Source organism: Haliaeetus leucocephalus, unplaced genomic scaffold, assembly GCF_000737465.1.
Source record: "Haliaeetus leucocephalus isolate CR32 unplaced genomic scaffold, Haliaeetus_leucocephalus-4.0 Scaffold506, whole genome shotgun sequence".
NCBI lineage: Eukaryota > Metazoa > Chordata > Aves > Accipitriformes > Accipitridae > Haliaeetus > Haliaeetus leucocephalus.
Genome location: NW_010972942.1, coordinates 4,606,978 through 4,729,382, shown reverse-complemented (window position 1 = coordinate 4,729,382; position 122,405 = coordinate 4,606,978). Strand labels below are relative to the sequence as shown.

At 37.3% G+C, this 122,405-nt stretch overlaps 1 protein-coding gene across 1 annotated transcript; it reads left to right on the top strand.

Moving 5' to 3' along the window:
• The first annotated feature begins 760 nt into the window (after nt 1–760).
• Nucleotides 761–43,468, top strand: CRISPLD1 (cysteine-rich secretory protein LCCL domain containing 1). Its single transcript, XM_010575870.1, has 14 exons — nt 761–1,083; nt 21,667–21,785; nt 21,917–22,049; nt 23,573–23,688; nt 24,567–24,667; nt 25,791–25,970; nt 26,063–26,123; nt 26,249–26,315; nt 26,965–27,095; nt 30,261–30,304; nt 30,398–30,470; nt 33,194–33,269; nt 41,571–41,701; nt 42,733–43,468. The coding sequence occupies exons 1-14, from the start codon at nt 826–828 to the stop codon at nt 42,782–42,784; spliced, it is 1,542 nt and encodes a 513-aa protein (XP_010574172.1). The 5' UTR covers nt 761–825; the 3' UTR covers nt 42,785–43,468.
• The last annotated feature ends 78,937 nt before the right edge of the window (nt 43,469–122,405 follow it).

Here is a 122,405-nt window from a genome sequence, read left to right as displayed (position 1 = left end):
GAGCCCGGTTCTGCCCCCGTCGCCTCTTTTTGTTCCCCTCGCAGCGGCCGGGTCCGGCGCGGCCGGCGTGGCGGGCTGCACGCTCTTTCACCCAGGGTGAGGGAGCGAGCGTGGCTTTCCTACCTAAAGCACTCAGTCCTGTAATAGGCGGTGTCGGAATACTGTGTTCTTGGAAGTGGTGCTACTTCTGAGAGCTATCTGTGCTTTCCTTTGTTTGGTGAATAGGATAACCCCATCGCCCCCCACTTGCTTGTCCGAGTTGACTACCTTTAGTTTTATTAGAACAAAAGCTTCAGTCAAAGTCGTATTTTGAAATGCACCAAGAGGGGGTATTTCTTATCGACTTCACTGTGGTTTTCAGTTCCCATTTTGGCAATGGATGCAAGCCTTTTAACTCCTTTTTGTTCTTAAATTCCAATACTGGGAGACGTTATCTGCAGTCTAATCTTCATTGATGTCTGGCTCCTTTTAAGTAGATAGGAAAAGCATGCTGTCTTGCATGCAGGCAGTGAAATGCGCATGCCAGTGTACTATATAAAACCAGTTGAACAGACTGAAGTTCATGAGGTTGGAGATAAGCCATCTTCCCAAATCCATGGTGTATACTTAGTAGAGTAAAAAAAAAAGTAGCATCCTGGTTTCTCCCCCTAAAACAACAGTGGCAAACTCCGTACAAACTACAGGTTTTGTTGCTTAGTAAGTTCACACAGGCCAGTACTTCAACCTCCAAATTACATTACTCTCTCTTATGCATTTACAGCCAACAGATCTGGAAGAAAGACTTTGTCTTGGAGCTAACTCCTGAACATTTTGAGATCATTCATCATGAAGTATGTAGTACAGGAATGGCTCAGAGTAACTACCTTGCTATTCATAGCTCAAGCAGTTTCTGCAATGGTTCTTCCCAATGCCACGCTCTTAGAGGAACTTTTGGAAAAGTACATGGATGAAGATGGTGAGTGGTGGATCGCCAAGCAGAGAGGGAAAAGGGCTATCACAGACAGTGATATGCAGAGTATCTTGGATCTTCATAATAAATTACGGGGTCAGGTGTATCCACCAGCTTCCAATATGGAATATATGGTAAGGAAAAACTGATAGCGACATGCAGAAAGAAATGTTCTTAGAATAGTTACTGTCACTTTATAAAACAGCATACTTTCAGTCTTAGCTTGCTTGTTTTCTCATTTAAAGCACTTGTTACTCGTTTGTCTTTTTTTTTTGTACAGGGGCGAACTGTGTGATAAAAATGCCTGTTTGTGGATCAAATGTCATGTTCTATAGATATTAATGGGTTTAATCTCTCATAGCTCTCCTGAATTTAACTGGCAGTTCCTCAGTGTTAGGGGCCAATTTCCAAAATTGCATTACTCAAAATAGTTGATTGTCACCTAAGAATTTACCATCTAAGAAGAGTACTGAACTATGAAGTTTCAAAATAACATGGATTCTCTCCCACGCTTCTAGGTTGGACGGAATTTCTGGGCAAAATGAGGCTCCTATAACAAGAAAGTCTTGTATTTAAGTTGGCATGTGTTACTGGACTGAAGTCCTGTATGTTCCTGTGTTTAACAGATTAATAATGTAATACATAATTTCTGTTTGTGTTTTGCCTTTAAGAAGCCTCTGTATTTGGTTTGTTATTAGTAGACTTAAATCCCCCATGTTTTTGAACTTTGATTTTATGCCATAGTTCAAGGCTAACTCTCTCCCTCCTTGCTAATTAGATCAAATCAGGTCATTAGGGCTTTTAAGAAGTCCAGAGGTCTGACAAGAATGGGCAGTTTTTCCTCTGTATTCTTGTTGCTGCAGGAAAGCTCAAATCCCTTTCCTGTGTCTACACTGTGTATTATTTGTTTATCTGCCCAGGCACAAAAGAAATAGCATTACTACAGTTGGATTGTTTATACCAAATATTACACAGGTTTCCTGACACTTTCCCTTGTAAGGTTATGACAGAGGATCATATTAACACACTTCAAGATAAAGATATCTTTCCCAGCTTGGAGTGATGTCTCTCAACTTGGAGATCTGATTGAACTGAGCATATATGTGTCCTGGAGAAACCACGCTTGCTTAAACCATCCATAAAGGTAGTTTAACTTAAGTTTACCTGTATGAGTGTTACTATATTAGACTAAGGGCCATCAGAGAATTAGTTACCACATTTCATCTCCAGAAAAAGGGCTGATAATATCTGAAACCCCTTTAACCTTTTCAGTTACAATTGTCTACACATATCCTTAAACTTTGTTTTCTGTTGTGACTTTTTCAGACCTTGTTATAATATAGATTACCTTTTTGTTCCCAGTAACTCAGATTGATTTATTTCTGGAAAACTTAAGGAAAAGCTGTCCAGCCTTTTTGTAAAATGAGAATAGGGAAGACTGTATTGCTTTCGCATGTTAAAATACCACAAAACTTCTTCCCAAGATTCTACAAAAGGGTAGTTTTGACTCTTTAGTTATGTGCCTTTTTCCATTCCTAATGCCATTCTATATTTGCCTGTGTTACATATGTCGGAAAGAAGAATTTCGATGTACTCATTGGAGTTAGATTTTTGACAGCTGTATACTTAAGAGGTTCCTCCTGCACTGCACACACTTTGGCCTAGACTTTGTGTTAGGTCTACATCTGGAACAAGTGTTTTGGGTTTTGTTGTTTTTTCTGTGCTCCCCTATGACCTCTGACCGAGAGTACAAGTAGCATGGAAAAGAGATTACCCAATTTTAATGTTGAGGAGATATTCTTATGTCCCCTTATTCAGAACGCAACAGCAGCTTTCAAGAGATTGGGCTTCAATTTTGGTGTAATATCCAAGGGAATCGGGGATCGGGATGGGCAAGAGTTTGGGATTTGTGAATGCAAGGGGTCTGTGTAAAGGGTCTGGTCAAAGGGATGGAAGCATGTTCAGGGACAGGGACCCATAAGAAGGGCATGGAGAGAGGCTGAGAGTCTGGTCAAGAAGGTGTTGAGAAATCAGTGGTATGGAGGTAAAGAGCACTTGATGAATAGATGTGGTTAGGGGAAGAACTGAGTCTCTGGGCAGAAAGAAACTGGGAGCAGGAGTTTATGGAGGAAGGGTAAGAACACAGAAATTTGCTAAGAGGCTACTTAAAAAGACTAAGCCTGGGAGTGAGTGGGAAGGGAGATTGTACCTGGAGGAAGCAGGCAGGAGTCAGCATTGAGAACTGCGAGAGGATGGTTTAGGAGTCAGCAGGAGCCCTCCACTGCTTGAACAGAAGGAGGAAATGACGGGATTTCTGATTGCGCATATATTTTTATGACACAGTTTGTGACTGTGTGATTGTCCACCTTCTTTACTATACGAGGTGTCATAAAGGAATCAGGGCTGTTTTATTGTTTAATAAGAGTGAAATTTGAGTACAAAATTGTAAATGTGATGTGGAGCCACAGATTGAACAGCAAAGAAGGAGCAATAAATGATAGCCCATTAAGGAAGCATGATTTGTTTTGTGTAAAGAGATTCCTTTGGAAAAACTAATATCTGGTCATTATCATAGTGCACAGATGCAAGAAATAAATTACAGAAGCAAACTCCATTCTATCATTTTATAGCTTTTGACAGATACAGCTGTATAACTATTACTGCTAGCTTTTTGTGCATAATTAAAACAAATGCCTGTTTTGACATTTAATAGTCACTTTATTTTTCTAGATGTATATTAATAACAGGATGGACAAGTCCCACTTTTCCAGATAAAGAAATGAGCACACTTAGATCTGCTTTTCCAAGGGTCTGTCACCTCTGCGTCAGTTTTGTGGATGACAGAAAGTTCAAACACCTAAGTATTGGTCGAATTAAAATTGTACTTGGCTTTTTTTTGTAAAATAAAGGATTAAGATAAATGGGGATGTTTAATTTAAAAAAAAAAGTTTCAGCAGATAGACCCATACCACTAAAAGAACCCCTTGCAATGTTATACATTGGGTCTTACCAAAGGTGCGTTCCAGTGCTCCAGCATAGGGAAACAATCCCTCTAGATGTTTGCCTGATGTTTAGTGAGCTAGATAAGTACAGCTGGAATACTTTTGTCCACTTTGGGGGTGCTTTATTAGTATAGACATGCTGGCAAAAAAATCTCCCGCTGCGGGCACTGCCATGTCACTGTAAGCTGCCCCTTGTACTAGTAAAACCTTTTCCTTGTAAATAGAGCTAGCTCTGCCTGTGGAAGTGAAGTTCTATGTCTTACTGACTCCAAATGGTCCCAGTGCCTCACTGGTACAACTGTCTCTCTAGTAGGCTGTTGTATAGTTGAAAAGTTTAAGATCTCCAAGAGTGCTTGGGGCTGGGAGAAGGTATCTGGGGCCTGCATGCTCTCATTGCACTGTTAGAGTGTAGCAACGAAGCTAAGCGAACAGGGGGCTCTGGCTGAAATGCCTCTGTCCTGCTCCTGCTGCTGGCACGTATCTAAGTTGATGATGAGACTGATGCAAGGACTTAAAGAATCATATTTTATTTTTTTTAATTTAATTTTTTAGCTTTTTTTCCAGTCTGAGTCATGAAACCAGCTCCCTACATGGCTGAATCAGATGAGTACCAGTGCTGATAAAAGAGGGTGGGAATGCATAGCTAACGAATGGGAGGGATGAAGACCCACACTTTGGGTGGGAGCTATTGGTTATATGCCTTACTTGCAAAGTCCAGCCTTACCTTTGAGAGAACTGCAGGGCTAATGCCACTTTTTGGTTTAAGTCGTGCAAGGAGAAAAGCTTTTGAGGATGGTCTCCAGCATAGAAGGTCTTGGTTCTATTTAAAAAAAAAGGGAAACAAAAAGGTTGAATTACTCATTTTCTGTACAGCTGTACACTCTCCCCTTATGCCCTGAAAAAGAAAAAGGGTACTGGGCTATCACAGTTCAGAGACCTAAAGTTACTAGCTGCAGAACGTTTCACCGTAGATATGTCTAATGAACAGAACGTTCTCATGGTTTTCTGGCTGAACTTGCCAGATGAAAAGTTCATCTTCTGAAGTACTGTGGCTCTGGTGGTGAGCAATAATAGATTCCTAGGGTAAGAGGATAAGAATAGAGCATGTGAACAGAGAAACTTCTGCAATAAAACCCTCCAGCTTCCAACAAACAGCAGCTTAGGGACTTCCTAAATCTGCTGTTATACTTTTTGTGTCCAATAGTTTTAGATGGAATTTTGTTTTATGAATCTGGATGCTTTTGAGTCCATTTGTATTCTTTGAATCCATGGCATCAAATTGCAGAGCTCTATAAATTTAATTATGCACTGTGTGAAAAAGTATTTTTTTTTGCTTTAAACATGTTCTTTTTTTTGATGCCTTGTTTTTCTTTATTGTAAGAAATAATAATTTCCTCAGTGATCACATTTTTTTCAGCTGAAGAGTCCTTACTGCTCTTAACTAGAAAACTGTTCTATCTGAAAAGCTATTCCATTTTGTTTTCCTTCTCTATCTGCTATGGTTCTACTGTTTTCCTGTTAATTCAAAGGGAACAACCCAAACTGTTGATAGTTATGGCATACTGCAAATTGATAAAGTTGGGGTTTTTTTCTTTTTTTGGCTTCCTAGTAATTTCTAACATTCTTTTACTTTTTGACTGTGGCTAAACCAAAGCCAACATTTTCATAGAGCTATTTACAGTCACTCCAAGATCTTTCCAGTGTGCTAAGAGGTCATTTACTACACTACAATGTATGTATAGATGGCTGTAATCTCCAGTAATCTCCTCATTATTTTGCATGTGTTCGCATTGAATGCTATCTATCATTTTGTCTCCCAATCACTTAGTGGGTCTCCTATCTCTATCTTTTATTTTCCTATCTTGTTTTTAACTACCTTAAGTAGTTAATACCATCTTGCATTCCCTTTTCCTGGGCTATTGTGAAGTAAGTATATATTAGAGGACCATGGACACATCTTGCCGGGAATTTGAAAAATTATTTTGTATTCTTAAATCTGTTTTCTGTCTTTTATCACTTTTTTTCTTTATCTCATGATAGCTTCATTTTATTCATTTATTGATTTTTTAAAAAATGTAGGAACTTTGTAGAAAGCTTAACTGCATTTAATCCTTTTCCACATGTTCTTGACACCTTCGAAGTCTAATATATTTGGGAGGAACTCATATTATCCATATATTTAATATGTTTTTTAACTTGTCCTATGAAATCATCCCAATGGAAGTCAGTTTGTAGTCTGCCGTTTCTCAGGATCTATTGGAAGCTTTTTAAAATATTAACACCTACGTGCTGGTTTTTGTTACTGTGGTAATGAGGCCATTATTTTAGGAGAAGTTGTTTACCACACAGGAATTGAGAAGTTTCATGATCAAGTTCTTCCAGATTCTTGAAGGATATTGTCTAGTCCTGGCAATTTGATACTATTAATATTTTCAGTTTCATCCAATGTTTCTTAAGTCCGATATGGATCCTCTGACTTGTCTTCTCTCTCTTTCTCTGTATAGAAGGATTCTGGTGTGAGAACCTGCGTAAGCTCCTCTGTAGGGAACAGCAGTCCAACAAATTCAGTTCACTCCTCTGCAGTGGCCTTATATGACCTTACGACTGCATGTTAGATCATTCCTTCCTAGACCTCTTCCTTCAATGCTGAGAGAGTTTTTGAATTGTCACCATTATGACTTCAGTAGAAAAAAAATAAAATCTTTCTTGAGGTTATCATGAGCAGTTTGTTATGAAAATGTATGGCAGATGCATGCTGTATATATGTTTATCCTGCCATATGCTGTGCACAATTGTTTCCTAGTAAAGAAAGGAGTAAGGAACATTTTCTTATTGGTGCGCACAAGAATTTAACAGCACTGGAAAGAGAGCAAAGAGGGATAAGATTTCCCTGCTGCCCTTCCAAAGCATCCGAACAACACTTATCAAAGCATTGTGTAAAATATCATGCTTTCAAATTTCCCACCCTTGGCCATTGACACCAGTGTGGCCTTCACACCATGTACACACTTGGGGTACATCCGTATGGAAGAGATATCTGAGCTAGTACTGAAATCTGCAGGCAGTTTGGCCAAAGCAGTGTGCAGTTGAGGCTCTGCTGCTCTACCTTTAAGACAAAAATGGGAACCATCGTGCTTTGTCATATACTTGTCAATGTATGTAATAATCTTGGAATATATAAGGCAATGCATTCTTTTTGTGATTAAAATCGTTATTTGGTGAATTGACTTTAGACAACCTTATGCACCCTACTGCCATCAATCCCACCCTTAAGTCAGTATCATATAAGAGACTGTGACCAAATCAGGAAATTGGTACATTGGTTTGTTGTCGATTGATGTGGAAGGCCTTATTTAGTGTTATTCAGTTAAAAAGGGTTTTATTGCATTATTAATAAATTCTTACTAGATTGTAAAATGTTAATAAAACTTGAAAAACTTGTTTTAGACACCATAACCCCACAGCTTCCTAGCCTCTTGATCTTTTTTTTTTTTTTTTTGTAAGCATTATTTGTGTGTCATGGACTGAATTTGCAAAAAACCTTTCCCCGCCCCCTGCATAATTACATTGGCAACATTGCACCTTAATAAATCTGACCGTATTAATGACAACTGAGTTTTTTTCATTATTATCATAGTCAACACTTTAAAAATAGTCATTATTATTTGGATAGTGGAAGTTGTTAGTTCCTTTATATTCCAAACAGTTGTACTCTGCAAAATAAAAGGACCCACCAAGAATAAAATCTACAAAACCAATTTTGATTGATGAATTTATAATGCATTCAATTTTAAACAGTTCTTTTAGTATTCGTTCCTTGATTTCATACATATTTTCCCAAACAGATGAGTAAGTCAAATAGTTCATGCAAGATCCTCTTTCCATGTATGTGCCTTTGCTGTACTGGAAAGTGTTTAGGTTCCCAGCTTGACAGATAGCAGTGCATTTCAACCTGGTATTTCTTGGCACCTAGCCACACACTGCATTTTGTGATTACTGTAATTGGAGAACATCAGTATCCTCTAGGGCAATAAAGTCTTTACTTATTTAATTATTTTTAGTCTTCTTTTGGCCAGATCTGCCAATAAATGCTAGGGTTGTCATTGCAAAGCCCATAGCTTGCTTCTATAAAATTTTATTTTGCAGACCTGGTAAGGAAAATACAATTTTCTAGAGGTAGTTTTTAGAAAGTTCTGGTTAGAATAATTTGTTTGGTATAGCTGCATGGTTCTTAGGGACAATTATGGATGTGTATCTGGCAGCGGTATTGGATCCATATTTTGTTCATGGGGAAAAGAAAAGAAATATATTTATTCTTACTTTGTGTTGGTATAATACCTCTGAAGGTCTTAGTTTGAAAACCTTGACAGTGATGTGTTGAAAGTGCTGATACCATATAATTCCTTTCAAAACCATGACTGACTCGTGACTTATGTGGGGTCTTATATTTTGGGAGGCTTGAAGGTTTGCCTTTCCCTTCCAGTAATGTCATGAAGACTTCTAAGAAGAAGAAAATTAAGAATGACTGTAAATATTTCTCATTTTTTAGATTTTTCTTATTTTTTCCTCAGGCAAATTCCTGCTGTATTTAAATACAAATCATTGGACTTTGGATCATGTGAACCCACTAGCGGATAGAGCTCTTGCATGGATAATAGTAAAATGTTGTTCATGTCATCATAGTGACTGAATAGGGATTGAAACAATTTTTTGGCTATTTTGTGATGCTTTTAGATCCTATGATCTGCATAAGTCTGGATGTAGCAGTTTTTCTCTCTCTATGTGTATCTGTCAGCTCCCAGCTGAGATATTTTGTCTGTAGTATACTTGGGAGAATTGAAACAGCATTAGGAAACATAAAGGAAGGCCTTGTAGTGGACTTAGACATTTTGGTGAATTTTTCTGTGCTGAATAGAAGTGCCCTGTTAAATTTCTTAGGCCTTTCTGACAAAACTTTTTCATGTCTCTGTTTAGTGTATCTATCTTGTCTGTTTTGCCAAAACTCTTCAGGGATGCTTGGTTAAAAACAATTGCCATTCCTTTTGAGCAGAGGACTTTGGTTTGTGGAATCCCTTAAGTGGCTGGAGAGCACTTTGGGTGCCAAGAACAGAGCAGCTCTTTTCAGAGTGAACCTGCCTGCTTTCCCTCTGGTTTTCCACTTTTCTGCTCCACTTCAAAGGTTGGTGGAAGTGCTTCAGCTCCTTTGCCTGTGCTCAAAGGCTACTGACAGTGCATCAAAGAACACAGTGACGTTGACTTATCCTCTTATTCTCTCTGGCAGTTTTAGCAAAGAATTGTGCAATGTGAAGTGGCCAAGAAAGCAAGTGGATAAGTCCACGGTATGACTTTTATTGATGTAATGCCAACAACAACTAAGCAACTCCAAGTAAAGAAACTGAAAGTGGAAAGTAGCAGAAAGGCTCACTGTCTCAAAGTTTAAGGGAGCCTTCCCAAAATAAAATAATTAACAACACAGGGCAGACACTGTTCATCTTTTATTTTTGCTGTCAGAGAACTTCTTCATCCCCCATGTCAAAAAGATTATTAAAAATTAGTAGTAGCAGAATCAGAGCTTAAGTACAAAATACGAACTGAACACAGAAAGAATCAATGAGATTTATAAAAGTAACTCCATGTAGCTTGTCATCTTCATGATATCTGCCTGGGAATCTTCTTTAACTTAAGATTTTTTTAATTGAGAAAAAGTATTTATTGCTTAACATAATTTCATTGAAATGCTGGATATGAATTTATGCTGTTACCTATAAATATAGTCCTCAGCCTTAGATTTGGCATCAGTAGAGTGACTATCATAGTTTAAAAATTGTGGTTCATTAAGGCAACCATCTTCTGTCCATATAGAGAAGGACAATTTTTACTTTATTATGAAGGAAGATAACAGGTTCTTAAAATGAGGCTATTTCACTCATTAAATCCAGAATTTTGGCTGCCTGGTATATATCACAATATATTTGTCCTGAATTCCCTGTTGGATCTCCAAATGGTAAGGAACTCCTTCAATACATTTTCCAACTCTCTTTTTTTTAGACTTTATTTTAGCATATTTTTCACAGTAGTGTCAGGTCACATATGATCAATGGGTGCTCTCTGGCAGTAAGTTCAATTCACTTACGTCAAATCACAGTGGTCATCTTCTAAAAGCATTCACTGTGACGCATATTTGAGATACCGCGGCTAATTCCTGTTCAAAGTCCAGGAAATTCTGTAGCATCTCTAAAACTGCTGTATGAAAGCAATCAGTTATACCTAGTTTATCGTGGTAATCACTACTAGGATTTGAGGTAAGGACCTGTGCTCTGGTCAATTTGTGATTAGCTATAAATATTTATGAATACTGTTTGTAATGAATGTGTGTAATTCATACTTGGACAATGGATAAAATGCAGAAATCAAGATCAGCTTTTACACTGTTGCTTCCCTTCCATTCGTGTCAGAATATAGAAGTGAATAGATGATTTTTAGTCATGTTCTAATAGAAAGTCTTTATGCTTTTGAAAGGTAGCAAAGTAAATGTACCGTTTCAGAACACCTTGGAAAGCTGAATATTCCAGCAAGGTTTTTTTAACATGCATAGAGTACACACAGAATTAAATGTGATTAGTCATGTCTGCTGGTTCCTATTCCTGGTTTTACTTTTTGAACACAAAAAGCTCAAACACATGAAACTGTAATAGGGAGATACTTCTAAATATTGGTGCAATTTATTCAGTGTTCGGGAACAATATTTTTGGCCTCATACCTCTTTCCTGTTTCCAGGCAAAAGCCACAGTTTTCCTGCTTTTTACTGTTTTCCAAAAGAGTAGCTGAAACCTCAAGGTCTATTCAGGGATCTCTGCCCGGTTTAAAGCTCTGTAAACGCCAGTCCACAACATGGTAGCATGTAAGGTCCTTGCCATTAATTTCTAGAGAGGTAGTAGTTTTCCGACAGAAAATGAATGCCTAACTTTCTTAGTAGCGGGAAGTTTAACAATTTTAGCTGTCCTATCTCTTTGTACTTAAAGGATATATCAGTACTAGTTAGTATGGTTCATTTTGTATTTTCAAATACAGAGTTGTCTGGTGTTTCAGTACCCCTGGGTTTTTGTGGTCACTCTGCTGTATACTGTAAAGGACCTTGGACTAGTATGGAGGCCACATTTTTTTCAAACTCAAATGACTGAAGGTAAGCATCTCAGCTGCGTGCAAGTTACTGACTTTTCAGATGTGCTAATTATCATTAGTTTCCATGGACTTCTTTCAGCAGCCTTGGTACAGATGAAAATGGCTCACCTAAGCATAACTGAAAGCCAAGCCAATGAAAACTGCCAGTGTCAGTTCATCAAGAAGAGATAATGTCAAACCAATCTATTTTATTTTTTTATGACCCAGTAATTAACCAGCATAGTGTATCAGAAGGAAGTCGTAGGTGTCATATTTTTGACTCTGGAGACTTTCTGACGCTCTCCACACTGACATTCTTCCGAGTGAAAATTGACAGAAGCTCCCTGTTAAACTGGCAGAAGATTGAAGGTGTTGACACTGTTGGAGCCCGTCCCTTTTTTGTTAAGTACTTAGGTTATGACTTGTGTGAGCAAAGAATACACTTGAAAACTGCAGAATACATTAACATGGGCACAGGTTGGTGTTGTTTTAGAGAACACGATCAAAATGAGAAGAACTTGACAAGTGGAAGTAATGGCCTGGAGTCAACATGATGAAATTTAACTGCAAGGTATGGAATAAGGAAGAAATCAAACAGGTAAAATACAAGGAATAAAATGTATAGATAACACTGCAGTAAAATGATGCAGGAGTTGCACTGAGTTAAAAGATAATATGAGGCAGCAGTCTTTGAAAGGAGACTTCTCTGTGTGAAACTGGTGAGACCTTGTTTGAAATGCAATGTCCAGTTTTGGTAATTTTTTAAGAATGGTCTAGCCATTCTAGAGAGAATGAAAGAGATTAATGGGATTGATTATAAACACAGAATATGTGATTTATGAGGAAGACTGAAGGAGTGAAGCAGCTGAATTTTTTTAATCTGGGCAATAAATAAAGGTTGTTACAGGAAAGAGAGATTTCTTTTTTCTTGGCAATAAAACATCAGCTAGCATTGCAGGGCAGGAGGTTTAGGTTGCATACCAAGGAAATCCTCTTTACTCTTACAATCATAAAACTCCAGAAGAAAATTACAGTAAATATTATTCTGAAACTACTGTTATTAGTTTTAATTTAAAAAATGCAGATAATACACATATATTTGATTCTGGCTCAGTGGAAGAGGCTAGATAGACTACAGTCAAGATCAGTCTCTTGAAGTAATTTTCAGCTGTACCTTTCTGTCATTCTGTGCTGGTGCCGTGCAGCTGATTTCTAGTTCTTAACTGTATTTCTGGCATTTCTCATTCTATGTTTCATCTTTCCTTTTTTTCCTTCTCAGTGTCATTAGTCTTAAAGAATACAGTGGATTCTACTAAAAAGTAAATAAATACACATACTGTACTGTGGTATTTACTTTACCACTCTCTCCCTATATTTAGAATGTATACAGCAATGAGGTATTTATACTATGCCATGGTAAATGTTTACTTTCAGTGGTGCCCACTGTACTTACCTTTCCATCTTTACTGAGCTTAAATTTTAGCTCTTTTTTTCTTTCCATATAGTCCCATTCCATATGATTTTTTTCTGCCTTCCTACGTATATGAAAATCTCTCCAATTAAAATGTTATCACTGTCCTTTTTTTTATTTTACTGGAAAATGGTTTTTGAGCTACTGGGCTTGCCAGTTCTGTTGCAATACCAGTTGGTATAATTGGTGGACTCACTTATGCTGGTCTGCCTTGGGTGAGAATGTACTCATTTGATTTAACTCACACAGCACAAATGGTGAGATTCATCTCACCAAGCTTTTGATGCCTGTGGTGCAGATGCCTGCATTTGAGCCAATGTCCTTTATAATTAGTAGAGGAAAATGAGAATTTCCAGCACAAAGTTTATCTCAATTAAAGGTGGGTAGCTAAAATTATCTCCCTCTATAGATGCTTATTTGTCCATGTAACTGCAAAGGTAATTTAGATAATTAGCTCAGATGTAGGTATCTGCTTTGAGGCTGTTTAAATTCAGAGGAGGATAATCCCACCCTATGTGATTAGTTTGGCTGTTGATGAATTGTAATTTAAGCTGCGGTATCCTCACTGAAACATCAGCTCTTCCATAAGCAGAACATTGGTTTCAGTCTACACACTACTTGAACTCCATGTTGACAGAAGTTAAATACCACAACTTGTAGTCCAGTCTGTAAAGTTAAACTCGTGTTAGTTGTGGCTTATTTTAATGTGATATGTTGTAAACCAGAAGCATTCAGAAGATCCGTATTGCATGCAACATCCCTGCTGCAAAACTCGTAACCTGCCGGGGTAGAAGAAGACTCGGCAGCTAGTCAGTAACTGCTACTACCGTTCAGTATAATCTGCCACCAGGGTTTTAGCTTCAGCTAGTCTAGCGTATGTGGAACATTTGTGAAATGCTGATAGTGCCATATCTGTGTGAATGTCTTTGACGGTGTACTAGGTTTTAACAGGATACTGATGAAGGCAATGACTGTGTTGGCAAGTGGCGTGGTGCAATAAGAGCAGATTTGTAGAGCAAAAGAATTGGTGCTGAGCGCCTGACATTCATGCTGTCTGCATTTCAGGGGGGTTTATTTTGAACTAGGTCTAATCTGTGTGGACTGAATATCCGTGAACAAGTGTTAGATGCACTCCTAGAGCACACCTCCTGGCATTTTGTCTGGAAGGGATCCAGTTTGTACTCCAAGAGTGCTCTGTGATACACAGTAAGTGCGAGTGATCAGGACTTTCATTTCAAAAGCACACCCCTGATCTAAATTAAAAAAAAAACCCTAATCCGCTTTGAGTTCAGTCATGGTGGTATTGCAACCCAGTCTAAAAGATCAGCATCATATCCTGACTGCTGGCTTCATGAAAGGGAATGTTTTAGATTGTAGATCTGTGTGAACTCTAAGAAATGCAGCAGAAATAGCATAAATAATCATGATACTCAGATGATATGCAAGTTGTTTTCCAAAGCTGAAACAGGAAGACACTAGATAAAGTATACAACCCTACTGAGACTGTAAGGCTGAAGTAGGTAGAGCTAAATGTTTTCTTCTCTTACTGTGAAATAGATGCTTGCAGGGGCTGGAAGTTTAGTCAATGCTCCTGCTGTACATAGAGGCTCAAATATAAGTTTGAAACAGCAGTTTTACTGTGTGGGTATACTGTTTTGGAGAGCAGAAGCATCTGAGCTATAGACCATGCCATCTTGTCAGTTGTAGACTATTCAGAGTAGACAATGAAGTCTAGAGTGGCACTGAGCTTTGAACTAAGGGGTTTTGTGTGTGGATGAGTTGTACCATGGAAGAAACGTGCTTCACAGCAATGACACATAAAGAGTTAATGTAGACCATTTCTGTCACAGGAAAATATAAGAGTAAAAGGGAAGTGGTTATGCTATTAACTTTCTACAGAGAACTGTATGTCCTCTTGGATAGCTAAGAAGCTGGTTTCCAGCATCTGGATCTTCTGTTCTGAATGTACATGTTTCATTAGAAGGAAAGATTGTTTGTCATAGAGAGGGGTATTATTGAGAACTTAGTTACGTTTGCATGACCTAGGGGTTTTAGGAAGAGTACATTTGGCAAAGTTAAGAGCTTAATCAAGATAGTATCTTGATTAACTATTGAATAAGCACTTTCTTGAGGAAGTCTGCCTTGCAGTATCTTGATCTTGAAGATCAGTAAACTCAATATTACCTGTGCCTGTTTTGTTGGGTTTTGGTCATTTCATTCTGAATTTGGAAATTTCTATATGAAAAAACGAAGCACAATGAGCATCTCTAAAGTTACAATCAGCATCACTACCCTACCACTCAGCAATCTCTGCCAAATATTTGAGTTTTTCATTTTATTCAACAAAGCACAGACAAGCTCCCATGAATGCCACCAAAAAAAAAAAAATCATTAGAATAATAAAAACATTATTTGTTTCTATAGAGGAAGGTCTGGATTAATGAATCTGCTCACCACTTGGAACTAAACCAGTAGGCAGTAATGGGGGCGGGAGGGACATCATCCTTTGCTTTCATGAGAACCTAAATGTCCGAAGTCATTTGTTGCTACAGTCTTCAGAAATATGTGTGTACTCAACACTCCAGCCATCAGCTTTCAGCATAATGGTACCCAAAACCCTTTTGCTGTTAGCACCATTTAATGTACCAGATGTCTGAATTAGCCATGTGAATCAGAAGAAATGTACATCTGTTTGCTCACAGAGCAAATGTAGACTTGTGGTGATACCATCATCTATAGCTTAATTAAAATAGTATTTTTTTTACTTATATAGTTCATCCTTAAAGCAGATGTGGACAAAAATCTAGGAAAAACTTCAAAGAGATGAAACGTCAGATACAGACTGGAATATAAGAGATTTAATGTCTTTCTAGTTAAGACCAGGTCCGTAAACTTGTAAAACTGGTACATGACTTATAAAAGCCATTTACATGACTTGTCATGTAGTCAAAGACTAGTCAAAGTCTGCATATACAAACAGTTATATGTGAAAGCTGAAATTAGGAGAGATTCAGTGCCTAAGTATAATATAGAAAAGATAATGGAATCAAGCTTCCACAAGCTGAAATTTCTCATTTCAAACGGTGATCACAATTATTTGTATACGCAGAAGGTTAGAAAGCACTGAACCAAAGGCCATCTTGAAAATTTTGCTCTGGTAAAATGTAGTTTATGAGTCAGAAAGCTGTATTTGTCATGATAACCCTGTATTCAATAGAATCATGGAAGAAACTATGGCACTGAAGAGGTTGTCGAGCACAAAATGGTACAGCATATACCATTTTCTTAGACTTGAGTATGTATTGATTTGCACCTGTCTTGCCTTCTTATGTCCAAAGCAGAAAAGTACAACCTGCATTTCTCAAGCCAGGTGCAGATGTGAACTTGCTCTACATGAGGAGGGAAAGAGAGCTACATAACTTGGTAGCTACATCCACTTTGACATCATGAGTACTGATGGACAAGAGGGCAAAAAACCTCTTTAGTTTCTCCTCATCTTTGCAGTAGCACTGTGTCTTCCAATTGCTAGGTAGCATCTTTTGGTCTTAATAATTAGCATCACTGAGTGATCTTCTCTTCCAAGTAAAAAATGTAAGATTTGAAAAGTAGAAGGACATTTTTCAATTTAAGACATGCTAGCAACTCCTTTTACATTTGTTGCTACTCTAACAGAGTCCTGTGAAACAAAAGAAATAGCTTCAAGTAGGTTTGTGTTGCTGGGCAGTTGGTGATATGTTCAGTGTCTACCTGTCTATCTCAATGTAGAAAACCAACCCTGATGATGATCACTTACCCAAAAGGTAGACCACATATAGTTTTCTGACAATGTGAGCAATACTTTTTCTTGATAAACAGGTTGAATTACCTTGCGCGTAGTATCAAACAATTGGCAGTCAAAAAGTTTGTCAGACCACTGCCAAGTTGCACTTCCATCTTCTTGTGGTCCCATCAGTACCCTGTATTTATCAAAGAAATCTGATAGTGCAAAGTCATTGAAACCTAGTCATGTCAGAGCATGAATGAGAGAACTAGCGGATGAGGAATCAGATGCCACACACACCTACATTTCAAAAGACCGTAGTCACCCTTTTTATGAAAAGAAATAACTTCCTGTATTTTCACGTAATGGTGTTTGAAGAGTTTATTCATCCTTCATCAAGCAAAAGGATCCTTGCCTACAGCTATGCAGAGATTTCTTTTGAACTTTTTCTGTACCAATTGTTTCAAAGAGTTAAGTTGTTTTAGCAGTGTCCTTAGTTTAAATCTGTAAAATACCAGCTGATGATGATAAATGTTGTGGAAGAACTTTTTGAATTAAGTTTAAAGCATCAGAACTATGTCAGGTCAGTATATATTTCAGTAGCAAGATTTTAATATCACTAATGACGATGTGGTTAAAGAGAGATGCCTACTCCTGATAGGATGTAAAATATCTATGTTGCTGTGACTCTTCATATTCTTCCACTTTTAGTCTGGCTTTTTTTAAAATGCCAAGCAACTTGGCATTTTAAAGTTTCACTAATTAGTTCTATATTTGTTTGAAGTTCTTCATTGTGTAACTTGCTCTGAATAGACATTTTTATGTGTTTTTGGAAACCTTTCCTTATATATTTGCTTTCCTGCCTTTATCTTTTTTCTTCACTGCTTTAAGGAAGAAGGGAACACTAGGAGAACAAAAGCCTTTTGAATTTTATGAAATGAAACATGAAAACATATGTGTATATCTTTCTTTGTATATGGAGTCGCTTTCATTGTTTGAAGCCAAAAGCTGGCCATCATGTAAGTGAAACTAGGGAATGCTATTAAGAGCACAGGAATAAAACTCCTATTCCAGTAAGCAGGTAGATTTTTTATACTTATACAGATTATTTTACATTTGTTTCATTTAGCCTGCTATGTGAGCAGACACAGAACAAATATGATAAAATGCATTATATTTAGAGCTAATCTGACTGGATTGGTATGAAAATACTTTAAAATTAACAGTCTTTTAATCCTTAGAATTAACATACACAGTTTTCCTTCATACAACTTCAACCAGAATAATTAATTTAGGAGGGAAATTTGGATCTCCTATTTTAACTACTGGAAAAGAAGGACAAAAATCAAGGTGTCATGACTAAGGTAAAGCAGCTTCTTCCTGTTGATCCAGTCTCTGAAGCAATGTTCAGGCAAGTTGGCAAAGCAGTACAAAACCTTTTGAATTGTTTAAGTTCCAACTACATGTAACTGTAGAAATTACCTTTAAAAACACCTTTAAGCTAATTTACTCTATGTTACCTGTGATATGGGATTGCAGTCTGTCAGATTTCTTTTATAAGTGTTTCGTTTTCAGAAATTCTGTACCTGTTGATGATATTATTAGCACCTGTGTAAAAATTTTGCATCACTGGAATAGTCAGATACAAATGTAAGATAAAGTTTTCCAAAGAAAGAACTGTGTCAGGGATTAGGATGTCAGTTTCCCCTTTTTTTATTAAAAATCATTAGAGTGATCCTGGAGATTGAGAGACTTTTTCATTTCTACATTAATTTGGAGTTGTTTTGTATTGCTTCTGTCTTGGTAGGGGTTGGAGACCCAAGTAACTGTGACTTCTAATCCCTTCTACCTTTTTTTTCCACTGGCTTTAGGAGGTTATTGGTGTTTTATTCCTTTTTTTTTCTTTGAAAGTCTCTGGCAATCAAGAAAGTGACTTGGATCTCAAGGAAATTTTTTGGAACTGGGACATTGGGTCATATCTCCCAGAGTATTTCATAAATTTGATGTAACATAGGAGAGGTTTTATTTTAAATCTAACTTCGATTAACAGACACTTCAGGAAGTGGTAGCTTTGATGAGAAAATGAGACAGCTGGACAATGAATACTGCAATTAAAGAGGTTGTTTCCTAAGTGCAATTTACACTTGACAGATTTTTTTACATCTGAATATGTAATGCTTTTAGTATTTACTCCATCACACCCCAAACCAATACTTAAATAATTAAAATGAAGAAGAAATTAAGCTATATCCTGCTAATCGACTAGGTGTTCCTCCATACTATGGACTGCAATTTGGCACTGAGATACCTGAGGTAGCTTTGAAATAACAGGCTCCATTAGCAACAATAACCATTGTATATTTGAGCACATTTGAACTCAAATATAGTCTTGATGAAGAAGAGGCAGTGTTAAGTTGTACTGTAGGTTGATATTTTTCATGACCTCTTCTCATCCAAAAAAACCCTGGATCAAACTAAACATTGGCTGGCAGGACAATACGCAGTGTTTTCTGACGACAAAATATGCTAGGTATATGTGCATAATATCCATGCGAGGTAGTTTTTGTATCTGGCTTTAAAAACAAGGGGTTTAGGTGTTAAAGGTTGAGGAACAAATGAATGAGTCCTTTCTTCTATGGCACACAGAGAGCTTTTCCTGAACAGCTGACTGTTCTGAAGTGACTTCGTTGTGTGGTACATGCACTGGGGAGAAAAGCAAGACATGTCGCATCGTTTGCTGCAAACCCCAAATATATTTTGACACATGATTCACGTTTCACAACATGTTGAAGTTGGGGTTATCCGTTGATTGATTAGCCTACTGTGTGTTTGGGTTATGCAGTATGATTGAGTGAATTCAGTCTGTACACAGAAGCAAATATTTACTCTAAGATTTCTGATTATTTTTATCATAAACCTTTTTATTCACCACTTTTCATCAGAATTTTAGTGTATGAAATGTGTGCTGTGACACTGTGTGCATTTTTTTATAAAAAGATACCTGTCTTTTAATGCTTGTATTTAAATTCTGATATATGAGACAGTTCCTATGAGATAGTATCACAGACATTTTACAAAGGTACTGAAATATGAATTAATCAAGTTTTAAAACTCATATTCTTTCTCCAGTGTTATTAGATTGCTAAAGCTGTTTTTAGAGAAAATGGTGGGGGATGCTTTACAAGAGAATATATTGTGGCATTCTGAGGCTCACAAGAGCTACAAGAAATTTTAGCTGGCTTTGGAGGTGGGAAGTTTTAAAACTGAGCAGGTGCCTGCATTTTGGTCTAGCATAAGTCTAATTTACTCTAAATCTGTATTTCAGAATCCAGTTGGTAAGACCATTCTTAACAGCAATTATTTGGTAAATATGTTAACTTTACGACGTGTTCATATTCAGGGCTAAATCTAAGTATTACAAGATTTTGAGGCGACTTAATGTCATACAATGTATGCAACTAAGACAAACTGTAGTGGCCTTTATTTTAAAAACTGACAGTCTCATGATTCCGTTGTAGAATGGTGAAGCAATTGTACTACAATTTATAAGAACAAAATATATATGTGGAAAAAGTGTGTTACTCTTTGATTTTTACAATGGGTACAATAGGAAGAAGAACCATTTATGATGGTGTGACAAGGAAAGGGAAGAGGAAAAGATTTATACAAACTGTCGTATAAAACTTTCTGATTTAAGATTAGAATGTTTTCTTATGGCAATTAAAGAATGCTATGGCTTATGATCTTGACATACTGGCCCAGTAGGATGAATAGAAAATTCCTACTGTTTCCTAAAGTCGGTGGGTTTTGTGTCCATATTTAGGCTAAAAGCTTTATTCTTTCATTATTATACTGTTACGAGTAATTCTGTCAAAATAAATGTTGCATTTTGGGAGTCAAAATGTACCCTGTAAACTTCTTACTTGCTGATGATATTAAGAATAACACACAAAATGGAATGCAATGCATTAGAGACTTATGAAGAAAAAAACTAAGAACAGCTATTCTAGGATTAAACTGAGTGATATTAAAGTCTTTACATAATCATGGTCTTGCATAACCAAGGACATATTTGTTTTTAATGAGTAATCTAATTAATAAGGTGAAAACTGCATGTCAAAATCAAAAGAAAAATAAATTCTAGCACATGGAATTTGTCTGTTATGTTTGTGTATTCTTTGGCTGTGTTAAGGAGTTTTTTACCTTTAATCTGTGCCAAAAATTTGTAGACATGATCTCCAATGTCTGCATGGGAATTTGGGTTTGGAAATACTGAATTACTGTTATTTAGATAACACAGTCTCGCTCTATGAAACTTAGTCTGAACTTATGATGAAATAATTGAGGTTCTATCAAGAGATGTGTTTTCTTCCTGGAAATATTTCAGTTCCGTAAGCCGAGCATTGGTATCAGAGAGTCAGGTATCTGGAAACTATTTCTGCAACTATCAGGAGATTTAGAAAGTCAAGCAGCGGTATGGATACTTTGCACAAGAGGGACCGCTTTGAGCAAACCCCAGCTTAGCGCAGTAAGAACTATACATACACAGTATGGTATAATGTCTTTCAAGAGGAGTAGGTTTTAGTATGCTTTTGAAAGAAAGAAACTTGCATTTGCCTTTCAGCTACAAGCCTATTCTTTCTTGTCCCTTAAAGAATAAAAAATAAGGATAAACAACTGTGATTGATAAACAATAATTCATAATTTTTTTTAACTTTTCCTAAGCATGCCTCTTACTAACATGAATGCTTCCTTTTTTGCCAACCTAGCCATAAAATCAATGAATGACAACCTTACTGTAGCTTTCTTATTTTGTGTTTGCACTGTGTATTATTTTTAAAAAGCTGATTATAGAAAAAGAAGAGAAAATTGCTTTCACTTCAGATAAACTACTGGTTTAGAGGAAATAAAGCCTTATGTTGAAAGTGTGTTGGATAATACCCTTTTGGCTAAAAAAGTGCCTATTACTAAAAAGAAATCTCACAAGACAGAAAATGCACTTAATTTAGCTTGGAAAGTTGAACTAAGCCTTTCAGTTTCATATTTGTGCTTTATTCACTGCAGCATGGCTGCACATGCTTTCTAAAGGGAGTGCTGTGAAAGGATTAAAATGTTTTTTTCTCTTGGTGAAAACGTTTTTCTTTCTTATGTGACACAAATGGGGCATACAATTGTCAAGTCTCACTTTTTCTTCAGTCTTCTGCCCCAGTAACAGAAGCTTTAAAAATGGACAATCTTTTTTTTTTTTTTTTTTTTTTTTTAGTATGAGATACACACCAAGTATTTCTAAGGAGGTGTCCCTTTCTTTTCTTTCAAATTTCAGACATGGGACACAGAACTGGAGAGATCTGCAGAGTCGTGGGCTGAAACCTGTCTATGGGAGCATGGGCCTGCAAGCCTTCTTCCATCAATTGGACAGAATTTGGGGGCACACTGGGGCAGGTAGTTTAAGATACTATTTTATACTATATATTTTTTATTTAAGTCTAACAAAATTTGTTTGTTACTTAAAGGAAGAATGATAGAAGCTGCAACTTTTGAATGATCTAATAGACTACTACTGGCTTTCATAGGTACAGACCTCCAACATTTCATGTCCAAGCATGGTATGATGAAGTAAGAGATTTCACGTATCCCCATCCTCATGAATGCAACCCATATTGTCCTTACAAATGCTCTGGTCCTGTTTGTACACATTACACACAGGTATGTAGGTGGGTTTGGTTTTTGTCAGCTATGGAGAAGAGTGGTTGAGACCTCCAGTTAGGTTGCTGTATGACACGTAGAACATATTAATCTTGCAGTATAGACCATAGCACTAAACCACAAAAGGGGCTGCTTGTTATTAGACTCCATAGTTAAAAGCATTGGGTATAGGTGACATAGAGTAGGGTTTTCATGTGAATCTTTAGATTTCATCCTCATAAATATCACTTCCTTAACAGGACTAAGGAAGAAGCTTACAAAACCCAGCATTAAATTGAGTGTTACTGCTCAGTGCACTTTGCATAATCCAGTCTCTGTGCTGGTATGCTGGTAGTCCTTTCTGTAATATGCTGAAGAAACAGCACATTTAAAAAAAAAAAAAAGTTTTCTTAGGTGAATTCCTCAGATTAAAAAACAGTTTTTAACATGTTGCTTTAACTTCAGCAAGGTTATGAAATTGCATAGGAACTAATTTATTTGGTACTTCTGAACTCTGTGTATCTAGCCTGAATTTTTCCAGAGGGGACCAGTCATGTTTTCAGTGAATGGGAAATACATGATCCTCAGATTATACTAAAATCCCCATAGAATTTTCAATATAATATTAGAAAACTTCTAAATTATTAATTTTTAAACATTTTTTTTCTGTTTACTAGCACTATTTCCTATTGTATCTAATCTTAAGACTCAGTTACCTCCATATTCTTGTTTACCATTTCTGTAAAAATACCTTTAATTACACGTATCCATTACATGCAAAATCTACAATACATATATATAGTTCTTTGTGGTACTAATTCTTCACAGTACCTATCTCTTTCAACTCCTATATCCTGCTGGAACTACACAGTTGGCTTATCTTGAATTTATAAAAGTTTAACACCTGTCATATTTGTCTAATTTGAACATTCCAGCCTTTGTTGTTCAGATCATTTTGAGATCTGCAATGAAAATTGTTTCAACAGATGAGTAAAGGAGCACAGCCACCTTAGCTTGCAAGGACAGGAAAGCATATTAATTGAAAATCCATGACTTGAGTCTTTTCAGTGTATGAGTTTTTTTGTGAATAGTTTTATTGTTTATGTTACCTCCTTTCACTGCTGACAAATATCTATTCTCTCAGTCTAACCAATCTAAACCCTTCTGGGTCCTTAGGTTGTGCTGAGAACTCCAGGGCACAGGAACCTAACATCTAACTCATGATTATTAATTGTAATTCCAAGAATCAGTTCTTCAGACCATGTTTTATAGATATTTTCTACACTTCCAAATATATGCTTAGACCATTTACATATAATAAGAGCCATATCTTTTGTATCAAAGTAAAGCTTTTCTTTCTAATAAGGATATAACTGCATGGCCTTTTGGCCGTTGTAATTAGGTCACTTCAACCCATTTATAACAGAGGGGAATGTAACATCACTTTTGGAATTTGAGTTTTATACGTTTAAGTTTGGAGACAGTTTTGATTTTATGTTACTCAGCTTTGGTTTTCACATGTCTTTCTCTTTCCTTTTCCATAGGTTGTTTGGGCTACAAGTAGCAGAATCGGTTGTGCAATAAATTTGTGTCATAACATGAACATCTGGGGGCAGATTTGGCCAAAAGCAGTCTATCTTGTATGCAATTATTCTCCTAAGTAAGTAGGCTGACACCCAAAAATATCTTGAGGGGGCAAGATGCTTTATAATAACCCAGGAAACAATCTGAAAAGAAATCAGTCTGGGTGTTCTATTTTTTGTACTGTTACAAAGCAGAGCGTTGTTCCCAAGGCAGCCTTTGGCTGTACAAATACTCTTGTGATTTTCTAGAGCTTCAGTTTTCTGGCCTGTGTTTTAGCATACAACATCAGAGATCTTTGTTGTAGTGTGATATTTGTCTGAAAATTAAATGTATCTCCCCATTGTGACTTTAAGGAATGTGTAATATGAAGCCCATGGTTAAGATCAAATTCTATAGGATATTCTATTTAGGAGAGTGGAGCCTGTTCTCATGTAATTGAGGAATTTAGTCTTATGGTGCTATGCCAATCTGAAAAGATCTTATGGTAGTACTTCAGGTTTTTTTCATGGACTTTTCAGTTACTTCCTGTGCATTTGGTATAGAATCATAGAATCATTTAGGTTAGAAAAGACCTTTAAGATCATCAAGTCCAGTCGTTAACCTAACACTGCCAAGTCCACCACTAAGCCATGTCCCTGAGCACCACATCTACACATCTTTTAAATACCTCCAGGGATGGTGACTCCACCACTTCCCTGGGCAGCCTGCTCCAGTGCTTGATAATCCTTTCGGTGAAGAAATTTTTCCTGATATCCAGTCGAAACCTCCTTTGGTGCCACTTGAGGCCATTTCCTCTCATCCCATCACTTGTTATTTGGAAATATCAAAAAAATGTTATTGTCCTAAGTGTCTGATGGTTTTCATCATTTATTTGTTCACATATTAAATGCTGTTTAATGTTCATATGTTAATTTATTAAGGCATGTTTTGCTATTTTTTTTTTTTCGTGTAAAGGGGTAACTGGTGGGGTCATGCTCCTTATAAACCTGGCCGCCCTTGTTCTGCATGTCCCCCTAGTTTTGGAGGAGGTTGCAGAGAAAATCTTTGTTACAGAGGTATGTACTATTTCAACAGTACAACTATAAATGGGAAGAGACATGTAACCTTTCTTTTGCTTTCTTTCCTCATTATGCTTTAACATAGTGGACTAGAATATATTATGCATGTGCCCAAAAACCTGGTAGGGGCCTACTTTACTATGATGAATGAGATAATGTACTTAAGGTACGTGAGGCCGAGCCACACCAGAGGGAGTGGAGCGTACTGAACTCTTGCTGATTTAAGTGCCGATTGAGGTCTTCTAGTACACAAAGATGTAGGCTGTCGCTGGGTGCTATTTGTATGCCTTTTTGTAATTTTAGTGGAAGTCTATGCAGTCATTTATTTATAGGGAAACGTTATCTCAGTGACATAGCCATGTGCATTACTATAAGAAGAATCAAGAACTAGACTAGAAGACATTAGTAATTAAACAAAATATCAGCTGGGACGATTATTAACTTCTTACAATTTTCAAAATGCTATTCATATTTTATAGCATTGAAACACGGCATGTTATGAAGCTGCTGTTTCTTTTTGGTTTACTCTGTGTACAAGTAATTTAGCAATTTTTGTTAATAACTTCTGAAATTTCTATGGACCATAAAATCCGCACAAGTGTGCCCAAATATCTTCCTTATGGTTCTTGCTTAAGTAAGAAATGTAGATTCAGTGATGAGTATTTCAAAATTATTTTCATTATATATGAATAGAAAGACCTCATTTTCAGGTGTATGTTTTTATGAAATCAGCTTCTTCAGTTACAAGTCACCTATGAAGTTGGTGAAACTATTCCAATGTATAATAGAAATATCATCTTTGTTCTATTGGTTTTCTGATAGCATAAAGGTACTAAAACAGGAGTGTTAAGAGCATTTTCATACACATTTAGTTCTGCTGCCTGTGCTAGAAAAAATCTACCTTTTATCAGCATCAGAAACATGTTTGAGATGTATTATTAATCTTGAGGTCTTCAACTTATGAAGCAGTGGAAAGTTTTCCTTGGTTTCTTGCTTGTATTCATACACCATTTTATGAGAACAAAGCCATGTTACCAAAACATGGTAAAGGATTTATATTCCACAAACACTGATTTTTTTTTTCCTGAGAGATTTTTTTTTTGCCCGTTTTCTGAAACAGAGGATTCAGAAAGGCCTTATTCTCCCCACGAACCAGAAGAGGAAACCAATGAGATTGAACGGCAGCGATCCAAAGCCCAGGATGCAACGGTGCAAAGCCGGCCAAGAACTCATTCACCTTCAGGCTCCACAGGCGCTGATGACAGTGAGAAAAATGAAGTAATAAGCACACAGCAAATGTGTAAGGAATTTACCTGATTTGCAAGTGGTCAACAAATTTGAATTATATAGTATCAAATTCATTGCAGTGAAATTGCTTTTTGCTTGTTTTAGCTCAGATTGTTTCATGTGAAGTAAGGCTAAGAGATCAGTGCAAAGGAACAACTTGCAATAGGTATGGTAAATTTTACAGTTGTCATTCTGAGATTATTCTAAAAGGCTTTATTTGTATGTGAGCTGGAATATTTTCCCTTTTTGTAGTCCCAGGATTTAAGACCAAGTTGTATTTTATTTTCTTAGGTATGAATGTCCTGCTGGCTGTTTGGATAGCAAAGCCAAAGTTATTGGAAGTGTACATTATGAAATGGTAAATATATTTAAATTAGATTTTGTACCAGTAGAATGTTTAATGAAATGTCTTTTCTATTGGAATACTAGTTAAAATAATATTAAAAATTGATTTTGAAGAAGTCAATATTCCCCCAAAATAAAAGCCTACACCAAATGTTTGAGAGCATCAGATGATCTAAGTTTGCATCTGCTATTCTGCGTGTACTGTCCAAATGTACTTCATGCTTCTTATACATGCACAGAAGTAGAATTTTTGTGTCCACATACTTGCATGTAAACATGTGAAGGTGAGACTTAAGGAGAAATATATCAGTTGGTGGGTACAGTCATATAAATTGTTTCAGTAAGATAGGCCTACTTGTGTAAACTTAATGCTAACTGAAAATACATAATTTATTCTGTAGAACTGAAAAACAGTATAGGAAATAATAGCTACTGTAAACAAGTATACTGTAAATGAGTATAGTTTATCTCTAAGTAAGGCAAAGTGGTGTTTTCTTCATTTGAAATAATACCTACGTAGACCACATCAAACTTAATAGACTATCTACCAAGTTTTTAATGGCACATTGTAATTAAAACCTGTTTTTTTCCCACAAATAAATTACGATGTAAAATAGTGGTTTTGTCTGACATGGAACTGCTTTTCCTACTCTGTTTTTCAGCAATCCAGTATTTGTAAAGCTGCCATACATTATGGCATCCTAGACAATGAAGGTGGTTGGGTTGATGTCACTAGGCAAGGAAGGAAAAATTACTTTATCAAGTCTTACAGAAATGGCATTCAGTCAGTTGGGTAAGTTTTCTTAAAATTAAATTATATGGAAAGGTTTTCACCTGTTTCTTTTTATTTCATACAAAATATGTCACAGTAATAACATTTTGTTCATACTTTTTATCATAAAGAATATGAAAATGCTATAAAAAGGCATGTGGATATACAGGTATTGTATCCATTCTGAAACTTCAGCCAGTGTTTAATGGTGGACAGAAGTGATGCAATAATGATGCAAAAGAAGGTGAAATAATTTACAAAATCACTTGGGCAGTAAGTTAGAATTTGTAGTTAAATAATCTCAATATTTGGAATATTCAATTAATTCATTTGTATGTGTATATATTTATTGTAGAAAACTAGTACATACTGGCACTGAAGTAACTTGTTTTACATTTTTTGGACAAAGCTGGTAATATTTCCAGGGTTGGACCATGGACACAGCAATCTATGACAGCTAACAAGGCAATAATCTTACAAGTTTGTGTTTGAAAGTGACCGTCTTGTACTGTGCATATGAACTGGATGAATTGAGTAGAAATTACACGTCTTCCTATATGTTTGATAGTTTCAGCACAATTCCGCAATTTACATATGGAATAATACTGCATACTGTGGAAGCTTTATTTGGAGCTGTACTACACTCTTCAGGTGCTTGCCCCAAGGCTGATATATGAAAACAGATCCAAATACTTGTTGACATGCTAAAAGAAAAACCAGAAAAACAGTGCATAGAAGTGGAGAATACTTGTCTGTTTCCATATGTAATTGTCCAATGATAGGACAACATCAATATTAGCATGTTTGAATCTTAAAATATTAGTATTTGCAAATTACTCTTCACTATATCATAATGTATTCTGCAGAGCTGTACATTGCTGTCCTTATTTCTGTCTATAGTTAGTATATGTGTAATAGTAGCATGTGTGTAATAGTTAATGTAGGAGTAATATCAACCTGAAAGAAAACAGAATTTTGCTGAGTGATATATTTGGCTCAGGTGTGAACCCAAGGTTAAGGAAATGAGTAATCCTTAGAGGCTGTGCTCTCACTCTCTGCTGTGCGAACGAATGCCACACGCTATGACACCTGTCATAATTTCTCTTTTCAACAGATTTATGTAATCCAGGATAGAGAGAAACATTGACCAGGTAGACTAAATTCAGTGGTCTATAATTTGGGCTACCTGGGTAGCACTTAAGGCATTGACAGCAATCTGTTTCTTTGGATCATCTGATGATCTGACTGTGGTTTAAGTTACCCTACCTAAAAATGAAGATACAGAAAAAAATCTCTTTTTTAAATGCTCTGAGACAAAGAAGGAAGTAAATCTTGATTATATCAATACTAACATATTAGAAGCCAGCTTTCTTGCAAATGTAGGAGTAGTTAAACTGTAGAAGATCTTCAAACTAGAAGGAACTTATTTCCCATGACTTGAAATCTCTGTGTTTCTGTGCTGTATGAGACAAAATTGTATGAATGTCCAGTTTACAGAGCGTGTTTAGCACCTATCCTCTGAGAATCAGAACTCAGAGTGAGGTTTTAACACTGGGTTTTGTTTGCTGTGGGCATGGATAATTGTATCATTGCTGAACAGTAATGGCCATTTTGGTTTTGGTTCTGTGATTCAGGTGTTGTGAAAAAAATTAGATGCCTTATAAATAAAAGACTCTTAAAGGACCAAATTTATACCTTCCTATCTACAAGTATATTTCAGGAAACTCCTGCCACCATGTTTGCGCACAGATGACATAATTCTTCATTAATGTCCTATAGTAATGGACATCACCTTTTAGAGTGAATTTACAACATATTGTGATCAGGCATGAGCTTCCTAAGTCAGCCTATAAATCAAAGTCTTTGGGATAAATAAATACAATTTACCAAAGTTCAGCCTTCAAAAGGCCCATCAATAAGGCTGGGGATAATTTGCCGCTACCTGCCTCTCACCAGTGTCTCTAGATGGAGCCTTGCATAAACTACGTATCTAGTCAACGAATAGATGAAATGAAGTGGATCTTGCCTCTAGTGCATATTGCAAAACAGAAAGACAGAAAAAGGAATGTCAGTGCAACATACAGCAAACTTCCTAATCTTCAGCTCCTTTGATTTATAATCAGGATTGCTAATACAGATGTTTTTCCAACTGTTGCATTTTCATAGTATAGAATACCATTTTTAACAAAATCTCAATAAGCTAATTGACAGCAGAATACAGTGAACTATTCCCACATCAGTGTTGGACAATGCTAGGGCAACAGAAGCATGAGCTAACTCACTGGAATCCAATAAATGAGCAAATATGAAATTGGTGGGCCATACAGCTAAATAAACCAACGCAAGCAAACAGTTTCTGAATACAAATTGCAGTGCTGTGGAGCACAGAGTAATTTGCCCCAAAGGTGAATAGGGAATCATTTCCTTGGTGTTTTTTTAAATAATAAATAACTTTATGGGTGCCAAAAGCATCATCAGGTTCTTTGTTACAGATGAAAAATATTAGAATCAGAGGCATAGCCAATGAGTTAAAAGAGGAATAAAGAGGAGGAAAATAGGAGATAAAGAGGATTAAAATAGAAGTGTTCATCAATTGTAATGTAACAACAGAATATATATACCTGACTTTATATATACAACAGGAAATACATACATCTGGGTACCATATAATTACTGAGAAAACCAGACTGTTACGTGTTATACTGGGTTTTTACTGATACTGCTCATAATTGAACATAGACATAAGATCCAAAAGTAAAATTTAATGAATTTTTTCAAAAAGGCTGCCAGGAGAAACTCTTTTCAGTGTTGGAGCTCTTTGTAGGAATGAACCTTTAGGGGGAAGTGGATGATCTCTTCTGGTAGATGGATGCTTCTGAGCAACCACAGATTTTGAGGGACAAACAGATTGCATAATTTGTTCCTAGCGCACTTATTTTCTTAGCAAATTAAATTATTGAAGGAGTTTAACCTGCATTCCTGGTTTTGAAACAGATTCACTGGGAGTACAAAGTAAATCTGTCATTGCAATAAATAGATTCACAACTGGGGAGAGGGGGTGCTGTGAGTAAAAATTGATTGGGGACAATGTCTTGAGTTTATTTCTAGATTCTCTAATAAAAAATCTTCTAGCTGAAAGAAATCACTGAGATTATTTACTGACTATTTCTGTTATTTCTTTTTCAGAAAATACCAGTCTGCTAACTCATTCACTGTCTCTAAAGTAACAGGTTAGCACTTATTTCTTATAAACTCAGTACTACTTTGAGTTATGTTTTTTCTAAATAGCACATATTTATTTGTTTCTGGTTTACTTTCTTCAGTTCAAGCTGTCACCTGTGAAACAACAGTGGAACAACTGTGCCCATTTCAAAAACCAGCCTCACACTGTCCAAGGTAAAATTCTTTTGAGTTTTATTAATTTAAAGTGCTGCCACATTTTCTGTCAGTTACTAATTATCTATAGTTGTCATTGATAAAGGTGGCAACAGTAGCTGTAAAAGTGAAGCCAGAAATGTTTTACTGGTATTTTAGTCTTTGGTCAAATTAGAAGGCCAGGTAGGTAAAGATGATCTACAGGCTTTTTCACTAGGAGATTCTTACTTTCTTTTGCCCATAAAGATCTTTCTTTGGTCCCTTGGTAAACCTTAGTGAAATTGTAGTTGGTTAGACTAAAGACTGCAAAGAAAAATGTGGGTTTATTTTTCATTGTCCACTATTACATCTATGCACCTTGGGCAAAATACACTTTATTTCAGTTTATTTGCCTGTAAAACAGATACAATAAAAGGATATGATACAGACATTTATCAGAGAAGTTATCAACTTGCTTGGGAGTTCTGGAGGATAGAGTGAGCAAATACGTTTGCAAATATATATGGTTAAGGTAAGGTGTGGTCTGCAGGACAGTTAACAGCTTTAAATATATGTACCATTTCTTTGAAGCCTATGTTTTAACTCTTTGAAAGGAGCCTGTGCCACAATATTTTGAGGAAGGAAATCAGTAACAGTTTTTAAAACCATAGATGAGTCAAAGGTAAGTACACTGTAGCATGATTTACTGCAAGCTAAGCTGGAGATATCCACAGGATTACTTTCATAGCAATCCTACAGCCAATACAGGAAGCAAGTACAAAGCCAGAGCTGCTAGGAAAACATCCCTTCATGTAGCACTTGGGTCCATGGACTTGTTTGGTGTTTGGCTATGACTCCTGGATTTCTAGCTGGAAGGTGTGGAGAACTAAGCGAAGGAGTGGAATGCAGGAATGGATGGGTACAATCTCATACTTCTATCTTTTTTCTTTATTATCAAAAACTAAAATTAGCTCCATTAAGAGAAAAATAGGTTCTGTCTTTAAGAAAATTTAAAAATAAAAACAAGGTTAAAAATGACTGATTAATTGTGATGTATCAACTTAAGGAACTTCACAACAGCAGTGATTCATTCAAGATTCTGCACATGCTCTTAACTTAATTCTGAAAATGTAGTCTCAGAAGTTACAAACAGTAATCAGCTATGGCATTGTTTGCACAACCTCTTTTTTCCCCTCTCATGCCATAATCATAAATCAGCCGGTCTTCAAAAGGCCGCTTTCACATCTTGCTTACTTCAAACAAAATCTCTTTCCTAGCTGCATCAGCCTGTTTGAATTACCTATCTGGTAAGACTGTAGCATGCCCAAGTGGTGTGACATGCCGAATATTGACTGGAGCATGGATAGCATCCCCGAGAAGAGCACTTGCCCAGGGCTGCCCCATGTAGGGTGGCTCCAAAGCCATTAGTGCATGACACATTTTTTAAATAAAACAGCACAGAATAGACCTTGAGCTGACTGACACTTCCTCCTTGTAGCATATGGCAATTACCAAATGTCCTGGTTTTGGCTGGGATAGAGTTAATTGTCTTTCTGGTAGCTGGTATAGTGTTATGTTTTGGGTTCAGTATGAGAAGAATGTTGATAACACACTGATGTTTTCAGTGGTTGCTAAGTAGTGTTTTGTCTGAAGTCAAGGATTTTTCAGCTTCTCATGCCCAGCCAGCAAGAAGGCTGGAGGGGCACAAGGAGTTGGGAGGGGACACAGCCAGGGCAGCTGACCCAAACTGGCCAAAGGGGTATTCCATACCGTGTGACATCATGCCCAGTATATAAACTGGGGGGGGGTTGGCCTGTGGGGATCGCTGCTTGGGGTGTGTGCATCACTTGTTCCGTATATTCCAATCCTTTTATTATTGTTGTCATTTTATTATTGTTGTTATTATCATTATTAGTTTCTTCCTTTCTGTTCTATTAAACTGTTCTTATCTCAACCCATGAGTTTTACCTTTTTCCTTCCGATTCTCTCCCCCATCCCACTGGGTGGAGGGGAGTGAGTGAGCAGCTGTGTGGTGCTTAGCTGCTGGCTGGAGTTAAACCATGACACCAAATAAGATGCTTGACACCTTCTGTACAACTGTTAGCTTCCCACATGGTTTTCCTGTGCATTTTGGAGCTATAGCAGGCATGAATCACACAGAGTTTTTCTCAAAGGTTAACAAAATGCAATTGAATAAAGACAGTCTTTGTTTCAGTAGCTTTCTGATCTCCTAGAATCAGCTAGGAATTGCATTACTTTCCAAAGTTTTTCAATTTAGTCACAGATGCCAAGTGCTCACCCTCATTCGAATTTGCTAAATTGGCTTGCATCACCAAGTCATCAGCACCATAGCAGGTCCTCATTCTGATCTGCTTCTCCTGAGAAGGTATTCAACTGTGCAGTTTGTACAGGATTCTGTAGAAACAGATAATAATATAAGAGTGAACAGTCTCTCTTCTCACTGGCTTTTCTACTAGCCTCACATATGTTGAACAAGAGCACCATCTGCTTATCCAAAGGGAAGAAGACCAGACCTGTTGAAGTATGTTTTCAAGCACTTCATTATGAACCACAACTTACATCAGCAATGTTTTCACCCGTATTGTTAAAGCCTCAAAAACTGACAGCCTTTTAGTATTGGTATGGACCCATATGTATGCATCATCAAATTGATTTATACTCAATAATGCTGATGTTGAATATGATATAGTAATACTCCGATACCATTCTTTCTAACTGTGTGTGGTTTATTTTTGATATTTCAGGGTGTATTGTCCTCGCAACTGTATGCAGGCAAATCCACACTATGCTCGTGTAATTGGAACACGAATTTACTCTGATGTAAGTATAGCGATTTACATTACATAATATAGTAAAATATAAAATCCTATGAAAAGCTATAATGTAAAGATAATAAGATATAATATAGATATCCAGTTTTCCTCCATATGCTGATTTTTTACACAGTCTTGTCAAATGTTCTTTTTCAGAGGCTCCCATTTAAGTTAGTAATACTCAGATGCTGAAGATACGGAGTTTTTTGAAAACTCAGTGTAGACTTCAGTAGTCTCTGGACCCATATTTTCAATTTTTTTATCAAAATTCCCACTGATTTGTTCAGTATTGGCAGTGTATACTTATTTAAATCCTTGCTCTTTAGACCCTGATGCAACCATAACTTCTGTGAGATTAAACTAACCAAAAAAAATTATTCTGAAAATAAATGTCCAGAGTCTCATTACTTTGGATATTTCTCATCTGTGTAGATAGCTAAATATTTGCAGCAGGATTTTGATATATTTGTGTAAAGTATCTCACATTGTCACATTATTTTAACAGACAAATACTGTATTTTCTTCTGGTTGTTGTTCTGTTTCCTAGTCAACTTTTTTTCCCCGTCTTTTCTACATCATGTTTAGTTCTGAAGTGGGGAGAAAGAATGAAAAAAGAGTTCTTTTTTATGCCCCTCCTTTGTCATCTCTCTATGGACAAGGCGAGATGTAGTGGCAGAGAGAGCAGTTCACATTTTTACCAGTAAACTGTATGTTTTAACTGTCTTTTAGCTGTCATAAGGAATAGTATGGCAACCAGCTGGGTCAGATGATGATTTTCACTACTTTCCAGTGCTTTGAAAGGTGTGAAAATAATATGCAAATATTTATTGATCATTCCATTAGATTACCTGAGTAACTTTTCCTGAAAACACTCTTGTCCGTAAGTCATGTTACATGTGTGAGGATTACATCCAGTTCAGGAAGATAATTGATTTGTGCGTGCGGAACTGGGTCCTTAATGTGTGTAAGAGGGGCAGTGAAAATAGATTCAATGAAAGTCCATTGTGTGGAAGAAGATTTTCTTTCAGTTCTGTGGTTGCAATCAAAGGCTACAGCCAAAGTTTCCCAGTGAGTTAGAAAATACTTTGTTGTAGGAGAAAGAAGACCCATTTCTGTTTAACTTACACAGGAGAACATCTCAGAATATGAATTTGCTTTGGTTGGAGAAGTCCCAGATGACTTTAATTAGTATTATAGTTATGCTTTAAAATTATTTTAGATGTACTATCTCATTATTCATCTCCATTGTATAGAAATGTGTGCAGCCATACTGCTTTTAGGAAAAAAAGGACATAATTCAGGTAAGAAACCAGGGATGGGAGTCTTCATATCAACTTCAGATGCTGTCAGGGTAGAAATCTACACTGAAGGTGCTATTCTAGGTTATGTTTATAGTAGTTTGCAGTACATACAGTATAGTGGTAAAGGAGATAAATGGGCATCTGCAGAGCAGAATTCATTTGACCTTTTCAGAGTGTCTACCTCAGTATGAGATTAATTGCCTAATAGAGATGTCTATTCCTCTCCATTTCCTACAGAAGGGTCCTAGGGCATCTAGCTCAGGTGTAGACAGATGTGTCCTACCTATATTTGTACAGATGTTCCCATCGATGGTATCAGCATTATGTGATTTTCTACAATGTTCCTTTGTTGCTAACGTTTAAATTATTTTAAAACTCAGATACTTTTAATTGAAATTTTCACTAAATAATATGATTATTTTGTGCATTATATTACATAACTAGTTTCAGGTAAAGTATTTATAGAGAATGATCTATTTAATAAGTGTGTATTCTTTTGCAGTTTTTCATGTATTAACAGATTTGTTCATTGATATAGAGAACTTATTTGCCCAATTGTCACAGCAAATATATTTGAAATTGCAGTCCATGATCTACTTGGCTGATTCCACAAAACAGATGGGGTTTCTGTGACATTCCTGCAAATTCTTTTGTTTCAAAAATGCAGGTATATGTATATGGATGTATGCATATATGCACATGACTATTTATTTGCACTACTGCTTAGAGCACTTGCATTCAGTAAACGAAGAATATTTTTCAGAGATAATAAGAAAAAAAAGCAAATAACATTAATTGATGTGACTAATGCAAAATGTTATGTTTACAAAACCATTTTTGTAGTATACATGAGAATAATCTAGTTAAACCTTTCCTTTTCTGGCTTTGGTCTGATCAGACATTTGTTCTTAAAGTAATTTCATATTTTGCAGTGACTTCTTTTCCTCCCTGTTCCTGAAAAGAGTTGTTCTCTGGTTTATCAGTAGTGCCCCACAGAATTTTTAGCCTTTTTTCCTCCCATTCTTTTTTTCCTTTGATAGTGCAATGACAGTCCCTACCTTGATCGAAACAAACCCCCCATTATTTCTTCCTCCATTCTTCCAGTCTGCTAGCTATTGTCTCTTTATCTGTGGCAGATAAATCACAGCCATGGTTCATATAGCCAGCATCTATAAACTTATGTTTGTGGGGAGTTTTCACATAATACCCATCCATCTGTGCTCTCTACCTTCTATTTTTTAGTTGATCTCCTTTTGTTTCACTTGTCTGGAGGTAGATTGCAAGAGATAAAGTATCTCTTATTCTGAGCTTATGGTACAATTACTGTCTTTTCTGAATAGAGCTATTATGGTATGAATAAGAACTGTAGTACGTGTCATTCTCAGCAGAAAGAAGTACAAATTACTCATTCTTCCTATGGCCCAAACACATCGCCACCTTTGTGCTTTTTGTCCCTGCTGGACCCACTAAGAGTTTCCATGTGGCAATGCTTTGTCTTGTTGGGAGACCAGGAAAAAAAGAAAGTTTCCTCCTATCTTGTGCTGAAGAGGTGGTTCCACCTTTCAACTTTGGTTAATCCATTTTGTCTAAAACTTTTTGAGTCTTATTTCTGTAATTTCAGAATCATGTCATGTTGACAAGCATTTTAACAATATCTGTATTTTTAAAGCACTTTTCAATATGACCTCATTTACGAAATAAAATAAAAACCTTCCCAAGAACTGAATCATGTCAGTGATTGTCTGAACTCTGTTGGAGACTATCTTGCAGCACCTGCCTGTACAGAGATTGTCCTTTGTTGTTGCTGTTAGTCCCTGGATTATCAAGGTACCAAAATAACAAACGTTTTCATAGAGAGAAGGAGAGGCTACAACAGTTCTGTTGAAAATTCTTTCACTTGCAGATTTTTTTGGTAAAATTTTATTTTAATGGACACACCTAAGATGTGTATATGGTAGAAGCTCTTAACCACATTCCAGTTGCCTTGTAAGAATTTCTAAAGAGATTAAGGTTTATATTTATCCTGTTGTTTTCACAGTAGGCAACATTTTCCCAAAGACAATCTCTTACCAGTAGTGACTACATTATGGGTGTTGACTGAGCAGTTCTACAAAAAATTGAACCTCCTTTTGGGGGCTAGAGATCAACAAAGGTCTTTTATCTAAAGAATTTGATGGAGTTGTGTAATTTCATACCATCTGAGGACTTTGGCCATATTAAGTTTTGGTTCAGTAACCATATATGCAAATATTTCCCTAATACTTGTGCAGAGGTATTCATGATTCTCTGCTGTGATAAAATATAAACAATATGATGTCAAAAAGCTATCGAATAGTTCTGTAGTCCTGTGATGGTGAGGGAGAGATCAATGTGGTTAAAATGCCTTTGCAGAGTACTGCTGTGCTGTGGTAGATATTTGGTATTTTGCTGAGTAGCTGAAGAAGGAAAATAATTAAGCAGCTTGGTATTCAGATTCTGTGACCTGTTAAATACTAACAAATTTCAGAGGGTTCGCAGCACAGCAATAAAGCATGGTCATATAATGCTGTATGAAATGTTTATGTTAACTTAAAAATGCTGCCTTATATATCCTTTGGAGTGAGTTCATCAAAATTAAAGAAACAACCCCAAATCTCTGATGAAGACTTCCAGAACCTGGCATAAGGCTGCTAATGTAAAATATCAATTATATGCTGAAATTTATGGTAGACCTAAGAGTGAAATCCTGTTCTGCTTAAATTAACAGGATGTTCACCTTAACAATTCAAGGAAGTGTGATGAGGATGACATAATATTATTAAGTATAGGAAATATTATGGCATCAGAACTGAAATCTGATTCCATTTAGATGAAGATTGCCAAGCCAGTGAAACATTCTTGAAAGCTCAAAGCAGATAAGACTTTCTCAAAAAAAAATTATATTTCGTACATATTGATAAAACCATATGCATTTATTCATGTCTGTTCTTATAAGCTAGTTCATAATTATGAATTTATACTCATTTAATTGTTCATATATTCAAAAACTATGCACCTTTGTTCTCTAGTCTCATCTGGAAAGCAGCATCAGAATATCAGTTTATTTTTCATCTGAAAATGGCCTCTGAGTTGGCCTCATCAATCCCATTCTTCTGACCTCTCCTTTTTCACATATCCCATATAAGTGCCTTGCCTTTAGCTTTAAAATGTTGTGCATTAGCCTAGCTGTACTTCATTAATCCAGTAACCAGCTGCTTTGTCAACCCTAACAATGACCCCATCCTTTACTGGAAATAGTTTCCAACAAGTAGTCAGCCTCTTCTGTCAAAATCTCCATCACTTGACTTTTCCTTTCTTTTTTACTTGACTAGAAACTTCCAAATAACATTGGAACAGCCAGTATCTTGGCTACCCTCAAATGTAATTATGAAGGTACCTACCTGTCTAATGACGTACACAAAGTGTAGCCTCTTGGTTACTATTACAGAGGTGACAATCTTTGATCTTTCTTTTCCCCAATTGTACCTCTAGCTTTTTTTATATCTCCACTGTAAACTGAAGACAAAGTTGCTACTGTATTACAGTACTAGTAATTAATAGTGTTCTTCTAGTTCTTCACTGTAGTTAACTGCCTGTAAACCTTGTCTTTTGTTTCTTTAGACTGTAATCCTGTACTGAGCAGGCCATTTTTCCCCCTGTATATTTGAAATTGCACATGATCAGTCTGATCTTTAGTTACTCCCATAGTATGAGTACATAAAGGATACTAGAATCCTAAAAATTAGGTAACTACGGGTGTTCAGGATATAACAAAAGTATTGCAGCCCTGGGAGGGGAAGGAAAAAGTACAGAGGAGCATAAATGGCATCCCTTCTGGCATGTTCAAAAACTGCAGCCAGCAGTGTGAAAACAAAAACTCTAAAGTGTCTTTGCAAAAGATTCTTTGCATAAACAATTTAAAATCTTTACTCCTAGAAATATTGTAACATTAAAAGACAAACTATATAACAGTGAAACTGGCAAGTTCTGTGCTTGGAATAAGAGTAGGAAAATCATTGCTATTTTAAATTACTGATTTTATATAGCCTTGAGATTACAAAATAGCTATGGTAACAGATACAAATTATTCCAATTATAACTGGAAGAAATGCAATTCTTGTTTAAATAGTGGCCTGTGTGACCAGCTATTGATATTTATATTGGCTAAGTTTCTTAGGTTGGTTGTGGAAAGACCTATTGCAGTGGACTTTTTCCACTAGACAATTTGGCTTTAAGTGGAGATTCACTGTAGCTGGAGCTACACTTTGCTGTGGTGTGTATTGAAGATTGAGACCTACATTCTGGAGTATCTAAGAAGTTTCATTCTTCTGGTGATTAATTTTTAAAATGCTGAAAGAGCAGTAGAGGACTGCAAATTTAAATCAATTATTTAAATGAACATTATCAAGATTGTCACTGAGCAATTCTTCTGGAGATAATATTTATGCTATGTAGGTTCATGAGAGAAATTAGTGGCCAGAGAATGTAGGTTTCACTCACATGAAGCTGCTGTTAACTTCACAGAGAATTTTCATAGAATCATAGAATGCCAGGTTGGAAGGGACCTCAAGGATCATCTGGTCCAAGCTTTTGTGGCAAAAGCACGGTCTGGACAAGAGGACCCAGCACCCTGTCCAGCTGAATCTTAAAAGTGTCAAACGTTGGGGAATCCACCACTTCTCTGGGGAGATTATTCCAATGGCCGATTGTTCTCATTGTGAAAAATTATTCCTCTCGTGTCCAGTCGGAATCTCCCCAGCATTAGCTTGTACCCATTACCCCTTGTCTTTTCCATGTGACTCCTTGTAAAAATGGAGTCTCCATCTTCTTTGTAGCCACCCTTTAAATACTGGAACATGGTGATGAGGTCTCCCATAAGCCTTCTTTTCTCGAGGCTGAACAAACCCAGTTCTCTCAGCTTTTCCACATATGGCAGGCTTCCCAGTCCTTTGATCATCTTTGTGGCCCTTTTCTGGACCCTCGCCAGCCTGTCCACATCTTTTTTGTATAGCAGGGACCAACACTGAACACAGTATTCCAGGTGTGGCCTGACAAGCACTGAGTAGAGTGGGATAATGACTTCTTTATCTCTGCTGGTGATGCCCTTGTTGATGCAACCCAGCATCCTGCTGGCTTGCTTTGCTGCAGCAGCACACTGTTCACTCATATTGAGCTTGTGGTCCATCAGGACCCCCAGGTCCCTTTCCACAGAGCTGCTCCCCAGCCGGAGAGATCCCAGACTGTGCTGCACTCCTGGATTATGTTTTCCCAGGTGTGAGACCTTACACTTGTCCGTGTTGAAGTTCATAAGGTTTTTGTTAGCCCACTCTTCCAGCCTATCCAGGTCTTCCTGCAGGGTGGCTCTCCCTTCCGAAGTGTCCACTTCCCCACTCAGTTTTGGTATCATCGGCAAACTTTATCAGGGTACACTTGATCCCATCATCCAGATCACTTATGAAGATATTAAACACCATTGGGCCCAATATCAATCCCTGGGGGACCCCACTTGTGACAGGTTGCCAGTTTGAAAAGGAGCTATTTACCACCACCCTGTGGGTGCTGCCGGTCAGCCAGTTCCCCACCCACCGCACAGACCACTTGTCCAGACCATAAAGAATCAGTTTCTCTAGGAGGAGGCTGTGGGAAACCGTACTGAAAGCCTTGGAGAAATCCAGGTAGACAATGTCCACTGCTCACCCCACATCAGTTGAGCAGGTTACGTTGTTGTAGAAGGCAATCAGGTTTGTCAAGCACGATTTGCCCTTGGTGATTCCGTGCTGGTTTTTCCCAATCACGTGCTTCATTTGACTTGTGATATCCCCCAGGAGGACTCATTCCGTAACTTTCCCAGGGACTGAAGTAAGACTGATGGGTCTATAATTTTCTGGATCCTCCTTTAAGTCCTTTTTGTAGGTGGGGGTGACATTAGCCTTCTTCCAGTCTTCTGAGACGTCACCTGATCTCCACGATGTCTCAAACATTATGGAGAGCAGCCTTGCAATGACATCAGCCAGCTCTCAACTCTCTTGGGTGGATATTGTCAGGGCCCATTGATTTGTAGGTATCAGGCTCCCGTAATAGTTCGCATACCAACTCTTCCTGCACTGATGGTGGGTCTGTGTTTGCATCAACCGGGGTTTTTGTTCTCAAGGCCTGGGGCCCAACAGTGCTGCCTAATTTTGCCTGCATAATGTCTATGGAATTAGACCCTGCTTTAAAAAATCTTCTTTTGAAGCAACTAGAGAGTTCTCACCTCCTGACTCTATTTAGCTCCTTAGAATTGAGGAGCTAAAGCCATTAGTCTGGCATTAATCAACTGTCATAGCTAAGGAATTATTTTAGACCTCTATCTTCTGTTTGATGCTCATATTATGCCTTTAATCTAATTAGCTTTTAGTGTTTGTCTATGCCCGGATAGGAAATTGTGATGTTCCCTTTGAATATAGATCATTTCACCGATGTTTGAGGTTTTGCACCTAGAGACGGAATTATTGCAGTCTATGCCTCAACTTTGGGGTAGGACATCCTCTGAGAAACATATGACTGCAGTGTGCCTTTGCTGTTCTACAGTTCCCCTGTTTGGCTCTGGCTGGAGGTGAAACTGAATCTCCTGATCTGTAATAATTGACTAAGGTTTGGGTTTTACTGCCTCTCTGCTGTTGAAGGGAAGGCTGATAAAGCCTTTCATTTTGAAAGGCTCAAGAATTCAAACATATTCCTGATCTTTGAACTGAAATGGCCTGAAATAAATGATTTGGGGGTCATGCTGCAGGAGATCTTTGAAGAGGCAGTGTCTGTATTCCTATAAACTGGCCTAATTCCTACAAAATGGATTTAAATATTGTAAGATTAATAAAATCAGTCATGCAATAAATATAATTATTTTATGTTTCCTAGAACTTGGTTTAAATGTCTTTATTAGTTTTCTTCTAAACAATTTTGAAATAAAAGGATGAATGAAAACTAATCTTCTCCTCATTCTTTCTTAGATATCCAGTATCTGCCGGGCAGCAGTACATGCTGGTGTAGTCCGCAACCAGGGTGGTTATGTTGATGTTATGCCAGTAGACAAAAGAAAGGTGTACATTGCTTCCTTTCAAAATGGAATATATTCAGAAAGGTACAGAGCCCAGTTTCAAAGATTACACTTTACCCTTCACCTCGATAAGATTTACAAAGTCTTGCATTGTGTCTGTTTGTACCTGGGGCAGTGCTAGAAACCAAACAAATAGGCTAACATGGGTGATTTACAAAGCTTGTGTAACAGCTGTGGTGACTTTGGAGAAGCTGCGGTACCAGAGGTGCCTGCCTCCTCTAAGCTCATAAATCATTGCTCTAGAAAGCTGCTTATGAAATAAAATAACCCTCTTTACTTTGCTGATTCTGTTGCAACTAACACAATATTTGATAAGAAAACTGCCTTTGCTTTCTTTGGGATTTTTTTAAAATTAACATTAGTGATTTATTCTGTCCAAGCTAGAGGATCTGCAATAGATGAGCACTAGTAGCTGATGCAGGTTCACTGGTTCGTGATGAAATGTTCATTACTACTTTACATGGTAGTGAAGCAGTGAGCCTGGATCATAAATAACATTCACAAACATTAAAATTCACAATCATTAAAACATATTTTAATGCAGTTGGATATTTTCGTTTCATTTCTTTTGAAGCCAGATATTTATCCATTCAGAAGGCATTTCCGTTGTTTTTGTAAAATATTAATTCTCTTTCAAAATCTATTCTTCAGCCTATAAGCAACTAACAAACAAGCGATCTGGTTCTGCAACTTATCTCTGAATATAGTTATTGGAATAGTGAGCATAAGGTGCATGCTTTCTCTTTTTCCTAAAACCTTTTTTAATATTTTGCTTCAATAGAGCTTTATTCTTTAAACTAGAATCCCTCACCACAAAGGATTACTTGAATTTTTTTATGTTATAATTTGCTCCTAATAAGCTTCTTGAAAGAAAAATTAATCTGAAATTCATGTAATTTTTATTTGTAACAGTTTTTAAAAAAAATCTTAGCTAAAGTTATGAGTAGTCGCAAGAAGAGTTGCAGGATCCTAGAGCTGTAATTAACAATTAAAAAAAGTTGTCATTGGAGTGTTGCAGTCTTAAAAATAACATCAGGAATGTTTTTATGTTTCAGTTTACAGAACCCTCCAGGGAGCAAGGCATTCAGAGTATTTGCTGTTGTTTAAGTCTAGCAAGTAAAATGTAAAATAGGCAACTGAAACCAGAGCACTTGGAAGAGAATAATAAAGGCCATTTCTTATAATTCCTAAAATTTGTATAAAGCTGTAACATTATTGTACAGAAGATGTATACTGCTTTCCACCAAAAAGTTTAAATTACGTATATATCTTAATGAAAAAATCTGTAAAAGTAAACATGGGAGAAAAATTCAGTTGAAAATCTATAATGATATGTAACAATATTTTGAATCCTGTGTTAAATATTGCTATATTTTCTTAGCAGTTACTCCTATACAGTTAATTCAAAGCTCATAAATGTTCTTTGTTTTCTTCATCTGAATATATTGTTGTATGGTGCTTTATATATGCCACTAACAGTAACCTTAAAACTATACCATAGGGAGGCCTGAGTTTTTATTTCCAATGTACATAAAAGAAGCCATCCCAATAATTCAATATAATAAATCATGCCTTAAAGTAAAATAAAAATATATATAACTTTTTGATGATTTACAGTAGCATTAGCCATGCAAGCATAAATGAAGAGCTAGACTGTTTTCAATTTCACACTAATCATAACAAGTACAAATACCTGTTTTGAAATAAAGTGGAGAATATAAAATATAGGGAAGTCCTGGGTTGTATTAGCATGTTTTCCTCTAAAGAAGTATCTTTAAGAGACTGGGCCATTGATGTTTGTTATTTCTTCAGTATGTTAATAAAATGTTTATTGGATGCTGCTAAGCTCTTTAGTTTGAATAACCAATTCATTATGGCCCAGTCCTTCACAGATATTCAGTGATCTTGGGATGGGTAAGTGAGAGATAGATGTATATAACCTTGAAGGATCTAAGAAAATTTTCATATAGAGGAGCAACCTGAAATTAAGGAATAAGCCATCAGTTCTGCAATGCAGTTCTGCACATACGCATGCTTTGTTTTTGCCATGTGACTCCTTCAATTTACATAAATTGGGTTTCAGAAAAAACGTAGAATTATACACATACATAAAAATTTTCAAGTTTGAGGCCTTAAGCTGTATGTGATATCCATATACTATACATTAATATGAGGGTAAATGTTAAAAAAAACTTAAAGAAAATGGTAACAAAGGCTCACCTTGCTCCTCATGACCTGGCAAATACTCCTGCAGGCCAGGAAGTATAGTGGTATGGAGCCCAGTGACAATTACGTCATTTGTTGCTTCACCATTTTTAAAAATTCATTTATGGTGAACAGCCTTGTGCATTAATTTTACCATATTATGGTATATGAAGAACATGTAGTGGTGATAACTGTTTCTTTCTATGAAAAGTGTATTGGTGCTTTAAGACTGAAAAGCTGTTAAACTTTATTTTTGGTATACTTTGTTTCTGTTGTTGAATTTATTTCCTTCCAACTTGTAAACTTATTCGTATTCTTCATATTTCAGAATGCTATATTCTGCCTTCTGTTTTGCTACATGTACTACCTCATGTAGTTAGGCAAGCTTTGTTAGCTTTTTTAATCTGTTTTGAATAAAATTAATTTACATAGTAAGCGTACCTTTGACAGCCTTTATTTTTGAATTGTTTGTTCTGCCTCAAGAAGAAAAAAATAACAGCCACCCAAAATTTAGGGGTTTTTTTCTCACCTGAACATTGCAAGTGTAGCACCAAGCAGTAGACATAGTCTGATGTTCTAAAAGCTATAAAGGCCATTTAGGCATACAACTTCCATTAATTTCATTGGAAGTTTTATGGATAAATCTTCTGGCCATTTTTTCAAGTTTAGAGCAGGGTCTTTGGGAACAGATTGCCATCTCATTGTAATGGGGAACTCTGTGTCAGGAAGTGATTATAAAAAAGCCACCACCTTTTATTCAGTCCAATGATTTGCTGTTGTGGTAAATGTTTCTAGTGTGAATGTTCCTAGCTACATTTGTTGGGGATAAGCGGGTTTTTATATTACACATTCTTTTTTGGCCTTATAAGACTGATGGTCAACTTGGGAGTTCCATTTGGGAAATTATTCAATTGATGAGGGAGACAAAGAGTCTTTGATGTATAACCCCTTTTTTTTGCAGGTGGTGGCAGCTTGAAAGAAGCTTTATATAGCTTTTGCAATACTGGCATTAACCATCTTTCAGAACTGAAATCAAAGTGCAAGTAGACTTTGATTCTGATGGGACTCCAAGTCACTCAAAGGCTTGAGGTAGACTTGTACCACCTTTCCTTAAAAGCACCAAAGCAGTGACACAGAAAGGCCTTGCAATACCTACAGTTGGGGTTACCAGAACATAAAGTGGAGTAAGGCCACTTCTGAAATTGGGGACACACAGAACTGCTGAGGGAGACATTTGAAACACCATGGTGTGAATGCAACCGTAGTGTCCCTTTCCACACAGGCGGGACGCTTTCTTGCAGGCTGGTCTTGTCCCCTGCCTGGCCCATGGTCCCCAGCCGTTTCCTCAGGAGCCCATGGGAGACCTGTTGGGTGCTGCAGAGCCTGGGCACTGAGCTAGCTCCCTGCTCTGCTGCCCAGGCAGTAGGGTGCACCCCTTTCTTTGGGCAGCCCAGAGCCTGGGGTGAGGGAAAGAACAAGACAGTCGCACCTTTGGTCATAACCACAACTTCCTCACTTTGGGTAGGTGGGTGTGGGGTCCCATGTGGAAACACAGTTGCCACACCACATTTCTGCCTTTTTCCTCCATTTGTTCCTGATGTCTTTTATGTTCTTCTGCATATCTTTGCTTCCTCTCCTCGCTGTCATCCATAAAGCCCAACCTATGCTTGCTGGGAATTCCTGTGCAAGGGGGCGGGGGTGGAACCTTGGTGCCATAATGGTGAAGTTAGTGCTTGGTGGGAGGAGAAGTGGGGGCTACCTCCGACATGTGTGAATGGTTGCTGCAAGCAGCTCTACTAACTGACGCGGTGACAAGAAGAAAGGGAGGTGAGTAACTCTTCCTCCTCATATCTTCCCTTGCACAAATTTTGCAGTCCCATTGCTTTTCCACGTGCAATGATTCTATCCTGTTATAATATAAATATTCCAGCTAACATTGGCTTTTTGAGAAATTCTCTTCTGTATTTACTGTAAGTAATGAGTCAATGAGTAGACATTTCCAAGCAGTTATAGAGTGGGAGCTAAACATTGGTATTTTTGTCTGCACGCGAAGCAACTGTATGCCAGATGGTCACAACTAATTCACAGAAAGCCCAAATGAGTAACTAGCAGTTTCAGAAAACTTGTTGCAGCTTAATGAAAAAATAGAGGAGAAAGTCAGCTTTTAAATGCTGAAGAATTGTTTGGTTAACCGAGCAGTTACAAAATTATGTTCGCAACTTGAAATAAAAGGATAATCAATAAGAAAGTAAAGCTTCATTCATGCTATTCATAATATTTAGCTTGCCTCCAAGGAAAGACCTATAAGTACCCAACAGGCATTATTACAACTGATCCATAACAATCCTCTGCCAAAAAATAGAAAATAAGCTGTTTTAATACGTTGATATCTGCCATTTATAATTTTGAAAGGCCTAAACTATCAAGAAATGTAAACCCACAAAATGCAGTAGGCCCTTAAAAACTTACATGAAGCAGGGAAGAGTACATATGAACCTTTTCCCATGATCCTGTGGTATTTCCCATTATGACTTGCTCCATGAGGAATCTTTTCAAAAGAAAAGCATAGGAGTCATTTGGAGAGGAGTCAAGTATTTGTCAAGCGTAGTTCACTTGCCTGGTGAGCTTTTCAGTAAGGATCAATTAAGGCATTTTTCTGCTATGCGGCATCCTTTCCAGATGGAGTAGTTAATTTCATAACTAAACAAGGGTTAGTATGAAAGAAAATGGTTGGACCCAAACGGATAATTCTTTAACAGTCTCTCACCATTTTGATGGCTATATGAGGATACTTTAGTTTTAAGGAACTTGGGACCCGTAGTCATGTCAGCAGACAGCTCGTAGTACTAGCTGGACATAAACTAAGGAAACGAAGAAACATTTCCTAAACTTTGTGGATACTGAGGAATTTTAGAGAGTTTGCAGACTTCCTTGTGTCTGATTTCTCCACAGGGGACAGTCTGATCTAGAAATTATACATCAAGTATTTTTGGAACCAAGCCTGAAACACAGGTTTGGATAACGTTTGTAAGTTTACAGGTTTTTAATTGATGAGGTACTCAGTTTCAAGTTTTATGTAAATGTCAGACTGTCAGCTGTCTATGGATTCTCAGTGGATTTAAAAGAAGAAAAGTAATAGCAGCTTTATTGTGTGTATTGATACCTATGCTCAGGAAAATGCATGGCACTTTACTTCATATGGCAGAGATGTAACCAAGTTACTCACATAAACAGTGTCTTCTGTGTGGCAATCGCTTTTGAAGTACGTTTTGAATTTGGCTTGAAACTCAGATAACCCAGCTTCCTATGAATACACAAGGGAAGGTGTATTTCCTGCAATTTCTGTAGTCTTACAAAGGGTCAGATTTAGAAATGTAAATATTTGGAAGTTACAAAGATTATTCATACAGTGCAATATTCTGTACTGAAATTTATATAAATACTGTATGAAATACTGTACTGTCACACTTCTATGTCTTAAGGCTTTTTCTAGCATCTGTGGAACTCTGGGGAATTATACAAGGAATGAAAAGCCTGAAGAGTTTTGTTTCATTCAGTGTATAATATGCATCTTGCAGAGCTTTAGATATACAAATGACAGCATACTTTAGTATTCAGAAAATTACATACGATTTTATAAAGACATACATTACGCATATGGGAAAAGAAGCCATGCTGTCAGCTGTAGCTTTAGCCTGCCTTTGCTGTCAGGAATAACCGATGGAAATAGTATTTTATATATGGTCACTATTGATTTTATTGATATTATTGTTATTGAATGGGAAGTCCTTGTCATGTACTAGGGGACTGTGAAAACACAATAAAATGTGATTCCTGCTCCATATTAACATAGGATGATAATGTGACACCTGAAATTTGCCATCAGCTGTTCAATGATCTGTGCTAAATGTCTTGTTCATCTTAGCCTGTTTGCTAGGAGACAGATGCCTACATCATTAAACCATCATAGCACTTTGCAAAAAGTACTAACAATGAGTCTTAAGTTTCCAGAAGCCAGCAAAAGCCCCCCAGTCAGACCAGCTCAATATAGTAAGGCACAGGAAAATACGAGGGACCAAAGGAGGAAAGTAAAGAACATGCAACCAAAACAGCCAGTCATGATGCTCCATGTCTTACTATCCACACTGATTTCTGCAATAATTACCCTAGTTATTCAATTCAGTATCAGGGGGATACTGCCCCCAGTGCTGTTTCCAATATTGGTTTTTTCTTTACTAACAATGGGGTCAGTGTCTGAAGGCTAGCAGCAAAGTTGTTGGTTAAGAACTGAGATACACAGGCCAAACAACATGAATAATTTTGCAATACTATATCTTTTAACAGGCACACAAAAGACTTCAATTGCCAGTGGCAATAACTCTTGGGCTTTTAAATTCACTAATTTCATTTAAAGAATAACCATTATAACAAAATAAAAATGTCAGCACATGCTAACTCTTTAGTAACAAATTCAGTTGTTCAAAGAATTCCCATTTATTTCAGCTGAACAGAAATTGCTGCAGCTAACACCAGCAATATTAGCAATAATCTCCTTGAAATTTTATTTAATATAAAGGCTGCTTATGCAGTTTAACAAACTTTATTTGGTGTGTTTGCAGTTATTTCTGAATGAATGTTTTTTATGAAGACAATATCCTTATTAGGAGTATCATCTTAGAATAAATATAAGAACTTGCATTAGATTTGCTTGCATATCCTTTTGAAATTACTTCCAAAGGCTGAGAGACTCCTAAGAATCTGTAGTAATACTAATTATTTTTAGGATGCTCAAGAAACAAAAAGTGCTAGGGGGTAGTAAGACTTCCAAACTTAACCTACAGTTGAAAAACAAGTACTTCAGTTGCTTAATTATTTACTTAGGGCTGTTTATATGCAACATAAATAGCAAGCTGGCTTTGACTTCTCATAAATTGCTGCTACGGTACATCCCAAAGATAAATTGGAAACAGTTGCTAAATAAATCCCCCTGTAGTCAGTTCAATCTTCATTCCTTATTTATCTGTTGAAATCCATCTGTTTCTTGGTGGTGGTGGGTGTTTTTTTTCCTACTGAAAGATCATGTCTTCTGAATAAGCATTTCTTTTATTGTGTCAGAACGACTCCAAGACCTTTGGGGCTGCAGGCTGTATGTACTAAGCAGAGAAACAGAGCAATCATTTTATGCAGAAGGACTTAGTCCCAGATTTTGGATTTAGCCCAGTTCAGTACACAAAGAAGTACATTGTATGAATTGATTTAGTGTTTGCTGTACTGGAGATGATAGTCCTATTCTGGCACAGCTATAACTGAGGAAAAGAATAGTTTTGTGAAATGCTCTGAGCCCCTGTCTTATATCCAGTAAGAATTATGGGGTAAATTAGATCAGTTTGCATTTTTAAATAAAAGGTATAGCTAGACAGATGGGTTTGGTGGCTTGCTGATAAAGACTTGCCCTTCTGCCACTGGTCGAGGGTTTAAGCATGTTATAGTGAACATATTCAGTGATGTGCAGATTGTGCAGATGCAGTGAATTTTTTGCTTGGCACTAATGTTAAAGCAATTTGTATTTGGAAGCTTCTGCTCCAGCAGCTTCAAAGCCCACATAATTTTAAAGCACTTTTCTAAAAGTTACAAGACAATTATTTTGTAATATGTTATTATCTTGTAATATGTAAAGATTTCTCCTAGAAATGAGGAAGTCATACCTCGAATGAGATGCGCTCTTGCATCTACTACACAATAAAAATACTGTTCTTTGATTTAGGACTTCTTTCCTGCTAATGCTTCAGTTCAATTTGTAGTTTTCATTACAATCCCTGGAGAAGTACAGTCCAATCAAAACACCTAAAATATACTTAAGGAAAACCACCATCTCTACCATGGTCTCAGAAGACATTCAGCTCTTATTTATCTCACATCAGTGCAGCACATAAACAACAACTCAGAACCACTCCTATAAAAATTGCAGTCTATGAGTCCCCAGAAGGCTGAGTTTCCAACCCAGCTTCTTATTTAGCACTAGTCAAAAACATAGGCAAAGGACTCAGTGTCTCTTGTAATATACTGAATAACTTAACATCCATAGTCTGTCAAAGAATTGGGCTTTAACAAGAAAGGTGAGACTAATTTGCAGCTGAAGGCTAGAATAGCAGAGGTCTCAGAGAATATGAGAAATGCCTCTTACGGTAAAGCAGGGCACTTTGATATATTAGGAGACAAACTTATGTGCCTTTATCACATGGTCCCTGAATAGAACTGGTAGATGCTGCTACAATATAAAGAATAAATCTTAATAAAGATTGATCTCAGTACTTTAAAACTGTCTGGTTACTGTCCCAAACCAAATAATCTTCAAATAACATTTCAAAGCTCACTGTTTTTCTTCGGTGTGTAAAAATAGGCAAATACCGAGGTCAGTGGGGCTGAGAAGGAGAATTTGTCTGTAGTTTGACTGGTAGGTGGATAAGAGCTTGCTGAAGTATACTGATACACAAAAATCTGATGTAAATTTTAAGGTTCATTCACGAGCACCCAAACTCTCTGTAAGCAGTTTTCCAGTAAGCTTTGTTCTTTCTGCAAACAAATCACTTAAATGGGTGTCCATTTGAGTTACATTTACCTGTTTTGTAGGACTGGCAGAGGAAACTAATTTGCAATGAGTTTTTGCCAATACAGCTCTAAAGTTATTTAGTGATAACTGAGGTGAAATAAGAAATATTCCTCGTAGTATTTCAGAAATACGTCTTTATACCTTGAAACTGCTTATAATACAGACTACACTTCTCAGAATCCTCTAATGAAATAAAAACTATTGGGGAACTGGTACCTCTTAGAACTGCTCTAAGAGACTGGAGGTGATGGATCATGGTCAAATTCTTCCGAAAAGTATCCACTAAGCAGAAGACAGGATGGAGGGTGGTTTGTTTCCTAATTTTGCCATAGGTGTCCCAAGTTGCTTAGATTAGTAAGCAAGTACGTCTTATGATGTCTTCTAACCTGAACAATCATCAAGTTTCTCTTAATTTCTAGAGCTAATTACTTAATTATTTAACTTTTTAGATATAAGGCTGCCAACCCATAATTTTATTTTGAATTTATTACAAAGAACTTAAAAATGATCTTAAGTTCCTGTAGTCTGTTCAACAAAAAACCTCTTCCCTTTGCTTGTTCCTTCCAATCTGTAGTTCACTGTGTATCTCCATCAGTTCACTGATCAGCAATACTCTCTAGACATACGTATTCCTAGACAGCAATGTGTTAGGAGTGAAAATCCAGAGAATATGCATTGGTGAAAAGTTACAAAAGATGCAATAATATGTGGGTTATCCTCACAGTGCAAGGAAGATATGCTGCTCATGAGGAATGCAGTTTGTGTCCCCCAAAAGCCAATGTAAAGGAAATAGCTTCTTTCAACCTACTGACTGCATGGTATGTGTTAGCTGAAAGACTCGTTATTCAGTACAACTTCTGGGTTTGACCCTGGAGTTACTGAAAGTATCTGCACAGTTGAAGTTGCTACCCAAGTCTCACTCTCATAACTCACGCCTAGTGACAGAAGTGACTGTGAAATAGAGGTAGTGTCTCTCCTCCCACCTAACCCAGCTGCTTTGAGTCTCAGCAAGAGCATAAATGCCTCTTTTCCTTCCTAGTCAAAGGTGGGAGTTACAAAGAAAAAGAAAATCTTGAGAGGATGTCTGTGGTGATACTGCACTGCACAGCGGGGCTAGAGGGATGGCAGACTCCTTGCAGGGCTCTGTCACTGGAAATGTTCATGTGAAATCACAGAGGGAGGGAGGGAGTCCTGCTGTACCATGAGCATGTCCAAGGAAGCATGATAACAAAGGCATCTTCAGTACAGTAACAATACTGACAACAGACAGTTTTTGTGCACTAGGAAATTTAGCAAACTGTATTATGAAGCAGTCAAGCTGTTTGTTGTTAGCTATAATGCTGCAAATTTGATACATGAAAGGTTGGATTATCTTTTCAGTTAAACTGGGGTAAATCATTTAACAGAATAACCCCACCAATATCTGTGATACTCATCAAAAACTGGAGTAATGATAGCCTTGCTTTTCCTAATTATAAGAATACTTATGAAAGAAGAAAGTTGTTCACCAAATTATGACATCAACGTAAAGTTTTAGTTATGGCAGTGTTTCAAATGTTTTTAGTGGAAGAAGGATCAGCATTACCTGTTCTGAATAATGTCTTATTGGTACTAGGTGCTTTAATAAGAAGAGACCTTTACAAAAAGGTAGCTAATCCATTTCACTGGGACATTCAAGTGTAGGGTGATCACAAAATCACAGAACAGCTGAGGTTGGAAGGGACCTCTGGAGGTCATCTGGTCCAACCCCCCCCTGCTCAAGCAGGGCCACCTGCATCTGGCTGCTCAGGACCATGTCCAGACAGTTTTTGAATACTTCCAAGGATGGAGATTCTACAACCTCCCTGGGCAACCTGTGCCAGTGCCCGGTCACCCTCACAGTGAAAACGTGTTTCCTGACGTTCAGAGGAAAACTCCTGTGTATCAGTTTGTGCCCATTGCCTCTGGTCCTGGCACTGGGCACCACTGGAAAGAGCCTGGCTCTGTCCTCTTTGCACTCTCCCTTCGGGTATTTATAGACATTAATAAGATCCCGCGGAGCCTTCTCTTCTCCAGGCTAAACAGTCCCAGCCCTCTTAGCCTTTCCTCACAGGAGAGATACCCCAGTGCCTTAATCATCTTTGTGGCCCTTCATTGGACTTTCTTCAGTATGTCCATGTCTCTCCCATACTAGGGAGCCCAAAACTGGACATAGCACTCCAGGTGTGGCCTTACCAGTGCTGAGTAGAGGGCAAGGATCAACTCCCTCAATCTGCTGGCAATACTTTGTCTAATGCAGCCCAGGATACTGTTAGCCTTCTTGGCCACAAGTGCCCATTGCTGGCTCACGTTCAACTTGATGTCCACCAGGACCCCCAGGTCCTTCTCTTCAAAGGTGATTTCCAGCTGGATGGCCCCCAGCATATATCCGTGCACAGAGTTGCTCCTCTTCAGTTACTGGACTTTGCACTTCTCCTTGTTGAACTTCATGGGATTCCTGTCAGCCCATTTCTTCAGCCTGTTGAGGTCCCTCTGGATGGAAGCATGACCTTCTGGTGTCTCAGTCACTTCTTCCAGTCTTGTGTCATTAGCAAACTTGCTGAGGGTACACTATCCCCCTTCACCCAGATCAATAATGAAGATGTTAAGCAGGCTTGGACCCAGTCTAGATTCCTGGAGTACACTGCTAGTTACTGGCCTCCAACTAGACTTTGTGCCACTGATCATCATTCTCTGGGTGCAGCCATTCAGCCAGTTTTTAATCTACCTCACTGTCTGCTCATCAAGGCCATGATTCATTAGCTTCTCTGTGAGGATCTTAAGGGGGGCAGGGTTGATCTATTGATAGAAAGTATCCTTTTTATGCCTTTCCTCTAGTGCTTCCCACTAGTCTGCAAATAATAGGCTCAAACAGTGGCTTCAGGATCAGGAAGTTTAATGCTGGGATTAGTAGGGATTAGTTGATGTTTCTCATTCTTTAGGTGGGGACATTCTACAGACACTGACAAACACTATTGTTGATGTTATACTACAGTCATATTTTCATATTACTCTCCATAAAAAACCTTTCAGTCTCATCATATGATCTTCAGGCTGAGTATATGCCTGTTACCTTCATCTAGCTCTAAACATTGTCCAGAATTTCCACTGCCAGGAGTCCAAAAAGCCCACCTGAGAACATGTCTTTTACAAAATGGGACAGTCTGCTGAAAGTGATGATGAGTTTTGCTATTTCAGATGCGTGTTACTCAGTCTTGTAATTACTGGCAGACCTCTTCAGACCTAAAGTATTGTGTCAGTCGATTCATGCCTATTTATATCAGCTAAAGATTCAACTCAGAAGTTTAATGAAAAAGTCGGAAGCTTTGCAATACCACGAGATAACATAATACTCTGCAAACCCCAATTTTTTTCTCCATTAGCTCCATAAACAAAACAGAGAGATTTGAGTGTGGTGAATGAACTGGTGTAAGAAAATGTTCTTTGATTTCACTGGAACAGCTTTGTGTAGAGCAGAGGAAGTGAAGCATTCGGGGTTAGAAATGTTTGAGGAAGTGGTATGGATTATAGAACATCCAAAACAATGGGAGTTTATTTCAGAGGAAAAAATACTAACAAAGAGGTATACAGATGATTCAAAATACTTCTCCTGGAGGCAAATCACAAGAATGACTATCTCTCATTTTACTTCAAACAGCCTGAGTAGGACTGTTTATACTTCCATGAGTAGGCTTAGTCTTCTTAGATCTTGCTCTTTTCCCTCCACTACACACATTTTCTCCACAGGCTTATCCCCATATGTCTTTTTGGGGTGCTATGCTATGATCCAGTTGGGTGTGTCCCTCTGGATGCCAGCTTTTTTACACAGCAAGCTGACTAATCTTTGTACCTCCTACTTCTGTGAATAACATTAGTACACCAAGACACAGGAAGATCTTCCAAGCAAGGCAGAATTTACTTTACCCAAAGGAAAGGAGCAGACATGGGAATGGTCTCATTGCAAGACGCCTCTCCGCACAAGATATGCCTTGAGCTTGGTATTCCTTGCCTTCTCTTATGGGGGCTGGTCTGAAACTTGGCATGCCTGAATCTTTTGGGAATGAAGTTACAGTTTCTTTGGCTTTCAGACAATCTCTGTCCTTGACACAGCTGACAGCTCCCTTGACCTCTTTCTGCCAGGGCATTTATGCCCTGGCATAATGAACAGGGTTTATTGGTTTAAGGGACACAGCTTTAGTAAAACATCTGTTAAATTTACTGTCATGTTAGAAGCAACTCCCTGTAATGGCCCATTGTCCCAGCTGTCTTTGAGATGCATAGCTGAAACTTTTCTATCCCTGAAGCTTTTGCTTCTTTTTCCACTTTGGCAGACAATACTACGCAAGAAAAATAACACCAACATTTAATCACAGTGATTTTTAAGAGCTCAAGCCAGATTTTCAGCTGGTGTCAATCAGACCAGCTATCTTGACTTCAACGGAAATTTACTAGTTTACACAAGCTGATGGTATACTCTACACTCTTCAAAAACAAATAGAAAATAAACATTGGCAAAGCTTCTTAAAAGGACATCTAATTTGGATTCATAGTCTGCCACCTCCATAAACTTATACAACAAAGCATGCATGATTTCCTGTTCCCAGGCTCATTTCCAGGTCAACAACACAAAATGGTAACTCAGGAAGCAAACAAGACTCTCTTTAAATTGATGGTATGTTTAAAAAATTACTACTATTGAAATAAATGTTTTGTAAATACCTGGTTATACAATGCAGCATATCTCTTCCAGCATGAAGATTTCAGGAAACAAAGCAGAAGAGAATTGGATTTGCTGCACGGATGGGACAGAAACTCTAGCCTGCACCGCGAAACAATTTTACTGTCATTAATTTTCTTTGTGAGAGAGGAGCTCTTTTGGCAACCCCTGCAGAGCCCCCAGCACACAGCCTATTTATGTGGGCTGAACGCAGAGCCAGAATTTAACCTAAGCACTGTAAAAATAATGGATAATGTAAAAAGCCAGCTGTTTGGAGCAGTCTCACACAAACTAATAGCTACTTGTTTCTATAGACATAGGGGACTCATGTTGAGTCAGTTCTAGGTGATATTTTGCCTGGCCCCAAAAGTGTCCCAAATGCTATGGGAGTGCTCTGATTTTTTCTTTGCATTTAGTGAATATTTATGGGGACTGAACAAGGACCTCTTTAAATTAGTTATGTGGATTTACTCTCTGCTATTATGAGGTGGAATATAGATTACATGCTATGATTTTGTATGGTATTGCAAAACCTAAACCTCTCATCGTTAGCACTGCTTCAGGAACACTCAGAGGGCAAAGTATAGATGCCTCTTGTTTTCTATTAATCGGGACAAAAATCCAATGATGCAAAGGTTCCAAAGTGAACCTTAATGAAGCAACAATGGTTGCGTTTTTATTAAATAGGTACTTATGTTTTTGTTGGTATATTGTAACCTGTACACTTAGGGATAAATTTTCTAAAAAGTCTGATTTCTGGACTACAAGGTTAGAAACTACAAGTGAGGATATAATATCAGCATAAAACAATACCTAATGCACTGTGGTGCATTAGTCCTTTGGAAAATCTGTCCCTTGTAGAAGGCACTAGATGAGATCAGAGATCTTTTGAAAACATAGTCATTATAATACATCCTCCTGGGAAAATATAGTTACACCAAATCGTGAACACATTTAACCTGCAGTAATGAAAGCTAACAATGTGATAGTCATATTTTTTCCTGTTCATTTCCATCAGCCTCTCTTGTTTGTACAATTTTTATTCGTAATAGCAAACCAGTATATGTAGATCTATGCAGAAAATATTTAGGGGTGGGGAGAGGAGGACGAGAAGAGAATAAGAAAAAAAAAAAGGAAATACAGCTTTTGTATACCATTAGCATTGTTTCTATATTAAAAGATGTGTGACAATTGTTGCATTTTGTATTTTTGTGAATTGCCCACAAACTGATCATGATTTTCTGTAACTGTGGTTGTTACTCTCAAGAATTCTCCCAGTCTTTTGTGAACAAATTTTGGTCTTTCTGTTTTTTCCAACCCTTTCTGTATCTTTACTCTGCAACTACCTTTCAAAGAGACAACAGAAAAGGAGAATAGTGAGGAGTCCTGAGTACTGCTGCACATACATGAATAACCTTCACAGAAGATTGACCTGATACTTGAGGTGAATTTCTATTTCTCAAAGTTACAAAGGTCAGGAACATGCAGCATGCCAGTGAAAATCAGGCTAACACGTCATCAGGAGTTATCTCACACTGCATTATAATATCTGGCACATGTAGCTTAGAAGAAAAGAGCACTCCACATCTCCCTAAGAAGTGGTGTATGGGATAGGGCTAGGTAGCCAGTAGGCCAATTTCATAGGACTCTTCTCAGCTAGGAACAGCATGTATGTGGTTATGCCAGTCACCCTTAACACCAGGCACAGATGATGGTACAAGGAAATATGAATGCTACAATCCAAAGATAAACAAAGTAGTTGACAGACTGAGAGACAGATATGTAAAAACAAAAAAAAAAAAAAAAGGATTTATGGTTCTCTATACTTTTGATCAGTTCTAGGAGGCTGTTCATTAATTTCATGAAGCTGAAAGACTGTCAGCCTTTTCCTGGGGCTCTTGCACATGGGTTTTATGCAAAATTTTACCTCTGGGCATTGCTTTTCCTGAGTGCAGCCTGCATCTGGGAACCTGCCTTCCCTTTCTCTTTGGCTTTTGATTTTTTTCTTATTCCTTTCCTTCTGTCACAGAGATTCATGCAACCTAATACTCGATGTAGCTTAACACTTCTCTTAAGGATTATTGATTTTCCTCACCTGATTTCAGAAATGTTGCTGATGCTTGGGAATGGATGAGCAGAACCATTTTCTAATCAGACAGTAAATAAAATATGCTAACAATTGGGCTGGCATTTACTTATTCGTAATCAAACCATTTGACCACTGTAAAAAAAAAAAAATCTATACTGTCATATGATGAGGTGGTTTTCAAATCTCAGTAATAACTTTGTACATGGAATACTATAATTCATATAAGCACTATTAACTATCACATTTCACAGAATCACAAAATGGTTGAGGTGGGAAGGGTCACCTGGAGGTCATCTGGTCCAACCCCCCTGCTCAAGCAGGGACACCTACAGCTGGTTGCCCTGGACCGTGTCTAGGTGGCTTTTGAATATCTCCAAGGATGGAGACTCCACAATCTCTGAGGGCAACCTGTGCCAGAGCTCAGTCATTTAATGCAAAAATACAATGGAAAATAATGTATGCAGGACACCACCACTTTCAAGAGAAAAAAAAATTACAAAACATTCTGAGGTGCTGGTTGGTTTCTGGTGAATCACCCTGAATAACAGGAACTTTCTTTTTTTCCTAACTGTACCAAAGGAGGCTGCATCAATCCAAGGATGCCATACAGTTGACATAAAGCAAGGTGAAAACAAGACTTTCAAATCTGAAGGCAAAGCAAAGATGACATTTATGATAATTTTACCTGATTTATGACTCAGTTTCTCTGTATTTGGGGTATGGCCAAAAATTTGACTCATATATTTGTTATCTTGAAAAATAATACTGTATTTTTTCATAATGTCCTTTGTTATTAACATAATTTCCTTCCCCCCCCATTGTCTAATATTTTATTTCTTGGTTCATTTATTGTTCAAACTTTCCTAATGCTGCCTTAATGAGATGAAAGACCTTCTTTAATACCAAAAATATACATACACATTAACCCACTGAACTTTCCTGACTCTACTTGTGGTAACCTCTCCAGGAAATTGTCTCATGGTCTTTAGCTATGGCCTCCACACCCTTAAACCCCCCCCCTACTTAAAGTGATTTGGATTTCTTTTATTGTTTCTTTTGTTGTTTTTGTTTTTATTTTGTTTGTTTGTTTTGTCTTGGTTTTCCCTCAGATGCTTTCCAGCACATCCTTTTAAATAATTCCCAGGACTGTTCCTTCCAAAATCTAGTAAACGATATAGTTTCAATTTCCTGTGAATTGATTTGCTGCCACTGAAGTCTCTCAGTGGACTTACGGAGCAGAATAACATGTTTTCTTTTTCTGACTGCCTTTCCCTTACTGGCTTTGAAAAGTGGTGAAATAGTTGCCTTTTTTACTGACTACTGAGAAGAAAAACAGCAATTAGTTGAAAGACTGCAAAATATCCAAAATATCAAAATATCTCTCCTTTTATGCCTTTTTTTTTTTTAGTAGTAGTAGGAACTTGGGGGAATAAATTAATTAAAACAGTTTTCTTGAAGGGGTTGCAGGGTTTTGAGCCAAATGATGGACTCAGTGAGTTTGAAGTCTCCTCCAACATACTAGGAATTTATAGCAGAAAACTTATGCTACATTTACACTGAGTTTCTTGTGGCTGGGTCAGAGAAGACTTGTGATGAAATTTGCCACTTGTCCATACTGTTTGCCTGTACAGGAACCCTTTTAAAACAGCTCTGGCTTGTATTTCCTGGGGCAAAAATCAGCAGGAATCTGGAGGGTAGAATTCACTTTAAGGCACCTCCACATACTCTGGCTGGTCGGTCCTCCCCTGTGTATCCCATCCATTTTTTTTGCTATTATCAATATGACTGATATCAGCCAGATAAAATAGTCTGAGTAAAGAAAGGAAGGGAGTTTTTCTTGTGTTTCTGTCTTCTGTGACATTGCCTGCTTCTACAGCATGCCCTGGAAAGACAAATGGAATTTAGAGGAAGCCTGAGCTTAGGCTTTTAGGGTGCCAAAAGACAATGCAGTTGGAAACAGGCTGCTGGGTATAGTGCAGATGTAGCCTATTGATGTATGTCAGGGTGTGAATATAGAGCATTTAGGGCCTCATTTCATTTTGGGTAGGCTGAGGCTTGTTGAATTGTAATAACTTACATAAGTGCAACATCATTTCAGATTGGAAGTTTAGTTTGGTTCATGATGCTGATCCCATTCTTACAAGCAATACTTGAAACTGGTAGTTTTCATTTGTCGGTTCTTGCAAATTTTATCCTTTGATTTCTGATATCTGGCAGTTGCCTTAAAATTTTGCTTGCTGGAGTCATGTGAATTTGAAAAATTCAGAGTTCATTTAATGAAAAAAATTGTGACAAGAAGACATTGCAATAAAGGTCTGCCCTTTGGGATATGTATAAAGGATAAAAATCTAACAGATGTTGAAGATCAATCTGCCCATTGAGGGTATAGTTTTTCTTTTCTTACACTGATGAGTTTCAACAGAGTACTGATTTTCACAAGAGTAAGCAGGGTAAATTAGGTCCTAGAAGTTCAGCTAGAGAGTCCTCCTTTATGACAAATGTTTGTATTCATTACTCATAATATGTCTATTATGAATTAATGGGTTGCCTTGTTTTTTCATATTGGTGATGAAAATAAGTATAGGAAAAGCCCCTACATTTCACATTAGTGAGAGAAACCTTATGGAACCCTAGATGGAGCAGAGCCATACTGTACTCTACACATTTTGAACAATATGACAACCCACAGAAAGCTCACAATCTAGGATTTAAAAATAAAGTAGCCATATAAAAAAAGAAACAGGTATGGAGCTTTCTAATAGCTCTTAGGACCCTTTTCAAGAATCCCGTATAATTTGCTTTTAATGTAGAGCTACGTGAGCATTTTCATGCAAGTATATAGTTGAATAATTGTTCATCTCAGAGACAAAAATTGTCCTGCTTGAGAAACAAGTAGGAGCTCATGATCAATTTTGAACTAGAATTTACTTCTTTTCCTTTCCATTACTGACTATATTCCCATGCCAACATTTGCTTTTTCTAAAAAGTCATCACCCACAGAGTCTATTGTCCACATCTTATTATTTAACACCCTACATATTTGGAGGCTCCTGAAGGGGTAGTTTAAATTGCGTATGATTACTTCTATCCCCATAGGCAGTGTTTGCTTTTTATTCAGATGTATAAGCAATCCAATTTAATTCTGATTTTGCCGTTGCCAGGCTCAGTGAAAATAGAATCAAAACTACAAAGTTTGTATAGACAGCAAAAATAGCCTTGTTAATATGAGAGGTAAAAGCAAATAGGTGTATTTGAATGTAGGCAAAATCATTTGTCAATATAGCAAGATGAATCTCTAATAATGTTTAAGGGAGAAAAAAAAAGTATGGTTGCCTTTATAATAAACTCTATAAAAATCTTAAATTTTATATAGAACAAAAAGAAATCTGCAGTTGCGCTATAAACTACTGGTTGTTATTGAAAAAAAAAAGGTTTGAAATCAAAATAGCAGTTTGATTGGAACTTGTCTGAGCAAAGCTTTATGGGCTACAATGATACATATATATTGATGTATTTGAACTACTAATATCTCAATATAATACTCCCGCCCTTATCCAAGAAAGAGATTCATGTTTTTGGCATAATTCAAATTGCCTTCAATAACTTTAAAAACAATACCTTGAAAGATGCTTGGACAGAAATAAGTATGCCCATCAGGTGTGCCATTTGAAGACACACCTTCTCTTATATTAGCATAACTCCCCCAGTTAGAAAAGACATCCTACACTGGTGGTGGATAAAAAGGCTGTCACTGGTATTCACCAGCCCCTTCTATCTTATCAGCTGGAGTTTATCGACATTTGGACTTTCAGACTGTTGGGCAGCCTGCTGGCCTTACTGTGTGACTTCTCATCGGGTGTTATCAGGTTGGGCATGGTAACAGTGTGGTTACAAAACTTCTTGTGCCATGCCAGCTTTTATCCTGTATGATCAGAGCATAGGTGCAATGATCTCAAAGCTGTCTATAAAAAGACCACAGCTGTATGATGGTGCCCTAAAGGCTACAGTAAGGCGGAGGACCATGAAAAGGCAACAAGCTGATGGGTAGCTGCAGCAGTTTCAAAATGCATCAGTTTTAAAGCTGAATTAAATATTTTTCTGCCACAAGAAAGTTTTTATTAAAGATTACTCAGTAAAAATGAGTGCAGTGCCTTTGGAGATTGACTTTTCCCATTCTGAATGCTATGGCTTCTACAGAATGTTATTTTACAACAAAGTCCCTTGAAAAGTCTTTTTGTTCTGAAACTGAACTAAGTATGTCATTAAAATTTACATATACTTCATGTAAGACTAAGAAAATAGTTCCATATATAAAGTTACACTTCTTTCCTTCCTTTCTCTCTTCTTCATTCTGCCTATGCTCTAGCCTCACAGGACTTACGACAGTAAAAATAGGATACATATCATGACAAAAATTTGGTAGTCCCTTTTTGCAGAATGCATTGTGCCATGAGAGATGCAATTACTTATTTGAATGTAAAAACGTTAAGTATTACACTGGGTTGCTCTTCAGGAGAACCAATTACTGTCAATGTCATGTTCAGCTAGCAGAAGAGGTTTTATTTTTTAAATGCTCATTGAGTCCTCCCTCAATGTAAAGTTTTTCTTCTTAGTAAAGTTACTCAAAAAATAATTTTATCCTTTATGTTCTGGTCTTTAAAACAAAATAAAACAAACCCCTCTAATCCTGATGAAACTTCCATAAAAGGAGCTATCAAATGACACTGAAGTAAATGGGAGACAAATTAGACACTTAACTAATAGTTTTTCTTTTCCCCTCTTTGGTACTTTATCTATAACATACCCTATATAGATCTAAGGTTGGACAGTGTCCATTAAGCAGGCATCCAGTTGTGTTCAACACTATTGCTCTGCATTTCCTAACAAGTCAGCTACTGAAAAATCATTGAAATTCCTGTCAGATCCATAGCCCTCTACAGACATGGGGCTGTACACTAAGCATTTAACATGATCTTCTGGAAAGAAGAGTCAATAATATTGTCACATACATTCATTTTGTTATAGTAGGGTTGGCTATCACCCATGAAACACATAATTAAGAATCATTTTTCATGAGTAAATCTCCTTGCAGTCTAGCAAATAAGAAGCACACTTAGTGATTACTGTGTTCAGTGCCTGTTTCAGAGAACTTTGAGAGACAAATGCCAAGCATGCAATACCTGTCAGTAAGACCTGTTTGTGATACAAGTTTATTAGAAGTCATGAACAGGCTTCCTATTTAATGGATGACATCTTTGGGAGTTATTTAATAGTACAGCAATTACTGCATTTAGTTCAAATGTTTTCGAGTGGTCCAGGGTGCAGTCGCATTACTAAATTGGTCCTTTAAACAGTGATGTGAATACTTGGGGTGGGGGCAGTTCTAGGGAGTTGATTCCCCTGAGAGGTTTTAGTGGTGAGTTAGCACTAGTTAATGAAAAAGCACCAGCTGAGAAGCTGATCCTTGCTTTTGAACAAGACACTGACACCAGTTTAAACTCCTAAGGAAAGATACAGTATCTTGCATTTTCTAAAGGAATTGTCTAAAATGAGGTATTTGAATCCATACTTGGGCAACTGACTGATTCACTCAACATTCACAGCTGTTGAGCACTGCGGGTTCTTTGTGAATTTTAGTTTTGATGGGAACATAAATAAAGAGTAAGTAAATCTGAATAACCATTTATTTTTCTCTGGGTTTTGTAATTTGTTTTTGTTTTTTATTTGTCATGGTTTAACCCTAGTAGGCAGCTAAGTGCCACACAACTGATCGATCACTCCCTTCCAGTGGTATGGCAAAAAATTTTGAAGGGTAAAAGTGAGACAACTTGTGCGTTGACATAAAGACAGTTTAATGGGTGAAGCAAAAGCTGCCTGTGCAAGCAAAGCAAAACAAGGAATTCATTCACTGCTTCCCATCGGCAGGCAGGTGTTCAGCCATCTCCAGGAAAGCAGGGCTCCATCACGTGTAACAGTGACTTGGGAAGACAAACGCCATCACTCCGAACATCCCCCCTTCCTCCTTCTCCCCCCAGCTGTATATGCTGAGCATGACGTCATATGGTCTGGAATATCCCTGTGGTCAGTTGGGGTCAGCTGTCCCAGCTGTGTCCCCTCCCAACTCCTTGTGCCCCCCCAGCCTCCTCGCTGGTGGGGTGGGATGAGGAGCAGAAAAGGCCTTGGCTCTGTGTAAGCACTGCTCAGCAGTAAGGAAAACATCCCTGTGTTATCAGCACTGTTTTCAGCACAAATCCAAAATGTAAGCCCACAGAAGCTACTATGAAGAAATTTAATTCTATCCCAGCCAAAACCAGTACATTCTCCACCCCTTACACCGTACTATTTGTGTCATGCTCGGGTCCCATTCTGTCCAATACATCCTCATTAACCACCATCCCCCTTCCCATCCTCTGATATATACATGGATATCATTCCCTTAGTCTATGGACCACCACTGTGAAATGTCTGTAAAATGTCCATAGAGGTTTTTTTTTAGTCCATGACTTTGGGCTCCATCTGTTATGGTTGTCACTCAGGTAAGGAGAGGTGGTGTGTTGCATGGAGTTATTGGGCACCAAAGCCAGCTCGGGTCAGGTCACTGCTGCACTTGCACTGCGTTTTGTGAGGCTCATCCTCCACTGGTTCCTACTACATTCTGGCAACCCAACCAGTAGGCACTACACTAAAATTTCACAAAAACAAAATACCTGCCCAGGAGACAGTAGAACTTGACCACAACAATAGATACCTTCTCTATCCATGCAAAAAGGACAAATATTTATTCTTAAACTCTCAGACCTCTTTTTCACACTTGATTATAGAGTTGATTATAGAAGAATGCTGGCTTTCCAGAATGAATTATTTAGACAATATGTTATGATCATTTGAGTTTTTATTAGTCATAGAGTGCAGAGAAGAATTATTTTTGGTGTGAATTTGCATTACACCTACACTTGGGAGTCTTTCTGTATACACTGAAGTGCATTACTGGTTCTCTGAAGATCCACTCTCTGATGGAACCAAGGTTGAAGCCATGTGCCTAGGTGCTATCTAGAATGCCCTGATTTCAATCTGTACATAAAGTTTTTCAGGAATTTTCTCATTATTGACATATGGTGTGAACTAGAACTGGCAAATGACATAAATTCCTTGCGGGTAAAAACGTTATGTAGACATTTGGTCCTGAAACCTTAACAGATCACAGGAAATCAAACCTGATGTCCTGCACCATTTGGAGAGGGAGACATACTCAAAGAGTACCAATGGGGAGTTTCTCTTCTGTCATTCATCACTTCATATGTACATCCATTTCCTCCCTTGAAGACTTTTCAATAAAGCTATATGTCCGATGTTCAATTGGCCATGTGCTACTGGTAAAAAGTGCCATCATGTTGGGTTGCTGTACTACAACCAAATGACCATTTGCAAAGATAAAGTCAATTCCTGCATGAAATTAGCAACCGACATGGACTGCAAGCAGGACGGAAGTAAAGCTCAACATCAAAGGAAAGCATACTCAATTTATTTCTATTTGAGTGGGCAATTCTTTCTAACCTGATAAAAGAGGACTGGGCCGCAGTTTCCCATTTCTGCATCTTTGTAAAGGATTACAGAAATCCAGGAAAATCAGCTTCAGGTATAAAGGGTTTAGGATTTGGAACTCCAGCTATTGTGAATGCCACTATGTGTGAAGCAATGAAGAATAGAAAAAGTACATTATACTCATCCTCTGCTTCCTATACTGGTTGCAGTATTTTTAATCACGTTTATAGACCCTTATTTGTATCTGCTTGTCTATAAATCCAAGAAAACTTCCTCCTGGAAAGGCACTTCCAAAGCACACCAAAACGAAAATGCTGCTGTAACAAGAAACTCCACTTCTCCCTCTGGGGAGAATGAAAGAACAAATGACACAAAACAGATGTTAATCGTAGCAGATGCAGATTGTATCACTTAAAGCACAACTGGAAGATACTCGGATACAATGGGCAGCGCATCATTATAGAACCTGTTTGAAACAGAACAGAAATAAAAGAATTAATCAGGTAGAATTCACCTTTCTTAGATGCACACAGAAGATGACTGAGGACATTTGTTTATTTTGTGGGTTTTGTGGAATTTTGTTCAGAAACCACCCTTGAACGCTAACCATCATTTTTTTATGACTCACACTTTGCCATGTAATTTTTAATAGCCTCTGCTCTTGTTTTGTCAACAGCTTCATTTAGTAGCTGCCTCATTACTTTTCAAATTACAGGAGAAAGTAATTCAATTTAATGAAAGCTACTAGCGCTTTGAAGTCAATATTGATGTAAAGCTGCAGGGGGAAAGTAGCTAAATTTAATAAAAGCAGCAGTTTCTAAATTAAGCTCTGTGGCATCTGTGCTTTTAAATTGTGTTATGCTTATTGTAGATGTAAAATCAAAGATGTTTTTCAAGTACACACCTGGATGCCAGCTCTGGAATAGAAAAATTCTGAACAAGGCACAGCAGTGCTGGTTTTTCTGGGTGAAGATTCTAGATGGGATTTAGTTCATCTGTAAAACTCATATTTTATAATAACATAATTGCTAGTACAAAAGGCCAAAGTTGCCTCCAGGTGAAATTCACCCCTGTTTAGACACCAAGCGTAAAGACTGTATTGCTTGCACTACTGGGCTTAATAAGCAATACAATCATCTGTAGTCCTTTTATTGTCCCTTGAACAAAGGTGAGCAGCATTAGCAGAATTCACTTTACTGCAGTTATGGAACATTTTGATTGGGGAGGACAATCAAACCGTGAAACTTTGCCTTTGCCTCTTGCCCTTTTTATAATAATGAAATATATACTAAAACATCATTGAAATCTTATTCATCATATAAGAGGAATGAAAGGACTCTTATACAAAACTACTTTCATGAATCTACTTTGCCCCTTCACATGCTGTGGCTAAGGTTAAAAGATATAACAAATATTATGATTCAATGCCCAATACTGACAATTTTACAAAAGCAATCTTCCACACCATTTTATGTATTTCTTTGACTATGAGCAAACAGATTCTAGGGTAGGAAAGAAAAGTTATAAGAAATATACTTTTAAAACCCTATTTATTTAAGTGCCCTCTGTGAGACTTACTTACATTACTCTGCATACATCTCAGCATAAATTCTTTCCTAGTGACTTCTTGCATGCCTGTTTATATGCTTTTATATAAAGAAAAAAGAGGCTAAACCAGTTTTTTATTTCAAAACATTTTTTCTTTTTCGTGGATGGGAGACAGAGAAACGAATCCTTCGGCTTCTGTCATTATTTCATCTGGCTGTTTCTGACATTTTTATGTCACGTGTTCCTTGGGAGAGTGCCTTTGCCACTTATTTTGTACTGCTGGTAAAGACTCATAAGTTCTGTTCTTAAACCACAGCAGTTGTTTTCTTTTCTGTATTCTCTTAGGAGGATTTATTGTATATTTTAAATGAGTGTGTTGCAAAATCAATTTATCTCTAGATTTCTGCATGAAATTCACCCTTATCTACAAGGGTTTGAGTGTCCAAAGCCACTTACATTGTATCATCAGGTCTTAGGTGGGGCTTAAGTGTTTCTTTGGTCTTACACTTATTTGGCACAGTGATGAATGTTGATATATTTCTAAGCAACCAATTCCTTTTGTATAGAATCGAATCATAGAATCATAGAATGGTTTAGGTTGGAAAAGACCTTTAAGATCATTGAGTCCAACCATCAATCCAACACCACCATGCCCACTAAACCATGACCTGAAGTGCTACATCTACGTGTTTTTTGAACACTTCCAGGGATGGTGACTCCACCACTTCCCTGGGCAGCCTGTTCCAATGCCTGACAACCCTTTCAGCAAAGAAAATTTTTTCTAAATTATATATCTATATCCTCATACAAGTTCTCTATAAGGATGGATAATACTATCGGCTTAAATTTCATTCTTAACTAATTTTAAGTGAGCAATATTTATATTACAAACTGTTCACAGTTTTGACCATTGTCCTGGTTTCAGCTGGGATAGAGTTAACTGTCTTCCTAGTAGCTGGTACAGTGCTATGTTTTGAGTTCAGTATGTGAAGAATGTTGATAACACTGATGTTTTCAGTTGTTGCTCAGTAGTGTTTAGACTATAGTCAAGGATTTTTCAGCTTCTCATGCCCAGCCAGGGCACCTGACCCAAACTGGCCAACAGTGTATTCCATACCATGGGACGTCCCATCTAGTTTAGGAACTGGGAAGTGGGGGGCAGGGAATCGCCGCTCGGGGACTGGCTGGGGGTCGGTCGGCGGGGGGGGGGCAATTGCCCTGCGCATCATTTGTACATTTCAATCCTTTTATTACTACTGCTGTCATTTTATTAGTGTTACCATTATCATTATTAGTTTCTTCTTTTCTGTTCTATTAAATCGTTCTTATCTCAACCCAGGAGTTTTACTTCTTTTCCTGATTTTCTCCCCCATCCCACTGGGTGGGGGGGAGTGAGTGAGCGGCTGCGTGGTGCTTAGTTGCTGGCTGGGGTTAAACCACGACAACCATGTAAGAAAAAAAAATTATAGTACCTACTGCAATTAAAAAGAATATGTTTAAAAATCTGATGTATGATGGGGACGTTGTTATTTTCATATTAGAACTGTCTCCACATACACGTAATGGAGAAATAATTCAGCGAACTGCAATTCATTCTGAACTTTTTTTTTACAAGTTCTGGTTTCTGTTTTAATTTCCTTAAAATAGTTTTTGATTATTTGGGGCATAAAATAATTTTTAAAACCTGATACATATATCAAGCCTTTTATGTTTGAAAACATGCTCAGTAACCCCAGTAAGAGAAATACTTATTATGTCTGTTAAGACTTTTGCAATCAGTTAGTCAAATGACAATTTATTCGTCTTTATGTAGTTGGCTTAAGATTGGTATTCATTTGATTCAGCATTACAATTCCAAAGGTATGCCGTTCCCATTGTCCAAAAAGATATATTGGCCTGTACCATTTTATTTCTTTAGATATTCACAACAGGAATGTGAAAAAAACTTAGTCTGGCAATATCTAGATGCCTTGAAGAATGCTGTTCATCCACGTAACCAACTGAACAGGCAAATCAGTACCAACTGCACATGCACTTTCTTAGAACACCTGTACCAACATATCAATATGAAACTTTGCAAGAAGTTGCAAGAGCAATATGAGATGGTCCCTTTGAAAGTCTGTCTTATTTAGATATACTGTGCATATAATTTGTGACTTTACTAGAAGGTTGTTTCAATCAAAATACCCAGGGTCTGAGGCTTCTTTTCTCTCAGTATCTGAACAATGAAGGTGAAGCTAGCTAAGATATGTATAGGTAAGATGCAGAATTACATTTGAATTGCAATAGAGATGTAAGCAAAAGGGCTTAACAGGTTTATCTAATGTTTGAAGTCTCCTTTATAATTGTCCATTGCCTCTGACAGAATACAGACGTTTTCCCCTGTACCTTTTCCCACACATTTGTTTCCCAACTCAGACCTTGCTGTCTGGCTGCCAGGGAAAGACAATCATTATGCCAAGCAAATCCTCTCCTTGTGCACTGAGCGAATCTGTGATGGACAAATGCTTCAGGACATCTATATTAAATTTGTGATGAACCAGAGCAGGAAAGAGTGGAGAAATGTTCAGATAGGTCCAAAAGATTTATTTGCTCAAGTACAAGCAGGTATGAGATTTGGATTTTATCTTTCTAAGCAGTTATTTTTAACACATCAAAGTAAGATTAATATAATATAACTGATAATAACATCGATGAGTATCAAAGAACAAGTCCTGAAACAGGTCTACTAATTTTCCACCCATGGAAGATGATCCAAGTTAATGATTAATTAAATATCCAATTAATTTCCTCTAGAATAGGAAAGTAGATGTCTCCAGTGACCCTGACTGCTATTGGCAAATTCAGGAGAAAAATTCCTTGAGAGGGCAGAAGAATACAAGTCTCCAGAGCTCACAGATGGAGGGGCTAAACCTGCTGTCTGGCTTTCCTGGTTTTGATATTCAAGAATAGATTTATTTATTATTCATAGTGTATCTGTTACTAAAAATTTAATTTTGAAGAAGATGATACACAGAAATCTAATAACTTCCCCTGGATCCTGATGTCCCCAGTTCCTAGCACATGGGGATACAAGTCCCCAGGGCTGCAGCCCCACGCCGGTTGCTGGTCCTCAGACCTCCTCACACACCTACACACACACCCCGTCATGCACACTGTGGATCCCTCCAGTAACTGGCCTTAGACACCCAGTCTACCCAGTAGCCAGCCTTGGATTCCCTGGCCTTCAGCTGCACACAGACACACACATGCACGCAGGTCTCTCAGTCGACCCCCAGACCCACAGTCTCCCCTGCAGCTGCCTTGGACCTCCTCGTCCCTCCAGTAGTGCTTCAGCCTGGGTCCCAAGCCTCCTTTCCTACTTGCCAGCTAGTCCAGCATGTCTCACTAGTGATCCCACACTGACATATGTATGCCACAACGCACACACACTCTGCTCTCTCTGGGTGCTGGCACCCCAGACACGTGGCCTCAAACCACCTTGACCTCTTCCTTTTCCCACCTTTGGTTCCTCCCCAAACCATTCCATAATAACCCTCGTGCAATCCCAAAATGCTCTTCCCGGCATCTGATAAAACGTCCCGCACTCCCCAGGTCTCTCATAACCCCCCACGGTTATAGGGTGCTCTGGAGAGCTTTTTGGTTGACAGCTGCTGCTGGCTGTCCCCCCAGCCTGAGGGGCTGAGTGTCCCCTGGGACGGCCCTGGGGAGGGCGGGCAGGGGCTCGGGTCTCTGACACAGTCACTGGGTTTCCCCACCTGCTACTGTGCCTTTGGGATCCTCTGTGTGCAGAGGTGGGCCATTAATCACATAACCAACACTGGTTATTTTAAAATACCTTATATAAATTAAAATACACTTCATTCAGAATCAATTGCTACAGAATATCATCTGCTGTCTGAACAGGCTTCAGACACAATACCATTTGGACACACACCTGAGACTAAACCAGAGATCAATCTCAGTCACTTGTATATGTCTTCTAGTATACTTAGCTCATAATTTTAACAGCGTCCTTTAGAAGAACTGTTTGTTCGGGTATTTTTCCTCTTATTCTTTCTTTTCTTCTTCTTTTCTTCAGCTGACAGAACACAATCTCCATGTACTGCTCATCGTATATATAGGAAACATATCACATAGAATCAATAAATTCAAAAATTTGAAAAAAAACCAAATAATTTGCTAATTTTTTTATTAAATGGGAATTAGCTTTAGGAGTTGATTCAGCTGTGTGTTTGTGCTTAGGGAGGAAAGACACAACAGGAAGCAAAAAGAAGGAACTGGTCAGTGACTTCACATGTGAAAAATTGCTTGATGTTCCTAAATCTGAATTTCCTCAAAATGTCCCACATATTACTTTGTGTGTACTTTTAAAAATATTTAGCAAGTATACTTCACTAAAGTGTTTTGATAATCATACCTAAGGATATCAGTAATGTTACCTATCTTTTTTTGTGTGACAGCTTTGAGAATAAGAGACCTCAAAATGTTCTGCAAATTACATTATTAGTAAAGTGTCCGTATTAAAATGTAACACAGGAGGAAAGTAGTGCAATTGGGATGAGAACCATCTTTCCCAGTCTATTATGCTATTCTCCAAAGCTTGGCTAGTTTTACATGCTAATACGAGGCTTGATACCTCTTGCTAGTCACATTTGATTGAGTGCCATATTGCCCACCTAGCAATTTCAAGGACCAGAAAAGTGGCATGGTAGTGAAAAGTTTCCTTTTAATCCATCCTTTTTCTATATTTAATCTACCTGATAATAGATTAAATTATTTTCAATTCTTTATTTTTAGCTAATAATGCTGGAGTATTTTGTTAACTTTTTTTAAAGAATTTTTTTCAATTTATTCTTTTAAAGATAGTTTATGTTTTCAAGCGTTTATGTTTTCAAGCATAAAGTACCTTCTTCCACTTTTTAATACCTTAGATGCCATTGTTTCTATAGAGTTAAAGCAATGTAGCTGCTTATTTTCGTATGGATTTGCTTATTTAATCACCCACAGAAGGTGTGGCAAAGGTACGTGATTGAGAGACGCAAATTCCTCCCACTTCCTTGCTTGATCCAGCAGCAGAATAGTTCAGGCAGAAATTTTCCTGGATGGGTAATCTGCCAAATGTTTCCCCTCTTCAGAAGAATGTGTTGTCAAATCTTGGCTTACTCTATACAAATATGTTCCTGCTTGTTTTACTTCATGGAAATATCTCCCATTTTTCATGAAAAGGGGTTGGGCGTGTCCTCTAAGTGCTCTACACTCTATCGAGTATGGGACAGATAAGATTTCTTTCTGGATTTTACACGTAAACATAGTAGTTGAAGTTTGTTCTCTACTATGCTTTCAGAGAGTACTTATGTACTACATTTTCCTCAGTCTGACTTCCAGCTTCCTTCCCCCAGAATACGGTCTTTTTAAAATCTAGCTCATTAGACAGACCCTATTTATGCCCCACTCCCACAAACAGGCTTTTCTGGTGTAAAGGGGAGTTGCATTTAGTTCTGGTGTAAGGAACTGGAATCAAACAGATTTGGGAGGCAGATAGGACAGGGACAAAAAACTTCCCAAAACTGGCATGCCACTGTCAAAGATTTAGCAAGTAATTCCACTTGGAATTACTCAGGAATGTTAAGGTATAAGCCTTAACCTCATGCATTTGTTCTCACACTAACAGAGGTGTCAGTTACTAGGCCATTACCAGCACCCTGTATGAGAATTCAGTACATTCCAGGACTAGAATACTCAATATTATTTCCTGAATTTCAAAACCAAAATAGGACACTCTGTTAGTTCTTTCTTATTAATTTTTACACATCCTAATGGAAGCCTTTTCATAAGCAACAGCAGAATCAAAAGCCAGTAAAATGGATTCATCAGTGAATCAAGCAGCATTGTCATATAGTGGAGCATTTAAAAACTGTCCTTTGACCCTTCTATTCAATAAGGTCTTCGCTGATAGAAGGAGAATTAGTCTGGATGACATTTAAAATAATTAGAACTTTTACTGTTTTCAGAGGGTCTTTACTCTCAGCTGAGCAGGTTTGGGGATTAGCTAATTTAAAACAACTACAGGCTGCCTCTGCTTTTCACATTGATATATGCAGGGAGAAGGTTGTGCCATTTGAAGCTGCTGTTTGTCTTCCTCAGTCACCTGGCAAATCCCCTTCTAAACTGAGTTGGTAGGGTGGCTTCAGTCTAACCCACTGTCTGTGTTTTTCCATTCAGGATCTCCTCTAATTTATGACACCATTTAATAATCAGTTTCTATTATGAACAATAATCTTACTGTGTGCTGCCAACTGTACACAAGGTCTTATGCAAGCTGTGTGCTGTTGTCTCTACACAACTAGATGCCTTCCATTAGTCATTCTATTCCCATTCAGGGAACCATCATCAACAGTAAAAACTTGCATTTTTAGACCAGAAGACTACCAAAGGCTCTAACTGCTTAATTTCTTGATCACTTTATCTAGCCAGACATGTGAAAGTGTTTAATGGTACACAGAAATGCTGGATTAAAACAGTGTGCTCCATCAGGTTTAGGTGGGCATGATGCATTACGCCACCAGGGATTTTGTGCTTATGCTTAAAGTGTTTAGCACCTCCAACTTAGGAAAACAGGGTCTAACACACCACTTACACAATTTAAAGACATTGCAAAAGTCAATATAGTTATGATAGTTTACACCCTCTGAATATGTTGCCTGATTTGTCTCATTAGAAGACAATTGGAGTCTATGTCATTCTGTTTGTCCTTATGTTGTGAAGAACTACCTCATGTCTGAAGTCTTAGGCACAAACTAGATAATCCTTATAATAATTATGTATTGGATGAAATTAAACTGACCCAAATTTAGGTGTCTATATGTAGACTTCTACATACATGCGAGGTCCCATTACAGTCAATACAGCACTCATCAACATGTTTAATAGAGCCACAGAAGCAATTTAGTTCACCCCAAGTGCACACCTACTGGCCCTTCCCAAGGAGTCTAATCATTCACTTTTTGTGACAATTATGATACCTTGGGCTTCCTGGGCACCCTGCCGAGGAGGTAGAGCATCTGCCATAACTCCTGTGTCTAATCTACCACTATGACCACTATTATATTGTTACATACTACGTAAACTATAAAAGTATTATACGCTGTTATATACCAAATAGTATATATTACTAAAATTCTATACTTTTTTTTACTGGTGTAGCTATTGTGGGGCCAGGTCATGGGCTCTAACACTGCCGTTCCTAAAAGTTCATAGTACTTTTCTAGGTACTGCCTTGGCAGAATTTTGGGAATAGCATTTTACAGAGATTATTCCCAATGAGTGGTGAGAATAAGTCTGCCCTATCTTTTGAGAGGAAAGACATAGATTTAGAAAACACATGAAACTATTTGTACTCAGGCTGTCTTGTGCAACACACCCTCAAGTGCTAGAGAATTCACCCTGGGTCCATGCTTAGTTTACTAATAAAAATGATGCATTTGTGTCTCGTCTCTTTGAAGTCAGATTTAGATGTTCATTGGGGATGATCTAATCTTAATCATGTAATCTTTTTCTAGCTGTTTCAGGTTATTAAAGGAAAAGCATTGACTTGTGTCCTGGACATGGAAGAAAAACATGTTTGTAAGGGCAGGATCCTTGTAATGTCTCAGCATATCTATTTTTCTGCCCAGAGGAAGGACCAGTCACTTACTAGAGGATTTTGGAATAAAAATTTGGCCATGTGTAACAAAAAACATTAATGCCCTTTCTTTAATTCTGTACTATTCTGTACTATTGTCAGCTTCCATAGGAAAAACTGCCTGGAGCTTTTAGGTGCTTTAGGCTTTCTGAACTGGCCTAAACAAACATAATTGGGTAACATTCTAGCTTTATGTACCTGAAGATTTTTTTAAAATATCAGAAAATAGTATGTTGATATCACAGTTTCATGTCGTCTAGTTTTGAAAGCTCGAACATAAGCAAATTTCATCTAAGCCTTCCTTATGCTTTCTTTTACTGAGTCATGGCTATATATAACACAAATAACTTACCTGGAGCTTTTGCCAAGATACAATTCTACACAGTCCCTGTTGAATTTGCATTTAACAAATCACCCTGACAACAACCTAGTTAAGACATGATGCAATGACATGTGCGCTTTATTTCAGATATTCTGCCACTTAGCTATTCCTCTGAAGACTGGACTTACTGCATCTAGGGCCCTCTGAAGACAGTCTAGGATTAATATTAACAAAGAGCCCCACTGGATTATAATTTTTCTAAGTGAGAAACCTGGCTAGGGACACCAGCGTACTTTTTCCCTGAAATCACTTTAGTCTTACTGTTTGTAAACAATTAAGACATTCAAGCATTTTGACCAAGGACTTCTATCAATCCCTGGTCCACCCTTCACACTCTGTTTCTCATGAGTTATCATACAATCAAAATTTTAACTAAAAATAAATGTAACATGGGTTGTATATTAATCATTTAGTAGTTGACTTGTGTCATATTGCCTTAGATTAACCTTCACAGCCTTTTGTAGATTAACCATATGAAGCAGCTTTTCTGTTACCATCTTATAGGCACGGCATTCAGGGTGTTGTGCTGTACTTCCAGTAGAAAATCCAGTTGGCATTTGGGAATATTTCATAGCTTTTTCAGAGAAGCTGGCTTTCAGCAAACCTACAATAATATCTTTTTTTTTCATCTCTCCCCCAATAAACTGAATGGGATATTTGCTAATCACATTTAAGTAGCTATAGTGAAATATTAAAATTCCTAGTATTTAATTGAAATATGTCCTGGGTCTAGGTAGTTTTGCAAGACAATAGGAATTCAGCTGCAACAGACAGAGTTTTAGCCAGTTCCTCTGAACTCTCCAAAAAAGGATGGACATCCTGAATGAGATTCCACTGTTACAAATAGATCACATCTAGTTATTAATTAAATGACTGTCAGGTGTATTACTGTCTGGAGTTGATCTGTGAAAAAAGTGTGTGTGTTTGCTGGAAGCTTTGTTTTGTAACCTGTGATGTAGTGCCAGGCCTTGGCATGGAAGTGCAGTCCTGATGCAGGCATGCTGATGTGTTTGTATACCTATGAGAGCAGATAGTCCCAGGCAGAGACAGCTCTAGCTTTGTGAATACATTTTGATAAGGGTTTGTTCCATGTTAACTCTGGTCAGTGGCTTCAGCAATGAGAAGTATGTGTATAATTCAGTGTTCATTCTTGATTGTTTTGTCCTTATTTAAATTAAAAAAAAAACCCAACTCCCTGAAGTTTATAAATCTCCTACCTAAAGCAGGCAGATATAAATGTACTTGTCCCTGGTTTGTAAATAAAAAGGTAAACTATATGACAGCAACACAGAAATGATCTAAGGCTGAGCGTCAGTTTGTTTTATATCACTTCAGAGAATAATAATTGTCTTTAGAAGGAAATAAGATATTCTATTAATATGCATTATATATTCTATTTCCAGTTCCTTTCCTCTAAATATTAAATAATATCCATTACATATCAGGTAACATCACTAAGAAATAAGTATTACTACTGCAAGGAGGTGCAAAGGACTAGTTTCTTGAAAGTATTTGCATGACTAGTTCTTAGGTAAGTGTTTAACTTCAATTGCTTCTGTTGGAAATAAGCACTGTGTGTAGGCATTAGACCTCTAAATATCACTGAGGTTGAAGGCCTTTTCCAATTTATCTAGCAAGATCATTGCAGACCCTGGACATGTATTTAATCCTAGCATGTGAGTTAATCACTAGAACTGCTTTACGCACCAAATACTGAAACACAGCTGCATATAAAAAAATCACGTGCATCCCTAGAGCAAATGCTTTCTCATGGATAGTTTGAAAGGATCATTCTTAAATAGCTTTTCCATTCCATTTAAAAAAATTTCGTACAGTCCAGGTCCTGTCCCAGAAAAGTACTGCTAGAATGATTTTCTGGTGTCAATAAATTAATGATAATTTGCCAGGACACACAAGAAATTTCATTTTGCTAGAATCATTTAGGAGCAGTGTTTGTCATGTGCTGTGTATGTAGCAATTAAGAGCCCTGAGGCAAAAAAACCAAGACACAACCCTGAAAAAGAAAAAAAAAGATTTGCTTAGAGGGGACTTTGTGCACACAGTAAGAACAGAGGGAGCTGAAGCAGAAACATTCCCTAAGCTGCAGAGACCAACTCTGAGTAGCTTGACACCCAACCAAAGCTCTTTCAGCATGGTATTAATTAGCAGCTCTCTTAAGTAACAATGTACATGCTAGAAGCATTACATCATCTGAACTTGTCACTGGCTGTTGAGCAAATAGCTGTGAGGACCGGATACTATTGCATTACAATTTCTTTGAGTCCTTTCATAAAATCCCAGGCATGGATTTAACAGGGAAGCTAATGGGTTTTAGCCCCTTCTCCCCCTTCATCCTACCTCCTCTCCTCATTAAGAACACTGTTCCAGCATACATTGAGTGTCAGGTGATGAGGGAAGTGGCAGCATCTAACTCTGCATAAAAATTCTTTCCCATTTTCCTTGAAGCTAATAAAAGACTCCCACTGAAGCAAACGGGAGTTACGTAAGAATCTTACACTCTGAAAGAGCAATTATTCCAGACAATGAGCTATCATAAAACTATCATTTCACAGTGTTTTTGCACATATTTGCCTTTAAGCAAGGGCATAGATACATTTCATTTTGTAATCCATTTAAGCGTGTACTTTACTTTTAAGACACCGGACTTCAACATAACCTTTAAGCTCAAAGGAACTTTGCTGACTGGGTGCCACAAAGAACATTCATGAGTTTGTCTCCTGCAGACTTTCAAAAAAGACATCCCTGTATATATAAAACCCTTAGAATAGTTTTGTTCACTCAGTTAAAGTGTTCATGTCATGAATATGATCTACTAGGTTTGATAGGAAGCTGAAGATAATCTTAGGGTGGTACAGCCTGTCTTTTTTTTTTTTTCCTTCTTTTTCCCCCCCCATGTGAATCTATTCTTACATTTGTTCTATCAATAGAGAAGTTTGCAACTTCTTGCTGAGAAACCCAGAAGGCTCATCTAGCATTTAACAGTGAAGAAACTAGGAGCACTTTCTTTGGAAGGTACTATTTCAAAAGACTATGAGAGAAAAAACACCACACCTGATTGCTGCGGAATGTAAAGTGCTATGATGGAGTTACCCAGGATTCTGCAAGGGGAAGTAATTTTCTGGAAAGTCTATAGTATAATGATGATGATGTGAGGAGGCTATGGGCCTGCTTACGCTTTCTTTCTTAAGTAAAGAGCATTTTTGTTCAGAATTCCCATCTGTCTTTGTACCCAGTTAAGAAGTAAAATGTAACTCTGTGAAGAGATTCTGGTGAGTGTGCAAAAATAGTGGGGAGGATGATAACAAACTGACTCTAGTTTCGAATCATGAATGTTTCAGCGTGGAGCTTCCTCACAATAAAAGAGTTTTGAAGTACGAGATCTGCATTGACAGAGATCTAAAGATAAGATCAGACCTGTAAAAAAAACTACATACACTTGATATAAACTTGAAGACAACCTTGTAATTATCTTTTAGGACCAAATTTAGGACTTTTTTACTCTGGACTGACAGCTCTGGCAAGATCAATGCAGTGAAGAAAAGACCTTGGCTGTTGGAAAGTAACATTTTCTATCAATTCTGAAATATTTTTGCAAGAAATTTGTAACTTAATTGCTTGAACCCCCAAACTATTTCAAATAACTTCCAAAAAACTATTTTAGAATTTTAGAATTTTTGTTTGCTCTTTCATTCATTTCCTCAAACTTTAAAAAACTTGAATAATTTATTGTTTAAAAAGCCCTCAAAACTTGTTTTTTCTTTGTAGCCCTCAACTGATCTGAAAAAAACACAGAAACATTAGATGAACTAGTTTATCGTTACGGTTCGGGAGGTATATTCTTTCCAAACAGCAATTTTCAAGCTCTTATAACTTTCTGGAAAGGTTATTCTTTGGGCTGAAATTCATCATGTTTATTTCGCTGTGCAGCCATTTCAGAAAGCATTCAGCAGAATGTCAGGTGGATGCATATTATCACATTGAATCTCACATTGCACATTGAAACAAATGACTCCTTGCATTTATATCAATTTGCAATCAAGCAATCTTTTTCTTTTTTTACATTGCTGGATTTATCTCTCTTTTAACATTTTAATATTATACACACTCAAAAGAGACACAGAATGCTTTTCCATTTTATGTGCAATTACTCACCACAGTTTTTAACAGCAAAAGAATTTTGTGCAAATAATATGTTAATGCAACATTAGTCATGAGATGTGTTGAGGACTTAAACAGCAAAAGTCAGAAACTTATCAACCAAGTTATGATTCCCACAGCAATGTTAAGTTAGCATATTGTGCATATATGTGAGACATAAATAAAAGAAGGTACAGTATATAGTGATGTAAAGTGCTAGTATAAACAAGATGATGACTTATTCAAAATTAGAGGTCCTGAAGCATCTGTAACTTATCTTGGATTAGTTACAGCTGCTTTGGGAACTGTAACATTGAAATTTGTGATTTCTGTCTGATTACTTTCTCATGACAGTGCACATAATACAGACTGTCCCCAAGTTGTTATATACTGCAAACTTCTCTGAAAATACTTTTTGATGGGTTTATCAACTGATGGATGATAAATAATAATTGACTCTGGAAAATCGTCTGCTTAATTTTTATGGCATTTTACAATAATTAAAAATTCTGCAAGATTCAGAGAAGAAATTTAACCTCCAGTTATTCATCATGTGAAATAGCACCTAAAATGAAGCAAGATTTAAATGCCTCATTAGAGAAAACTGAGAATATTTAAGATAATGTTTTAGAGTAATCCACACTTTATTCCTAGAATCTCTGTTCTCACATACACTTGCTCACTGGCTTTGACCAAAAGCATGGTAACAGCAGTTACTAGTTTGGGAAGAAATGCACAGTGCAAAGAAAACTAAACTGAAAATTTTGCTGAGATTCTAGTGCATTTGGGGCTCTATAAGTCACTCAAATGAGCCTGTAATTAATTCTCACTTAGATGGAGCGGTCTCCATTTAGGAACTATCTTTCCTTAAGTGCATTGTCAGTTTCTAGCTCAATAAGGGCCACATTGCTATGATAACTTCAGGAATTAAGTACTAAATATATTTTAAGTAGTAATGGTAAAAATTGCAGATCCTCCAAATATTTTCTTATTGTGCGAAATTAATGAAAACAACCAAAAAAGCTAAAAAGATAGGCAGGGGCTTTTTATTCTGTTTCTTTATCTACTATCTTAATTTCAAAATATTATTCATTAATTTATTTAATAAGCTTGGTTTCCTGATTCTTTATTTCTTGTGTAAGCAATTCATAATCAAAGAAATGAAAAGAGATGAGACCCATAATGGAGAGGATAATTTGTGCCAAAAAATTAGCAGTAATTTGTTTGCTTTAAAAAGGTCTATAAATGCAGTGATTTTGGGGGAATAATAGGGAAGTTCTGTTTATCCAAGTGATACTTACTTGCTTAGGACAATGTAGTAATAACATATAAAAGATGATCACTCTTTATTATTTCTTCCTTAGGGGAATTATCTGAATGGCACTGAATAGGATTCCTGCCTGTCGTTACTGCTGTTTTTTTATCTTCATCTTTCAGTTTAGCAGCAAAAACAGGCCTGAAGGAGAAATTGTTTAACCCATCCAGTTTCTGTGGTTTAAGTATTTACCTAGTGTCCAACTAACACTTCTTGGGTTGCTCCAATAGCACTCAGCATCCCCTGGAGCTTTTGATCAATTTACTAACTAAATCTGGTTTTGACTGCTTAGCTACCATGGTTAGATAAAACACTTTAATTGTGTGACCATAGACTATTTAGAATGTAACTTCCATGTAAAAAGTGAGTGGGAGTCTGACTGTGAAAATTTTAAAATATCAAATTATATTAAAAAAAAATACTGAAAGTTAGAACTTTTAATGGTAATTTGTATTAAAGTAAACACTAGTAAGGTTTAGCAAAAGTCAAATAAATAGTAATTGAAAACATAGATACAGGACATTTTCAGTGTATGTTTCTCTTCAGTTTTCTCAACCATTGTGTGCATGAGAAGATTTATTACAATATAGATGGGGCTAAAAATATGTTAGCTATGGATTTACAATTTGGTGACACAAAATTTTGAAGAGAAAGTGAAAACATGCTTACAGTTAGTCTGAGTGTTAGTGAAGAAAAATGAAAAAGACAATGTTATAAAAAGAAAACAGTATCAAGAGTGTATTTCTTCTGTCATTGAGACCATGTGAATACTGGCACATTTTGAAAAAAAGTATTTAATTAAGGTATCTCTACCTATGATGTATCCATTCATTCTTGTTTACAGGATGTATTTCCAATCTGTAGTTCGACTTTCTTTTTTCCAGTTTTGATCTGTATTAAACTGTTTGTTGGTGTCCACTTCCAGAGTTAACAATTTGAGTTAGACCTTTCAAGACCATTGAAGAATTGCAATGCAACCCCTTTCTGTTTTAAACATAGCTGATCTAGGTGGAAGACCGAACTCATGTGCTGCCTGCTGCATAGTCAGGCTCTGATGCAACCACCAAGGGCTTGAAGAAATGGATTCTACACAGTGCACTTGGATTATTTTTTTTGAAAACTGTATTGTGCTTACAGTAGGGAGTTGCTACTGATCCCCTAACCATCTCCCACTTGTACAACAAATGCATCAGCAGTCTTGGTTAGACTAAAATTCAGACTCCAGATTTTTTTATCAGACAAAAACTTGAAAGATATTTTTTCTAGGTTTTGGTCCATAGTGAGGCAGTTGTTGTAAGATTGCTTGTAGAGTCTTATTTCCACCATTATGAATATGATATTCGCAATATAAAATTATTCACAAGATTTTAGCAATTTGGGGGTAAGTATTTTGAAAATGGACACAAACCCCTAAAATAGCAAGAGTCCTTGTCTAGTCCATATTTCCTCCCTAAGGCAGGATAGATTATGTTTAAAACCATAAGTAAACATCATCTTATGATGGAGATATTGCAATATTCCTGAACTGTCTTTGCCTGTGCTCAGCTTTCCCATCTCTTAGAGGTTTTTTTTTTTATGTTGTCCAATCTCCCCTGTTAGTTTAAATCTATTAACTTTTATTTCCAATGAACATGGAAAATAGTTTTTTTCCTTTCTGTGGTGACCACATTTTTATCTGAAGATATTTCCCATCTCTCTCCTATGCCTTTTGCTCTTTAGCTATACTTTTGTTGGTTTATTGTATTTTCTAGGCAATTAATCATTCTTCTAGAGCATTTCTGCTGGTGCTCCAAACTAAACTCCACTTTGAGGCTCTTATCTCTGGTGATTACTTCTTAAATCTAATGATGTAGATTTAATGTCTAAAATATATTATTCTTTACAGAATTTAGATAATAATTTTTTTCACAATGGATATAGTAGTGATGTCTCATATCCAGTGTGTAGTCCTCTAAAGCCCCTCCTGATCACTGTCTACCTACTTGATTCTTATTGTACGTTTATTCAACTGATTATTCCAGCAAAGAGGTAGCATTTGGTTCTCTCACTGAACTGAATCCTGTTTTTTTCAAGCCAGTTCTGCTGAGACAACTTTGAATTCTAATCATGCCTTGCCAAATGCTTGTGGATTGTCCCTGCATGGCATTTTTTGTAAATTGAACAAATATGCTCTCTATTTCATCATCTATGTCCCTAATGAAAGATAGACCACACCCAGGACAGGCAGCTATGGAATGATACTGAATATATCCCTCTAGTTTGACCATCAACTACCAATAAACTTTTTCCAGTGAGTTGTTTACATTCATGCTCATGTTGTACTAATGTAATACTCATTCTTAGCTGTTAGCTGTTAGACCTAATTTTCATTTTGTAGGACACTTGTTGAGTTTCAGTTCCTGGAATAATGCTTCTTTCTATCCAATAATTGCTTTCTTTATTTGCTGTTCTAGATATTGTTAAGAATGTCTCAAAATGGGATGGACTCTGTCTGGTAGATGTAAAGTTAGCTGCATTCATTATTGCCACAAAGGACTGTGCTTTGAATGACTGCTATATAAATAGGTCTTGCTTATTTTATTTTCTCGATTTCATGAACAGTGTTGGACTGTCTGTCACCTCTAAAGTGCCTTTGATCTTTCCTCCATGTCGTTGTTTCATGGAAAAAAATAATTCTGATGTACCTTTTGAATACATGTGGCAAATTTTGTTATGGATTGTAATTTTCTTTAGAAAACAGATTTTTCAAAGTTCATCGATGATATATTCAGACAGGCTACTACTAACTCAGCTGGTTTCATTTAACATAGCTTGTGGAGGAAAGAAGAAAATGCTGAAGAATATTTAAACAAAGCTTGAGGATTATTTGGTAAAAGCAGAAGTAACTGGGTCCCAGTTGTGGAACAGATGCCAAATCTTAAAATTCTGAAATGATATTTAACTTTCAAGTTTTTGTGGTATACTACAGATCCTTGTGATTATGGCTCAAAATGGATCCTTTCTTACTGGCTGCATAATCACAAAGGCCAGCTTTACACCTGTTTAAAATTTTGAAAATAATAGAGTATTAAAAAGGCAGCTTGAGAAGTTAGGAAATGAGAGAGTAGAAGATTTTCTTTTGAGATCTGCCAAACTGTTTGTGACAAAATTGAGGAGATCCAAATATAGCACTACTTACTGACTTATGAGTAAGTTATAAAATAAAAGGTTTAGTTAAGTTTGAATTTGAACTTAACACATTGGTACCTCACAGGACAGTGCTATGATAGAGCATTGTATTTTACTTTAACAAATAAATTTGTACTTTAAGAAAAAGAAGGTTGCAAATCTCGAAATGCATTCTTGAAGTAATCTTGTATCTGCTTTGCACAAAGTACATGCATATTACTATCAGAAAAGTACCATTTTATACTCATCTTGCAATGAAGTAAATGAGTGTCAAAAGGCACCATGCTGCAGAGAGTGAAGCCTATGGACAAGAAGAGAGGGAATTTGCTAAGGCTAGACAGTTTTGTTTATGCTACCAAGCTTGCAAGTAAACTCAAAATATTTTTGTTTATTTTTAGGGTCTTAGGGCAAATTTTATGTTCTTGAATTACTTTATGCATATTTACAGAATTTGCTCATGAACTCTGCAAGGGCTAGGTATGTTTACAGTAAGGTCATTTTGTAGGTAAACATGCATAAACATAGCAAGTAGAACAGTAAGTAGATGTCCTTGAGCTTAATCTCAAGTGTGCCAAAAGTTTGTTGTATTACATTTCTATATACCTAGGTTGTCTTCTTCCATGTATGGTCTCTTTATAACAGAGCTTCAAATGTTCTTTCAGTTCTAAGTATGAGAAATTTATTCAAGTTTGGAAGGAAGATTAGAGCATGTAGTGGCACGTAACAAAGCCTCTTATTACTTCACTTCTGAGCTACCTCTGCCATGTCTATCTGAAAACATTCACAGTATTATTTCAAGTTGTCATTTAAGCCACGTAAAAAACACCAAATGGTGAATTTTTAAAAGGTTGTAAGGTTTTTTTCTGTTTTCTTGATCACTCATTTATAGGTTGAGAAATTTTTTGCTTACTTTAGGTTTGTATAATTGATTTTTCATTTTGAGCAGTGCATAGTTAATATTATAGGATTAGCTGTATAGCTGACTTTAATTTTTCTTTTCTGTATTGTTAAAGTTTCTGTCTGCTTCTGTGATTTTAGTCTGAATTGCGAATATTTCAGTATCTAGCTTTCAATGAACAAACCAGCACATTGTTAGAAACCTGATGATACTAACAGTCAATACTACTGACTGAACTCAAAAGAATGCCATATTTTTAGGCCAAGTTATCTGGTTTTGAGCCAGAAACATTTTGGAAACATTCCAAGAAATCAGAAATACCAGACACTTAAAATTCCAGTATCTTGAATAGGAAACAAGTAACAACAGATCACATTTAAAAACATTTCAGAAACTGCTGTTCCCTTGGAAAAACTAAAAGAATTTAGATATCAGAATTAGATATATAATGGGACGGTGGTATTAAATGTAGCCAGGAAGACATCAGTACCCTTCCATATTAGGTATTTTACTTGTTGCACTTCCATTAAAAAATAGAGTAAGCCCCCTGCGTTCATACCACATACACACATTTTTTCCTTCATGAGTCCACATCCTGAGCTTAACTGGCCAAAATTGCCACTGAAATCAGAACTGGATCCAAGACCCTTCTTTTTCATATGAAGGAATTAGTTTCTTTTTGGCACACACATACAAACATGCATATTTCCAGTTATATATATATTCTTCTGTATTATATGTATAAGAATTCCCTATTCTCTTACACGTGGTATCCTACTGATGTAACATGGCCTACTTGACATAAATAGATGGGACATGTCACCACATGATGCGTCACTGTGGACATAGGAACAGATGTGCTGTTCAGAAATCCGTGGTTAAAATGTCTGTAATATGTGATTAAAGAAATATTTATTTTTCAAAAGTAAAAGATTTACTCCCCACAAAAATGTTGCTCTGGTAAAGTTCACGTCTTTCAATACTTTATGCTTTTAATAACTATGGTGAACATTGTACCATAAAGCTCCTATTGGTTAAACTGTATTGGAATTGTGCTAGTATCTTTCAAAAAATTAAAGCCACCAAAATATATTTCAGGCACCTGTGTAATCATTTTACACTAGTAGCAGCCTTTCCTCAGGAAAATCTTCCTTCAAAGATAAGGCAAACTTTGAGCAAAAACTGTGGACTGGAGTTTAACTTGTGCACTTAGATCTCTAAGGAGACTTTAGTCCATTGCTTTCTAAAAAGAAAAAGAAAAAATTGCTCTCTGTTTTCAGCAAGTCAATCTTTTTGCAGCATCTAAACAGCATAAAACAGAGGGGTTTTGACACTGATTTTCTTTAATACTCCAAAATATTTTTTTTTCTTCTGTTGACTTTGAAATGGCAAAAAACATTCACTGTTGAAGAGAAACCAAGATAGTAAAACTTAAGTGATAGAGTCTAAGCCTTTGAGTTATTGATAATAAATGGATGACTGCCATGTATTTTACAGAGAAACTCATGCTTATTGAGAAAAAAATGCAATCCTTGCTTATCGATATCTATTTTCTTTATTACCTATAAGTAAAATTGTTACTTAAAAGCGGTTAATGATGGAGCAAACAGTAGCTTATCTAACTATTGTTCCTTTGGGACATAGGTGAAAGAACAAGATTAGAAGGGGAAAGAAGCTGAAAACCAGAGATTGCATATCTGTTGGAGGAAGAATATTGAGCAGGCCCTAAACCCCCCAAGTGATTATAAAGAAAATTATTATTGTTTTTTATTCAAGGTTATTATTATCTTACTCTCTGTTCTCTTTGTTGTTCTGCACAGAAACACCAAAATACGGATACATGGTTTCTGACAGTAGGGGTGAAGAGATGTGACCAGATCGTGATGGCAAATATGATGTTCCAAGTTTGACAAGACCTAATGTAAAATAGTTATCGAGATTTATGATTCAGAGTGCTGTGCCCTAACATTGCTGGAAACAAACAGAGTTTTCATGTCTTTTGCCACAATGCTTGTTAAGTTCTGAACAATGGAATTGTCTTGCTTGGCAGGCAGAATAGACGACCTGAGTTGTCTTCACTGAGGAATGAAATTGAATGCTTCTTGCTGTGAAGAGTTTTCCATTTACTCCATTGTTCAGACTGCACTGATTCAGACAAATTGATTGTCTCTGTGGTAACAGATCCATGCCAAGGGATGACAAAAGTTAAGTCATCTGTGATTAAGATTCAGCTAGTTTTGAACACTGAGTTTCTGGAGGCACTCAGATGAACTTCTGGAGGCTTCATAACTACTGAAATACAGAGTGTAGGCAGTGGGCTTCTTAATAGTACTGTCTATGAAATGGGATTATTTTTCTTTTTGTAATTTAGAATTTTTGTCATGTGGCTTTAATTTATGAAACCATATACAACTTAATTCCTGGATATGGATTCTCTCTTCCAGAGCCAAACTTTTCATTTACACATAGCCAGATATTGGTCAAATGACTTTAAGCTTTGCACTGAGGTAGACACGGTATTCTCCAAAGACCATCTTAAAATTCATTACTTTCATAGATCAGCATTATAAGCTTTGCATTGACCCGTGAGGATCATTACATTACCGGCTGGATGGACGAGCCCAAAAGGTTGTGGTGAATGGAGTTAAATCCAGTTGGCGGCGGGTCACAAGTGGTGTTCCCCAGGGCTCGGTGTTGGGCCCCATTCTGTTTAATATCTTTATCGATGATTTGGATGAGGGGATTGAGTACATCCTCAGCAAGTTTGCAGATGACACCAAGTTGGGAGGCAGGGTCGATCTGCTCTACAGAAGGATCTGGACAGGTGGATCGATGGGCTGAGGCCAATCGTATGAAGTTCAACAAGGCCAAGTGCTGGGTCCTGCACTTGGGTCACAACAACCCCATGCAGCACTACAGGCTTGGGGAAGAGTGGCTGGAAAGCTGCCCGGCAGAAAAAGACATGGGGGTGCCAGTTGACAGCTAGCTGAATATGAGCCAGCAGTGTGCCCAGGTGGCCAAGAAGGCCAACGGCATCCTGGCTTGTATCAGAAATAGTGTGGCCAGCAGGAGCAGGGAGGTGGTTGTTCCCCTGTACTCGGCACTGGTGAGGCTGCACCTCGAGTCCTGTGTTCAGTTTTGGGCCCCTCACTACAGGAAAGACATGGAGGTGCTGGAGCGTGTCCAGAGAAGGGCAACAAAGCTGGTGAAGGGTCTAGAGAACAAGTCTTCTGAGGAGCGGCTGAGGGAACTGGGGTTGTTTAGTCTGGAGAAAAGGAGGCTGAGGGGAGACCTTATCACTCTGAACAACTACCTGAAGGGGGGTTGTAGTGAGGTGGGTGCTGGTCTCTTCTATCAAGTAACTAGTGATAGGATGAGAGGAAATGGTCTCAAGTTGCAGCAGGGAAGGTTTAGATTGGATATTAGGAAAAAAATTCTTTACTGAAAGGGTTGTCAGACATTGGAACAGGCTGCCCAGGGAAGTGGTTGAGTCACCATCCCTGGAGGTATTCAAAAAGCATGTAGACAAGGTACTCCAGTACATGGTTTAGTGGCCATGGATGATGGTTGGACTCAATGATCTTGAAGGTCTTTTCCAACCTCGAAGATTCCATGATTCTATGATTCCACTTTTAACCAAAAGTTTAGTGTATTTTTGCTTCACAGTCTGTTTAGTTTGTTCTAGTATGTGAGTTTTCTTGCTAAGTATGTACTTTAAATAATGATAGTTACATGAATACATTGTAAAATAAACAATAAATGTAAACTTTTCATGTCATAAGTTTGTTTACAAACAAATTAGGATGCCTAGACGTGGATTTTGACATTTACAAGCACACCCTTGATTTTTTGCCATTGAGGGACCAGGTCTGGGGACAGTAAATGTAAGGTTTCAGTAGGCATGTTTTTCTTAGTTAGCTTCTGTGGACTGCTTGTGGTCCAGGGGTTTTCCCCAGGGACCCTACGCTATAGTTTGAAAACTGCTTATTGTAGAAGCTGAGAGGTTGTGCCACATAAGAACTTTAAAAGAAGGCTTTAAGAAGATGGTATCAGTTTTCTGGTGAAAGAACATCATACCTTTCCTCAGGAAGAAAGAGGAGGAAGGACAGCAATGTCTGGGAATATTTTCTGTCGTGCACAAAAATATGCAACATTGCCATTAAACTTTTATTATATGTCTGGGATTGAGCACTGATGATTTATCTTTATAATTCTTTTTGGTTTTTTATTTTTTAACCTTTAGAGTAATTCTGCCTTCTTTGACCAGACAAAAAGAAAATGTAACTCAAAAGACAGAAAAACATGGAAATGATGTTAAATCTTGGAATCTGAAAAGTAGAAAACAACTGGAGTTCCAGGAAAAAACCACAGAAATGGGAGAAAAACACATCTAGACCTCAGGCCAATAATTTATCATCTCATTTTCACCATTCATCCAGCTTTTACTGGGCGTAATCTTTATAGCTGTTGGAAAAATAGAGGACAACATGGAACAGAAAAGCTGAGTTCTGTTCTTTCTTTAATTAGTGAAAACATTTCATCAAAGTTTTCTGGAAATAGAATTACAAAATCCTACTAGCTCTAAAATAGATAACTCACAGAGATTTTTGGAAACCTTAAGTACTACTGCAAAATTCTGTGAACCCTGTGGATGAATGACTTTTCTTCAGGAAAATTTAGAGATGAGAGCTTTGTAAGGGGAAAAAAGGACTTTTGGAAGGTAACTGAATGTCTTCAGCACTTTCAGTGAGTTCGTCTAGAGAAGAGTCTGAATGGTAGATTTCTTCTCATCCTCAGTGCATCCCAGATCAGGGGTTTTTAAACCTTTTTGTTTGAACAATTGTCTAACTTTTCCAGAAAACCCCACATACCATCTTTTGCAGAGTTCCCGCTTGTTTCTTTTACAGCTAAAACTTAAGTTAAAATTTGAGTGTTTATTTATTTCTTTACATCATTCTGTTTGTTGACTTGCTTGCCTCCTGAGTGTAAATGTGTGATTTCTTTGTCATTTCCCAGACAAACTTCTGACATATTGACAACCAGAAGTTGCTGACAGACCATACTTTAAGAAAGAGTATCCTGGAAGAACTGTGAAAAACTAAGTTATCTGTTCCAATAACCCTTCTTTCTGTGTTGACACACAGCTAAAGAAAGAAACAAACAAACAACCCAGCATACCCTGGCAGTATCTCTTTTTCTATTTTTGTTCTCACTCCTGGAGAGGTTGAGCAGTTGATTTGGGGGAAGACAGCAATACAGGTTAATTAAAGATTTTTTCTGATCCTTTGTTAATTAAAATTATGTATGTGGTGAAAGTTAAGAGTGTGTTAAGGATTAAATTGTTACTAATATAAAGGGGGACTTCAGCCATAAGCTTAAAAACAGCTATGCAAAAGGAAAGGTTTAGAAGTCTACACTTTTTTTTATTAGCAATGAAAGAGAGAAGAAATTGAAAGATTTTCTTTTCTCTGCTAAACATCGAACAAAAAGATCACCTGCCAGTATGACTAATATTCCAAAAGTGCCTAAAGAAGGATGGGGTTGAGCATGTGGTCACTTTTGCATGTTTTTTCAGTCCTATACTAAAACAGTTACAAAGGTACAGAAAACAATAGCAGCTACCACATGATAATTTTGGTGACTGTCTCAAGGCTCTGAACATCCTGTTTAGCTTTCAGAAAAAGAGATAACCTATCTGAAAAAGAAGTCCCCTCAGATTCATCTGCAAGTAAAATTTTTTTACCATATAATGGTAATCAAGTTATATAAAAGTCATCACATGCAATTCAGAAGTTAAGCTTCCAAGATAAACAATCAAAAGATATGAAATTAGGAAACTAAATTCTTTTATAACCTTGACTTTGTGACATAATATTTCAAAACAGTCTTATACAGTTATTTGCTTTGCTTCAGTGAGAAATTTGACCCTGGTCAGCAAAAAAATTATGTTCTTTAGCCCATCTCTTTTGAGGCTTATAGACATTAGAATGCAATGTGGTGTGTAAGTGGTTTTTTTTTCCTTCAAGGTGCGAGAACGAAAAAGACCTGCCTCCTCCCACATGGACCTTTAAGATAGTGCTGTCAGCATCCACAGGATGCAGTTTTTATCTTTAACTGCTCATTAAATGAATGCCTGTTCCTGGGAAACTCAAACTCTACTGACCTCTTTAAGCCTTTGTTCAGATTATAATCACTAAATTCATTCATTCAGGAAAAATAGCATGTGACATACGAGAATAATTACAATTAACCAACACAGCTTTAATTTGGATTATCTAAGACTGAAATACTGAATGAACGATCGATCCCTGGTGGGGAAATTCTCATCAAATAAGTGTGAAGTATAGTTGAATAATGAATAAGTCAAGGAAATTAGACTTAACTAATGAATAGTAGCTGAACAGAAAAATATGTTCAGTATGTGAGACAGTAAATAATTCATTTGGGAAAATGGTTGTTTAAGGACGTCTGAATATTTCTAAACACAAACACTATCCTGCCTGGGCTTGTTAGAAGACACCATCTCTAAAGCAATACTTTATCTCATCCATTCTTTAAAATAATTTTCATTACACTTATACTCTATTCTATCCAATAAAGTTTATTGTCTTTATTTAGTCTGACCATATTCTTTTAATGGCAAATCCCTGAATGAATTGTGGAGATGAAATTTGTCATGTGGACAACTCTGATTTTGGCAGTTTGAGACAGAAATACTCTTTTCCTGTTAGAAGATTTGGTACAATACATACAAGATACTCTCTTGTGCTTGGAGAAGGTGGCAACTGTGGAATAGCAAGTTAGTATTTTCAGCCAGTCTGTGGCAGAAAAGGCATTGTATGCAGTAATAATACGTTGTCCTTTTTCATATACTGAGTTCCCTATATTTCTGTCTGTGTAAATGCTCTCCCATCAAGATCACAACAAAAAAGTGAACCTCAGCTTCTGTCAGAAGTTCATGTGGTTCCCACATTCAAAACCAGGCCACTTTGGCTTTAGGTCATTCCTCTGACAATTGTTTATTTTACTTCTGAGTTCATAACACTAAGAATTCATCATGGAAGAGAAATTTTGCTCATGTCATTACCACCAGTTCGTGAACATAATTAGTACTGACTCCTGCTAACTATACCACTTGTAAACCACTTATAAGTATTCTTAGCAGTCTTCTGAGTTAAAAAAACATTTAAACCAAGTAGCCTGAATCTGCTACCCGAAAGTTTTACTTAAAAGATTCATCTCTTTTCAAGCAAAGTAATGCATCACAACGGTGCAGCTGTATTGTATGGGTCAAGACAAGGACAGTCATTCTGGGCATGGAGATCTGCCCTCTGGGACTAAGTTTTGTGATGGAGAAGGAAAGAGATGGTGAATGAGTGGGAGGGATCATCAGTTGTTGCCCCCACAGAAGTGTAGATACTAATGTATATATTTACCAGACATCCAAGTACTACTTAATCGGTATTCCAGGTCATATGTCCAGGGCAGGGTGAAGACCACACCATGAAACATTCAAGTCTTGTGACTCAGTCTGTAGAATAAAACAAATCCATAATTTGCATGATACAGACTACTGTTGTATGTATCTGGTTCCAGGTAGATTGCTTAGACTTCGCTGCCTAGCACCCAAAAGCAGCAAGCTTGGAATTAAAGAACATGAGAGAAACTACATGAGACTGACTACTTAAGAAATACTTTTCAAATTAAAGGTTCAAATACATTTGGAGGTGAAAACACTTGGAAAGGTTTGCTTGAATCTGACTCTTGAATACTGCCAGGCCCTTGCTTCTGAAGTCCTTGTCCTGACTCCTTGTAGTATCCATGGAAGAGCAGCACTTTCAGGAAAAAAAAATTGCCATTGCTTGATTACAGGTATTGATCTGTCACAGATTATGTGCCCTCAGCACTCACTCTCTGCTTTTTTATGGGTACAAAATGCTTTAATTGTGCACCAAGTTCTCACCACAGCTGTGCTATCCCTTCGCAGCGGTACAGTGCTGAGGAAGCTGGGGAATGCAGCCAATCTTTCTTTAGACTGTCATCATAGGAGAGGACCTCTTACTTTCAAAGCTGAAATATTTTAAATGCAATGAAAGTAGGTAAAAATGAGATTTTGCCACTCCTTGAAAGCAGTGCTTATTGATAACTCAGATGAAGACAATACACATGCTGTACAGTGCACCTCTTCAGTGCTGAAACATCTTTTAAGAGTGTTTGTTAAAAAAAAAACCCAGAGGTGGTCCCACTTACTCAAGACAGACGTCATTGGGGTCTTTAGTTTACTAGGGTACAAATACACCCTAAAATTAAAAGCCAGTGCTCTGTTTATTTCTGCTGTTCATGAAGCCATCAATAAACTCGCAACAACATGGTCTCTCTAGTAATGTTCCAATGTCAGCTGCTCCTGTGGCCAGCTTCACCCTACTGTGAATGGGTTTCATTTAGTTTCCCTATCCTCTGTATACAGTAGGCTGACTATCCAGGAACCATGTTTTATTTTCAGCTTCAGTTTCTTTTCCACTGAAAATAAAAAACAAAAATGTATTCATCCCTCTGGGTTCCAGTGTTAGCATGCTTTAAAATAATACAATACTTTGCATTTATATAATATCAGCCAGAGCGCTTTGCAGAATCTAATACAGAGGTACCTCTTTACACCTCTCTGAAGAACAGCCAGTAAGTTGAAAACCAAGAACTGTTTAACTGGGCACAGTAATTCTATACAATAGTTCTACTCATTGCATCCCACACTGATGGGGGTAGTACGATGTCTTAAAACAAATGAGTCATATGGAAAAATACTGTATCCTCTGGAGGGTGCTAAATCTACAGGGCTACGAATAAAGGGCAAGGTGCTGTGGTAACAACATGTACAACAACGTACTTCAGGCTCGTACCTCAGAGTCCTTCCCTGTGACCCCCATTCCCTTTGGCGGCTTCTTTTTACTGTGCATCATTTAGGCATTTCTTGCCTTTTGTTTCCTGGGAGTGGTTCTTTCAACTTTACACAGCCAGGTCTCTGTAGCATTTTTTATGTAGAGCTGGTTCCTGGCTCCTAACTGTCCCTTTGAGCCTAGTAAGAATTAACACTTACATAAAGCATTCCCTTTCTTACAGTTTTAAGAGAGATATGTTCTCATGGCAGGTCTGACTCTTGCCTCAGATTATGAAAAATAAATACAGAAATTAGAAGAAGAGCTTGAGGGAGCTGAGGCAGGAAACAGAGTATAAACTTTCCCTATAAATCCTGTCTCAAGCAGCAGCTACAAGTAGCAGGCTCTGATGTGTAAAGACACATCATACATGGGAAATAAGATCACATCTCTAGCATAGATGTGCACAACTTCCATGGTTTTTTGTGGTTTTGCCTTAGTTCTGTCATGACTATTGTATCTTTTCAACACAAACAACTGTGAACTTCAGCCTGTGGCCATACCTTGCACCACGTCCTACACAGCAGAAGGTCTTCTTAGTGTTGATGGGAGGAGTTTTACAAATCAAAGAAACAGCAAGTACTCCATGGTCTCTGGTGTTTACAGAAAGATACTTGGTGGACAGGCTTACGGTGTCAGTGGACGCATGAGCTGTGAGAGCTGGCATGAGGAGGGGTGCATGGGGTTATGCTAGGGTGTGAGGGGCTGAGACCTGGGGTGACTCGGAAAAACACTGTGCAGGGCTGTCTGTAAAGGTGCTAGGGCAGAGGAAGATTTCTAAAGATGACTTCTGCTAGCACTGACTCCTTACCTGTGTGTCTGCTCATCACCATCCTTAGCCTTCTGCGGCCCAACAGGCAGAGGAGCGAAAGGAGAGACAGAGCAACAAACACCGCGGCTGCCAGGGCAAATGCTGTTGCAATCTCTCATGGCTACAAGGTTCGGAGGCAGAAATTCCTGCTGGGTGCATGACAGGATAAGGAGGATGTAAGGATAAGGAGAGCCTGCCAGATTGTTGCTGTCATGCAAGCACTTGGCAGCCCTGCGCACATTACAGAGGCAAGGCATGGTTTAGGAAGAGCAGCTAGCTGTTCCTGATACTGGAACAGCACTTCTGACAGGGATAGTGAAATATGGCCGTGGCAACAAATCCAGTGTCAGGGAAGTACAAGCAACTCCTTCTTAGTCTTCTTAGTGATTAACGCCTGTGTCCGAAAGATAAGACACTTCTGTATTGATCCTTAATAACCGTTTTCCCCTGGCTATGACAAAAAGCACTCTCAGCTGCAGAAACACAGATGCAGGTCATATCTGTCCAATACCATAGAAAGCCACAGCTTCTTTACTGATTCAAAGAACACAACACCGCCCGCAATCAGTTATGCTACTTCCTGCAGCCCCCTCCTACACTCAAGTGTATCTAAAGGTGTCATGTTTTCGATGTGCCTCTGACTCACATCACCTCTTGGCTGAGAAACCTTGTCCTCTGTATTTATCCTGTTTCATCCCCACATAAGAAAGCCTACTGCATTGTACCTTGGAATTAACAGTCACAGATCTGAATGATCTCTGATCCCACTGTACATTGAGAAATCTACTGAACGAAGGAATAAATCCAGGTAATCGGCAGGCATACTTGGTAAAACACTGAGAAATACAAACCCACATGACTGATTTAGACAAGCTGTATCAGAAATAATACTTTTATTGCCAGGGAGAGAGTGGTGATGAAGATGAGTGGCTCTGAATCTCATGAATGTTTAATTAAGTGCAATTTTCCCTACAGACTATGGTACACTAACACCACTATGCTGACTGACTTTGTCAACTTTTAAACAAATGACTTTAGGCTTTTTTTGCCTATAAGAGAGTAGTACAACAGGCATTTGTTGACCTAAGCTTACCAAGCTAAATGCACAGTGCCCTGTATTATCATTTGTATTGTTTATATTTTGATCATTAATATGGTGGCTAAGGACAACAGCAAGATCCTATAGACAAAAATAATCCTTATCTCTCATTGACATAAGATAGATGGGAATAGTATGTGTTTTAACGGAATAAACAGAGTCTGTCAGAAAGGACAAAATTTAAAATTGCTTTCATTGCATTAAGAAGTCCTGTCTACAGATTTTGTTCAAAAAAAATCCAGCTTGCTTTACATAGAAGTAAGGACTCTGCAGCAGTTTGGGGCTATAAATTTTTTTGGGTTCCTTCTGTTCAGTAACATCACCTATTGATACTGCCTTTTATGAGAGAGGAGAGAAAAATACGGTATGTTTGGATGCAACCTAAAAATTAAACTGAGAAAAAGTTCTGGCAAAATCTCTGATGAAAACTGATAAATCAAAATAACAGTAAAACATTTTTCCCAAAAATTTTCATTAAAACTTGTATACCTAACTTTCAAAATGAAACTTATATGGTAAAATTATTGGAAATTTTATTTTCTAACCTTTGAGTCCAGAAAGAAATCAAAGTTTATTCTACCATGCATTTCACTGTGAAATGATGTGCAATCATCTGTCCCTTCCAGACCCTTTTGATGGAGTAGCGAACAATGGCATACCATAGTGACAACCTGTGTTTACCAAGCCAGCTTGCAACTATGCTTGGGAATGGCCATGGCTAAGAATATGAATGGTACATCAAGTATTCTGGTAAGACAACATAAGGAACGGGCCTGAGTTCTTGCAGACTTTCCCTTTTGCATTGTTCCAAGTGACTTACCAAAAAAACTTGATATGTAGAAATACTCTACATTTGGCAACTGAATTTCCTCTCTCCTTTTTCTTTCATCACAAAATATGTTGTCCTACATCTCTGATAGGTAATCTGCATTTTAATTCCTAGTGTTAACTTAATTCCTTACACCAGGGAATATTAAATCTGTTTTGATTGCCTCATTTTGTTTGTTCATTTTGAATGATTTTAGAAAAGTGGCCTGGTAAGAACAAATGTGAGTTCTTTGGTGTATTTTTATTTTAATCTGATTCATTTTTATTCATTTTTTATTCATCTAATCATATTTCTTTTATGAAACAAATCATAGGAAAAGGCAATGAAGCTTGGTGATGTATTTATTTATCTATATTTTAACTTAAAAAAAGACTTTTAGAAAATATCTCAGTTATGAAAAACTCAGCTCATTATGGAAAACTCCTTTATTTTGAACTGTATTTCCATCATTTGTAATAAGAAATCCTTAGGTAGAATGGCACTGAAAGAGCTTGTGTTAAGTCTTTGGAAATATATCTAGTGACTTCGGATTTGATTTTTACAGAATGCCTAATAGTTGTTGCTGGAGATAAAGTGAAGAAAAAAAAAAAAAAGAAAAATATTCTTTCTAGTGCTTACCAATATTCAGTGTGACTTCAGGAGATAAAAATATTTTCTTTTCTACTGAGGAAAATTTTAATACCTTGAAGATTAATGCTAAAGCTCTGTTAAATTCTCTTCTCTGTTTCCTATTGGCATATCTGAGATTAAATTTTCATGGCTAGAGGGATAATGAAATTTGCAATAGGAACATTGGGTTGGACATCTAATGTAATATGGGGACAGCAAAAACTTATGCAGAGATCTGGAGTGTAGAGAAATTGAAATACCAATGAAGCTTTGAATTAGATTGTTTTATTTTTTAGTTTCTATTTTTTATATTTTTTAGGATACATGTAAAAGGTTGGCTAACCTGAAATCCTGAGTATTTCAACTGCATCTATAAATGTAATCCTCACAAAAGGTTGCCTACCCTGAAATTCTGGTCATTGGTTAAAATTCAGAACCATTGCTTGGAAGAAGAAATGGGACTCCAGAGTCTTACTTCTGAAATGAGTGCCCCAGTCACTATGCAATTCAGTCCCCTCTTGCTTAAATCCTTTCCTGTAGCAGTATAATTTTGACAAGAGTGGAGCATCAGCCCAGCCCTGAACAGCCTACAGATGGACAGTGACAGGAGTGCTTCACTGGGTATTGGTGATGTGACTGGGTTTTCCTGACAAGAACTGAATATTGTTATTTCACACACATCCTGAGGTAGACCTTATGACATTTATAGTATTTCTTCTACTTACGTTTTAAAGAAAGTGGGTGGAAGCACTCCACTAGGCAAGGAATCCTGCCTTATTCCTGAATTTAGTTGTGTCCAGAGGACACATAACCCATTCAGGGTAGTCAGGTTGGGGAAAGTCTCATTTTTGGACCCCAGCTAGGCTTAGCCCTCTGAACACAGTGCAGAACTGCTCCACTTTCTTCAGGGTGGATGCTTCTAGATGTTCACGGGTGTAGGCACATGGGAAATGTTACTGTTAAAAAAAAAAGAAAAAATGTTCCTGCAGGTTCAGTTAGCGCTGAAAAGAGTTTTTCTGATCAGAGTTTGGATTCAGGCACCTTGTTTCACCAGAACTCCACATTAGAGACCTTTGTTTGGACCAGGTCCTTACCCACTAGCACCAAGTCTCACACAGTGTGGCTGAGCAGGGAGAGGAGTGCTGCCCTTGTGCTGGTGTCCTCAGCCAGTACCCAAATGACATCTACACAGTAAGTGCAAGCTGCAGTGGGATAAAAGGATATGGAGTATAAAAAGTCTATAATTTGAATTTAAGATCCCAGGGTAAAATTGCAAGGATTTAGCTGTGAAAATATATCTCTCATGTAAATTATCCCAGTGAGAAGCATGGACCTGGGCCTTGAACAAGGTCACCAGATACTCACATACAAAATACAAACTAGATGGGCTTGTCTTCCTAAGCCAATGAGTACTTGAACAATTCAGTCACTTATTTTAATGCCTGCATGTTCTGAAGAAGTAAATTCTGTACATAGGGAAAGGACAAGGAGTCTAATGCGAAGTATAGAATGAAAACTATGTAGCAGTTTCATCTGTATCCCTTTGCGTAGTTGCATAGGGTTAATTTTTTCTTATTAGGGTAGTCAGTAACTATAGATTGGCAGGGTAACTTACCAAGGTTGATGTAACTTTGGTTGTTTACAGCATTTAATATTGAATGATGGCATATTTAGCCTTTTTCTGTCAAATTTTTTCAATGACAAATAATTTCTGAGTTCTGATCCAGCAGCTGGGAAACACTGCGAGCAAAGAGATTAGATGTATCTGGTTTACATGAGTCTTTTAGAATTATTTGACAGTACTCACATAAAGTGAAAACATCAGAATGTCATGTTATATAAATATTCTGTTTAGGCTTCTGTTGCAAAATACAAACTGAAAATAGTGCCATGGATCTTTTATATTGAAGTTTAATTCCATCTCTTTTAAAGGTAAAGCCACCCCATCATTCTGCTAAAACATTCTGCTTTCTTTGATGTCATGTCATCATTATCCTATAGGAAAGCCTTCCATTGTCAGAGGCCAGCACAATAGTCATCTGTGCTGTGTATCACTGTGATGATAGTTGTGCCTGTAGACTGAAAGCCCAAGAAATGAGAAAGGAAACAATATAAAGTAGGAAAAAGACTTATGAATCACTCAGTCCATAATGATAGGTACCTCAGTGCAGAAGGGTTTGCTCTCTGTAAGACCCCCTTGGCAGTCTTAATTATGTTCTCATCAATAAATTGAAAGTTCTTTGAAAGGGTGAATGTCATGGCATTGCATAATCACCATGGCTTTGATTTTTCAATATTATATTGCTCTACCTAGATCTTACCTACCTGTGCAACAGCAGAAGGCTAGCCAAATGAACCTAACTCTGTGACAAAAGTCAACAATACCAGAAATGTCAAAAGAGAAATACGAAAAATAAAAATGAGAAAAGCATATACAAGAAATTATAACAGCCAGCTTTTTCTTTGTTTTCCAAACTCTATTTTCCGCTTCATCTTGCCACTGTATTTTTCAATACTGTAATAATTATTGCTTCTGAATGTTGTGGTAGGGAGAAGAGAGAAGGAAAAGATGGTGGAAGAATAATCATGAGTCCTGGAGCTTGGAGAACGATGTGGAAAGAAATTCAGGAAAATTACATCCCTTCCCTCCCGTCCCCTCCCCTTCCCTGGAACTCATTTGTCCTTCTCTTCTGCTACTTAATGCCTTTTTTACCTCAACATTTCCCCCCCCCCTTTTTTTTCCCTACTCTAAAAGCTTCATATAGAAGGACAAAGACATTTCAACAGAGGGAAGCATTTCATGCTCTAAGAGATCATTCTTCTGTGACGTGTATTTTTCAATCAACATTCAGCATTTTCTTTAGCCTCTACCTGCCAGGTGGTCTTTCTTTTCTAACCTGTTTAATCATGTATGACAGTTTATTGAATGAATGCTTTTGCCTTTCCAATGAGGTGCTCTGACTTCATATTTCAATCTTCATATCTCTTGTAAGCTCTCTCCAGTGATTGATTAAAACAGATATATATTTATGGCCTACATAAATGATAACTTATTATAACATTCTAAAGTATCTCAAGCATGCAAAACCAAGGGTGAAATTCTGGACTCACAACAGCAAAACTCTTATCATTTCTGAGGGGCTGAGATTTCACCCCAAGGATAAAGAGAAATTATTTATGGTGGCACAGGGGAACATAACTATGAATAATTTGATGAAATTAAGATGGAATAAATTCCTATCAGTGAGATATATTGTGTCAGGGATCAGTATATCAAGGGAAGTAATGGAAGATCTATAGATTCAGACATTTTAAACTAGCTTTGAAGAAGGACTAGATAGTAATGCAGTGAGAAACTTACTTAATGGATTGCTTAATAGGTTCAAACTCTCCCCAGTTCTTATAGTTCAAAAGAGCTCCTATCACTGGCTGCTTATCCCATTTCAGTTAATTTTCCTAATAAAATAAAACTCATAGTTTGCCTGATGCATTTTTGTATGTGTCTGTTTGGAATTAAATGATCAGGCTGAATCTTATTTGAGAGAGGGAGGGTTAGGGCTTTGGAAGCTCAAGACTTACTATAGGCATTGTAGAAAGACGCAGCTAGATAGAAGATGACAGGCAGAATTAATAGCCTTCATAAAACCTAATTAGACATCAGAGAATCCATACGGCAGAGAAATTCTGGTAGCCAAGTTTCATTCATCCCATCATTCACAGAATTTTTTTAAAAATTCCGTTGTGTTGCTAAATACTTGAAGGACTCACATAATAAAAAAAGAAAGCAGTTCAAGATTACAAATTCAGGGTCATGCATTTAAGCTTGCTAACAAGAATTTATGCTGTAAACTGGAATCTTCTCTATTAGAAACAATATAAGAGAAGAAAGGCCCAGATGCATCAGCTGATATGACTATGAGAGATCAGAGTGGTGTAGAAGGGAAATGTAATCCTAAGATGTATTATTTAACTTATTTTTAGTAGAGAAACTTCTACCCTTCTCTTGTCATAAAATGTCAAAAAGCTATCAAACTTTTGTGGAGTCTGTGAAGGTCAGATCTCACTCAGACCTGCCAGAACTGAACAGCTCTTATGAAATACCAAAACCTACGTCCAGTCTGGCATTGTTTCCTAACTCTAGTCCTATACTAGCTACTCAGAGCAAATAAAAACTAAATCTGTCTTTTGCCATTACATTTTTAATGATTTCATATCTTATTGGATGTCCTTTCTTTGTAGTCTAAGACACTTCTGCGCTGTAGACTCAGCAATGAAAGGAAGTAATTTCCTGTTTCAGATTAAACAGATTATTCTACTGAAAACACTTCAGAAGAGTAAGTTCTGCTTATACATATCTCACAAAGGCTTTTGTCCTTCAGAAATTTAGGTTTGTTTTGTACTGCCCAATATGTATTAATGTAATGATATCAGAGGAGTGTGGGGGTAGAAATCAACGAAATCAATGAAAACTTAGAAAAATCTGCTAGAAACAGGATGTTTTATTTTTCACAGCAAACAGTGTGACTTGGAAAAACTCAGGAAGACAGTTAATGCATTGATTCTCTGTGACGTAAATGTATCCTATCATGGACAGAGGCCACTAACTGAAGTCATCTCTGTTTCCCATTTCTTGCCCTGATTTCTTAAGAAGCAGAGTACAGACTTATCTTTTCCATATATTTACAGCCACCGATGTGACACAGCCATAATAAAGTAAATCTTCTTGGATTATGTGAGATATCGCCAGAAGGTGTACCACGGAAATTCCTTCAGTGGGTTTTGGATCCAGCTCCTAATGAATAATAAATGAAATGTTCACCATTGCCTCTTTCTGATTCTCCTGAATCAGTGCTATTAGTAGAAAAGGGCAGCTGTTTACCAGTCTTTCTAAAGGCTGTGACTTATAAATTACTGTCACTGTAGATTTCTCTTATTTCTCCAGTTCTGCTCACCATTAAATTACACAGTGAGTACAAATGCTTGATGTCTGACATTCCTTTTTACTCCTGTGTCCTCTCTGATAAACAAAGGGACTTTAAAAAAGAGGTTTGTAATGTATTGCACAGAATGTAAGGGCTAGTTTATGAACACACTTAATTTGTATGAGATCCTCTGATTTACATTAATTTCCAACTGAAGTCACTTTTGACTGGAATAGATTTACCCCTGATGAAAGAAACAGTTTAAGTCCTACTCTTTCATTATCTTCCAGGAAGTTTCTGGGCAGTTCAGTACAGATTAGGGAAGGTAACACTTTCATTGCACTGTCCCTCACCCCAACCCCAAACCAAACAAAATAAGCCCAAATACAGACAGCTGAGGTTTTTTTCCAACAATGGCTCAGAACTGAATAGAGAAGTAATTCTACAAAAACATACATCTGTGTCATTTGTGAAGAAAAGCATGATAGGAACAAGTGTGGTGTTTATTACAGTTTAAATACAACGATGGAGTACAATCTCTAGTACAACCTTGTTTTGTGGGCTGAGGGGACATGCATGCTGGATTGGGCAGAGAGCATTAAAAAGAAAGCTTTCTTATTCTCGACTTAATCTGCACTATTCTCAGGCATAAATTTACCTTTAGCTGTAAAAACCCACTATCTTTACAGTTTTCCTCTTATAATTCCATGTTCCAAATGCTTTTCCTGTTAACTCAGAGTATTTTAGATCTTTCTGATTGTATTTCCTCACTCAGAAAACAATGCCATAATTTAGCTTTTTTATACAGTTAAGACAATAATTCTTTGGGTCTGTGCAGTAAAGACATGGCAGTTTCTGTAGTCTATGGCACATATAACATAGATGCAAAGTAACCAGATTCCTTGATTTTCCAGATTGAAAGATAAAGTACTTAATACATTTATGCAGGGTAGAGAGTTTTCCACTGGCATATATCCAAAAAAAGAGATTTTCATTAGCACCTTTCTATCCTAAGTCAGGTTGCTAAAATGTTGTAATGTTTCCTTAGCTAGAAGGTATGTACCTCCCACAATCATCTTTCTTATCCCCCCCCAAAATTTCAGCAGAGTTAGGCAGTTCTTTACAGAAAATGATACATAATAATGAGACCAAAAATTTTCTATAGCCAAGGGAGGAGAAAAGTGAAAAAATATTAAGAATCAAAATACCATGCATTAAATTTTGACTTTTCCAAAAAGAAATTGTACAAAAGTATCTAATTTTATTTTCTTTAGTGCCAGAAGGAATAGAAATATTTTAGTCTTAGGACTGTTCTCTGCCTTACCTAATAGAATAGGCTAGGCAGCATGAAATGAAAGCAGAAAATGGAAGCTTCTGAACAAACAAGATGGAATATTTTTTCACATCTGTGGAAATTCTTGCAACAGGACGCTGTCTGTAGATTTGTCAAGCAACTAGACAAATGTATGGAATAGAAATCTGTGTTGATGTCCACTATATACAAAGATACCATTTTGCTTCAAAAAAATCACATTAAGGGTCAGCAACATTCTATGGAACCACCGGCATGTCCTTGCCCTGCTCATAGTCTACACTGGGCTTCTGCTGTATCAGAGAGGATGCTGAGCTCAGTGTATGCATCCGACCTCTAGCAATCCTTGCAAGTGCTTTTATGTTCTTCCTTTCCTCCCTTGTCATCTCCCCAATAATGCTGCTGAAGCTGTGCTTTATAATTATCTTAACCTGCACAAACACAAAGAAAATGTTTTCCAAAACCACTGTGAGACATCTTCAGGAAAAAGTAAACAAATAATTAAATATTATAAATCAAACTTCAATCAGGAACTGGCAATTTAAGTTTGCTCGATGTCCAAAATTTAGACCAGTATCAGAAACAAAAAGACAAGCACTTGTTCAGTCTTCTCATTCTTCAATGAATGATAAGGAAGTGAAAAGTGCATAGTGGTTTAATGTGCTTTATACAGTGTTTTTCTGCTGTAAAGATAAGAGCAGGGGATTTCTGATTTCCAGATAATAAGAGCTATATAATTGATTAATATCAAATGAAAGTTGAAATTCTTTCTCTAAGAACTTTTTTGGTAAAAAAAAAAATAAAATAAAAGATTAAACAATTAGAATTGTGGAGGATCCCTTCAAGGTCAGATATTATTTGTCATGCCAGCACTATAAAGCTCTCATCAATCATCAGAACCTAATTTCAAGCCAAGACATTTTCCAAACTCTAATCCTAGGCCAGCAAACTATAAATAACTCAGCCCTTTGCCATTGCATTTTAATATGGACTTCTGATATGAAACATGAACATATGCTTCCTTTGCAGTCTTTGATAATTTTATATAGTAGACTTGGCATTTTAAGAAACAGAAAAAAATTCCCCAGAGCTCAAATTGTGCAGCCCATTATGCACTGATACTAGGAAGGTCACTGGAGAATCTGAGTCACTGAAGACATAGAGCAAGCTATGAAAATAAGGTTGTTATACCCTTCAGAGTTTTAAAATGAGTGTCAATAGGACCCTATCTTAAAATACTTTAAGAAAAGATAAAATGAACAAACAAGAAAGAGATTGATCCTCACCAAATCCATACTGATGTGAGCATGACCTTTTATAAGCAGTAGAGACACTGGGGTGTTTCTCTTCACACCTTCCTCTCTGGTTTCACAGAGATTGTGTTCAGTCCTCCTCCTCCTTTTACATCCAAGAAGAAAGATGTTCCTTGTGTATAGCCTGATCTAACTTCCATGGTTCTCCATGGAAGTCAGGCTGTCTCATGGCCCAGGAACAATGAAAAGTTGTCTAGGACAGTATATGATTTGATGTCAGAAGGAATTAGACCCTTAATCTTTCATTTGATTCAGACATTTGTCTTTTGTGATGGCCAGGATTTGTCAAGTCCTTCTGGCAATGAACTACTGAAATTTCTTCCATGTTCCTTTGTTCCAGTTTCAAGCATCAGGCAACAGTTCTTCTCATGCAAAACTACTCCTTGCATCTTGTAGTTTCTCAAGCTTAATTTTGTTGCATGTATGGTAGTCATGGTCCTAATACAAAAAGTGAATGACACAGGTTCTACTTCCAATCTGCAGTATGTCTGTTCTCCCTAATGACTCCTTCTGCTTGAGTATATCTTTGAAGTGTAAGAATTGCACTATGGCATTTGCAGACTCAACATCAAGAACATACTCTGGAGTATTTTCTGTTTCAATATTTCTTTGTTGAAAATTATGTCTGGCATGCATACAATCTAGACAAAGGCTGGAAATGGAAGAGAAGGAAGGAAATTATAAAGTAACCAATGCTTGAAAAATCTGCAGAAGTCTGGATTTTTTTACACCACACATAGAAAATATGAGATACGTGTTCCTTCACTTCATTGCTGTATTGGTACCCCTGACAACAATAACCACAGAAACCTCAGAAAATAAATGGCAAGTCTAGAATGTCTATGAATAAACTTCGGGAAAAAAAAAACCAACAAAAACTGTGGAGATAAAACTGTGTGTGCGTGCATATGGTCATGTTGGAAGGATAGTTTGATCTTAAAGTAGGGGTTTTTTTACTAGACTGTGTCCCCCTTACCATACTGGTATGTAAGTAAAACTTCAATTGAAAGACAGTCTTGGTGAAAACTGATATTTCCCTTACAAAGTGACTCCCCTGAGACCTGCGGCTTATTCGAGAGTTTTAAATTCCAGATGAAGAATATTTTACTTTGACCTACTAGAGCAGTGTGTTGAGAATAATTTCCTTCTATTACTACGTTTCACATAAAACAGGCAGTGCTGTCAGTTTTTTAACTTTGCAGGACTGATTTCGGAATCTGTGTTTTAATAAACTATCAATAGACTAAGCCATTATTATTACTACTACTACCCTAGTGATGGTTGTCTGTGTCAGACTTCACCCAAGTAAAACTTATGTGGGGAAGAAAGATTTCTGCCTGTTTATGGATTGAAGGATTTTGCTTCTGTTATTTAAAAGTCATTTATATAGAGATGTAAATGTACACATCATTTTACAAATGTGGTATAAGACACATTCCTTGCCCGGAAGCGCTTATAGTCTAAGATAGGGAAAAGATAAATGAAGACAGACTCAGGGAAACAGATTTATACAGAGTGTGGTGTGAGGAATAAGAATGAGGTGGATAGGAAGGGAAAATTGTTAGAAGAACTGCTTCTTGTTGAAGGCCACATCTTATGGAAGATGGAGATGGTGATAAGGGTTTGGAGATACACTCAGTACACAATCTCAGCAGTGACACATACTTCTAGCTGAGTAAAAGGGAGAATAAAAGTGGAAACAGGAGAAGGAGACAGAAGGAATATAAAGTAAAAGGCTTGGGAAGAACACAGGCAGTGAGTGAGAATGGCAGACCTCAGGCTTTTGGTCAGGGTCATTTTATGTTGCCTTGCACCCATGAAAACATCACATAGGGTTTTTTCCTGAATATTAACTAGGCAAGTGTCAAAGCATTTTTCCAGCTTGACACTAGAAATTGAGGTGAAAGTGTTCCTTACAACGTCAGCACAGCTTATTTCTTTACCAGACAATTTATTTCAATCAGTGTGACTTGATTTTTCCAAAAGACAAGCAGAGTAATCATTCTAATCATGGGTGTGTGTCTTCCTCCCATCATAGCTGGCTCTGCCTTTAAAACCCATTGCTGAAACTCCTTTTTAACAAGGCTGAAGCCAGAAAATCAGGGTGCAACCTTTACTCCTTCAGTGCAAAGATACATTCTAGCACCTCTTCTAACCCTTGTTCCTGTTAGTCAGCCTCTGTCTTGGGGTCCAGAATAATAACAAGCCCTGAAGGATGCAGCATCTCAAGACTACTTTATTTTCTCAGTGGCACACTTTGCCCCAATTCTGATGCAAATACCAACACCTTATTCCGAAAATGCCTTGTGCTCGTTCTGGAGGCCCCACAAAGGGACTCCATTAGCTGTATCCCTGTGTGGCATTCAGCTGTGACTGTGCTTCAGAGGTGTCTGTCGAACCTGAGCACTCAGCAGTACTCTGTGTTGTTCCACCATTGCTATCCATGCGTTAATCTGTACGCTGCATACCAGATAGCTAAACTTAGGCCCCTTATATAGCCCACAAAGTAGTGCAGGCACTTTCTCAGGCGCTGAGAGTCAGCCTCTAGAGGAACACAGATCTTTCCAGGGACTATGACTGGAGTTGAGGCTCCCTAATTTAGACATGTACCCCAAATGCAGGTAGCCTGTTGGTGTGAATACCCTGCTGCTGTGTGAAACACTCAGACCTGTTGTGGCTTTCTCTTCTGCCTGTTTGCAACAACTTGCTGTATAATTATATTGCTATACTTTATTAGTGTTATTACAGTTTTATGAACTTATGAATGAGATATTTACTGACAATGTAGAAGATTTAACATTCCTACATGCCTAATCTGCTAGAAAATGTTAGGTTTAAGCAAAAAAATGTGCTTATTCATGTAGCTGGAACATAAGAAGGATATTTGAAATATAAGTCTAGACATTTTTGCAAACTGTTAAAGAAATGTACAAGTAAAAATATTGACTTTGGAATGCAAATGGTCTTTGAAGAAAGTTAACCTGGAAATTATCTTAAGGAACAAAACTGCAATCTGCAACCACAAATACTGATTTTTATTTTTTTAACCCATTCAAGCAATATTTTTTAGCTGCAATACAAAGTTAAGAATGGTAATCAGGAAAGGAATGTTTAGAACTTGTTTTCCTATTTAAAATGATATTCAAGATACTCTGTTTTCCCTTTCATTTTTGGAAGCAATAGTTAGACACAATGTCCAAAACCATGTTCCAGTTTCATTTTTCAGACCCATAACTTGACATTTAAAATAAGAACCTGACCAAAATCTATGAGATTCCATCACTGATTTTGAATATTTAAGTTCTCTGAATCAAGCTTTTCGGGTTTTGTAAACACTATTGCAAAAAGTAACAATATTCCCATTTACTTGCTTTCCCATATCCCTATTTTAGCTTAATTTTTCAGCTATCAGGAGCAATTGTTTTTCTGAGAAGCCAGACTGAAAAATACAGGTTGCTAATTTTATGGGAGCTAGTAATATAGTAATATACATTTTCCAAGTACAGAACCTTTGAGGTGTTTTCTTCCCTGGCATCTGATTTGTGTTTTGAATTATCTTTGCCCAGCAAAACTAAACTATAAAACAAAGAGAAACAATTTTTTTTAAAAGATAGACATGTACTGTTTAACCTGGCTCTATTTCTCACTAGCAAGTAAATACTATTACAAAGAATTACTGTTTACATAGCCGACTCCAAAATGAAAACAGACTCCTGTGAAACTGGCTGGGACATTAGTTACTCAGCGATCACTATGACTTGAAAACACAGAGAGTCTGTTTTTTCTCAAAGCAATTGGCTTTGAATTAACTTTATTTTACTCTTCTTGTTTCCACTGTCCATCAGATGATACAGCATGGAATTTCTGTAGTTTGCTGTTTAGTTGTTAGCAAAACAAAACATCTTCAAAGACAGTATCTTAAGGCTTGCATGATTTGCAGGGTCTTCATACAAAGTGCTGGATTAGACAAAACAATTTACAAACTGGATTCTACTTCTGGCAAATTGGTGGAACTATTATCTCTGCAGTGACTGTAAAAGCAAACATCACAGCCATCCCATCAAGATAATTGCATACAGTAGGCTTTCCTCAAATCTAATTCTGATGGCAAGACTACTCAAATTTTCTGAAAGTTTCAGATGCTAAAGGGTTACAAGCTCTGCTGCACTAGGATAACTCGATCTTTTATCCAGAGACTGGTTCTGGACACACCCAGGCCAAACTGTAGCACACAATAAAACAGACACCAGCAATTTGTGTGTGCATGTGTTTGCATTAAGGTAATCGTTCCTCAGTAATAAACATTATAGTGATGGTACGACAAGCCCAAATCATGAATTTGCCAGCAAACTGGGCCCTTTGATACACCTGGAAACCACACTGGTATACATCATAAACACTGAAGAATTTGAGACCAAGTTTCAATTGACCAAGTTTCAATTTTTATATCAAAGTCACAGGGGAGACAAATCTGCAAAGACCTGCCTTCTTATTATCTGTGATAGGCACAGAAGCCACACATCGCTGAATTTTTAACTTTGGAATAATGTGGAGCAAGAGAGTGACTCTAAAACAATCACAGGCACATGGAATTATATACAGATAGCAGAGGCACAGGTCAGTAGCTAGTTAGGCAACCCTTGGGAAAAGAATATCCGTTTCCAGTATGCATAGCTATCATCTGTAGTCCTGATTAGAAAAGCTTATAAATAACATTGACTTGATAAACTGTAACTGCAAATCAAATAATGTATGTTTTCAAATTATATAGTTGAGGAAGTTTTCCAATTATATAGTTGAGTAGTAATTATTAGAACAACATTATTTAGTCGACAGTATCCTGAGCTGCCTTAGGAAGAACATAAAGCAGGTGGAGGGAGGTGATCCTTCCCCTCTACTCAGCACTGGTGAGGCAACGCCTGGAGTGCAGTGTCCAGGTTCCTGCTCCCCAGTACAAGAGAGACATGGACAAACCCACACCTCGAGTACTGTGTTCAGTTTTGGGCCCCTCACTGCAGGAAAGACATGGAGGTGCTGGAGCGTGTCCAGAGAAGGGCAACAAAGCTGGTGAAGGGTCTAGAGAACAAGTCTTACAAGGAGCAGCTGAGGGAACTGGGGTTGTTTAGTCTGGAGAAAAGGAGGCTGAGGGGAGACCTTATTGCTCTCTACAACTACCTGAAGGGGGGTTGTAGTGAGATGGGTGCTGGTCTCTTCTGTCAGGTGGCTGGAGATAGGACGAGAGGAAATGGTCTCAAGTTGCGGCAGGGGAGGTTTAGGTTGGATATTAGGAAAAATTTCTTTACTGAAAGGGTTGTCAGGCATTGGAACAGGCTGCCCAGAGAAGTGGTTGAGTCACCATCCCTGGAGGTATTCAAAAAGTGCGTAGACAAGGCACTTCTTGACATGGTTTAGTGGGCATGGTGGTGGGTGGGCATGGTAGTGGTTGGACTCGATCTTAAAGGTCTTTTCCAACCTAAATGATTCTATGATTCTATGATAAACTGGAGAGAGTCCACTGTAGGGCCACGAAGATGATCAAGGGACTGGAGCTTCTTTCATATGAGGAGAGGCTGAGAGAGATAGGACTGTCCAGCCTGGAGAAGAGAAGGCTTAGGGGGATCTCATCAATGTCTATAAAAACCTGATGGGAGGATGCAAAGGAGATGGAGCCAGGCTCTTTTCAGGGGTGACCAGTGACAGGACAAGAGGCAATAGGCACACACTGAAACAGGAAATTCCACTTAAGTGTAAGAAAAAACTTTTTACTGTGAGAGTGGTTGACCCCTGGCACAAGTTGCCCAGAGAGGTTGTGGAGTCTCCATCTTTGGAGATATCCAAAACACACCTTGACATCGTCCTTTAGATTCAGGAGCTGGAATCATCTGGATATATCTATGGTAATATATTGCATGCTTCAGGTAGCACTCCTTGGTGCTGTAGTCAACAAGTACAGGATACTCTTTTCCTATAGTATTAAAATCTTAATATCTGAAAGAGGCCATTACTAATGGTCTTGACCCATACAGGCCCTTAACTTTGTTGTAAATTGCTTAGGAGATTGCCAGTTGGCTCAGATCAAAAGTCGATCCAAGGGCACAACTGTTCTAATAATTTCACAATACAGGCAACTGGAATAAAAGGCTCTGCAAACCAAAAGGAGACAATTTTTTAGCAAATACTTTGATTCAGGCCTTGAACTCAATATAAACATTAAGGTCTCTGTTCTTACCTTTTTGAAGAAGTGTGTCAGAAGAAGTCCATTTCTTGCCGGTTGAACACCCAGAGCTCCTTGGAACCAAGACACCCACAGGAGAACATAAATGGGAGATGCATGGCTATAGATAGGACTGACGTTGCATTAATGTTTTGTAAAGAATTTCTCCACTGGATTCACTAGTCTTTGGTGTCACCTTAATGTCCTTGGTGACACCTTAACATCTTCACCAAATCAGAACTGGTTTGGCAGTAAAACTGCCCCAGAATAAAATTTTAAAATATTCTATTTAGTAGGGAAGTACTAAGATTGTTGTTGCTTATCAAGCAAGTTTTCTTTTTCATACAAACACTCAATAGTTGCCACAGGAAGGCAGAAAGTCTGGGAATAACTCTGACACACAAAATTTTTCAAGAATGTAAACCAGACTGAGATACAGATACTAAATCAAAGTGAAATAGCTGCTGAAATAACAACACAGTGGAGAATTTGTCCCCAGTTTTCTGAAGGCAGACCCAGTAAAGTTTATAAAGGTATTTCAGGTACACACTAGAGCCCCAAAGATGATGATGGTAAAATGCATATCAGAGGGTAGAAAGAGCATAACTTGTGAATCAACCAAAACTTTAAATAATCCAATATTGAACAGCAAATCTAGATCAGGGATTCTCCAATTTTCTGAAGCACAGTCCACAGTCAGCCCTCTACATCTGCTGTGGAATGTGCAGTGACACATGACTGTAGCTAAGGACTGGTGGGAAAATCTATTTGTCTTTCCCACATCCTAGAGAGGAAAGAAAGTTCCTGCTCTCATCTTGGTGAAGGTGGGAAGAATGTCTTATAGTTATGAACCATAATGAAACCATCATAAACATAATGCTAATATATGCCTGTGGGCCACCTCAGGTGAACTGAAGGTTACTGAGATCTGTGACCGTTGTTTGAGACTTGGTGTCATACAGATTTGGTAGGCTGCAAAAGATCCAAGACCTTCTCTAGCTCCCAGGCATTCTTCCTGTACAGAATTAGCTCAAAATGAACTTTTGAAGTAATGGCAACTTACCTTTCTTCATTATACACTTTATAGGTTCCTAGCTTCGCAGGAGTTTCATCAAAGCTTACAAAGGGGAATAGGTCTAATACTGAGTAAATGTGAATAATATGTGGGTTGCATATAACACTTAGGGTAGTGAGTTTAAGCTCATTCCACCTAAAAGCTTGAAGTAAAAAGCTTTAAATTTGGTTCATATGAAGCAAAACTGAAACATACTGAAAATAGAAACCATATTTTAGAGGCCTGTGCTCCAGGCACTGTATTTCTAGCAGGTTTTATGTTGACAGTTTAGTTCTCATAGGCTATTTCATAGTAACACAGAGAGTTTAACGTTTACATTAGCTTAAGATGGAGAAAACCACAGTTGAATCTAAAACTGTACATTGGGCACTGCTATAAGAGTTGCATCTGAAAACTTATGTGTGAATATATTCTGATATTTCCTGTTCTAGGTATAGAAAATAAAGCTTCTATATAAAGTGAAATTCAGAGTGGAGGAAATCTGTTTTGCAAATTACCCATACTACTATAATACTTTAACTGATTGCACTTAAGATATTTTTGTTCCAAATGGAAAGCCTTATCTTCTGACACACTCCTGTGTTACATTTCACACCTTATGATTTAAACTAATTTGCCAAAATAAAGATGTATAAAACTATTTATCCCATGCATTTTGTTTCCATTATTTATCTTTCATAGCAGAAAAAATAGAAGGAAGCAAAACATTGCAGTATTGCCTCTTGTATTCTAGGTATAAACAGGCCACTTTATCATATAAGCTGTTTTTGGAAATTTTATAGGATTAAATTTTTTCTCAAGCATACCAATGACACACACTACACTACCTGATTAATCAAGCTTTCACTGATTCATTGAGTCTGGTTTTAGGCTAATTGAGGTAAGCAGTTACCTAAGTTTTAACCAGGCAAGAATTGGATCCATTTTTTTGAAGGATAAGGGCTGAGCACAATTTCTTTTTCCATCCAGTCACAGTCATTTGAAGGAAAACAAAAAAACCAAACAACTCCCCTCCCAACTACTGTACAGGCAGACTCCCTTCTTCCGTCTCATTTTCCAGTGACAATTTAAGTGTCAGCTACTGGGAGCAAACTTTTATTCTGGTTTTGTTTCAGCTGGTTTTGCAGTTGATTCAGTCTCTGTGGGAGTGCTGCATTCCTACTTTACTGGGCTGCCTGTGGAATATATGTGCAGCTGAGGCACAAGAAAGGAATGTGTGTTTTTATGTTCCTTCTTCCTTTAGAAGTTGCAGAAAAAAATACCTGCAGAATCCCAAGTATCTAGGAGTGGCTGTTGCCCACCATCAATACCCAGGCGCAAAATTTGATAAGGTTCCACTGTCTTAAAAAATCCTCTGCAGATACAAGGGGCTATTCCCCCACTAGATTTAACACTCTACTCTGAGTTTGTATCAGATCACATCAGCTGAACATGAGTTATGAACTACAGAGTTGGTAATTCAGGGGTGTTACTTTGGACTAAGTTCATTTGGCTAACAGGATGCAAAACTTTGCAATAAATAATGTCTTTGAACAGTATGGGAAAACTGATACCTAACTCAATCCTATTGAAAACAATAAGACAGGCAAGACTTTTACAAAGTTTTTCTTTAAGTGGTAGGAATACTGGCATGCCCTGCTGCCTGAAGAAATCAAGACCATTCTAAGAAACTCTGAGCTTTGCTGTGCATATTGTGTTTTGTTTAAGCACACAGCCAGATTTCCTTCTATCATCCAGCATAACTTTTCCCAAGTTTATTGACAATTCAGATCTTCATTACTTTACTATATCCTTAGAAAACTCCATGCTGAGGAATGGACCTATTAGGGAAGAAGGTTCTTCGTTCCTTTGGCAAAGCAATTCACAGGAGGAGCCTAATACCCTTCATTATAGTAAAGACCAGTTCTACTCCTACTAATTTAAGTAATTTGTTTTAATAAAGAATGTATTTTTTAAGAAAACTTCTTTGACGGAAAATGGCCAAAGTGATAATGTAGTATTTTTCTGCTAGGACTACTGGGTTAATAGAACCAGAGTTTAGGAAGTTGTGAGTATTCAGCACTTCTCTGCCATGGTCATGCAATTCTTCTCAAACATGAAAGTTCCCCCTCTTTCAAAAACCTGCTATCTATTAATGAGTTACATCAAATGAATGGCATCAAAAAATGATGTGATGTGCAGTAATCTGCAAGATCTGCTGAAAATCTGGGATTTTTAGTTATCTCATTGGTTTGATCTCATTGTGATTGAAGAACTGAAAATGCTAAACCTCAAAAAGCATGTTTTAATGAACAGATTGACTTACCTTACAGGAAATTCAGCTTGATTCTGAGGCAGTTTATGTAAGACGTATTTAGGATGTTCTTTCAAACAAGTTGTAGAGCATTTATCCGGAAAGGTTTTGAGGGTTTTTTGGGGGAAGCTTCAACTTTGTGCTTTCAAATACCCTCTGCAAAATTGTTTTTGAGACAATATGTAAGGATTACTTGAAAAGATATGTTCACCTAATATGAACTATCAGAATATTGGCTTGCTGTGAATAGCCTGCAGTCACTATAAGACTTGGAGTTATCTATTCACTTCTGGACGCAACACTATAAACTACACCCAGTGTAGTTCCGTATGAATCGCTTTATCTATCCCACAAAATGTAAAACTATGCAGTAGTGAAGGCTCAAGTGCTGGACACACTGAGCACAGGCTAGTGAATACTGTGCCTTTGGTCCCTGGGGGTTTGCTTTGCTATCCATTTTTCTTCAGAGGCATCAATTTGGTTTCAGATTCCTGTACGCTCAAGTAAAAAAATTCAAAATAATGGAGAACATCCACCTGTGTGCTACATATGATGCAGAGCCCTGAAATCACAGCTATATTATTTCAAATTGTGTGTGTGTGCACATAAGTTTTTAAAGGGGTGATGTACAAGACTGCTTGTGAAAAAGATGAGTCCAAAAATAGGCACAGCATGCTTTTGATTTTAGAGCCTGAATTAGTGAGAAATTGCCAGGAAATTAATAGGGATTCATTCTATAATAGATTGTGATTTGTTTGTGTTTGCAGTTGTTAAATTTTTGTGACAATAATACATCTTTCACAGGTATCAGATTATAATGAAAAGTCAGTTATAATTTAAAAAAAAACCCAAACACTATAGAGCATATAGCATAGACTGTATTTATTTTGCAGTTTCATGCTGATTTTATAGTGAATTTGGAGGGGATGTATTTAAAATCATCTTGTAAACAGATATACAAATAGGTGGCATAATAATGAAGAAGAGAAAGAAAGAAAAATTTATTCCAGTTCCAAATGGTGTGTGGAAAGTCAAGCATTAATGCACCATAACCATCTAAAGTTAAATATATTTTAACAGGCTTAACATCTGATTCAAAATCAACAATGAGGAATTATATATGAAGTGAGAATTTAAATTACAGAAATTTTCAGGCTGATTTTGAAAGTCTTTTGTCTCTGGAGAGATCCTGAGGGACTGCAGTCTGGCTCATGTAGAGTCATTAGTTGAGAAAGAGCCTGAGGTAGAGAAAAAAATACAGACTGCTTTGTTGAGGAGAAAAATCTTTAAAACATTACATAGGATCAAGTAGACAAATACCTTAGAGGAATTATTGAAGTCAAAATATTTAGCAAGTAAGAAAAAGTGAAAGTATTATTATAAAATTGAAATTATATTTTTGCAAAAAATGAGGAAAACATCATTGACAAAACAGGTAATTCTTAAATATTCAGAAAGCACCTGACATAGTGTAGCATCAGAGATTAGTGTTTTAAAAAGCACTGTCAAAGCAAAAGTTATCTCACTGAGATGTAGATAGGATAAAGGGCAATAACTCTAAGTGTAGCTTTTTTCCTAAGATCGAACAAAAGCAATGAAATACCACTGATATCTGGGCTAGTCAAGAAGATACAAAGTCTTTTTTCATTACAAGAAACTTGCAAGAGAGATCTTTAGTAGAAAGAAATGGTGGAATAGAAATTGGACTAGACAGGTAAAAGTAATGCAGAAAGAATCAAACATTTTTCAGATCAAGACTGAAGATTAGAAATTACTATGATTGTTATTATTATAAATTCAGTAGTAATTAAATCTCTTTTTAGTCAGGATGAAGCTCTCTTTAAGACATGAGGTGATGGTAAAACATGGCCAACGCTGGTAACTCTAGAGGCAGACTGACCAAGTCTGCAGGTAGAGTTCTGTGAACACAATGCCTCTAGCACCAGGGAACAGCTGAATTAAAAGCCAGGTTCCAAAAGCTAGGTTCCATCTCTGATAATTCCCATACTTTTCTGCATCTAGAAGGAGATTCGTCTTTCCTATGGTATATTTTTCATGCTGTTGTCTTTATAACATCCAATACAAGGATCTTATGCTGTAGAGAGGAGGAAGTATTTTTGTAAGTCATAGTGTTATGAAAAAACTGTGGATATTTTAAATAGGGGGCAATGGTGCTACAGACCAGATATATGTGCATAGTGAGTTTCTGGCAAGAGATTTTAATATCACAAATCCAAACGGATTTTGCTTCCATTATAAGTTTGTTGGAACAGCTCTCTCCTTGACCAGTTTTCTTTCATTTACCACGGAGAGGCTTTTCTTGATATGCTTCTAAGTGTCTCTTATCTCTGTAAAATATGATGTCTAGAACTTTACTAGAATTTCTGTTATTATCAGAGCCTCTTTGTTTCCTGTTGCAGTAATGTTATAATAAAGTAGCCTTGGTTCCAATAAATATTGATTGCTCAGACTTCCTTCTCAGGCTAAGGGCAAACCCATCAAGTGCAAAGCCCTAATCGCTCTAATTAAACAAGGTCTAATTACTTCATCCTCAGTGGCATCAAAACAAAAAGACCTCAACACACCAAAGTACGGGGGACCAGATAATCTTTTTTCTGTAATACAGAAGGAAGAAACTTGCACATAAAATATCAGTTCTAATATCAAGGATTTTTAATTAATCTAATTAGAGAAAGGACAGTAAATGTGAAATGGAAATAGGTGCAACACAAATTTACCAAAAGTAGGTCATACCAAGCCAGCTGTATGGCTCTCTCTGATAAAATTTCACTTTTTGGAAAAGGACAATGCAGACAGTCTAAGCTCTCTGGACCACACATAAAGTATTTTAAGGGAATCTATTAAACTAGAGAAATTGGGGATTAGTTTGAAAACTGTAAAAATTACTTTGAACCATCAATAAAGTGCATTTGAAAAGGTCAGATGTCATATTAAGATAGTTCAAAACTATTTTCAGTAGAGTGGGAGAATATGAATGTCAGTATGCAAAACGTAAGAGTAGACATCTAGACTTCTGTCTACAGTTCTAATTACTGACATTCAGAAAGATGAGCTTGGGTTTAAATATGTGCAGAGAGTAGATGCATAATCAGGATTATGTGATGCCTTTGCCTGCAGCAGGAAAGAAGCAAACAAAGAAGTGGACAAAGAATGTTCCAGAAAGTAACTTATACCTATTCAGGTACAGCAAATTCAAAGACAGTATGTGGACAATCACATTAAAAACTTCCACTTTTGAGAGAAGTGTCAGCATGAGTGGATTCCTGGATCATTGCAAGAAACTTTGTCTTGTTGTCAGACCTTGTTGGGTTAGTGATCCATAACCAAAAGAAATGCACTATGAATCAGAATGCAGAACAAGACCATCTCCTTAGCTGAAATATTTGGCGGTACCGGTAGGTGACACTGAGCTTCCCGTGACAGAATCGTATATCAAGTTTGTATGGCTCAAGTTGAAGCAATAAAGATAAATAGGCTCTCTGCTCCTCATAGTTGTTAGTTCCAGTCAGACCAAATTATACCTGTCGTTGAATTATTACCATCTCTGCTCTGGAGCCGAAAGGTAGACACTTTTGCTGATTAGTGCAGGGAGGCATATTATTATTAGGATATTAAGCAGAATGCTTAATCTATCATTCAGAATGTTTCTTAGCTATCAAAGTTCCTTATGCAATGAACCATAGAATGTTATGTACCAGTATGGGAGCTATGAATAAACTTATTAAAAAAAAAAAAAGTAGAAACTTCCTAGGATCTGGACCTTAGCTTCAATGCTCCTTGTTATTGGAAGGCTTCAGTAGGCATCAGTTTATTCTAGAGTAAAACTACATGATACCTGGAGGCATTATCAGAGAAGATCTCTGAAAAACAGTAAGAGAAACTCTCTCAGAACTCTGGTCTTACCTCATACCTTTGTGCAGATAGGGCATGGTAATCAGTTCTGCTCTTTGAAGGAAAAACTTGTCGTGTCCAAGGGCTCCTGATCAGGTACATGAGCTGTTTTGGTACTTGTGTCAAGAAAAGATTCTTCAAGGGTTGATACAGTAAAATATTTATACCTGAATGCATTTCTATAGTTCAAACCTTAATATGGTACATTCACTTATCAATTTTAGAGTAGCACAAGAAGCATTATTTTCTAGCACATTATTTTAAATTGCCAGAATGGCTTCTACCGTGGTTTCTATTACTTTTCTCCTTCTAAAACACTATTAGCCAGTATTGCTTCTGAGGTTAAATTTAGTAATGTTATATGAAGTCTATCCTGTTATTTGTGTAGATAGTATAAACATTGTGACTGGAACATAGCAAGCTTCACCATTTCCAATAGAAAACTGAAGCCAGGAACATGGAAATAGCACCATAAATACTCCTCCTAGAGTATTTTTACCTATGACTAACTCATCTTCTTAACTATTCACTTAAATTTGTATTTCCAGGACAATTAAAGCAAGTTAAATAGTTGTCATCACACTGACTGGTGAATAAAATTTAATCCTTTCATAAAAAAAGAACAGCCCAGGAGACTGTCATTTTACAGCAAAAAATCTGGCATGCCCGTGTTGACCTAAGGAAGCCATCAAAATTAATTACTTGGTTTGGTGAAATATTGTTACAGTAGTAAAAGCTTCTCTTTCATAGTTTCTATTACTGTCTGCAGCTTGAATTGTAGCAGCATCTGTGAGCACCAATGGACTGAGGAAGCTTTATATGGGTCACAAGCATTATGACTTTTCTGTATTTGCTACATTTTATCTATATAGTTGCCTTCTAGGCAACCTGCAGATAACCTGTCTAAGCACAGACAATAGTTTGTTAAAGCCTTAAAGTCCAGTCAGGTACATAAGGCCTCCAGAGCACTCCATATTCACCCCTAAAAGACTACAGAGACTGCTGTGCTAAGTCCTGTACAAACACAGAAAGAAGATAGATTGTAAGATGTTACAGAATGTTGATTTCCAAGAGATGGAAAAAGGAGCAGAACATATAAACAGAAAAATGAAAGCTAAAGCATAAAGGAAGCACAAGGTGGCTTTTTAAAGGTACTTACGTATTAATAGGGAAAACAGGCTAAGGACCGGGGGAAGATTCATTAGAAGGCATTGAATAGCACTTGATAGCCTGTGATGTGATTTATCCCCTAGATATTCTAGCCATCAACACATGACTATTGAGCACGGTTTGCAGACTTCCAGTCAGTCATTGGGCCTTAACACACACCAGAGTGCATGACTGAGAAACGCTTGCATTTTTTTTTTCACATGCCTTCTGATTTCCAAGAAATGACAAATAAATTAGTGTCAAATGGTCTGAGAATGAACCTTCACCAGCTGAGTAGTAGGCCACCATAGTTTGACTTGAAAGAGTCCTGAATGTATGTTCCAGGCTATAGAGTCTATGGGTGTTGTACAGCTTCCTTTTATTCCCTCTTTCCCATAAAAAGAGTTAATTTGATAAACAGTTATTTATTCTGAAGAAGAAAGATCAATTTTTGTTAAGAGCCTCACTAAGCCTGTTCCTGCTCGACTTACAGCAGCAGGGCTGCCAGCATTGATAGTAGAGCCTTCCCAGCACTAGTTGTCAGCAGTACTGGATAGCTCATTCACAATTTCTCTACCATCTTTCGTAATTAGGGATATCCTATTAGTTTTCTTTCAATAGTGTGATAGATGTGTACATTTATAATTGTGTTGGTTAAGCACTGAGTTCTTAATCAGTTTGTTTCATTCGCATACCTTCTGGTACTTTTTATTTATTTGCTTCTATATATGTACCTCAAGCTGAGCTATGGTGTACATATATCCAGAAGGAACTTTATTCTAACAGCAGTTGTCTACTGCTTTGTATTAATGACATTCCAACTATTGCTGCTAGCTGTGATGTTTAGCACAATTCACAAAATCATCCAGAAGGGATAAAAGATTAAGACTGGAAGCCTGTAGACCTTCTGAAAAATGGATGAATAGATACTGAATTTATTCACAACAGGCAGTATTAATTAAACAATTAAAATCATAGAAATGTACACTAGTTGCCTGAGGAAGATTTAGTAAAACCCACTATGCTTTAGAAAGCACTTAGGCATTCAGACCAGACAGCTTACTGCCTCCATAAGACTGAGTTTTGGAGGATAGCTGGCATTTGGATAGTTGGCAGTATAATTTTCATTAGGTGTAAAGTGGAATTTTATGCACAATAAATCATCTTATGGGAAAACTCATAGATGCAAGAAATCTGTGTTAGGAGGGGAGAGGAGGTGATTAAGGTTGCAGGCAAGTTGCCTGCAGGGTTTTTCATGAAAATAACACTTCAGATCTCAGGAAAAGTCAGAAACCCACACAGCTTTAATGCACAGTGCAGTCATATCCTCTGAGTATATACTTTGTCCTGTCACCAAGGAAGGTGGGCCATTGACTGTGGAAAAACCTGTGGCTCTTTTTATCCTGCTGTGTCCTCTCTCTCTGGAAATATATTAATCACATGTTTTATTCCTGTGTTCTGGATTTGTAGTAAGGAAGAGGTGGAAGAAAGACGATGCAGAAGGAGAAAGAAAAAGCTGAGATCACCAGCTATGCTATATTGTGTTGAGATGCAAAATTATTTTAGGATAATGATAATTCCTTAAGGGCAATAAACCCCATCTCATTTAAGCTCTAAGGTCACTTAAACCCAAAGAACTTGAAGATTTGTTTGACCAACAGCAGAAATTTAGATTATCTCTTATACAGTGTCTTATTGTCCAATAGGATAGTGGGTGTCTAAAATAATGAATTCTTGGATTTATTGTCTTATAAAGGGATACTGAATATGAATACAGAAAAGATAGATGTGTGTGTATATATATGTGTGTGCATGTGTATATACATTACATATATGTATTTGTATGGGTGTATATGAACCGCTAGCTTTGTCTTGTGATATACAAACTGCAGAGAAGCAAAACTAATTTTTGTAGGAGAGAAGTGCATTACATACAGTTTAAACACTGTTTAAAAAGTGAGGGAGTTCTCTGCTCTTTTGTCCATGAGAAGCACATCACTATGGAAGTGGGAGATCAGTTTCATGGTGTTTCATGTCTTCAGAGTGGGCAATGTTGTTTCCAAATATGAAAAAGATCACTGAGGCAGCCCAGGAGGGCCAAGACACATAACCCAGGAAAATATTCGTTGTCCCAGCTACCTCCCAGCCTGGTAGATACTATACTTAAAATCAGGAAATCATTATGCATTCCCTTTATCAACACTCTTTTCTTGCAAACCTAACTACAGGTGGTGAAACCATATTTCAGACTGAACAAAGGAGTAATAAATACTTAAAAGAAAAACACCCTTTTGTCCCTTTCCACTTTTTCAGAGTTAGGCTACAAAAATTTGGGGGTTAGATATACAACAATTGGTAAACTGAAATGAGAACAATGCAAGATGCAGTAGCTGAATATCATGGCTGTTAAAAGGATGCATAAGCAAAGGAAGGGTGGGAAACTATAGCCTTTAGGAGTCTGAACTCCAGAATTCTACAAATCTTCATAGCTAGAAACTGATTTATACAAGCTAAGTCTCAGATATTAATTGTAACCTGCTAACAGTCACTGTACTTTGGGAGAGAATATGTGACCTAGCACATGCCTAAGTTACAGGAATTCTTGAATTCTGGTCTCTGACCTGTTAAAACAATTCACTTACTGAAGTTGTTTCTGTTGTCATATCTGTAAAATGTTAGTGGTTAGAACTGTTGGGCCCTATGTAGGCATGTATAAGGCATACTGTGACTCTGTGCAATGATGACCCTGCTTCTCATCTTCCAACACTGTAGCTAGTTATTAAAAAACTGTGCTGTGCTGCTGTATATATCCTGTTCCCTTACCACCAGTCTCCTCAGCACTGCAATGTCTTCTTGAAACAAATTCTAACTTAATTTGTCTGATGCTGAATTTTACATGTTAAGGGACATGATCTTTTTCTCTCAAGGTAGGTAAGAATCTTATTTCTGATGTTTGCTGTGTATAAGATACATGTTTTATTTGAGAAATGTAATTTTCTGTGTATTTTGGCATTCCTTTGAGAAAGTAGAACATTTTGAATTGGAAAAGTAGCCATAGATTATCTACCCACAAAGACCTTGGAACATTCTGCTGAGAACTGAGGGCACTATTTCACAAGAAGGTGCTAAGCAGTACTAAGGTTTTGGAAGATTCAGGAAAGAGGTTTTCCTGCCAAGCAATCCATCCAACCATAATGAAGTCCCACTGCTTGCTGGGACAGAATTTTTGCAATGCGTGGCTTGTGTAATATAGACTCTCTGTGTGCAAGAACTTGTTTGGTAGTTACCTTAGTGCTGAATCTTAGTGTCTTCTTTCCAGTTCTCAGCAACCTGAAACACTATAAAGTTATTTTGAAGTACCTCTGCCTGAACTACATTTAGAAATTGATTCTGCAAGGTACTGAGGAAGTAACTTTAGCCCCATAAAATCTGAGACCTGTGGATGCCCTCTATTCCAGCAGGCAAATGAAAGGTATTGTCTAAATCCATAGGACTGTTTCTAATCACTGCCCAAAGGCAACACTAAAGGATTTTTTTTTTAACCTGTATTCAGCAGCGAAGCATAAACTGGTGTACCTGTAAAATTTATGTTGAAAATCTTATATGTCAGTATCCAGAAATAAAAATTTTTTGTGCTTCTTGAAAATAGCCTTTTTTTAATTCTTGTAGCCTGACCTGTCAATCCTAACGTCAGTCATACTTCCTGCTTCTGAGTGCCAAAATCCACTGCTTTTATGTTGTTTGGCTTGTGGTCAGCCCTCACAGGCAGAAATCTGATGTGAAGTAAATGATCAATATTTATTCTAAGAGGTCTTCTACATTTATTCCAGATAGTTACAACATTGCAGGGGGTTAACAGGCAAGAACATTAATTCCAGAACCTTTGCAATTTTTCCTTGCACATGATGCGCACCTCTAAATAT

Bases quoted from the DNA above. Each gene is read 5' to 3' on its own strand.
- CRISPLD1 (XM_010575870.1), top strand. From the start codon at position 826: ATGAAGTATGTAGTACAGGAATGGCTCAGAGTAACTACCTTGCTATTC. The intron at 30,471-33,193 runs GTAAAATTCTTT...TTGATATTTCAG, and splicing joins CCAGCCTCACACTGTCCAAG to GGTGTATTGTCCTCGCAACT. The intron at 33,270-41,570 runs GTAAGTATAGCG...ATTCTTTCTTAG, and splicing joins GAACACGAATTTACTCTGAT to ATATCCAGTATCTGCCGGGC.